At 39.5% G+C, this 115218-nt stretch overlaps 1 protein-coding gene and 1 non-coding gene across 5 annotated transcripts; both read right to left on the bottom strand.

The window, feature by feature from the left end:
- Positions 1-21794: 21794 nt before the first annotated feature.
- TRUB1 (TruB pseudouridine synthase family member 1) lies at positions 21795-80474 on the bottom strand. Of its 4 annotated transcripts, none has more exons than XR_003797110.1 (10): positions 80178-80464; positions 76838-76936; positions 70634-70689; positions 64187-64268; positions 57084-57156; positions 55628-55767; positions 53661-53717; positions 52673-52873; positions 25724-25999; positions 21798-21951 (listed from the first exon to the last, which is right to left on the bottom strand). XR_003797110.1 is itself a non-coding variant. In XM_029245873.1 (9 exons), the coding sequence occupies exons 1-9, from the start codon at positions 80455-80457 to the stop codon at positions 21862-21864; spliced, it is 1089 nt and encodes a 362-aa protein (XP_029101706.1). In that variant the 5' UTR covers positions 80458-80464; the 3' UTR covers positions 21795-21861. The 4 variants fall into 4 exon arrangements, 2 of the variants coding, with proteins under 2 accessions (XP_029101706.1, XP_029101708.1); XR_003797111.1 differs by lacking the exon at positions 21798-21951 and adding an exon at positions 24499-24612; XM_029245873.1 differs by lacking the exon at positions 25724-25999 and having other exon boundaries at positions 21795-21962.
- An 8580-nt stretch (positions 80475-89054) lies between these two features.
- On the bottom strand, positions 89055-89127 carry TRNAG-ACC. Its single transcript has one exon. It is a non-coding gene; the product is annotated as a tRNA-Gly (tRNA).
- Positions 89128-115218: the final 26091 nt, after the last annotated feature.

The raw sequence follows: 115218 nt of genomic DNA, 5'->3' as shown, positions 1-115218 counted from the left end.
CCATCCATCCATCCATCCATCCATCCATCCATCCATCCATCCATCCATCCACCCATCCATCCATCCCCAACTGCCCAGCTTAGTGCTCTTCAGCCTCTTGCTCACACCTTGTTAGAGCATTTCTCACCCCAGATTCCAGATGATATTGTAGGAACTGCTCAAAAACCGAGAGTACAAATATGGCCTCTTCTCTCCTAACCTCTCTGCACTTCAGTCTCCTCATCTATAAAATGGGGATCGTGACAGCACTGACTTTATAGGTTTGGTGTAAGGATTAAATGAGTTAATCCATGCCTGTTACAGATGATCCTTGAACAACGTCGAGGTTAGGGGCACAGACCCTCTTCACAGTCAAAAATTTGCCCGTAATTTATGGTCCATTGGTCCAGTTCTTCTGTATCCGCGTTTCCTGCACGTCCATGATTCCCAATTCACATCGGAATTCACATCGGTTGGATTCAACCAACCTTGGATCGTGTAGCGATGTAGTATTTGCTATTGAAAAAAATCCGCCTGTAAGTACACCTGCGCGGTTCAAACCCATGTTGTTCAAGGGTCAACTGTATATAGTAAGTTTTGAATAAATGTTAGCTATCACCATTTTTCATTATATTTTTCTAATTAATTGCTTGAGATCCCCATATCTTAGGTAGCAGTAACTACTAGCTGTCCACAAAATCTGTCTTCTGTGGACTACATTTCCAAACTTCCCTCCCAGCTAGGGATGATCAGAAGAGTGTATGTGCATTTCAAGTCTGGCCCATAGAAATTCCCACATTTGCTCCTCCAAGCCATCTTCTCTTTCATCTGGGCTGCAGTAGGGGCGTCAATGACCAGAGTAACCTTGAAACCAAATGTCAAAAATGGCAGGTTTGCTGTCAGCCTGGGTTCCTGAATGACATCCTGAAGCAGCACGCACCCTTTCTCTCCCACCACCAACATCCCAGAGAATGCAATATATTCCTCATAGGCTTCCTTCTCCCAAGCGTTGTTGGGATTTGCTGAGCACAGAGATGGGTCAGTCTTCTTCCAACACCAAAAGAAAATGGAGGTTCTTTGGGACACCATTTCTATAAGATGTCACAGTCCCTTTACTAGTCTTTTTACTAGTCTGATCATGCCCTTTCTAGCCTAGACGAAAGCACAAATGCAATGGTTCTCTGCAGGACAGCCCTCTCTGCCAGGGCTCACCTTAGCCAGCGATGTGCGCACTCGTTCTGAAAGTTACAGCTGCTTGTGATTAGCTCTTACAGTTCAGAGTCAGGGGCTTATGGGCTCCAAGTGTGGACCTCATGTCAGTGCCTGCCACTTCACAGAACCAGATGTAGTGGGCCCCCTTTACCTGGACGACTGTTACCTGGCCACACTTCACCCAAAGAGTGAGGCAGCTTTTTGAGTACAAAGATCTCTTTACACTTTTCTTGAAGGCTGCTTATCCAACATTTATATAACGAAGAGTAGCCACTTACCTGGCTTTTCCTTGAGTCAGGCAATCTGCACTCTGGGATAATGGAGAAGCTGGAACTTTTAGCCCAGCCTTCAATGAGCACCACGTTTGATCATTTGATCACTGACTGTCTTGACTAGCACCCTGATACATGATTACTTTCTAAGTCTCCATTCTACAATGAATACCTCAGAGATAGAAGCAATAGGTGGGGTTTGGAGAAGAGAATACATATTCCTACTTTTGTAGGGGTCCGAAGAGGGTAGCTATTCTAGAACCTCCTGATTGCTTTTTGCTCCATGCCCACTCCCTTCTGACAGTTGTGAGGACTAGATGTGATTATACAGGAAAGCACTTAGCACAGCGGTTGGCACACAATGAACACCCAGGAGATGTAACCTTCTATTATAATTCTGGGAGGATAGCCATGTCCTTCAGTCTTTCCCTTCACCATTGTCAGAGCAAGAATGCCGACCAATACACAAGGTACGTTCCGTGTGTCTATGCAGAAATAAATACCTCGGCCTTAAGAATTTCCTCTAATAGCTGCAACAGGTCCTCGTGAATTTTGCCAAGTTCTTTCACAGCAGTTACCAAAGGGATAAAGTTACTAGAGGGGTAGATCCTTTATTTCATGGTCAGCACCGCCAGCCCGACCTACACACACATTTCATCACCCATCTTCTCTTCAAGTGGCCCTGCCCGTGAGTGACCCTCACCCAAATTCCCTCCGCTTCAGAAGCCATGAGTGTGGGGTGAGGGGAGAGAAGACTGCAGCTTTGCCAACTCTTGGCAGCAATCCTTCTATTTTACGTCATATAGAGGACCTTCTACCAGGTCTTTTAGCTGTGCGAAGATAAAGGCGTAAAGCATTGTTTCCTCGATTAAGAGCAAAGTTAGTCAGCACAGTTTTCATCCAAATGAGGTTTCTTTCCCAGAGGTAGAGAAGCAACTCTATTACTGTTGGCAATGAATAAGTGTGTGTGTGACAGAGAGACAGAGACAGGCAGGTGGGAGGGGAGGGAGGGGATAAGTGCGTTCCCTGCCCTGCATATAGAAAGTGTAAGCATCTTTTCACAGTGCAGTTCCACATTGAAATACCGTATCATGAGAAGTTAGACCTTCTGTGTTTTTCTCCTCTGTGAGCATTTCATTTCCTCAGTCTGCTGGGCAGTTACTTGAAGAGCATTTTCCAAAAAGGATGATGCAGCACAGTAAATGGCCCAGGGGACTGCTCTGTTCAAGCCTAAATCAAAAGTCTCTAACACTGTCTGATGGCTACTTGGCAGTCCTGGCAAAAGCAGTTCACAGAAACAGCTACGCACCCCTTGGTCTCCTGACAGCTCCGGCCCACTGACCAAGTCAGGACTGAGCTGGCCACTGTGCAATGGGCAGCAAAGGTGACCAGGCAAGTCCCGATCCACACGGCCACCCCTGCAGAGCCACAGCTTCCGAGGCCACACAGTCTGAACAGGACCCATGGCCTGACGCGCCTAGGCTGTAGTGTGTGCCACAGAGTTGGCTATGTCGGAATATCAGACTGCCCGGTCATCACATATATCAGGCCCCCAAAATGTGTACTTTGAATCATTTAGATGCATCAATAGGTAAGAATAGGTGAACAAATACTCTTGCTCTCTTCATACCATAATACAATTAAAATAAATGTATCAACTCAGGATGGACCAAAAGTTATATACAATTATTTGCAGGAACGTGTCAGATAAATATTAACTGACTTTAAATTACTGGCTTAACAAAGACATACGGTGAACAAGGAAGACACGGAGAGAGAGTCAGTAAACAAATAACCAAGTAACATACTTTAAAAGTTAAAATAAATATAAGTTATGGTGGGTACTAGAAGGAGATTTACAGGGTAAAAAGAGGGAGAGTACCTGGAAGGGGGTCACTCGAGGCAGGGCGAGAAGACATCTGAGCTGAGTCCTGCAGGATGAGAGGAAGGCAGCTTTGGCAGGAGGTGGGACAGCAGTGGAGGCAGGGAACTGCTTGGTCTGTTAAGGACCAGAGAAGAGGCCCCAGTGTGACTGGCGCGCAGTGACCAGGGGGAGGGAGGTAAGACATGAAGCTAACACATACTAAGACTTGGAGGGAGAGGGAGAGGAGCAGGGCATGCAAGCCTTCCAGACCACGGCAAGAATGGATGGCACGGGACTTCCCTGGTGGCGCAGTGGTTAAGAATCCTCCTGCCAGTGCAGGGGACACGGGTTCAAGCCCTGGCCAGGGAAGATCCCAAATGCCGTGGAGCAACTAAGCCCGTGCGCCACAACTACCGAGCCTGCGCTCTAAAGCCCGCGAGCCACAACTACTGAAGCCGCGCGCCTAGAGCCCATGCTCCGCAACAAGACGACACCGCAATGAGAAGCCCGCGCACTGCAACGAAGACCTGACGCAGCCAAAATTTAAGAAAAGGAATGGATGGCAGATAAGTGCCTTGTGAAGAACTTTCCAGGTGAGTGCTCTGTGAAGAACTTTCCAACACTTCTAGCTGTCCAAATGGAGTGGGCTGCTTTAGCAGGAAAAGTTCCCATCAACCAAAGCTCAACTCTGCTGTTCTCAAAAGTATGATGCTAGCTTTCGTGGGTCTGGAGTTTGGTTTCACAGTTATCCATATCACATATCATCTTATTAGGTTCAATCCCCTCCTCCAGCCTGAGGAGCTCTTTACGGATAACTATGCCCCCAGTGTTCTCATTTGAAAACCAGGGATAGAAATTGACTAGGATCAGACTGAGGACGTGGTCATCCCCAGCTGGCTGCTAAACCTGCCTGCCAGCAGTGGCTAGAAGCCATTCTTAGGAATTTAATGTAGGGGATACCCCTTAGATGGGGAGTAGATGACCTTTACTATCTCTGTTATTCCTGAGGGCTTATGGGATCTGTGTGAATACATTACAAAGCATAGCACACTTTCTCGTGTTACTGGGTATTTAGGGGAACTTGGCTTCATGAAAATTTAGGATGTAGATCTGGGGAAAGCAAATTTCATTTTTTGATAGTATGTAAGTATGACAATTTTTATTATAACTGATCAATACTTCTTTTAATGCCAACAAAATGCTTCCAAAAGTACGCACCGTATCTTTTCAGCAATTGCTTCATCATTTGGCCCCTGGGAGATACTATGAAATACATGAGGCCATCGATCCACTCATCATCCTTATCATCTAAGGGGAAAGGTGTGTGACAGCCTTCATGCACTGAGTCCCTTTTTAACCTAGGTGCAGTTTTTATTTTTGCCACTATTGGAGTGTTCCTACTTAAGGAAGCTAGGCTTAGAAATCTAGCGTTTTGGTGAACTGCTTACCTTAAGCATTGAAGCACAAAGGCAGAACCAATTCTTTTTGGAAAATGCAGAGCATCAAACAACTGACCAATATTTTTCCACTGTGACTGCAGTCCACCTCCATCTCCACTACTGTGAATCACCTGGAGCTGAAAACGTTCAGCTTTGGTAACTTGTTCCTCTAAGTGCAGTGTTTAGAATTTTTCTTATTTTCAGAATTAGTGAAATGGGATTCATCTCATAATAAAAATGTTAGTGTTAAAAAAAAAAAAATCGTCTCCTGAGAATACAGAAGAGTTGGAGAAGGAAGCTGCTAAGTGTGCCCAACACAAGATCCACATCTGACCATGACAGTGAGACACAGCTCTGCCTTGGAGGAGACCGCTAGTACTTCTCAAGATTCTCACTGCCTGTCACAGAAGAGGCCCAACTAAAAGAGCAGAAATTACAGAAGAAGACCTTTGACAAAAGGCCTTAGAAGCTCCTTCTCTCCTGTTATAGATATGCCAGGTAAGAAATGGGATGCTTCCGTGTAATTCTGTTACTCAAAGCCTAGTGCTCAGAATCACGTGGGGTGGGGCTGGGGAGATGCTTGTTTAGAGTGAAGATTCCTGGGCTCTAGTCCGATCTAGTGGATGAGAATCTCTCAGGATGGAACCCAGGAATTTGCTTTATTTGAGGTGTTATCCATGTGATTGTTAGATTTACTAAAGTTTGAGAACCACTGGTATTGTTTTCTGGATGGACTTTTTGGTCTATTTTCAGTCAAGTAATAAAAATAATGGCAATCAGTGCTTACTCTGTGCTAGTCATCATTCTAAATACTTCTATTTATATATTTACTAATTTGACCCTTAAAACAACTTTATGACACAAGTATTTTATAAGCCCCATTTTATAGAAGAGTGGACAAAAGCACAGAGAGGTTAAGGAACTTGCCCAACATCACACAGCCAGGATTCAAATCCAGGCACAGTCTGGTTTCAGAGTCCACACTCTTAATCCTAGATGAGACTATTTCATACCTTGGCTTTCTATAATGTGACCACAGCCTCCATGTCCCATTCATTTAGCAAACACCTCTTCTTTCAAGGCTAGCTTAGCATTCCTGCTTCCATGAACCCTTTCCTTACCCCCATGAAGTAGAATGCCTCCTTTCACTGTGTGAGAGGAGAGACAGGGGCACAGGCAAGTGGCAAAGCTGTAGTCTTGCCTCTTGGCCGTCCCCCCCGACCCTGACACCGTTGTTAGGGAACCATTGACCGAAACTCCCTGCCTTGGCCAGGCACGATAATAGCCACTTGCATGAGTTGTCTCACAACAGAAGGTCCTAATGAGGAGTACAGTGCTGCCACAGAAAAATAACTGGGAGAATTCGAGAGCGGCCAAAAGGAGGGGAGAGATGCCAGCCCATAATATGTCCTGCCAACCTGCCAGAAACCCTCACACTGGAATCCATCTTGGCTGAAAGCTTCGCGTGCTGCCAGGAAGGGCCTTGAATTGGACCAGATATTGGCACAAGAAAGATGATTGTCCAGAGACAACCCAGAAACTAACCCCATTACCATAAAACCCTAGACTGTGAGCTATGTGGCAGAGCAGTCGTCCTGGGTTCCCTTACCCTGCTGCTCTCCGCCCGGGTGCCCCTTCATAATAAAGTCTTTTCCTTTGTCAGTATCTGTGTCTCCTCAGACAATTCATTTCCAAGTGTTAGAAAACAGCCCACTTTAGGGCCCTGGAAGGTGTCCCCCTTCCGGTAACACTGTGACATCTACTACTTGTTAGCATTGGCATTAAAACCACAGTTCTTAGGTTAATAAAAGTAACCACACCCAATAAGATTCACTGGCATTGAGTTTACTCGTTAATCAGACCATGAAAATCCATGCCAGATTTCCAGATGTGAGGTGAAAGTCCCCCTCATTTACTAATCAGAGCAGCATTTACTAAAAGGCTGACACAGGCTAACATACCAGTGACCTCCTAAGGCAGGACCAAGGCTTACATCATGTTTTCAAATGCCCAGGACAGTGCAAGACTTCTATAGGTGTCTGTTAAATGAATGAATGAATTCAGTATGACCACGTATCACTTTCTGTTATCTCATCAGTAGAAATATCAGTGCCCAGGGAACATTTCCTGTCCTTATCAAACCTCACCCTCTCCAACCCAGTGACCCTGCTTTACTATGGAGGACCCTTACCTTTCTGTAGCAATTGGAAATGAGCTTATTTGACATGATAATGCCCCATACTTATGTAGTACATTTACACAAAAATAGATTGCAAATTCTTTTGGATTGTCTGATCGGTCCTACAGTAGTGCTGGGAATTGGGCTTTATTATCATCTTCATGGTGTGTGCAGAATCAGAAGGACTAAAGGAAGGTTAATGACTAGCCCAAGATCACCACATATGAAAAGCTCAGCCAACCTCAGAAGTAGGTTTCCTAACTCACAGGCTGGCCCTGTTCCGTCCTGGGGTCCTTCAGGCTCTTTGACTCCTAACGCCATTTGTTTCAGTGCACATCTGCGAGCTCTGGTCACTTAGGCGTCTCCTGGGATCTGATACTCTTTCACTACCCACCAAGTACATTTTCAGTGTGACGATTACTCCATCAGCCTTTCCAAGCAGGAGGATTTGAAAGGAGGGCTGCTATTTTCCATGAGTACAATTATTTATGTGCACAAATAATAGTGCCCATAATTGGCTAATGGAGAGTGCAATCGGCCACATGTGGGCATAATTAGCCACTTGCCCCTCAATTGGAGGGTGTAATTATCAAAGCAGGCAATGTTATATCTGCAGATAATTGTACGTGCAGAAGAGAATGACGGGCAGGAAATCCGGTCCTTCATTACTTTTCATGTCGTTTTTCCCAGAAAAGCGTTTTAAGGTAAAGGTCACTTTCTGTTTTCGATTGCCTGCTTGGATCAACCATCAGATCTAGTTGTGGGGAGAAGGAAGGCAGCAAGACGTAGCAGAGAATAAGCCAGGACCCGTGCACCAAGCTGAAGTCTGAATCGCCCTCGCCAGAAAAACCCCAGCAGCCAATTACCCTGGACGTTACACCGAGGCCCACCTAGTGGTCAGCCATCTGTCTATGCAGACAATGGATCTCAATTTTTATCCTTCTCCACTACTGTGTATCATTTTTGATTTAGCAGTTTTAATGTTTTCCTCACTTTGTGGTTTTATAATCTCAGAAACGCCAGTTGGCTTGGCGCAGTAAGTGATTTTGTTCACTGCTGGAAGTGGGTCATTTAAAATGCTTTAACAATACCTTTAGCTAGTCATTCATCTGGGGATGTACATAGAATAATAAATTGAGAACACGTCTCTCCTTGATTTTTCCGAGACCTTAGGTGGTAGAGATTTTACAGTCTCTGCTGTGCCCCCTGCATTCTGGCTTAAACAGCTCTGCAAAACTTTTCCCACCCTCCCACTCAATCACACAAAAATACACTTGCTCACAGCAGATCCTAAAAATACATGTCACATGCGAGCACAAGGGAAATTATTTCTTAACATGAATCGACTCTTTAGGAATATGCAAGCTGAGTAATTTTTTAAAAAGAAACTCCAAATCTCCTATTACACCATCCTTCCTCTCCATCAGAGTATTATCTTTAAGGGTGGGGAAGGGCAGTATGCTCAGTGGTTGGGGGACAGACTTTTTGGCATTAGAAAGACCTGTGTTCCAGGCTTGGTTCTGCCACTTGCCAAAAATGTGTGACCTTGGACTCAATTTCCTCATCTATGAAATGGGTTGTTCTAAAGATTAAATGGAATGCAGGGAAACTTAACACAATGCTAGGCACATTCTAAAGGCTCTGATAAGTAGCATCTATCATTAATATAAAGAGCCTCATCTTTTAACCTATAGCATACCTTATCTGTACCAGTCTCAAGATACTCCATAATACCGGTGTACTGGCCTCATTTCCCTAGTAAATGGACAGGACTATTGTCATCTGCATCTTTATAATCCACACGGTGTCAGGCCCACAGAAGAGGCTCAATATGGGTGATGAATGACAGCCTACAACATCACATGAGACCTGACTCCAGTATCTGCTGGCCTCGAGCACAATGTCACACTTCCTTCTGTGGCTTCTGGACCTGGATCAAAAATGCCATCCTCCACCCCACCTATGCTCACCCTCATAGATTTCAGGTGCTTCCTAACCTCTGTTTCCAGCTCTTCAGCTTCAGGACCTCTGCAGTCACTCCTACAGCCACCCTCAGTACAGCCACTCTTTAGTGGCTTATCACCCCTCAGACCTGAGGCACCTCAAGATCTCGAGTTTTCTTTGACCTTGTTGATTTCACATTCCTTACTTTCCTCCTTGGCTGGGGACCAGTCATGCACATCTCTTCCCAACTCTGCTTTCAGTAACTTCACGTTGATAGCTTGAAACCAGTCATAGCGGGAATATTTACACGGCAAAAATAAGCAAATGCTACAGGTTAGGACTTCCCTCCACCCCTAGGAGAGCCAGGTGCTAACCATCTTTCAGTATAACACTGTGTGCGTTTACATATGTTTACGTTATTATCCAGAATCCCTTCACACCTAACTATTCTCCATCATCCCCTATTGATTTCATTTACCTTCCTATTTTGTACCCAAAGTCAGCTCTCACAATAATATATGTAACACTACCCTTCAATCCCATGCCCTTTGATGCTCTGCTGATTCTACTTTTCTAGTCTCTGTTTATGGGCATCTGGACCGTTCTCTTCCTCTGATTCCTTTCATTCCTCCTGTTACCCATCTCTCACTGACTCCTAATCTGCTCCCCACAGTGGATTCTTAACCATCACCACCTAATGCCTGTATAATAGGCAATATTTTAAATACAATAGACAACTGTCTGTATGTACTTATTTGTTCTTACAGTCCCATTACCTCTTAGAGAGAGAGAGAGAGAGAGAGAGAGGAGAAAGGTCACATGCAGGTCTTTTAATGGCTGGCCCATCGGTCCCTTTAGAATTTTTTAAACTCAGTTTTAATACTAATGTAACCCTTCAGGCAGTGAGTTTCATGTGACACTTGATGATTTTTTCACTCATTGCAAAATGGGACTCGTTACCATGCATCCCTGCACAACTCTCTCAATGCGTCTCAGCCTCGAAGTGTTTACCAAAACTGATAGAGCTCTTCCCTGAAAGAAGCAAATCATCAGTATTGCCCTTTATAAAATTAAAACTCTACAGCACGGTGCTTACCACAAGAGTAATGGATCTCAACGTTGTTTATACCGCATCTGCGGTTGACACCCAGTGTTCCTCTCTGGAATGTTCACTGCACCCGGGCCTGGGGCCCCAAGGGGGCTGCAGGGAGAAGAAAGGCTACAGGAAGGCAGGAAGGAGGAAGGAAAAAGAACGATTACAAGGGCTTTGCTCACGGCTCTCTGTGACCGTCCTGCACGTGGCTAAGTGAGAGCCTGCAAACTGAGCGGGGTACATTTGGCCTGTACAGTCCTTTTGGAAATTTGAGAGATTTTACACGAAAATCGAGATTTCTGGCTTTTCCTGAGAAAGCTTCAGTACTGGCCATACTCAGCCTGCATTTCTACATGGGAACACAATTGGCTGGAAAATGAGTAGCAGCTGCCCCTTTAAAACAAGTGTGAGCTCTCCAGCTGGCAGCAGCCCTCGCTCCCACCCACTCGGCCATAATTGTTTTACATCCAGCCAAAATCATTCACTTATGTTGTCAGCTAGGCCTCTGCAGGCGTGTGAGTTTGTGACTTCTAGCCTAAAGGAAGCCCTGGAACTTAGGCACATGTAAAAAATTTCCCAAAGTGTTGGTTTACAGGATATGGTGGAATATCAGAATTTCATTCATCTCGGATGAATCTTTATGCACTTCCATAGCGCCTTATAGACAAAGTAGGTGTTCAGGTAACTAGAATGAAGTGCTCAGTGAATTAGATGGATGGAACATCTGAGCGAGACAGACCCCAGGTGGCCTTGCTGAAGCTCAGGCACATGAGTGCTGCTAGGACAGGAGCCTCAGAATGTCACTCACAACATTTTAGGCTTTGCTCTCTCAGCAGTGGAGGTGAAGTCCCCTCCAGGTGTGTGTATAGGATGTGCAGGCCCTTTGGAGAACACCAGTTAGAACCAGCATGTCAGGGATGCTCCTTTCATTGGACAAATTTATTACTGAGTCAAGATTTCAGTGCTTAATAAAAGAACCAGAGCACTAATTAGTCATTTAATCCACAGTTTACCATTGTGGGCCTGCTTCCTCATTAGAGAAGCAAAGATTTGATGGTGGAGTGAACATTCTACATGGTTCCATTTCTGGCTTCCTCCAGAAGAGGGGTTGGTGAACTAGAGTTAATCCCAGCGCTTTCACAGTAAATGTCTTTATAATTAAGCTTGTTACTGACTTTAAAATAGTTTTTTTTAATTTCTAAATTCCAATTAAAATAATCAACTTTGTCTTTCTGATGTATAAGAAAGTGGGAGGTTATGAGAATTCTATTTTCTAACCCTCTTGACTTGTTCTTTATAAATCCTGGCTTGGGTTAGTTAAGGCTCTGTGATTGCTTGTCTTCCTGATCTGTTACCTCCAGTCTCGACAGTTTGCAGCAAAAATCCTGCACAGAGATTAACGAAAACCTGTGTCATACCGCCTTCAAAGCATCTGCCTGCTCTCAAAAGTCATGCACTAGCTCTCATACTAATTAGAGCAGAACAAAATGGGTGCCTTTCCTTTTCGGTAGAAAATTAAAAACCAAGAAACTGTTCCCCCCTGTTTTGATGTAACCTGACACCACTGTGCATGTGAAGCATCTCTCCTACTGAAATGAAGGATAAAGAAAACACCAAGGTGCTAATTGAATTCATATCTCCTCCTCTCCCAGAAGCCAGAAAAACAGAATTAACAAAGCAGTTTCAGTTCTCAGAATCTAAATAACCCAAGTGGACCCCTTCTCAAATTAAAAATCCTTTGAAAACATCTGAAACTGTTGCCAATCAGATCTGATGCTTAATATTGCTGTGTCCAAACTGTTTCAATGGAGGAAATTCCCCAAAAGGAAGCAAGAATATTATTTTATTAAATAATGTGTTTATCACATAACCAATGATATAAAATCTGTGAGAGCTTAATTAAGAGCTGCCAGAAGCACTCATATCAAGTCAGAATAAATGAACAAAGATGAATTTCTTAAATGAAGACACATTTAGATGAGAGCAAAGCTTTTGAATCATTAAGAATATTTACAAGTTTTAGTTGTTAAATTTTTTTTTTTTTTTTTTGGCGGTATGCGGGCCTCTCACTGTTGTGGCCTCACCCGTTGCGAAGCACAGTCTCCAGACACGCAGGCCTAGCGGCCATGGCTCACGGGCCCAGCCGCTCCGCGGCATGTGGGATCTTCCCGGACCGGGGCACGAACCCGTGTCCCCTGCACCGGCAAGCGGACTCTCAACCACTGTGCCACCAGGGAAGCCCTTAAATTTTTATTTAATAATTTGTAGTACAAAACTATAACGCAAATAAATCTTCAGTAGCAGCTACTACTTGTTAAGTACCTATTTCATATTAGACACTATTCTTGACACTTCATAAGTTTATTCCTTAATGCAAGCCATTATTATTCTGTCTTATATGTGGAGAAACAGAGGCTGAGAGAGGCAAAGCCATTTGAGGTCATCCAATAAGTGACATTACTGGGATTTGCATCCAGGTCTAACTAAGCCTAACACCTATGCTTTACATTATAAAAGCATTTAAGATTATGAATTTGACAATAAGCACAGCTTTGACCACACCCCATAAGTTTAAAAATTCACTGTTCTCGTTACGACAGTTTTTGCTTCTTCCTTTTCAGACACATCTCTTGATGTAGTAAAATGTTTTTAAACGTATGGCTAGAAGTTGTTATACTATAAAATTATTCGCTTTTTGTTGTTGTTCATCAAATCTGCCTTAACTATTTCCTTCTACTTCTGAATACTGCCTATCAAAAATCTACTGTCGGGACTTCCCTAGGGGTCCAGTGGGTAAGACTCCACACTCCCAACGCAGGGGGCTCGGGTTCGATCCCTGGTCAGGGAACTAGAACCCGCATGCATGCTGCAACTAAGACCCAGCACAATCAAAATAAATAAATTAATTTAAATAATTTTAAAAAAAAACTACTCTCCCTAATTAGACATTCTGCCATTTTTGTCTCATTCTGGTCAGGAGAATTAATGGATGGGAATGAATAATTAAGAGATGATGAAAGGATGTGAGGTTTAAAAAGACTAAGCAGTAAGACAACAGTGGTGTTTGTATAGGTAAAGAAATGTGCAAAATAAAATAAAAGGTCTTAGAGGAAGTAGCGTGGCAACATTTTGAGTTCTCAGGTTTCTAGTAGCTCTTAACAGCTATTTATAAAAATACCAATGCATTTAATTTATTTATTCGTGTGTTTAACTATGAAAACCAATAAATATCATACTTCTCCAATAAAATACTCAACAAGTCCCATATCAAACCCTCGAGTGAGCATCTGATTAAAAAAAGTTAATAATGTTTACCTCCATGGGCATATATATTTTTCTGTATATTTTTTTGCACTTGCCTGCTCACTTTTCTGTCTCTTTACTTCCCCTGTTAGCAACTTTGGGACAGTTACTGTGTTTACTTATCCTAGCATCCCCTGTGCCTAGCACAATGCCTAATACAGAATAGACACATGGTAAATTCTCATTGAATGAATAGAGGTATTGCCTGGAAATCCCTACTGAACACTGACTGGATTGGACCCTAAGAAGTAGTACTGGTCCAGGTCTAGCACAAGTTTTCCAAGCCCTTTTGAATACCAAGTGTTACGCTGCCAGGTCCCCCTCCCTGGAGATGGGTTAATTTCCCTAGCTTTGGTTTGACCTACTTCCGGCTTCCTCCTCTTCTCCATCAATGTCTTAGCAAGCCCGTGTACAAGAATACACGCATTACGATACTAACTGTGCAACTAATCTGAAGACATCCTAGATGAGGGGATGCTCAAGCACTGAGGAGAGTGCAAAGTGAGAAGCATGAAGTAAAAACTGGAAATGTAGACAGGGGACACTCAATTAAAAAGAAAACTTGAACTCAAAATGGATTAAAGACCTAAATGTAAGGCCAGACACTATAAAACTCTTAGAGGAAAACATAGGCAGAACACTCTATGACATAAATCACAGCAAGATCCTTTTTGACCTACCTCCTAGAGAAATGGAAGTAAAAACAAAAATAAACAAATGGGACCTAATGAAACTTAAAAGCTTTTGCAAAGGAAACCATAAACAAGACGAAAAGACAACCCTCAGAATGGGAGAAAATATTTGCAAACGAAGCAACTGACAAAGGATTAATCTCCAAAATTTACAAGCAGCTCATGCAGCTCAATATCAAAAAAACAAACAACCCAGTCCAAAAATGGGCAGAAGACCTAAACAGACATTTCTCCAAAGAAGATATACAGACTGCCAACAAACACATGAAAGGATGCCCAACATCACTAATCATTAGAGAAATGCAAATCAAAACTACAATGAGGTATCACCTCACACCAGTCAGAATGGCCATCATCAAAAAAATCTACAAACGATAAATGCTGGAGAGGGTGTGGAGAAAAGGGAACCCTCTTGCACTGTTGGGGTGAATGTAAATTGATACAGCCACTATGGAGAACAGTATGGAGGTTCCTTAAAAAATAGAAGTACCATACAACCCAGCAATCCCACTACTGGGCATATACACTGAGAAAACCATAATTCAAAAAGAGTCATGTACCACAATGTTCACTGCAGCTCTATTTGCAATAGCCAGGACATGGAAGCAACCTAAGTGTCCATCAACAGATAATGGATAAAGAAGGTGTGGCGCATATATGCAATGGACTATTACTCAGCCATGAAAAGAAACGAAATTGAGTTATTTGTAGTGAGGTGGATAGGTGTAGTGTCATACAGAGTGAAGTAAGTCAGAAGGAGAAAAACAAATATGGTATTCTAACACATATATATGGAATCTTAAAAAAAAAAAAGGTTCTGAAGGACCTAGGGGCAGGACAGCAATAAAGATGCAGACGTAGAGAATGGACTTGAGGACATGGGAAGGGGGAAGGGTAAGCTGGGATGAAGTGAGAGAGTGGCATGGACATATATACACTACCAAAAGTAAAACTGATAGCCAGTGGGAAGCAGCCGCATAGCACAGGGAGATCAGCTGGGTGCTTTGTGGCCATCTAGAGGGTTGGGAAAGGAAGGGTAGGAGGGAGACGCAAGAGGGAGGGGATATGGGGATATATATATATAGCTGATTCACTTTGTTATACAGCAGAAACTAACACACCATTGTAAAGCAATTATACTCAATAAAGATGTTAAAAAAATAAAAAAAGAAAGAAAACTTGAAAATTTCTTTTAAATTTGCCAATGAGATTGGAGGTCATCGGCAAATCTTTGCCATATAATTTAGGAGATGAGAAAATGGAGATAGACTTGCTAAAAACCTTTAGTGCCAAGGAAAAGAGAAACAGGATGGTTAGATAGTGGGGAAATCGGGACCGAGGAAGATTTTGTTTGTTTTTGGCTTTTGTTTTAACTGCTTGGAAACAGTGCAATAGACAAAATCTGGAGCAAAGGGAAGATAGAACTCCTCACCCTCAGAACTCACACTGAAAGGAGGTCATAATAATTTAGAAAGTGATCTGAAGTCAGCCATGACATAACCTTCAAAGATTACAGGAAATCAGGAGGAGAAGAAAAGGCCTTAGAGAATGTGACTGTACAGCTAAATGTCATTTTGACAGCTTCTTTCTTGGAGGTACATTTAAGATTATTTGAGTTGTCATTTCTCTAAGAAGACTTAACTTTAATTATACAAATACTGAATATTTTTCAAGACAAAAATGGTAAAGAATTTGCTTTGAAGTCTTTAGCCTTCAAACACTATTATGTGAAATCCTTGTTGGAGAAACAGTGAGGAATATGGAAATAAGTGCAATTCGGCCTCATAAATGAGGAACTGTGAATGTTAATGGTGCAGTTTTACCACAAACCTTTTAAAGGGCCAATGGAGAGCCTTTATTATCTCAAATATCACAGATCTGAGGGCTCCCTAAGGGAAATAGAGATAGATATTGGTAAAATGCCTATAAAGACAGCAAGGCAAAAAATAAGCCAAAAGTTTGAGTTGGCCATTTAAAAAGCCTCCTAACCTTTCAGTTAATTGCCTTTTTGCAGCAAACCAGACATAAGAGTTGAACGCAAAATATGCCGGTTACCCCGAACATGCTCCAAAGTATCTGCTGTAAGGGGATTTAAAATGCAATTGCTTTGCTCTCAGCTTGAGAGCACCCAACTGGGGCCAAACTGAATTTCAGTGGTGGACTGTGGCTGTGTGTCTCCTGCAGGGGTGGGGGTAGAGGGTGGAGGGGAGTCCAAAGAGGTGCCATCATGTGATGGGCAGCCTGGAATAGTTGAAAGAGCAAGACATCATTTAAATGCCAGCTCTTCCCTTTTGTAGCTGAGTGAACCTGCAGAAGTTACTGAACCTGCCTGACCTTCATTTTCCTCATCTGTAAAATGGTTGCGTTAACATCTAATTTAGACACCTATTGTTAGGATTGGTAGACATAATTCATTCATTCGATAAGCACTTATTGAGTACTGTGTACCAGGCTCTGTTCTTGGCTCTGGGGCTAGAGCTGTGAACAAAACAGGCTGGCATTTTAGTGTAGGAACACAGGCAACATAGAAGACAAGTCAATTAAATAGGTGTTAGGTGAGAAGAAGAAAGTAAAAGAGGTGTGGCTGGTTGAATTGTTCACAGGTGGCGTCAACAATATCTCCCATCCTACAGGCTCTGATTACAATGTGACTTTGACCCTTCTCCAATTAAGAGATGGGTTCTTTGTTTCCTCCCCTTGAAACTGGATGGGGTTTTGTGCCTTTTCAACCAATAGAATATGTGGCAGTGATGCCATGTGAATTCCAAGGCTAGAGGCTAGATCATGAGACACTGTAGCTCCCACCTTACTTGCTGGAATGCTCACCTACGAAGCCTCCGCCACCATATAAACAGCTCACTGCCCTGAGGCCACCATGTTGCAAGGTCGCTCAAACTAGCCTAAGTGGAGAGACTGCATGGAGGGGCCCTGAGTCTGTATGAAGAGAGAGAAACAGAGACAGACATATGCAGATGGCCCCAGCTACTTGAACCCTGCTTTGTTCCAGTTCTAGCCACCATTTGACTACAACTATATAAGAGATCCAAAAACCAGAACCTCCCAGCTGAGCCCTTCCAGAATTCCTAACCCTCAGAAACCATGAGAATAAAATGTTTGTTGACATTTTAACCTACTAAATTTTGGGGGAGACTTGTTACATGGCAAAAGATAACTGGAGTGGTGGAGAAAGGAATAGAGTACATTTTCACTTAGGGGTGAGAGAGAAGACTTCACTGAGACATTTGATCCATGAATTGGGAGTTAGGGAACGAACTAAGATATCTGAGGGGAAGTATCCCAGGCAAAGAAAGCACGTGGTGTCTTCAAGGAACACAAAGGAGACCCAAATGTGACTGGAACAAGTAAGGGAGGGAACTAGAAACAGCAGGTGAGGTCAAAGACCAGATAGTCTAGGATCTTGCAGGCCATGGTAAAGACCAGTTTTTACTCTGAGTTGAGAAGCTACTGGATGATTTTGAGCAGAGCAATGACAGGATGTGATTTATATTTTAACAGAAACACTACAGGTGCTCTGCTAAAACTGATACCTTGATTATTACTTTCATTACAGCATCTCTATAGAAAGCTAAGGTCAGTTTGGTTAGTTTAAGTAATTTATCCTGTCACTAAGCTACTAATAGCAGAGACGGGATGCAAACCCATGTTATCCTTCCAAGTCCTAAGGAATAAGTTTTACAGACACTTAACAGCCTATCATAATTTTAGGGCTGGTCATTGCCATCACCTCAGTTCTTCTTGTGCTGACCCCTTTTGTAGAGGATGTAAAGCACAGTAGTCACAAGCTTGGACTCTGGAGTCAAATGGAGTTCAAATCCTGGCTTTATCTCTTACGAGCTCTGTAATATTGGGTGAGTTATTTAACCTCTCTGTGACTCAATTTCCTCATCTGAAAAATGAGGATAATTGTACCTGCCTCAGAGGGATCTGGCAAGGGGTAATAGACAAGCATCTCAGGCACTTGGCCCAGTAACTGGCTAATAACTGACATAATAACGGTGTCACGCTGATCATAAGCACAGGCATCCAGTGACTCCTCGAATTCTGCCTTCTTCTAACTCCACTTTCAAAAAAGTACCATCCTACCTTCAACCCCCTCTCCCCGCCCCCTCCAGCTACATTCTCCTTCCTTTGGGGCTCAACAGCACCTTTCCTCGTGCTCTCCTAGTTAGAGCTTCTAATCTTATACTCTATGTCCTGAGATTTTCCCTCTCTGTGTTTCTAACTCCTCTCTATGACCACTTTGTCAGTATCTCCTTAGGAGACCTCAGGGGACCTAGCTTCCCACCACCCCTTCCAGACTCTCCTCCCACCTCTGTTTTGCAATAATGGCTGCTCTTAGGTAGCCCTCATTGTTTGCACATTCCACCCATTCTCCATTCTCTTCTACCTCTGGAACACTTTCTCAGCTTCCTGGATGATTCTAGAACACGGCTCATGGTCTTTTTCTCTGCTGTTATTCTGGAAGACCTTCCAACATCCCTGCTAATCGTGTTCCCCACACGCTGGGCTCACAGCTCGTCAAACTCTTATTTTTCAGCACCTTTGTCTTGGCCTCCTCTCAGTCACATCACAGGCATGACTGTGGCATTGTTCTCGTGATTTCTCATAGTTGCTTCACCTCTGTGATTTTGTTAGTCGCTTGGGCTGCTATAACAGGATGCCATAGGCTTATAAACAACAGAAATTTATTTCTCACAGTTCTGGAAGCTCAGAAGTCTAATATCAAAGTGCCTGCAGATTTGGTGTCTGATGAGAGCCCATTCCCTGGTTCATAGACGACTAAGACCTCACAGTCCTCATGTGGCAGAAGGGGTGAAGGAACACTCTGGGGTCTCTCTTACACAGGCCCAGATCCATTCATGACGGCTGTGCCCTCATGACCTAATCATCTCCCAAAGGCCCAACCTCCAAATGCCATCACACTGAGGATTAGGTTTACTGGGGCGATGCACTCAGTCTGTAGCACTGAGCTACGGGGTGGAGGAAAGAGCACCGGGCTAAGAACCCAAAAGTGCTGCTAATGGACTGGGTGACTGGAGCAAGCCATTCTCTTTTTCTGAGTCTTAGTTTTCTTCACTGGGGAGACAGGAGCTCGGACATTAATCTGGGAGCTTTAGTCCTAGCTTATCTGTGTGACCTTGAGCAAACCATCTAAGCTTTCTGGGCTTTATTTGTTTAACTGTAAATTGAGGTGGCTGGAGGAGAACGGCCTTTGATGGTTCCTATAAGCATGAAAACTTTATGTTCTCTAAGATTGAAATTCTACTTTTTAAAATTTTTTTTGCGGTATGCGGGCCTCTCAGTGTTGCGGCCTCTCCCGTTGCGGAGCACAGGCTCCAGACGTGCAGGCCCAGCGGCCATGGCTCACGGGCCCAGCCGCTCCACGGCATGTGGGATCTTCCCGGACCGGGGCACGAACCTGTGTCCCCTGCATCGGCAGGCAGACTCTCAACCGCTGCGCCACCAGGGAAGCCCTGAAATTCTATTTTTGATGATCCCCTCTCTTCCTTCCTGGTCTTCCACTTCCTCACTTGGTCTGGAGCCATTTTTGTTCTCACTGTGGTCCAGTCTTCACCTTGGCCTTTGTACCCTCCCAATCCCCTCCCTGGCCCACCTGCAGTTTCCCAGGTATCCGTCCCCTCTCCCTCTCTGCTTTTGCTCTATGACCTCAGTGTAGAAAACCCTCACTCACTTCTCCTCCAACACAGCTCTGAGTCCTCCTTTACAACCTGGCTCAGGGTCACCTCCCTGGAAGCCTCTATGGACACCCTTGTCCCACACCTTCTGTCCATCTCCGTAGCTCCCACTGTTCATCTCTAGCAGAGCCCTTACGCCATGAGATCATCTATTCGACTCTGAGGCCTAGAATGGTATCAGTCATTTTCACACCCCCAGCTCCCGGAACAGGGCATGGCACATGATAGTTGGTAAACTGCTACTCGGTGAGTGAAGAGATCCCAGCGCAACAACAAGGGTGTACGTGCCTTTGGACATGGGCTGTGGGGTGTGCCTACCGAAGAAAGACCAAAATTAGAATCTCTATCCCCTCATTTTAAAAGGCATATACTTTCAGTGGGACATCTCTTTAGAGCACATAATCAGGACATCATGCTCTGTATCCCCAGTGTTGAATTCACCTTCCCTCCCAGGTCAGCCACTTTTGTGTTCCCTATTTTTAAAGAAGCTCTGCCTCCTAAAGGCTCAAACCTTGGAACCATCTTTGACTTCTGCCAATGCCCTTGTCTCATTGTGTACTTCCTCTTTCCTGAACTTTCTTACTGGTCTCCTAATGCGCCCCCTTGATTCTCCTCTTTCATACTTGAATATACCCTACAGATTAATCTTCCAAAACTTCAATCCCAATCATGTCATTCTCCTCTTTAAAAAAGTCTTCACTTCCTGCTAAATAAGATCTAAACTCCTCTGGCTCTCATTCAAGCCTTTTATGATCTCATGCTAACCTCACTTTCCTAGATCAATGATCCATCAATGGAAGCAAAAAATACTGTCTTCGAAGTTGAGGGTCTTCAGCTGGGTTTTGGAAAAGATGGACGGAATTTAGCATGGTCTGGTGTTCAGAGCTATGAAGATGTGAGGATTCTTAATCACAGTTCTGTCACTTACCATTTGACTGACCTGGACAGCCACTTCACTTCTCTGAATCTTAATTTTCTTAATTAAAACAAGAGTTCTGACAATTTCCCTAGATTCTATTGGGGCAGAAAAGCAGAGGAAAGCTTCCATCTGGTATGTATTCATGTAGCTAATTTCTTTGACCAACCAAGTCTGATATGATACATAGGGGGGTAAAATTTACTTTGATTTTTTTCTCCCAAGAGAAATTCACTGGACAGGCAGTAACAGAAAGTCTCCTTGGAGAGGACCTTCTTTGTCTTAATACTGAGTTTCCTGGGTGGTTCTGAGGCTTATGCAAGTGCAGGCAAGCAGGGACCTATTATCCTAGGTGAAGCTTACATAACATGGTATTTTGTTTCTTGGTATAAGAGTTGCTTTCAGCTATGAAGAACTTTGGGAAGGGGAGGTGTATGTATTTGCAAAATAGCACAGGGGCTGTTATGGGTTGAATTGTGTCTCCCCAAAAGATATGCTGAAGTCCTAACTCCAGTACCTCAGAACGTGACCTTATTTGGAAATAGGGTCATTGCAGATGGAATTAGTTAAAATGAAGTCAAAGGTAAGGCGGGGCCCTTAATCCAAAATAACTGTTGTTCTTATAAGAAGTTTAGGAGAGACACAGAGACACAGGAGGGGAGAACAGCAAGAAATTCCAAGGATTGCCAGCAAACTGCCAGGCGCCAGGAAGGATTCTCCTCTACGTGTCTCAGAGGGAGCATGGCCCTGCCGACACCTTGACTTTAGACTTCTAGCCTCCACAACCGTGACAGAATAAATGTCAGTTGTTTTAAGCCACCCAGTGGTACTTTGTTATGGCAGCCCTAGGACACTACTAATACGGGGGCATTCTGGAAGTAAAGGCACTCCACTCCTGTGCCCCAAGAGTCTAAATAATCCCTGTGGCTGTTAAAAGTAAAAATACCCCCGAAATAAAATACCTTGAAGAAAGGCTGTCAAGAATGGTGATCCAGGGGCTTCCTTGGTGGTGCAGTGGTTGGGAGTCCGCCTGCCGATGCAGGGGACGCGGGTTCGTGCCCCGGTCCGGGAAGATCCCACGTGCCACGGAGCGGCTGGGCCCGTGAGCCATGGCCGCTGAGCCTGCGCGTCCGGAGCCTGTGCTCCGCAACGGGAGAGGCCACAACAGTGAGAGGCCTGTGTACCGCAAAAAAAAAAAAAAAAAATAGAATGGTGATCCAGCTCTTCCACAGCTCTGGAGGTGGGCTGGTTCTAGTACAGCATGTGGTCCAGGCTGGAGGCGCCCCCAGATTCAGCCACTTCAGCATGGTGGGAGTTCTCTGGTGGAATAGGGCTGACCATCTGCAGAGGAACTGAAAAGGACTGTTATCAGGACTAATAACCAGCTGGTAGTCTCTACTGCTCTACCAGCTGTGTATAGTTGATTACTCAGTACCTGCTGTAACTTACAAGTTAAACATGGAACACGACTGCAGCCTGAACAGGAAGCTGGCCTGGCCAGTGCACCATTACCTAGTGGACAAGGGTCCAAAGATCTACATAGGACCAGTTTTCCAAAGTGATATTTTGCAGATGACAATAGCTACAGTTCTTTTTTTCTCTGATATTAAGAAAGAAGACTGACCCCTTACAGACCAAGTAAGTTCCTGGACTGAGAAAAGGAAATTTTCAAGAAGATATTGGGCTTCCTGCTGATGAAGGAAAGTGGAAATTCAAGTAATTAATCAGTAAAATAAAAGAAATTTTATCCTTTATCCCAAGTTGAAAATGTAGGTCATAACGGCAAACACAGAACACAGTGAACAACAAAGCTATCCACATGCTTGGCTGTGAAGGATAAAGTGTTCCAGGAATAATAGATGAAAAAGTCTATTATTGGAAGGTTCAAAAGAGATTTTCTGAAACCTGTAGCCCAGTTTGTTGAACCAAATCTCTGAATGGACTTCAAATAAAATCTCTTTGCTACACAAGTGAAGCTATTACTCAAAATCAACCAAGAGCAACAGAGCTACATTGCAGCAACAATGAAAATTGGTCAACTGTTTCCATGCAGAACTGAATTCAGAAAAAATTTTCATTTTCTCAGCAACAGCTTGTCATCAGCTATAAGTTCTGCTTGGAAAAAGCCAAGTGATGCTCACCGTCCAACAATACATGGATATAACATGGATGCAATAGCCACTCCCCCATGGGCAAAATAAATAAGCCAGCAAAAAGTGATGAAAGACATCATTTGCATCCCGAGTACTCAAGATCAGCATGGCGGCGCTTAGCCATTTATGCCACCCGCTTCAGCGGGGTCTTGGTGGGACCTGCTTAGAGTACAGTGCTGCGGACTCTCTGTGTTAAAGTGGGAACCGTGTGTGTACATGATGATATACAGTCAGTAAGTGCTCAAAGAACACTGGCTGCTGATGTTATTGAATGTATAAAGGAGGCTTTAAAGGGGCTGTTGTAATCCTCAGGATGGTGAGAAACAAACATGATTTTCCTATGCACAAGAAAAGATCAGAACTTTGGGGAGAGAGACAAAAGGTGAAGAGTCACAAGCTGGGAATCCAAATTCTATAACCCACACCTGGAGGTTTATGCTTCATTTCTATGCCATGTGTCCTTGTTTAAGTCACTGATAATTTGAGCTTCCCTATCTGTCTAATGAACATAGCAGCCCTTCTTATCTCCAGGGATACTGAAAACTTTAATAATTTAATGTCTCCTATGTGAATTCATCAAAACTAAGGTGAAAAAAAAGTGAACTAAATACGAAGTGAAGAAAGATTATTGCTTACCCAATTTACCTTCATGGATGCTCCTGAATAAGAAAATATGGTTTTTCTACATATTATTCTTACTTACCCCTTGTTTTCATGGTTCCTCATTTTCTTTTCTCTTGCTCTCCTTTATATGAATACACACAAAAGACTGACTTTACAAATTTTTTTTTTTTCTTTTTGACAGGATCTTTCATGGCAAGACCATAGGGAAACAGATTTGTTCATTCAACAAATGTCTATCCCTTGCTTTTGACAGATGAGGTACTATGTTAGCTACTATGGAAGATAGAAAGTTATTTAGAACATCACTTTTGCCTTCAAGGAGCCTAAAACGCTTTGAGATCATCTAAGGGCATATAAGGAATGAACTTACAAATAACAAAATCAAGTTAAGTATTGTAATAAGTGCCAAAAAGATTTGTGAAACCAAGTTCATAGACGTTCAGAAAAAGGAACACTCTTCTTGGAATTTGAGCTGTCATTTAAAAGTTAGGGTATGGGGCTTCCCTGGTGGCGCAGTGGTAGAGAGTCCGCCTGCTGATGCAGGGGACACGGGTTCGTGCCCCGGTCCGGAAAGATCCCACATGCTGCGGAGCGGCTGGGCCCGTGAGCCATGGCCGCTGAGCCTGCGCATCCGGAGCCTGTGCTCCGCAACGGGAGAGGCCACAACAGTGAGAGGCCCGCGTACCACAAAAATAAATAAATTAATTAATTAATTTAAAAAATAAAAAATAAAATAAAAGTTAGGGTATGGAATTCAACACGGTTAGATGAGCACAGGACATCCCAGGAAAAGGTGATGGTGGAGCGAAGGCTTGAAGGGGTGGTGGATTACTTGATTTCCATAGGTGACAACCAGTAGTCTCATTTGGTTAAAAAGTGGATTGTCTGTCTGGAAAGTCATTTAGAGTTTGACTGAAGACGGCATTAAGTATTAGGCTAAGGCTAAAACAGTAGTGTTGAAAACATTTTTTTAGCTTTTAAAGACAATTATTAAATGGGAGCAGACAGAGCTGCTGTAGCTGAAGTGCTTCCTCCCATTAATCTCACATACTTTGGTACCTTTAAGGAGCTCCACGGAACCCTTAGGACTCTGCAGAGGGCTTCTGTATTTTGCAGTAGGCAAAGGGCAGCCGTTGCATGTTTCTAAGCATGGAGATGATAATCAGAATAGAATATTCTGAATATACACCTGGCAGTACTTTTGAATTGATTGGCAGGGGACCAACTAGAGACAGGAAAACAAAACAAAAATGTTTGGTGTATAGTAAGCACTCAATAAATATTTGCTGAATGAATGAATGAATGAATGAATTATAATAGCAGGAAAGGAAGTATAGAAAGATTTTATCAAGGAAAAATTGATAGCAGTTGCTGATTAATTATGGGAGATAAGAGGAAAGCTGTGAAAAAATTCAAGGTTTCAAGTCTGGGCTCCTGGGAGAAGTGTGGTATCACCAAGAGGAAACAGGAAAAGCTGAAGCAGAACTGATTTGGTGGGAAAGACTATCTGTTAGATATTCAGCAGGTTAAATATATTAGAGAGATATTCAATTGGAAATGTCTACAGACTTTTGTAAATGGGAAACTGGGGCTTTAGAGAAAGACCGGAGTTATTGACATAGATATAACAATGTCATAAACACGTGTGTGGACAGGATGGCCTGGGGAAGACAAAGAGGTGAGGCCAATCCTGGGAAACAATGACATCGAGGACACGAGAGGGGAAGGGAAGCTGAAAAGATAACGGCATGGCTGGAAAGGGAAAAGAAAACCTCATCACTTCATGTTCTGAAAACCAAATGAGAGACGCTCTAAAGGAGGAAATAAACACCACAGTCAGATGCTCTAAGAGCATAAGAAGGAAGAGAAGCAAGACAGGGTGACTAGATTTGGAGCTTATGAGTCACCCTCAGGGAGAAGTTTCAAGCAGTGAAGGAGGAGGCCTGACTATCCTGGATTAAGGAATAAAAAGATGGAAACGAAACAGAAATAATGATACAGGCCAGACTTTCAAGAATTCCAGCAATGAATGGAACAAGGGAATCAGACAGTAACTGGATAGTAAGAAACTTTTTCTTTGCTTTTTAAAGCTTGGGGAATCCTGAGTGTGTTTATAAGCAAATTGGCAAAAGGGAAAGAGTTGATGGAGGGGAAGCTGATGGCGAAAAAATAATTACAGTCATGTTAAATTTTCTGAGTGATTAAAACCATACTTTTCAGAGTTGGAGATATAGTCAGTGAAAATAGAATGGATGAAATGTGAACATAAGCCTTGTAATTGAACAATTATTGCATATAAGCCTGCATTTTAAGAAATCCCAGGAAAGATACTTTACCTGGAAAAATGCTCTTGCATACCCAGTCAGTCATCTGGCAGGAGACGAAGCAACAGATTTTTCGGTTGGCACAGAAAACAGAGATGTTCACCACCTTGAAACACTGTTATGAGCCATCATAACATTAGGCTGTTTGTACAGCGCTTGAAAATATGGAGCTGTGATGCTTCAAAGGAACTAAGCTAACATCCTCATTTTCTGCCTAAGGCAGAGTAAAACTCAGCCCTAGCCAAGAGGAGCCTAAGGGGCCATGAAAATCAAACGTCACGTGGATTCCTGGAAGAAAAAAAGGACATTAGGTAAAAAGTAAGGAAATCTGAATGAAGGACGGACCTGAGTTAATAATAATGTATTAGTATTGGTTCATCAGTCGTAACAAATGTACCATACTAATGTAAAATGGTAATAATCATGGACTCTGGGTGTGGGGTATATGGGAACTCTGTACTGCTTTCTCAATTTTTCTGTAATCCAAAGCTGTTCTAAAAAATAAAGTCTACAAGGAAAAATAAAAACAAAAGCTCAGTCTGAACCTCAGGGCCTAGAAACCACACCTTAACTCTGGCCATTTTTATTCTGTAAGACATTAGAGCACAAATGCGTGGGCCACCTGGAAAATATCAGTGAGGTTGGTATACACAAACACACACTAGCAGGGTGTGTTCAACAACACACTATTTCTCTGCCTTGAGATTTTTTTTTTTTTTAATTAAAGTGAGATCTGATCACACTTTCTGTTTTGGCTACTGGAAAACACAGAGGCAGATTTGGGGCCCACTTCTGCCAACGTTGATATTCACTTCATGAAGCGGCTGAGAACATGGATCAGAGTCAATTTCAGGTTCAAATTCTACCTCCACCACGTGTCAGCTATGAAACTGGGCCAGTTGCTCAGTCTCTTTGGGTCTGTTCCTCATCTGTAAAATGGGGATGATAATGTCTGCCTCAGAGGGCTGCTGTGTGGATGAAATGAGTTAATGTATGTCAAGTGATTAGAACAGTTACATCATAAGAGCTCAGCTATCAATTTGTGGTACTTCTGCGTGTTAGTCTTACCTTTTGCTTTCATTCAAAAGCAAGTTCATTTCCCAGCCCTCATGGTGCCTGTGCCCTAATGTCCTCATTTATTACTCTTCATTCCTTTTTTCCGTCCTTTTGGGTATATTTCATTATGCCATTTTGAGTCTTTAACCACGTTAATTTTCCCTCAGGTAATTGAGGGTTGATTGGGGAACTATTGATATTTTTCTTACTAGCAATTTTTAAAAATAATTTTAAAAATTGTAAAATACACATAACACAAAATATACTATCTTGATGGGTTTTAAGTGTACAGTTCAATGGTATTAAGTACATTCATATGTTGTGCAATCATTACCACCATCCATCTTCAGAACCTTTTTCATCTTGTAAAACTGAAACTCTGTACCCATTAAATAATAATTTCCCCTTTTCCCCTCCCTGCAGCCCCGGGTGACCACCATTCTACTTTCTGTCTCTGTTATGATTTCAACTACTCCAAGTCCCTCAAATAAGTGGAATCATATGGTACTTGTATTTTGTGACTGGCTTATTTCACTTAGCATAATGTCCTCAAGGCTCATCCATGTGGTAGCATATATCAGAATTTCCTTACTTTTTATTTCCTGAAAAATGTTCCATTGTACGTATAACCACATTTTCCTTATCTATTCATCTGTCGACACTTGGATTGCTTCCACGTTTTAGCTATGATTGTGAATCATGCTGTTATGAACATGGGTATACAGATATCTCTTCAAGACTCTGTTTTCAATTCTTTTGAGTATATACCTAGATGTGGCATTGCTGGATCATATGGTAGCTCTAGTTTCAATTTTTTGAGGAATCACCACACTTTTCCACAGCAGCTGTACTATTTTACATTTTACATTCCCATCCAACAGTGCACAAGGGATCCAATTTCTCCATATCCTGGCCAACACTTGCTGTTTTCTGTTTTGTTTTAATTGTGTCTATCCTAATGGGCATGAGATGGCATTCCATTGTAGTTCTGATTTGCATTTCCCTTATGATTAGTGATGCTGAGAATCTTTTTCAGGCACTTATTGGTCATTTGTGTGTCTTCTTTGGAGAAATGTCTATTCAAGTCCTTTGCCCATTTTTGAATTGGGTTATTTGTTTTTGTTGTTGTTGAGTTTTAGGAGTTCTTTATATATTCTGGATATTAGTTCCCTATCAAGTGTATGATTTTCAAATATTCTTTCCCATTCTGTGGGATGACTTTTTATTCTGTTGAAAGTGTACTGTTGCACAAAATTTTAAAATTTTATGAAGTCCTACTTGCCTTCTTATCTCTTCTGTTGCCTGTGCCTTTGGTATCATATCCAAGAAATCATTATCAAATTCCTATGAGTAATTTTTGAAACACAAAAATACAAATTTTATATGCATCTCTGTTGTTAGGATGTAGTTCTGCGCCCTGACATTTAGGACTGAATTTTGATATTATATAATTTCTAAATGTATGTATTTGTGTGTATGTCTTTTCTTCAAGCAGCTAAAATCAGCCTGTTGAGGAAAATAGTTAACATAAACAAAATATATTATTTGGCTAGGCTAAGCCAAGATCATTTTGATATGTTAAAAATTCCCAATATAAACTGCATCTGTTGGTTCAATAAACAAATTTAACCATAAAGGTGTCCAAGCAGGTATACTCTACTAATTTTGCTTCGTGTTAATAGATGTCAGAATTAGCTCAACTTTAACTCTGACCCTCTATGCAAAGAACTACTAATCTCCTCGTTTAGCTCTAACCAGGCCTAAAAAAAACCGGTCCAGTTATTTTTTAAATATTAGAGGTTCCTACATTGAATGGGAAGATTGAGTTCATCATTTGAAAAGGCAACTTCCATATTAATGCTCATTCAGCGAGTCAGTGCAGAATGTTAAAAATAAAATTCTTTTTAGGGAGAGGGAAGGGAGGAAAGGCAAGATAGGGGTAGGTGATTAAGAGATATAATCTACTATGTATAAAATAAATAAGCTACAAGGATATACTGTACAGCACAGAAAATATAGCTAATATTTTATAATAACTATAAATGGAGTATAAGCTTTACAAATTGTGAATTACTATGTTGTATACCTGAAACCTATATAATATTGTAAATCAACGATACCTCAATAAATTTTTTAAAAAGTAAACAAACTTTTTTAATAAAATGCTTTGATAAACTGGGTCTGTTTTACAGTTCTGCATCTTTATTTGATCAGTGGCATGGTTGGTTCCAGCAGATATTCTAAAAAAAATATTTTCAATGTATTTAGCACACACAGATGTCTTTTATCCATCTCCGATTCATTTAGCGTAGGGAGTAAGCTTACTTCTCTCCCAGTGACAAGCCAACTACCTCGATATCAATTATTGCGTGATCAATTTTCTTCCACTGGTTCACCATGTTACCTTTATTTTATATTAAATTACTTTATGCATTTGAGTCTATTCCTGGACTTGATTTCTGCCTCATTGATCTGTTGATTGATCTGCCTCATTGATCTGTTGATTTATTCCTGCACCAGTTCAGATTTAATAACTGTTGCTTCACAGTACTTTTTGATATTTTGTATTTTATGTTACAGAAATTCAATTTAACACTTCCTAGGATTGGGATCCTTTGCTGTGCAACACTGGGGAGGATTTCAATGGTGGAGTTGGGTCAGGAGTACGTTTTAAACCTTACAGCACCAAGCTTTTCTTTCATAGAGTTGCTTTTTTCCTCTTTTGTCTGAGACACTTGTGATTTTGGAGACTGAGAAGTATGAAATCCTGAGTGTTCTGCTGCCTCGTTCTCTCATTCTCTCTTTATAGTCTCCTTTTTTTCCGTTTTATGGAGATATAATCGACATTTAACATTGTATTCATTTAAGGTGTACAACATAATGATTCGACATTTGTATATTTTGCAAGATAATTACAACAGTAAGTTAACACCCATCACCTCACACAGTTACAAATATTCTTCTTGTGATGAGAACTTTTAAGATTTACTCACTTAGTGACATTCAAATGTACAGTATTGTTAACTACAGTCACCATGCTGCATATTACATCCCCAGAACTTATTTATCTTCTAACTAGAACTTTGTACCTTTTGATTACCTTCACCCATCTCTTCTGCCTTTCACACCTGCTTCTGGCAACCACTAATCCTTTCTCTGTTTGTATATTTCAGTTTTTTAAGGTTCCACATATAAGTGAGGTCATACAGTATTTGTCTTTCTCTGTCTGACTTATTTCACGTAGCCTAATGCCCCAGAGTCCATCCATGTTGTTGCAAATGGCAGGATTTCCTTCTTTTTATGGCTGAATAATACTTCATTGTATACATACCACATCTTCTTTGACCATTCACCCATCGATGGCACCTTGGGTTGTTTCCATGGCTTGAATATTATAAATAATGTTGCAGTAAACATGGGGGTGCAGATATCTCTTTGAGATAGCGATTTAATTTCCTTTGGGTATACACACCAAAGTGGGATTGCTGGATCATATGCCAGTTCTATTTTTAATTTTTTGAGGAACCTCCCTACTGTTTTCCATAGAGGCTGTACCAATTTACATAGTGTGCAAGCTTACATGTAAATACAGTTTATGTATCTGAATTACATTAAAGCTGAGTCTTAAACACGTCATAGTTTAGAGCAGATGAGTAACCATTCCAGGTAGACATAGCACGTGCTAGGGTTTTACATTTCTTTGAATCTCTTCTTAATTCTACCTGCAGCTCTCTTTACTCAGAAACGATCAGATATGATCTCTACAAATTTTACTCTATAGAAATATACATGAGTATAAACAATATCTACTTGCTCTGATGTTATTTTTTTAACAAATAGGTCATTCAGGTTATTACTTTGGTCCTCTCTTCCCTCTTTTCTTTTTTCCTTCCTGTCAGTTTTTAATTGAGTCAAATATCTTCTCGTTCCTGTTAGTATACTGCCTAATTTATATTTTCATTTTTCCTATCAATTTTTATTTAACTAATTCTTCTTTCAGTAAAAGGCAAGTGGCTTACATGTCTTTCCATTTCTAACAGAGAAGAGGGAGAGGCAGACATTATAGGATAATCAGAATAGGCTCTGAAGGCATAGAGCTCAGAATAAGGAAGAAGGGACTTCCCTGCTGATGCAGTGGTTAAGAATCCGCCTGCCAATACAAGGGGACATGGGTTCAAGCCCCGGTCCAGGAAGATGCCACATGCTGCGAAGCAACAAAGCCCATGAGCCACAACTACTGAGCCTACAAGCCACAACTACTGAAGCCTGCACACCTAGAGCCCGTGCTCCGCAACAAGAGAAGCCACCGCAATGAGAAGCCCCGCACCACAACGAAGACCCAACACAGCCAAATTTTTTTTCAATTTTTGAATTTTATTTATTTTTTATCCAGCAGGTTCTTATTAATTATCCATTTTATACCTATTAGTGTATACATGTCAATCCCAATCTCCCAATTCATCCCACCACCACCCCGCCCCACCACTTTGGGCTGCCTACCAGGTCTGTGTCAAATTTTTCCAGGCTGGGAATTCCCTGGCGGTCCAATGGTTAGGACACGGTGATTTCACTGCCACGGCCCAGGTTCACTCCCTGGTCGGGGTACTAAGGTCCCTAAAGCCCTGGGGTGTGGCCAAAAAAACCCCCAAGTAATTAAAATTTTCTGGGCTGTCAGAGAGCCTGTCCACCACAGGAAGAAGAGGAAACTTGCATCCACTCTTATTCCTGCTGGGAAAGAGCCTTAGGTCTTGCCCTGCAAGGAAGGGCTGACTTTCTGGCACATTGTGTTCTCTAAATTCTGATTCTAAGGAAGAGAAGGAGAAAAGGAGACCTAGCAATGGAAATGTCCATGGGCTTCTGCAATCAGAAAGTGAGTGGCCCATAGGTCCTTCCAGTGAACTAGTTTCTGAGTAGGATAAGGTGACAGCCCTTTCCTAGGGCCTGGTTCCATGTTAGTGTTACTACTCTGCAGAGAAGAGGACCCAGCAGACTTGTGGGTCCCTGAAGGTGGTCACACTCCAATGCCAATGAGTGGATGTGAAAAAGCAGCTCTGGGAAGTCAGAAGAGCTGACCTAGAGTTTCCCCATCACCTGGCAGCTCCGAGGCTGCTCCCTACGGGAGGCCCTCCCTGACCCCTGGGCTGCACAGGGAAGCTCTGAGTTCCTCCCTGGTGTGTATCAAGCTTCATCAGGCATGACTCTTCCATCCCTCCTCTGTACTTCATGGGCACAGACTATGTCTGTTTCACCTCAGGACCTTTCATCTATGGCTCAAGCCCAGAGAGGTTCCTTTCCTTCCAATTTTTGCTATGTCCATGCTGGGTTCACATTATCTTATTGCATCATACTTTGGCATTACTCTCAGAAGAGGGAAGTAGTCAGTGTGCTCTGGGAAATATTGCAAAGAATCCTAACAGTTAAGTTTGTTACTGGCATTCAGTCAAAAGATAAGACATACTGGAAAAAAGAATCTGTTAGAAGCTCTTTATTAGATTAGCCAGTTGGATTTACAGGGTAATAAGAGAACAGAAGCTTGATGACCAGAAGTGAAAACTAGTCAACACAAATTAGACATATGCTTTAAATCCTTAGAGAAATAAACAATTTGAAAGAAATGTAATATCAGCATTATTTTTTACAGAACTATGAAAGGAACCAGAGAATTTTCCAAAGATACTCGATCATTGAAAGTTTTACTTAAATGCATTACTTCCAAAATGAATAAGATAGAAATGAAGGCTTGAGAAACAAAATACAAGATCTGAGAGAACATAATTAAATACTTCTCTGAAGAATTTCAACACTAAAGTAAGCTCTCTTTTGTCACACATGGTTAAAAATCTCCCTATACTGGGTTTTGAAGCATTTTCGTGGAGTTTAATTTGGGAGTTACACTGGATATAGTGCAATTGTTGACAAAAAGTTTTTAAGGGGTATATATTATCCTACCAGATTCAGGTGGGAATCAAGACATAAAGGACAACACTTTAACTGTATCCATACAAGAGTTCATATTCTGCATAAAGAGTCTATTAATTTTTACATACTTATGATCTGCAGTCACAGTTTCCAGCCTCCTGTATGAGATTGTTAGGCAACACTCAAGTGACACATCCCACCATCTCTCCATTCCACCGGAGAAAAGGAGGCAACTGAGATCACAGGCAACTGTCTCTTTACCCAACTGGTTGTGCCACTGAAGATGCAGATCCTGCTCTGAAGCCCAAAATTTCTGTAATTTCCTATTGGAACCACTAGGCTCAAGTCTGGGCTGAGCACACTATGTTCAAGGGGCACTAAGGCCACCTTAGCTTCTATAAAATTATTCTTTCGAGAGAATTTACATGGATCCCAATGCTTGCTGCAGCTCCTTTTTCTTTGGGTATTAGGTGATTCCCAAGAATCATTTGCTGAACTCATGAGTTGAAATCAGCAGTGTTTAGAGTCCAAGAGAAGAAATGAAGCAGGAAGGGGCTGCTAGAGCAGCCCCTGAGTTATGCTGAGCAAATACTACCTGGCTCCTGGCACACTGGTTTCACTCTATTGAATCCCCTATCATGATTCTGATTTGTTTCACTCGGTTTGGGAATCCGGCCAAAATTACAGTACCCTGCTCCTGGGTTGTCGGTAAGATCAAATGAGATCACGCATCTAAAGCACTTTAATATAGAACCTAGCATATACTAAGCACCCAATGAAGAGATTAGAATTGTGGAATATTCTGCGGCAATTAGAATCAATAGACTTGATATGCACATAGCAACAAGGATAAATCTTAAAAACCTAGTTGAGTGAAAAAAGAAAGAGAAAGATACGTAACACAGTAAGCAGCATTATGTAGGTTGATAGTACACAATTTGTAAGAATGCACACAAATAAACAAATACACAGTAAACACATTGGAGCAAATCACCTATGGGGGTAAGGGGGCGTGGTCAGTGAGAGAACAGGAATGGGGAATAAATACATGAAAGAAGAGCAGGCATTGTAAGGCATGGCAATAAAAGTGTGCCGTGAACTGAGCAGTATAATTGACTCCACTCCCTGCCTCTGAGGTTAAAAATAAAAAGATAGGGGCTTCTCTGGTGGCACAGTGGTTAAGAATCCGCCTGCCAATGCAGGGGACACAGGTTCGAGCCCTGGTCCGGGAGGATCCCACATGCCGCGGAGCAACTAAGCCCGCGAGCCACAACTACTGAAGCCCACGTGCCTAGAGCCCATGCTCCGCAACTAGAGAAGCCACCGCAATGAGAAGCCCACTCACCAAAATGAAGAGTAGCCCCCGCTCGCTGCAATTAGAGAAAGCCTGCACGCAGCAACAAAGACCCAATGTAGCCAAAAATAAATAAATAAAAGTAAATAAATTTATTTTAAAAAATAAAAAGTAATAGTTATTATTAATACTCCCAGACCTTCCACATCCTTTCAACTGTAAAATGTCGGAATATCCTTCAGATAGCACCCTTCTTGCACCTGCTCAAGCAGGAAAGCATCTTCCTCCAGCTTTCTGGGTGATTTAACACATAAGGGAATAAGTATCTGAAAAGGCACGGCACTCCCCTGTAGCCATTCTGGACTTCAGAGCTAAATTGCAAAGTTGGTTCTACACATGTGATTTCATCTATGAAATTAGGGAAAGGTAGGAAACTGACACAGAAAAAAATAAAGATTTCTTATAGTGTTGCTATCCCTTACAGTGGAGGGTCAGCTGCCTCTTTTCGTCCATTAGTTCAAAGCAAGATTGACTGAACGTGGCTGTTACCATATCCCTTCAAAAGCACAGCCTGTGAATAATGCTTCAGTAAATATGGGAGTGCATATTCACATTAGGCAAAACATGGAAACAACTCAAATGCCCATCAACAGATGAATGGAAAAACAACCACATGGTACATCTACATAACAGAATATTATTTAGTCATGAGAAGGGAGGATATCCTGCCATTTGTGACAACATGGATGGACTTTGAGTATATTATGCTAAGCAAGATAAGTCAGACAAAGACAAGTACTGTATGTCACTTATACATGGAATCTAAAAAAGTCAACCTGTATAAAGTAGAGAGTAAAAATGCTGGTGACCAGGGAGATGGGGTGTGGATAAGATTTATGGTGTTTAAGGGTACAAATGTGTAACAAGTAGTAAATAAGCCATAGAGATCTAATGCACAATATAATGAATACAGACAATAATATTGTACTATAATTATGTAATGTGATAAATATCACTAAAACATATTACAATGCATAAATGTATCAAAGTAACATACTGTATACCTTAAGCTTACACAACGTTACATGTTGAATTAATTCAATAAAACAATTTTTTTAATAAGAGAAAAGACAGCCTATGGAATGGGAGAAAATAATTGCAAACCATATATTTGACAAGGGGTTAACAATGCAAATATGTAAAGAACTTCTACCAAAAAAAAAAAAAAAAAAAAAAAGCACAGCCTGATCCAGCAGCTGCAGGAGGTGGGCCGTCCGCATCTGCATGTCCAGTGACATAGTGAGTAATCTTGGTATCTTGATGTTGCAAACGCTCGCACTTAGCTTGATCAGTGCTGGCATAGCAGAAAAGAACGGATGGAAAAATGTTTGGATTTTAAAGGTAACAGAGAGAAGTTGGAAAACAACTACTGGCTGGCCAAGACTGAGAGCTTTGCTGGAGGCTGGTACGGGATTGTATTTTTCCGCTGACAGCTGAAAATGAGCCCAGCTCCAGTGGAGCTTTTTTTCTTCCTTTCTCAAGGTTACCCGCAATTCTAATGATCAGTTCTCTCAGGAAAGCAAGAAAATGGATTGGAGGGTTTCAGCTTGTTGTTCTATTACCCATTATAGGTCTGAAAATATGTTTTCCCACCACGTTGTCTGCTTGTAAACACAATATCCATTTCCTTACACTACTGCATATGCACCAGTGTTATTACCAAGGTAAACAGATCTCAGCAGCCCCCGAAGGAACCCTGTCCTGTGCATCCAGCAGTGCTGCCATTCTCTTCTTAGACGAGAGGTCTCATCCCCTGGGCTTCACTACGAAAACCTGTCCCGGTCTCCTCTCTTGGCCTCTGACTGACCATCTCTCAAATGGCTCATTCTGTTCAACTTTCTCCTCCCACCTGCCAAGCCAGGACTGCTCCTGCGTGTGTGTATGTGTGTGTGTTGTCAGCCCCTGTACAGACACATATCAGAATCTGGGAGTAAGGGTTGAGTTCAAAAACAAAGTGGCATTTTGTCCATTGCTTTGATTTCCTTCACAGTATTTAATGTGACTTGCATTATAAATAATATTACAGGAGGATATGACGTTCTTGCGCTCATCAAAGGCGATGTGAGTTCTTCAGAGTCTAAGAAACCTGGGTCTATCAGTAGATATTTTCAAGGGTCTAATCCTTAGCCAGTGATCAGCTCACTGTCCCTGTGATTGTTGGGTCTCTCTCTCTTCCACACACTTAATTTCACTCTCCTCACTGATCTCATTCACAACCACAGCTTTAATTTTTACTTCTGTGTAAACAACTCCTAATTCTCAAGTCCAGAGGTGCTCCCTCCCCTCCCCGCCTCTCCCCACCTCTCCCCTCTCCTCCCCTTCTCCCCCTACCCCCCACACAATCTTCTATGAGCATCAGCCTAGTAATTAAGAGCATGGGCTCTGGGGTCACAGTGCCTGGGTTCAAATCTTCGCTCTGCACTAATCAGCTGGTGTAACCTTAGGCAAACTACTTAATTTCTCTGTGCCTCAGCGTTATCATCTGTAAGATGGGGATATGATACTTATCTTAGAGGGCTGCTGGGAGACCTCAGTGGGAATAATACAGAGCGGGGCATGCAGTAACTGCTCAGTAAGTATTGGTTGTTTTTCTGGTCATTTGGCCCAGAATAATGCGATTACAAATAATTTCAAATAGTCTCTGAACCTACTCTTTTCAAGATGACCAACAAACTCAAGTTCTCCAGGTTCGGTGATCACTGGCTCTGACCTGACCAGTTCCCTCATTAGTACTGACCAGTACCCCCTTCATTCTCCCCAGGCTTCCTCCTACCACATCGGCCTGATTTGCGATGACTAAGGACTCAGAAGTCATTCAGCTTCTCCATCTACACTCTCCCTAGAAGGATGACCTGATCCTAGCCCACGAACATCCGTCGCACATTGAAGAATCTCAGCTCTTCAGCCTCCATCTCTCCTTTGAGACCAACCCAACCGCAACTCCTGAATATAACACTTCTCAAACCAGCAAAGGCACTTCTCAATATCCTCTGGATTTCCACACCTGCTTCTCCCCCAGTCTCACCTCCTTCAGGTGCTCAGAGAAGAAGACATGTGCGGGGAGAGAAGGGAACCCACTGCAGAGTCCTGTCAAGAGCTGTGTGTGGCTTGGATTGGAGTTGTGCTCTGGGGAAAGTGAGTAGTGGGCATATACCAGATTGCCTTGGCAAGGGATGGGGTGAGGAGAGAGGCAGTCTTGGGGGCAGGTGCCAACACACAGTGTATGTGAGATGGGCAAGGTTAAGAGAGAAAGACAGAGTGAACCTCACATCAAAGACTCTTAGCGGCAAACCATGGGGGATGTTCTGGGCACCCGAAAGAATGTGTGTTGTGCTGCCTACCACTGAATAGGTGTGGGAGAAAGACTCTTTTCATGAGAGAGTTTTTAGGGAAGCTAAGTGACAATTAAAGGAAATGGAATGTTGCAGAAAAGGGTAGATAAACCCAACACAGATCCTCATAACCGGATGTAACTGCCCAGTTCCCTGAATTCTCCTGGTACTATATAGATATAGCGATATACAGCTTTAAAATTTTTTTAAGTGATATTTCAAACATGCAGAAAATTATAGACTTGTGTTATAAATATCCTCATACCCACCACCCCGCTGTAACGTATGTATCTTTTTAATGGCAACTGCCTCTGTAGTATTGTATTGCTATGCATTCACTTTATTTTCTTGTATTATAGAAAATGCCTTGAGGGCAGAGACTCACCCTCCTCTTTGTATCTCAGAGGCATCTAACACACAGAGTAGGTCCCCTAATATTTGCTAAGTTAAACTGCATTCTTGAAAGACCTTGACGAGATCTTCAGGAGAAAAGAAATTGTGGCAAGCAGCATATACTATTCTTACAGATTTGAGAATCCGCAGCTATTTTTAAGGTATATTAATTCAGAAGGAAGACTGTAAGTGAAAATAGGGCAGTAGCTGCATCTCATGACATGTAACAAAGAAAACGTATTTCATTTGCTGACATCCTTGGCTAATATTTCTGATTCTGGAATCAAAGCCACAGGCAACCCAAATCACAACTTTCCCCTGTAGGCTATCAATTTCTGTGCCCTCCTACAAGTGCTAAATATATTTGATTTACTAAGAAAGATGTTTAGCCAATAACAATTAACCATTAGCTATAGCAGGTTTTTCATTAGGCAGCGTTAAAGCCTTTGTCAAGTCCCAGTTGCTCTGTCTTCTGCCCTAACGCGCCTTTTACCTACTAGAAATCCAGGAAAGTGTTATACTGCCTGATATATTAGAATGCCTACCATATCACTCCTTGACACAGCTACATCAATGACGTACGAGAATTCCCAGAAGAACTTGCTATATACCACGGTAAATGAGACTTTAAATAGTAGTTGCAAGTAGTTAGGGTGACAATGGCATCTGGTTGCCCTGGATAACCCCAGTTTAGACCTGCTGTGGATCAGTAATGTCTCAATTATTTTAGGACTCCCATTTCACTCTCACAAGCATTGGGGTTGAGATACTAAATTATATGGTCACCCTATCAATCCCCTTACCTAAACTTTTTACATCACATGACTGCCTTATGTGAATGAGGCTTCCATTTTTTTCTTTGTGTAGTGTCCTGACAAATGAATTAGTAAGACTCTTCGCTTTGTTTTAGGAGCCACACGAGACATCACAAACAAGTCTCTATTTTTGGCAAGCTTTCTGAACAGAACAGAAACTGAAATGAATCCATTCACCCAGGTGTTACCATCACAAACTGTGCTGACACGGCACAACTGCCTTTCCACAGGGAAAGAGTAAACCATCAAAAAACACTAGGAACTAAAATTTAAATTACACAATAAAAATGTTCAACATTTAAAGTCTAGGACTGTGTTTACTGAATTTAAGTCAAAACGAGCTTAAATTTCAAGACAACAAAAATCGAGGATGGCTTTTTATTATAGATAGGATCTCTCCCTCTCTCTTTTATTTCTTCTGCATCAACTTCAGGAAAGGAAAAATAGGACTTCCCTGATGGCGCAGCGGTTAAGAACCCGCCTGCCAATGTAGGGGACTCGGGTTTGAGTCCTGCACCGGCAAGATCCCACATGCTGCGGAGCGATGCACCACAACTACTGAGCCTGCGCTCTAGAGCCCGCGAGCCACAACTACTGAAGCCCGCGCTCCTAGAGCTGGTGCTCCACAAGAGAAGCCACCGCGATGAGAAGCCCGCCCACGGCAACGAAGAGTAGCCCCCACTCGCTGCAACTAGAGAACACCCACGTGCAGCAACGAAGACCCGACGCAGCCATAAATAAATAAATAAATAAATTTTTTAAAAAAGAAAGGAAAAATAAAACAACACTAGAATAGCATGTAGTTATAACTATATTTTCAGCCTAGAAATTTCAGCCCAATTTTCAGCAGCAATGTTCCGTCAGAATCAAGCATTTCCTATATGGTTTAAAAACACAATGAAAATCTGGCACTTTGGGAGCTTATGTGAATACAGCGTTAACTTCTTATTTTCAGAGAAAAATGAGATTTAACTTAAAAACAAAAAAACTAAGGCAATGTCCCAAAGGTCCTTATAAAAAAAAAAAGAAACTCAACCTGCTGTTCACATTAAATAATTCAAATCAATGATCCTTTTAAGCCCTTGGCAATGCATGAACCAATGGGGGAAAGCAATCTAACACTTCATGCATTTAGGGGATTGCATTAGAAAAACTTTTAGGCTGCTTCTGCTTTTATACATGCAAATATATGCAGAGCAGACAGATTGGGATCTGTACAGTTTAGCAATGATTGAAACTTGTAATTTTTGAAAATGGGACAGATGTCCAGACTAGTTATATTAAGATGCTTCTTACTGAAGAAGAAACCAAACAAACAATCCAATTCCACCTCCTCCTTAAAAAGGAAACAAATAGGGGCTTCGCTGGTGGCACAGTGGTTAAGAATCCGCCTGCCAGTGCAGGGGACACAGGTTCGAGCCTTGATCCGGGAAGATCCCACATGCCACGGAGCAACTAAGCCCATGCGCCACAACTACTGAGCCTGCGCTCTAGAGCCCGCGGGCCACAACTACTGAGCCCATGCGCTGTAACTACTGAAGCAGGTGCACCTAGAGCCCGTGCTCTGCCACAAGAGAAGCCACCGCAATGAGAAGCCCACACACTGACCGCAACCAAGAGTAGCCCCCGCTCGCCACAACTAGAGAAAGCCCGCCCGCAGCAACAAAGACCCGACGCAGCCAAAAATAAATAAATATTTTAAAAAAGGAAACAAATAAACAATGTTACCACAAATTAGAATAAGCTATATATCATCTTGTTTCTTTCATAGAATCTGAAAGTTGAAAGACAGCTTAGTGTAGAGGAATAAATATTTCTAGACTGTATCATTCACTGCATTACTCATATTCCTGTCCCAACTACACCGGAAATGGGGGGAAATGCTTCCGCCTTCAAGGACCACTGATAGGCTAAAGGTTAATTGAAAGATCAGCTAGATCTCTGGTCAATAAATAAGGGCTGAATGAATGTCCTTTATTCAGGACATTTTTATTTATAAAAATGTATTTTTTAATATTTATTTTATTAAATATAAAAAATAAAATATACTTTATATTTATTTTAAAATATAAAAAATAAAATGTATTTTATTTATAAAATAAATATTTATTTTATACTTTATTCACGCCCTTAACGTTGTTGAGTGTCCACTGTCTTCCTATACTTGGCATATTCTGGCTCCTGAGGCTTATCTGATGATACGGAGTGCCTAGAATGCGCCAGGCGCTGGGGAAATAAGATGAAAACATAGTGATTGCCCTCAAAGAGCCCTCAGTCTGGTGGGGAAGACAAGTAAAGATATGATTAAAATGGGGTGCTAAGTATGGTAATGAACGTGTATACGAGGTACCATGGCAACTGAGATGAGGATGGATTGATTCTGACTGAGCCCTGATGAAAGATTTCATTACTATACACTTGGACTCTTGAAAAATCGCTGGGTATAGGTGCTAAGAGTTTAAACAGAGGCATGACATGATCGATCAGCTGTGTTGCAGAACAGCCACGCTGGAGGCAAAGTGGAGGATAATGGTAGAGGGAAGAGGCTATCGGTGAGGAAGTCTAAATACGGTGACTGCAATAGCCCAGGTGAGAGATGATAAGGGCCTGAGCTAATCGAGTGATGTTGGGGTTGGAGGAAGGACGTCTGGACACGAGAGAGACTCAGACAAACCTGTCCACCATTCAGCCTCTGCGACATTTCCAGACAGCTCCAGTGGCTCCCGGATCCATTCTTACACTGAGCTGGAATCCGCCTCACGTTTGCTGGCCTAGTGGTGCACTCTGGAGAAATTCAGACATGACAGGTCCTCAAATGCTGGGTCTGTATTCATGCTGGATTGCCATTAGTGAAATTCAGATAAAATATTTATACTCCTCTAACAAACAAAAGAGCAAAGTTGGGATACACATTTCAAATGTTCCCTAAATCTCTTGCACTAAACATTCACCTGCAAGGTAAGGTGAGATCTGCCCTGAGAGGCTAAAGGAGGGACGATGGTTTTCTAAGAAGTTTTTAAAAGCTTCAGCTTCATAGATGTTTGCTGGGTTTTGAAATCATTCACTTCGTGAGTTACCCCGCTTCTTGCTTCACAAACTCTACAAACAAGGGGGCAATGTTTCTTCATTCAAGAGAATAGGATATGGCCATTCTTAAGGCACCTGGTTCTCTGCTCAATGGCCAGTACTATCCATGAACAAGGGACAGGAGAGCAGGAGAGGTCAGTTAATGGTTCAACAACCCTGCTCTCTGCTCTTTCACTAGAAATTCAACCTCCTAAAGCTACCACTAGAGGCCTACAATCCTAAGAATTTCCTTGGATATCCCTCTACAGTTTTAGAAAGAGTCCTTCAGCCCAGCCCCATCTATCTCTCAGATTAAGGCGGTGAGCAGAGGCCCAGGTCAACCAGAAGTCTGTGTGTGGGGCCGTAAGGCTTTTCTATTCAGGGAGGCCAGCGAGTAATAAGACACTACTGAGTTTTGTTCAGGAAAATTTAGATTTTTTATTATGAAAGTTTTCAAATAGACATAAAGAGTAAAACGAACTCACATATGTCCTCCCTTCAGATTCAACATTATCAACATTCTATCACTCTTGCTTCACCTGTCCCTTTCTTTCATCCTTTTTCTTTCTCCCTCCCTCTCTTCCTTCTTTGCCTTTCCTTTTTTCTTTCTTTCTTTCCCTCCCTTCCTCCCTCCTTTCTTTTGTGTAGTAGTACTTTTAAGCAAATGTTTTACATCATGTTGTTCTACCTCTAGATTTCAGAGTAACGCTACAAAATGACATTTTCTTATATAAACACAGTATCACTATCACACCTGACCATGTTAATAATAAGTCTCTAACATCGTCTAATACCTAGCTCACAGGAAAGTTTTAGAAGTCAGAAGGCTTGCAATCTCTATTGCTTCTCTAGGGAAAGACTATGCCACAGAGCGCTTTCCTAGATTATCAGGAAATTTCTCCTTACGTTCAGCTTAAATTTACATCCTATTACTGCATATTACACCCCCCATGTATCACGCTAAATAATTAATCTACCGTTTTAATGTCTACACATTTCAGATATTTGTACATAGTTAGCTTCTCTTTCCGTAGTCTGTACCTAACTGAACTATACATATTTAATTCTTTTAATCTTCCCTTACTCGTCAGTGCCCTCAGCTCCTAATCATTTTGGTGCTTTGCTTTGAACCTTGTCCAGCTGGTTTCCATAAGCCCAGCGATGAGGAGGCCAGAACCAGATGCAGTGTTCCAAGAGTAGTCGCACCCAAATCCAACCGCTCCCCATTTCTCCTCTGAATGCTCAATCCCAAACCACAAGAGCCTTGCTTTCTGTCACATTATAACAGAAACAAATGTCTTGTTATCTGCTTTTATTCCCAGTTATTTTTTGGCATTACAGCATGTGTTTCATTCTTCCCACAAAATGTCTGTGCTTCAGATCACTTTTCTCCAGATGTGACATGACAGCATTTGGGAATCAAAAGAGTACAGGCACCCAGCTCTGCCACTCTGGCGATGTGACCCTGCAAGTCCCCTAGCACTCAGAGCCACGTCGAGTCCTTCACCTAAATAACAGATAAAGACTAATTCTTCCTACTTCACTGGATTGTTGGAGGGTCAAATGAGGTGATGTAAGTGAAAAAGGTTCACTAACTTTAATGGCATGTATGTTTATATGTGTGTGTGTGTATATCTACATTAGTACACTAAATATACAAAAGGTGAACACCTACATTCTCTAAAGATTTTTCTACTTGCACCAATAGCCTACTGTACCATTTAATAATCTTTGCTGTCAGGAAATTCTTTATTTCAGCTCAGTTCTTCCCACCAAAGCGATATCTTAGAAAGCCTCTTAGACATATATACCTGGAATCCACAAGCCATGAGAATTTCAGATTTATCCTTCACTTAAATGTACATCAGGTATATGGTATTTGCTTCTGTTTACTATTTACTGAGGTCTAAGAAGTATGCTAACCACTTTACCTGAATGTCCTAATTTAGACTTCATAATTTCATGAAGTAGTCGCTATTAATATCCCCAATTTACTTATGAGGAAACTGGGGCTCAAGAAAGTTAATTAACTTTCTTAAGGTTAATAGCTGAGTAAGCAGTAGAACTTGGAAAACCTAACAACTCCAGAGCCCATGCTTTCAACCACGGGCATGATTTATATAATATTTCAAATAATAATTAGGAACCCCTAATTACAGATTAAATTCAACAAACCTACTATAAGCCAGACACTTAGAGGAGAAGTGAAAAGGCGTAGTTCTTTTCAGGAGGCTCACTGTTTGGTCACGGAACACGTGGCTATTAAAAAAGGAAGAAGCAAGTGGTCATCGTTATCACAGGCAGCTGTGCCAACTACCCGACGCCTAGGAGAATGCTTACTCCTATGCAAAACCTCAGATTTGTTTCTTTTAAGAAAAACTATTTGATGACTATTGCTAATCATTTTTCCTCCAATTCCCTGGCTGTCAATTATCTAATAAATCACTGAATATCATCTATTTTCCTTTCAACTGTCCATTCAAAAACCTATTATCTGAGAAGACTCTAGTTCAGAGTTTTTTCATTACCTCAGTCCTGGATTACTGTACTAGATTCAGTTCCAGCTGGACTTTTCTGCCTCCTGTTCCCACCTCTTTAGTTCTTGCCATGCATCACTGCCAGATCAACCTCCTTAAAACAAAGCTTCCATATGAACTAGTCCCTCCTCTGAAGCTTTACTCAATTCTGCCTTTCAAGGCTCCGAACGATGTAATGCCAATCTGCTTTTCCAACCACATATCAACATAAATCCTCCTCTCCACCCAGACCATTCTCCTCCCTCCTGACTGAATATGCCTTGTACACTGCCGTCTTCGCTGGAACTATTCTCCCCTCTGTCTGACTTTTCTCTTCTTTGAATAGTATCTATTGTTCAAGGCTCAAATCAGGTCTTCCTTCTCAATGTAGCTGTACTGAACATCCATGTTCTCCTTCCTGTTCTCAGTAGGAGCTCAACAAATGTTTGCAGAAATTATTGCTCCATTAAACATCAATAGCATGTTTTGGCAATATCACTCACTGATACTTATGCATTGTCTTATGGCGCTACTTACATTTTTATATGTACATTTCTTGAGTTCCTATTTGAAGTGAAGTGAAAGCTTCTTAAAGGCCTGAACCATGTCTTCAAGACTTCTTTTGTATGCCATACATTGTTTCCCCATGCAAAGGCACTGGTGAATATTTGACTATTGACATATTTAAATAATATGGAATAAAATCACCTAGTCAACACCTTTAGATAATATAGTCAATTCTACAAGCCAAAAGAATAGTCATGACTTAAGATATCTGGCCTCTAAGTCCTATCCTTACTAATGCCTTAATCCGGAGTTGGGAAAAGTTATTTTTCTATGTCCTAATTTTCTCACCTATAATAGAAGAATTAAAAGTCAAATAATTTCAAAGCACCCTGAATAGATGAATGCTAACTTATTAAATGCTTTGCCATTTGTCAAGGGCTTGACAGATTATTTTCTAAGGATATAAAATTAACTACAATGTAATGGTGTTGCAAGTCATTAACTTTATCTGTCTTAATCGCTCTTTGGATATGGAGAGTTTTATTTCTAGCAAAAACAATACATAAAATACCCTCAAAATCCTCACAACTATAAATCCTGGGGAAATTATATGTAAGCAATTTTTAAGGTTCTTCTTTCACTTAGACATAAAAAGCTTTAAGAGAACGTCAATCACACCCTAACAGCAAGAAAAAACTGCGTAACTTCTTGAGCCCACCAGGGAGCTACGGTTGGGAGGTAAAACGAGTTCAAACGGGTGACACACTCCTCAGAGGAGAGATGGGAAACGAACTGTTTCACTCTGGGCATAATACAGAAGGAAGAGCCAGTCATCATAAAAGCAGGTGAGACGAAAACAGCTGAAATTTGAAATGAATTCTTAAAGGCCAAGAGTGACAGTTTAGAAACTTTGGGAGCCCCACACATAAAAGAAGTCACTTCCTAGTTCTTTTCCAAGGGTTTCCACTAGTTGCTCATAAGAAAGATTAGGGGCAGGACAGGAGACCTGAGAAAGACCCTGTAGGTGGCACCAAGTCATGAAACCCACCTGCTACATGAACCGTTCTCTTATATGAAGCAAAAGCTATAAGTGCTGGGGGAGAGGAGAGATCCAAGCAAAGATGCACTGCCTCTGGTGAAAGGGTGGAAGAAAAAACTGCCCACTACTGGAGGAAGGGGAGAAAATAAGTTCAGCTCAGGATCCTGCACTGATACAAAGCAGTGATCTGCTACCACTGGGGAAGGGGCAGAATTGCTCAAAGACTCCACCCCTGAAGTCCAGGGCTGCGGGGCCTAAGACTGAGGCTGGAGTGAGAGAACTGAGAAACACCCCCTTGAACCTAAATAGCAGTTTACCACCGGGAGAGGTGAAAAAGCATGGGTCAGATTCCTTCCATTCCATAGGTATGATGGACTTGCTGAAATCTGAGCACGGAGAGGAACACTGAGAAAAATCCTTCCACAATCCAGACTCCCACTAAACACAAAGTAGCAGCAGACCACTCCTACAGTGACTGAAGTCTGGTACACTGACAGTAAATATAACAACAATAAACCCAAACCTTTTTCAACTACTGACTAGACTGCCCCAATCCCCACACTAATGGCCCGACAGAAGATGTGTGCCCATTTCTGAATTTATTTATTTCAATGTATATTTATACACAATATTTGGCATTCAATCAAGAAATATGAAACATACACATAAGTAATAAAAAAGACTGTATGTAACAAAGCAATCAACAGAAATAGGCATGACCCAGGTGTCAGAAATATCAAAGACTTTAAAATAACTTTGATTAATATAATGGACCTATATAGTGGAAAAGGTAGACGACATGCATGAAGAAATAGGGAATTTCAGTAGAGAGATGGAAACCGGAAAAAAACACTGAATTAAAAAACGTGATATCAGAGATGAAGAATTTTTTTAGCAAGTGTATCAGCACACTAGATATGGCTGAGAAAAGAATCAGTGAACTTGAAGACAGGTCAACAGAAATTGTCCAAACTGAAATACAAGTTTTTAAAAAAAGAGCAGAGCATCCAAGAGGTATGCACCAATATCGAAAGGTTGAACATGATAATTTGAGTCTCAGGAGAAAAGAGAGAGCAAGGAGTAGAATAAATATTTGAAAAGATAACGGCTGAGAATTTTTCAAAATTGATGAAAATAAACTGAAAATGCAAGAAATTGAGAAGCCCTCACAAAGATAAATACAAAGGAAAACACACCTAGACACATCAGAGTCAAACAGCCAAAAACCACGATAAAAACCTTGAACCAAAGATAAAACTCTGAAGGTAGCTAGAGAAACTAAACAAGCCAGAAGATAATTAACAACATTAAAGTGCTGAATGGAAAGAAAAAAAAAAAAGTTAACAATCCAGGTTTATCTATCCAGCAAAAATATCTTTCAAAAGACAAAGGTAAAAAAAAAAACACTTTTCAGACAAACAAAAACTGAGAAAATTCATTGCTCTCAGACTTGTGTTATAAGAAATGTTAAAGGAAATTACTCAGAAAGGAGTATGATACCAGATAGAAATTTGGATCTACATTAAAAAATGAAGAACAGCAGAATGTACATAAATATAAAAGTTTTAGAAATCTTTTTAGGAGATAACTGACAGTCAGGGGTCAGCAAGCTACAACATGAAGGTAAATACAGTTTTATTGGAACATAACCACATCCACTCATTTATGTGTATTGTCAAGGGCTACTTTCACAAAACAGTGAAAAAGTTTGCTGACCCCTGGTCTAAAGCAATAAAGTAAAAATAAAGATCATCAACAACAGAAAAAACCCAATATATTATAGAGTTTATAATATATGTAAAAGTAAAAAGTATGAAAACAGCACAAACAATAGAAGATATGGAAATATACTCTTGTAAGATTTCTACAATATACATGAGGTGGTACCGTATTATTTGAAGGTAATCTGTGATAAGTTAGACATGTATCATAAATTCTACAGAAAACAGTAAGAAAAAATTTTAAAGAGGTAACATTAACAAGCCAATAATGAGAAATAATGAGTAAGATGTAATAGAATGCTAAAAATACTCAAAATTGAAAGCTAATCAAGTGCCCATCATTCAGTAAAATGGACAAATGTAGGTATATTCACACAATGGAATACTAAACAATAATGAGAATGAATGGCCTATGAACGTGTGCAACAACATGGAAGAACCTTACTAACATAATTTTGAGCAAAAGAAGCCGAACATGAAAGAGTATATACTGTATGCTTTATTTATATAAAGCACAAAAGCAGACAAAATTAACAATCTATAATGTTAGATATGGTTACCCTTGGCAGTGGGGTGGGGCTGGGAGCTAGTGACTGGAGGGGAACCTCTAGAGGGCCTCTAGTGGACTAGTAATGATTTGTTTTTTTTTTTATTTGGTTGTTGGTTGCACATGTTTGCTTTGTAAAAATTCAGATGATACATTTATGATATGTGCAAGTTTCTGTATAGATATTAAATATCAGTAAAAACTATATACACACACATATAAAACTTTTACTGATACTTATATATATATATGATATATATTTAAACTAAAGCCCTGATGAAAGACAACACACACAAAAAGGATTTTGAAAAAAAAAAAAGTTGATGTTCTATAAACTTTAAAAAACCACAGTAGGGCTTCCCTGGTGGCGCAGAGGTTGGGAGTCCGCCTGCCGATCCAGGGGACGCGGGTTCGTGCCCCCGTCCGGGAGGATCCCACATGCCACAGAGCGGCTGGGCCTATGAGCCATGGCCACTGGGCCTGCGTGTCTGGAGCCTGTGCTCTGCACGGGAGAGGCCACAACAGTGAGAGGCCCGCGTGCCGCAAAACAAACAAACAAACAAACAAAAAAAACCACAGTAATCGCTGAAACAAATACATGCGTAAACAGTAAATCAAAATAGCAGAAGAATGAATTCATATCTGGGAAAAAGGTTCAAGGAAATTCCCCAAGACGAAGCACTGAGATAAAGCACTGGAAAATATGAAAGAGTAATTAGACACAATAAAATGAGAAGACATAAATCTAACAGAAGTACTAGATGGAAAAGATGTGATATTCAAAGAGATAAAGGATGAGAATTTTCCAAAACTGATGAACGTGAAAATTCAGGCTTAAAAAGAACAAGCTCTGAACAGAATAAATACAAATCACCTACACTCACCAGCCTATTTTAGTTCTACAAAAGTTCTTAGAGATAGACTAGTCTGTCTCCTTTGTTTTAAATATAAGAAAGCTGAGGCCTAAAAAGATTAAGTGATTTGCCTGAATCAAAAAACTGACTGTTAGCAGAGACGGAAATAATGTTAATATGTTATATTTTAAGAGTTACGAATAAGAAGAGCAAAATATAGTTTCTGACTTCAACTTTCCTACTGGTATGATTATGTAACACAGCAAGATGAACATGAACAGCAATATTCCTGTTCAAAGAGAGAATTTTAACTCAAGTTGAAACTATGAAGGCACTACTGATTCAAGTGCCATGTAATAAGTGTTTAACAAGTGACATTTAATAAATGATTAGGCCAGGCTACAGCTGCCCACACATACCTTAAAGAAATAGTTTCAAGACAAGCCTTCTATTTCAATTTAATTACAAGACCATTACAATCATTTCAAGCCACAAAGCTTATACTGATCATATTCCTCTATTTAAATGTTTCAATATTTTAGAGTGCTTTTTGAATTATAATTTTTCTATTATTTACATCATGATATGAGGTAAATTACTTTCTTTTGAAATAGAACTAATTAAACCTCTAAATGTTCATTGTAAGTCTGATACAAATTTCTAACTGATCAGAGAGGCATAAAATGTACCGAAGACCTTTTAACGTACTGAAGCATTCTTTTCTTATGTAGTACAATGAATCATTTCTGATGATGGATCAGTAGCTTGTATTAATTCAAGTATTTAAGAAGAAAAGACCTAGTCAGTATAGGAAAATGTGAGTTTAGCCCTTATTCAAATTTTATAATTTTGAATTATCAAAGAAAAAAATTATATTATTTTAATGCTCATGGATCTTAAAACTGTAAATAAAATAATTCTATGACCACTTTTGATGACTTTTAAGACAATATTTTCCAGAAATATAAAAAACTAAGTGTCAAAATGAAGTCATTTGTATGTTCCAGGTTGAAACATTTTCAGAAATTTCTAACACGTTTTCTTACAAGTAAAACAACTTTATTATTACATAAAGAATTAGGCCTAGAAATATATAAGGCACAGATATTTCTTTAATATTTTGATTAAAATGAAAAAAACAAAGCAGTTGGTATTCAAATACTAGACTCAAGAGAAAACTAACTTGTTTATGGATGAGTCTTAAACTTTTTAGAGAATCTTGATCAGTTACAGCTGCTTATGAAAGTTAAGAATAATATCTTTAGTTTTCAATAAATATTAACTATTCATACTCATAAATCTGGTGACTCTAAAAGGGGAAGAATTCTTAATATTAGCAAATGTGGTTAGTAAAAATGGAAAATGAAACTAAAATAAGAAAGAACAGGCCATGAAAATGCTTCTACAAATATTTACTGCACAAATAACTCACACAAATGTATAAAGAAACCATTAAGACATTTATTTACATAAGTGAACAAAGTATGTGAAAAAGTCACACAAAGGCAAATCAGAGCAACTCTGAACCCGTATAAGTTACTAAATGAGCAACGACATATAAATCCCCCACCCAAAGCTGTCGACTTTTAGTGAACTGACATACTCAAATGATGACACTGTAAAATGTTACAACTCTTTGGGAAAGCAATAAGGCAAACTCATTAAGGAAAATTAAATTGTTCATATTATTCCATCTAATAATCTCACTCCCAGGAACTTACCCTAATAAAATTGAAAATAACCTAAGTATTCAGCAATAGAGAAATGATTTAAACAAACTGAAGTAATATGATTAAAATAATCATTGTCAAAACTAAATACAAATAGTAAAAGAATATGAAATTTAAAAAATAGTCAATAAAAAAGTATAGGTGTCTTCAGACTGTAATTATGTGAACAAAAGAAGGGAAAAGAATAATACGAAATGAAAGTTCTGAAGTCACTGTATCACGATGGTGAGGATTTGGTAATTTTTCCATTTGGCAACATTTTCTTCAATGTTTTCGATAAAAGAAAAAGATTGGTTACTATTTTAAAAAGTCACTTGTCTTTTCAAAAAATTTATACTCTTCTCCATTAGTAAATTATACATTTTAAATTTTAAGTTGAGAAATAGAGCAGAGAGGCCCTAGTTGTTTTATATTCCTCTATTTGGACCTTAGCTGGCAGTGTATGAAGACATACTGTAACCTGTACCACTCCAACAGAAAGAGGCAGCCACTGCCACCTTTGGTTACACAAACTGCAGGGCACTAGATATGAATATGTAAAACTGTAAAAGCTTCAATTTACAACTTTGTGTGTTTGGTGTTTTATTTAAGGCATTATGATAATTAACTCTTCCTTATAGTTTTCTGTGTCATACTAAGAATGTTTTAATATTTCCACTTCCACTTGAAAAATGTTGCCAATACGCTGAAAGTGTTCTATTGAAGCATATAACTTTTTATATTGAGTTTATATTAGGTTAACCACAAATAAGATCACGTTTGTTTACATATTTAAAATTTATAAGTTAGAGGTTGCAAAGCAACCACCTTTAAAAGAAAGACAATCCATAAAAATGTAAAGACTCTTATACGATGAAAAATTTAACAAGTCTTCCTTTTGGAACTATTTATTTGGATAAACGCAGGGGGATTTGAACATTTCTACAGATGCTGCATTATATATTGCTTTCCTATAACAAAAATATGACGTACTCATTACATATGAAATTTACTATTTCAGAATGACTGTTTTCAAAACTATGGTAGAGAGGGACAGGGAACTTTCAGTAGGCTACCTGAATGAAAATGTTTGAGAATAACTGTTTTTAAACATTTAGAGCAGAAGGGATTAACTGGAAACGCAGGGCAGCAATCTCAGCATCTATAAACATCACTTGAAAGAGCAAATTGAAAGCAAAGTATCATGGGGATTAATACCGTATAAAGATGTATGAACAAGTACTAAAGAATAAAGAAAAGAAGTTTTTCATTGAAGGCATTCTTTAGCTTAATTTTTTTTAATTAGGTTATTTAGTAAATTGGTACAGGGTGGTCGACTGTACTGATTAAATTACCAGGAAACTATCTCATAGCTGCCAAAACATAAGCCATAGGAGCTGTTCTGTGCTAATGGGAGAGTAGAGGTGAATTTAATTAAACATTTAGTCTTCTATTTACATTCCATTAGTGGTAGCAGCAATAATTTGGTTCTTCTACAAATATTTACGATAGAAGTTTATTAGCTTCTAAGATCTAAACAAACACAGCTATTACCAAGATAAGTGCAGCCTTATCAAAGAAATGTTCTTAATAAAATCTCTCCAAAACATGAGTTAAATAATGGCTTTTTCAAACATAGTTAAGGAATTTCAATAACCAGAGTCACGAGGAAGCCAAAATAAAGTCAAAGAAACTAATATACATTCACTTTGTCACACCAAAGAAACATTTAGCTCATATTTTTTTTTCCTCTGATTAGAAAATGTGGTCAACTTTTTCACAGGAAAAGACTTTGATGAGAGATCAAAATCAGAAAGTTGATTTTCCTGAATCCAATCTAACAACATAATAACATCCTAGAAGAACATTCTATAGTACAGAAAGAACTGAACAACTGCAAGGCTATTTATAATGTACAGCAGATAAATTGTGCACCGTAGAAACCATAAATGATGGACATTTTTCCTCATGCAAAAAAAAAAAAGAATCATTTGTCTTGGCACACACACAGCTTGTCATTCTGCACACAGGATGCAAATGTCAACCAGGAAATGAAGACAATCCCAAGCCAAACTTAAAATGTCTTAATCACATCATTTTCTCCCTTTATCTCATTTAGAGTTATGTACTCACAGCTCAAAACTTGCTCATTAGACTCCTCAGGTTTTGATTTTTTAAGTGCCGTCTCTGCTGGAAGAAGGGATGAGCACTGCTCAAGAGACTGTGCAATGTCATCAATTGTCCATTTGTCTTCGGGAAGGGCGTGCTCCTCCAGTGTAAAGGGTCCCTGTTTGGTGCGGGTCAGCTCTAGCACATTGGCACAGGAAGACAGTTCTACGGCAACAAAAGGTGAAAGGAAAACAAAAGATAAATGATTCAGCATTTCATTCAAATACTGAAGCAACATAAATGATCCAGTAATTCAGTATTTCATCGGCTATAATTTTGCAAATGACAGAACTCGATTCAGACCTCTCAAAACCACCTCAAATGTAAAACTGCAATTATCCAATATAATAGCCAAGAGCCTTGAGATTAAGAAATGACTAAGGAGCAAAATAACATTTAATAACTGACCTAATAAACTGCTTTAAAGTCTACAAGGAAGTTGCACACTCTTCTTATTTAACCCATGAAACAACCCCATGAGGTAACTATTCGTCTCACTTTGCGGATGAGGTAATGTGACCTGTCCAGTGTCACAACTGCCAGAAAATGGCAGGGCCAGAACTGCAACTTCCTGGCTGTTTCTAAGACTATGGCTTCCAGTTTTCAAAAAAAATTTGACTTGCAGCGATAAAAATAACTTTTAGAAGGCTTAATCTTTTCTTCTTATCCTTACTTTGAGTTAAAATATTTTATACTTGAAAAAAATGTTGGTCCTGAGATTCATTATTCACACCTTCATTTTCTCCTCTCTCCCATTACAAGCATTTCACTGCAACTCCTTACGCTGGTAACTGTCTTCCACAAACCTGTAACGCTTCGAAGGTGGAAGGGCAGCAAGAACCCAGTTCCTAAGGCCAGTACTCAGAGACATGGAAAACGGAAAATTCCTTCTTCCCATCAAAAAGGAATATTATTCTCTAAATGATAATTCATAATTCATCTTTATGCTTACCTTTGCCAATGTCACTGACCAAGCTTCTGATATAAAAACCTCCTCCACATTCAACATCTGGAATGTTAACAGTGACATGGTAAATTGCTAACCGCCTATGAAATCCACTTTACATAGAAATGATGCCCCCAAACAAATGTAAAAATGCACTATGCAAACAATCGAGTGATAAAACATTTATGCGCTAAAATATAAATTATTCATCCAGTAGCATATGTGTTTGTGAGACTGCAAAGTCAGAGTGTGGAGAAAGCAAACAGCAGAAACTCTTGAACACATTTTAAATTACATGGCAAGTCATACCACTTTAATACTTCAGCCTTGTTCATTTAATAGATTTTAAATAGTTAGAAATCTCAGCTTTGCTATTATGAGCTGCAGATTTAAAACACTATTTTCAGATTTGTACATCTTTTTCATTTAATAGGCTTTAAATGGTTAGACATCTCAGCCTTGCTAGCATGAGGTGTAGATTTTTAAAGTATTTTCAGATTTGTACACTCAAAAAACACAACAAACAAAACAACCCTTTTCAGTGACAGGAATTATGTTTGGGGTGATATACTACATGGAGAACTCAGCATATTTAAATGTTCTCTTGGAAATATTCCTGAAAAAATCATGAAATAACTTAAAATTACACAATGTACCAGAACTGAATGCATAACTAAACATCTTCTTAACGCAGTATAATACAAGTTTATTGGTTAAGAGCAGGGCTCTGGATTATTTTTATTCATCCAGAAGACATCCTGAAAAGAACTGTATTTTCACACAAAAGGACTACTTTCTGTTTCTAGCTTAGCATACAAATAAAGCTATTTGAGGGAATTTCTACATTCTTGCACTATATTTGACTTTGGTGAAAAGAGTCAAATTTGGACTACTACAAATTCCAGTGAACAAATGCAACTGGAAAAATTTGAGTTTTTTTTACTTTCATAGATAATATCTATTGTGCCAACACAGAGGCCGCATTTTCATGGAATGGAGTGAAACATTTTTTAGTATGTTTGTTTCATTGTTTGCCTAATATTTTAGAATCAGGAAACTTAAGGAGTGACTTTTTAAGAAAATTGTACAAAACCCACAATCTACAGGAACTTAATACACACTAAATAATAATGTCAATGGGAAAAAAAGCAATGAAGTTCAGGAAAAAAGGTTTTGGGAAATTATGTCTACAAGGAATCCCATTCAGTATGCACCATGAAATTGGGAGCAGGGTCAATTTCAGAGAGCCTGAGGATTAATAAGAACTACAGCTTTTGATTCTCCACAGCTCTTATACGTTCAGGGCTTTAGCTAGGAGATCATAAAATTTCCAAACAATAGAAAAAAACTTTTTCAGTTTTAAATTTATTTCAAATATGGATTATAGATAAATTCAAATCGATAACTTGAGTTAAAATTTACCACATGTCTAGGAATACACTTTTGCCTTACCCATTACTCCTATATTTTCATGATCTTTAGCAGTGATTTATTGGTGACAAAGAAAGGGGGGGGGTCACTCCACTCTTAGAATTTCTTGTCCAAAAACTGAAAATGCATCGTTTTAAAAGGACAAATTAATGTCAATAAAAAACTGAGTGTAAACTATCAGGTACTAGCCAAAATGGGGAACAAGTATCCATAAGATAATAAAATACAAAAATTTGAAAACATGTACTCCTTACCTGTTCTTCCCCATAGAGATCCAAAGTATGTTACTTCCAACTTTATAGTAAGATAATATAATATATGAAAAACTCAGACTATTTAGGACATTTCTGAACCTCCATAAAGCTATAGGTATTCTCATTATTTGTGCTGTCAAAAAGGTATTAACAAATTCTAACCTTCTTTAAACTCAAATTTTTAAAAATCTCCAATATCCTACGGATCCATTAACATTACACAAAAGTAGCCAAATATAAAATAAAGGCACATGTAAATACAAATGTTTTCAAATTTCTCCATCTTACCTAATGTGAAAAATGGTGGCTGGAATTTTTGAAGGGAAAGACTGTACACGGTAACTGGCCTGGCAGGTTTTGCTTCTACTACTTCACCTCTCTTCATCAAAGTTGAAAGTCTCTGTCCATCTTTCTTTAATGCAGAATAGCTTGCAAGGTACAAGAGGGAGACAGGAAGAGAAGGAGGGAGGAAGAATAGAGAGAGATTGAGAAAGGAAGAGAGAATAATTCCAGATTACAGCATGGAAAGAAAGGATGATTCGCAGCCCTTTAAACTGAAAATCCTTCTAAGAATGAACTAATTTTTTCTTCTAATCTACTTCACAATGGTGTCACATATAGAGTTCCTAAATATCTTTGAGGCTAATACAGCTCATTCTGGCACTCAGTGAGCAATGTTGTCAATATTTCTCTTTAACCATCTTCCTGGAGATGGTCTATTCATGTCTTCACTAGTCCTCAGTCTGGGTTAAGGGTCTGCAGTCACAATGATCTCAGCTATATTTCCTTGAAACAATATATTTCCATTATAATAATATTCATTTTCACATATAAGTTACCAAGATGTTTCCAAAGAGCAAATAAACAAATAACAGATCTTATCTTTGTGTGATTAAATTTTACTAGACCACAAAATCCTTGGAACAATCACAGAGAAGAAAATTCTAAAATGATTCTTATAAATGTTTACTATATCTTAACAATAATGATCCAAAATAATGTTTATTCAGATCCTGCTACAATTTTTAAGTCTTCACATTTGAGGCAAAATTATGAAGAAACATTTCTCCATAGATATTTCAGTGTTCTTGAAAAAACTTAAGATGTTTTAAAAACACAAAATATATTCTAAATTCTAAAAGAACTGTTAGTAACATATCCTGACACATCCTATAAGCCATTAAAACAAAAAGAAGCAATTTGCTTGAAATGGTAACATACACAAAAATATGGCTAAATGGTAAATCAGTATCATTATACTTTTAATAAGTTATAATTCTCATCTGTTTCATTTATTGCCGAGAATTGTGAAGTATAAGATTCTGGGTCCAAAAGGAATGGGCCCAACACCTGACAGGAAGTGCCAACTGGACTCTGAATCACAGCTCTGATGCCTGTACCAGACTGGACTGGTCCCTTCACAGCAATTCTGGGAAAAGTGACATCTCTGCTCTCCAGAACTGCCCTGATGTCTACAGATGGAATCAGAAGAACCAATAAATCCTGGAAGAGCACAGATGTCAGGCTGTGGCAATATCCAGAGACAGAGGAGACTACATCCCACTACCTCTTAGAGACTGTCAGAAGCTCTGCATCCTGTCTGAATCAGGTTCACCTTACTTGATCAAACCTGCCTCACCATATAGTAAAAGGAAGCCCCTCCTCTTTTCTTTTTTCATTAAAGTGATGTTAGCCACTGGAAAATAAAATTAGACATTTATTCAAATTCATTAATTGGACTTACAGAGGAGGTACTTGCATTATATTCCCAGTAAATTTCTGTAGAATGCCTTCAATATCTTCCTGTGTTATTTTATCTGCCAAAAATGAACCAAAAAAGTGACACTAAAACAACCACAGAAGTACATGTGCTATTTTTACAGCACTGACAACTCTGAAAATTAAAAAAAAAATTCCAACAAAGCATTTATTACAATGTACATTTTGCAGGTCAAATTCTACCTTGTTGAGATGGATAAAATACATGCTAATGAGATAAACGGGGGAAAGTCTTATATCGTCCAATATTAAGACTAAATTTAATTTCCTTTGCTTCATTTTTTTCTCCATTAAAAATGATCCAATCATCTTATATGCATTTACTACATACTTACTATGGCCTTCAGAAGACCTGAGAAAAATGTTGCATAAAGCTATCGGAATGGTCCTGCAGTGATCAGAAAGTAAGTAGAAAAATACCTGTAAAGGTCATTTCTAAGGTTTTCCAGGCATCAAATATTATAAATAACTGAATAAATTATTGAAGATTATCAAGTACTAACAACATTTAAAATTTTACCTGATAGATTTCAAAACTGTTGTATGGTATGGTATACATTTTCCACACTCACATTAACTTTGTCCCTAAGTAAAGTTGTATTTATGTCTCCTTCACTGCTCTTGGAATTGCAGTCAGGAGTCTGACTTTTGCCTCAAAAATAAGCCAGTGCAAAAAGAGAATATACATAGCAAAGATTTTATCTGTCTTAGTCAGATAAAGCTTTTCAGCTTGTATTTGATACTCTTTCAAACAAAATGATGCAATATTAAAGTACTGTTCTATAATTTTAACAACTGAAAACTATAACACACTGAAATTCAATATTTGGGATCTTCACATATAGATAGATGACTATCCATATTTCATATTCACTAATAAACTAAGTTACAGAAATATTCTATAACTTGTTTAGGTTATAGCAATGGAAAGAAATTACAGTCTTCTCTTTCACTTTGTAGGAAATTTATTTAAACTTTTTATTCTGGTGTATACATGTCAAAGGATTTGATTTTATTTGAACAATATTAAACAAAAACTAACTAATGTGCTTTGAATTACTGTTCGAACACCAGAATAAAAATTAAAAGACAGCATGGAACATGTCCAGATTTCAATATCAATGCAGCAAGAGAGTCTTAACCTCAGTGTGACCTTGATCCTTACAAGCTAAACATGAACAAAAGACCAGAATCTACTAGACTCAGAGGAGAGCTACGGAACTCAAAAGAATTTCTCTAACACCTAGCTCCAAAAAGGCAGATCTGAAAAGCCTATTCTGTTCAAACTGCTTTTCAAACAGATGTATCTCATGATATGAATGGATTTTTCCATGAAAATTTTTTACTCTACTGAAACATTAAAACATAATTACTGGTGGCACCTTAGTTATGCAAAACTTCCAAATCTGGACAGCCAACATTACCACCATGCTGACAATTGCTGAAAGAAATGCCACTGTTGATAAAACTGCTATAGTTCACAATCTAGTCTGCTACACATTTTAAAAATGAGACCAAACAGCTTTCTACTTCCGCCAAATTGGTCTCTTTACTGACATTCCTGCCAATGCGTGCTCCTTTGTCCTGCTTCAGTGGCTCTCTTTTACTGATATTCCCTCACACAAGGTGACAAGATGTACTCTTTCTCATTCTACTTCTGCCATGCATCCTAGGCAGTTATGGTTTTCCTGTTCATTCTGAAATTAATCATTCACAATTTTTAACTGTTACCTACTATATATATGTAGGTATTACCTCACCAATGGAATTCTTATCTCCTTAAAGGCAAAGACAGCTTTTCCTCTTACATAATGCACACAATTAAGATGGTACTAAAGACGTTCTTGCTGAATTTAATTTGCTGATGAATAACAGAATCTCAAGGTTAAAAGAGCATTTCAAAGTCACCAAGGAATCATTCATTTGATGTTCAAATCACCAGACAGAAAGCCTGTGCAGCAAGTTATTTTACAATAAAAGCAAATATAATATTTTAGATATTTTTAACATGTAGTGAAGCATGCTGGCTATATCTGAAACATACTAGTCTGATCCAAATAATAATAATTGTCCCTGTAAGAATAAAGACTCTACCTCCAAAGGATTTAAAAAGAAATCAAGAATAAAATCTCTAAAGCAAGTATATCCAATAACTGGCCAAAAGAAGGACCTTTGGTAGAAGATGATAGGTACGACGGAAGTACCATAGAACTTGAGTAATTATTCTTTGTTTACCAAATTAATAAATCATCAATGTGACAGTATTCATTTGAAATTAATTTTTTTAAAAGTCACTCCCATAAAATTAATATATACAAGACCATGTTACATGTTATTATTTGCTTAAAATTTATTGGCTCTTCCAGTGAACTTCCAACATGAAAGCTGGTACTTAACTGAACTATGGAGTTAAAAGCAGGATGATGGATTTAAAAACAATATTCAGGGACTCCCCTGGCAGTCCAGTGGTTGAGACTTTGCCTCCCAATGCAGGGGGTGTGGGTTCGATCCCTGGTCGGGGAACTGAGATCCCACATGCCTCATGACCAAAAAACCAGAACATAAACAACAGAAACGATACTGTAAACAAATTCAATAAAGACTTAAAAAAAAAAAAAAAATTCACCCAGGATAGAGTTAAATGGTTACTGGACAAGCCTTGTCACCAAAAGCAGCTGTTAAACTGGAAAAAATACAGCAAACAATTGTTTTCAAACATTAGACAACACATAGCAAGGACTATCATCCCTGAGAGAAGGGAAAAAAACAAGGTAAGGCCCACAATCACTTGCTTTTGCTTGGGGGTGCTTTCTGAACTGTACTACAGGGAGGGGAATAACAAACAAAGCTCTGAGCAAAGATCAGAATTTGGGGAAGCGGCAGCAGCTGGAATTTGAGAGCATTACACAGAGAAAGTGATGTCTATAGGGGTCCACTTGAAACTGGCTAAATTCCAAGCTGTGCATATATATAGTGAGTCTTAACAAAGTTAAAAAAAGAGCTACTACCAAACCTCTTACAAGGCTGGAAGATGTCCAAATTCCAACCCCTCAGAATGAAGAAACTTTGCTGAATGCCCCAGCACTCGATAGACACCCAAGAAAAGCCATGCCTTTGGAGTAGGACTAATGCAGACCTGAAAAAAAAGTCTACTTTAGACCCATCCTAACAAGGAATCTATACAAAAGCGACTAGAATTAATAAGTGAGTTTAGCAAGGCTGAAAGGCATAAGATTAATACACAAAAGTCATCTCCATCTATGTATATCTAGCAATGAACTATCAGAAATTGATATTTTAAAAATCCAATTTATAATAGCGTTAAAAAAACGAAGTACTTAGAGATTTCGTATACAAAAGAAGTGAAAGATCTGTACATTGAAATCTATAAAAATATGGCTTTATTTTTGCAACTTTTCTCTAAGTTTGATATTATTTCAAAATAAAAAGAAAAATCTTAAAGGAATACAATGAACAACTTTATACCAATAACTTGGAAATTTGAGATGCAATGGACAAATTCCTAGGGGAAAAATTATCTAGAATGACACAAGAAATAAAAAATATTAAGTTTGATAGCTAGTAAAGGAACCTAATCCATGATTAAAAGGCTTCCTAATAAAGAAAACTCCAGAATCAGATGTCTACCAGTAAATTCTACCAAACAGTAGAAAAAGAAATAATGCCAATCTCACATAAATTCTTCCAGAGAATAAAAAAAAGAGAGAGAGAACACTCCCCATCCCATTTTATGAGGGTGGTATAAGCTTGATATCAAAACCAGTCAAGGACATTAAGAGAAAGGAAAAACACAGGGTAATCACACTCACAGACAAAAATGCAAAAATTCTAAACTAAATATTAGCAAACTAAATCCAACAATTTATGTAAAGGACAGCATGTTATGATCAGGTTGGGATTATTCTGGAAATGTGAAGTTAGTTTAATATTTGACTAAGGAGGAAAATCAACAGATACAAAAAAAATCTGATAAAATTCAATGGCTGCTCACGATTAAAAAAACAAACAAATGGCAAATTAGGAATAGAAAACAATTTCCTTACTTTGATAAGAAAGCTATAAAAAAAACCTATAAAAGAAAATCTATAAAAGTAAGGTAGCAGGGCCTCCCTGGGGCGCAGTGGTTAAGAATCCACCTGCCAATGCAGGGGACACGGGTTCAAGCCCTGGACCGGGAAGATACCACAAGCTGCAGAGCAACTAAGCCCATGCGCCACAACTATTGAGCCTGCGCTCTAGAGCCCGTGAGCCACAGCTACTGAGCCCGTGTCCCACAACTACTGAAGCCCAAGCACCTAGAGCCCGTGATCCACAATAAGAGAAGCCACTGCAATGAGGAGCCCACGCACCACAACAAGAGCAGCCCCCGCTCACCGCAACTAGAGAAAGCCTGCGCGCAGCAACGAAGACCCAACGCAGCCAAAAATAAATAAATAAATAGAAAAGGTAGGAAAACTTGCTCTTTCAGATAACAAGACTTATTCTAATACCATAGCAATTAAGATAGTTTGGTATTAGCACAAAGACTGATTTTTAATAAATGGTGAAAAACACTGTTTAGAAATAACAGAAGGTGTCAGGATACAGAATAAAAGAAAGGGTCCTATTAATATGGTTTGAACGTTGCGTCTACTGAGCTACAGACTCATTTTCTATGGCTAAAAATATTATTTGTCTAGATAGGATAAAATGACCTAAGATCATTCACTTGCCATTTACTGCATACTGCCTTACTTGAACCAGATGTCAGTTGTTCTCAACAGGTTAGTTAAGAACCGTACTTTTGATTGTAATCACGATTGGGTAGGGTGGCGACATCAGCAGCACTTAACAGGCGAGGACCAGGGATGCTGGATTTCCTGCAATGTGCAGTGGTACAGCACAGTGAAGAACTGTCCTATGCCCTTCATGACTTCTGGAGGTCTGCCAGATGTTCATGTGGGTGAAAGTCTGTTTATAATTACCTTAGGCTAGAACATAACTCCATTTCCCATTTAAACGCAGAATTTTTTGTACAGTCTTACATATACTGAACTTTCCAGTACTGAGTCATCAATACCACATTCCTGCCAGTCCGCATTTAACTTGTAGCATTCACAGTGATTTATGTATAAGTATCTGTTATATATAATATATATATGACTACTTCATGAAGACTTTCCATGTAGTAATATCTGTGTATTTACATAATGATATGTCTATTTTACTATAAATTACCTTTATTTCTTCTTTATAGTCCACTTACTGTATTAACATTGATTTTTTAACGTGTAGGTAGTGGAGAATACCTCTGACTTTTATTTCAGGATAATAAAGAAGCCATTAGAAAATATAAGTTATAGGTCTTAGTATTAGTTCACAGAGGGTTGAGAACATAGGTCCTAGTCCTCTATATGACAGAAGTTCCTTAAGGAAACAGGGTAGGTCTTATATTTATCTTCCCCCTGGTACCCTGCTGTACAGCTTAAACAGATGACAAACATTTACTGATTTACAGAAATCATACAGAAAAATCATGTCAATCAGCAAAATTCTCTGAGCTCTCATTTTCTGGGCCTACAAATACTATCCAATAAACTATAGGGAGCTCTCCCTTTCAGGGCCTAAAGAAAGTTGCTTTTCAAGATTATAATGAGACGATTTTAACAAACTAATATGCTTTCTTTAAGGTAAGTAAATAAGGTTATAAATGATACAATACAAAGTAGAGTTTGTAAGAATTCCAAAATGCTTAAGGGCAGGAAGGAAGAGTATGTTTAAGTAGTTTCATCACCCTGGTCCTCTTTTAATATCACCTACTCAACGAACTGCACCATCATGTAACCAGTTTTACAATCCAGAAACCTACGTCATGGTTAACAACCTCCTCTCTGTCATTACCCCATCCAACCAAGTCTCACCAATTTCACTTCCTCACCATTCTTCTAATTATATGTGTACTGACATATACTGTAGGATACTCTGGAAATCGCTGACATCCTCCTAGGCCACCTGAATCTTAAAAGCATTCTGGCTGAAGATTGCAGTTGGGTTTCCATTAAGTGAGCATCTGCTATTATTCCATAATAATAATAATTTCAAGGCTAATTCAACATCTATTTTTTAAAAGATTCGAAATAAATCAGTGATTTTTCTTTTCATTTCGGTGCTTGATTAATCATGCAAGATACTAAGCCACATATAAATGTTAACAGGACAAGTGAAGCTATTATGAACAAGAAGGTTGGTCTCACTACTAGGGTAATATGTAATATATATTAAGACCACTCAATGCAAAAACATAGGGAAGCAGATGCTAGACTGTCTATAGGTACATTAAAAAAAGATAACATTAAGCCCAGGCAGAAAAGAAACCCAGGAAGCTTACAAATAATTCACAATTGATGACACAATAATGTGGGTGAACTGACTGTACAAAAACCACAACTGCTGCATTATAAATAGCATAAACACTATGAGAATTGCTAGGAAACCATTTCACTTATCTATCCTTTCTTAAAGTAGTGCAAGGAGGAATGGTAGAAAAATTAAGGTGGGCCCCAATGAGTTCTGCTTTATTGCTAGAGAAACAGTTTTCCTTTTGTCTTATCTTTTTACATACTCCAAAAGCATAGAAATATGGTCAATTTTAAAGTACTAAACCTAGTACATTTATTTCAACAGCTAAGACATAATTATAAAAACAAAAACAAAACAACAACAATGGCAAGATGCAGGTAAAATCTAGCAAGAGAGTTTCTCTGCTTTGTTTCACATTCATTAGGAAAAATGTCCTAAATCCTAGCTATAAATGGTTTTTGGCAAGGGAGTTATTTGGAAGAATTCTGCACATTAAAGAAAAACTGATTATAGGAAAAGAGGTAATTATTATAAATCTTTATTAACAGACATACCAAATAAGCAAATATGTTTTTCCAACCTTCTTAACCCAAAGAAATGTACTGACAATTAAAATCACTGGGAATATGAGATTTATTTTAAATTCTGAATTCAGAGAAACTTTCTCTAAATATTAAAAACAAGGACTACCTAAGATGAACTTCATACCGTAAGGTTTTTCTTCTGTTACTTTCCCTGTAGAATCTAGCGTGTCAGTAGCTTTCCCCAGTTCGCCAGTGGCAATATACCTCTAGAGGAAGAGAAACAAGGGAGACAAATAGGCCATAAGGTAAAGAAGAACTGTTACGCATGTCTTAAAGTTTATACAGAACCTTACTAATACTACCTGATACAAAATAAAGGCAAAAATCAATAGACTGTAATTGCTTTGTTAGTTTTTCTATAAATTTATTTATTTATCTATTTATTTTTGGCTGCATTGGGTCTTCGTACGTGCTTTTTTCTCTAGTTGCAGTGAGTGGGCTTCTCATTGTGGTGGATTCTTTGGTTGGGAGCACGGGCTCTAGGTAGGCGGGCTTCAGTAGTTGTGGCACACGGGCTCAGTAGTTGTGGCTCGCGGGCTCTAGAGCGCAGGATCAGTAGTTGTGGTGCACAGGCTTAGCTGCTCTGCAGCATGTGGGATCTTCCCGGACCAGGGCTCAAACCCGTGTCTCCTGCGTTGGCAGGCGGGTTAACCACTGCGCCACCAGGGAAGCCCCGCTTTGTTAGTTTCTGATATGTGGGAAGTATTGTACAGATTGAGGAACATTCACAAACTTCCCATACCAGCCAACATGACAAGGAAAAGCCTGATTTTATTGATAATCATGGCTTATAAATATACTGTTACTGTAAAAAAAAATTTTTTAAACCAGTTTTCTACTGGGCAGTTTTGATTTTGAAGGAAAATTTTCAAATACACCTATGAGTAGAGAGAATGGTACAATAATCCCCTACCTAGTCATCTCAAGATTCAATGATTTTACCATACTTAAAAGTAAAATTAATTTTTAATCAATTTATTACTTCTTACATGAAATACCAAGAGTAATCTTAGTAACTTGTTTATGCATTTAAACAAAAGCTAAATATATAGAAAATAAGGCAAAACTAGTATAGCATAAGTAATGTACATATGTGTTTCTTAATAAAGAGAAATTGCTACTTCTTAAGCCTCTGAAAGGATAAAAGTCACTTCTCAGAACTGCTCATTATTCACAAGTGAAGAAGCAGATCACTGAGTAACTGAGGATGGTTCTGCTTCCCATCTCAGGCCACACTTACACTACATATTCTTTGTATTCGTCTCTTTTGATCAAATTCAAATTTTATTTGGAGGTTCACATGAAGTAGTGAGAAAAATGCAAGGAATATAATTCCCACTGAAAAGAATATGTAGTTACGCTGAGCGATTTAAGCTGGAGAACTTTGCAGAATTATGTTTATTAATGATAAGCTTATTTTGGTACCACACCGAAAACATGTGGTTTTGAATATCTTCATTAAAAAGCAATAGCTCTATACAGTTCATAAATGTAAGTCCTTCAAAATTTTCAATATAGTACTTATGAAATGTATGAATATTAATAGAGTGTAAAGAAAAGGTACAAATTAGACTACCTCTGGAGAAAGTAGATTAGAGATGCTCTAATCTCCGAGAGTTGCTAAGTTTCAGAGGAACATTATTCAAGTCACACTTCAGAGTTGACATTGACTGGTTAACCTAAAAATGCTACTGTATACCTGGGGGAAATTACTGCCCTCTGAAATATCCCAGGGGAAAAGTTTGTATATCCCAATGGTAACACTTGTTCAAGGGTTGGAGGGGGATACAAAGCTGCTTTCTGATGAAATGTTGGCTTTGCCTACAGGTGCTATTATGGTTTATCTCTGCATATATATATACCTTATATACCTGTAAAATGCTAGTTAAGAGTCTTTATATGGCATCAATGATTTCCTAATAGAACATCAACCCTTCCATCGCTCACTGGTTTCAAAAGCACATATAAGTAACCAACTTTTGATCAGCAATATAGAAAGCTAATAAAGATAATACTCCAAAACCTCATCAAAGTCTGTTACTTCAAAGTACATCTGCCATCCAGATTCTGCTGAATGACTGGTTCAAAGAAAGTATAATTTAGGGAAGAGAGTAAAGGGACTATGCATCTATTGCCTTCTTCTAGGTAATCTATACTCCATAATGAGATCAAGTTAGGTCAAAGGGATGTATTAGCCTAACCTCCTTAGAATCCTTTTACCAAAGTTATATTTCATGCAGATCCACTTCTTCACCTGTTGTAAACTATTCTGAGATCCACTATCTGTCACTCAATATTCCTTACTGTAAGAAATTTCTTTCTGACTATAATGCCCAGAGTAAAGTCTCTTCATTAAAAAACTGGCATGCTCTCTCTTTCTAATGAATGTCATATTTTTGCCTAGGCCACCAAAAATCACAGATAGAAATAAAAGCAACAAAATTAACTGTATTCAAGATTTCCAACAGAAATTGCTTGAATAAAATTAATGTCTATGGAACATGTAGCCAGAGGGACCCAAGAGGCCTGAAACTCAGGAGAGAGAGATTTGGGGATAGTGAAACACTTGAGAATAGTAATAACAGTATTTATTGAGCAACTTTTGTTTAACAGGCACTGTACAGAAAACCTATATGCTTTATGTACACATTACACTCATAATCCCAAAAGAGAATGCAGTGAGAAAAAAATGACTCAAGAGAAAGTTGATCATTGGCAGAGTAAGGCTTACCATACGACAAAAGAGAAAGCTAATGACGAAGACAAGGAAGGGCTCTTTTCTTAAATCTTACTCCAATCTGATTGGGAAGGAATGCATGAAAGGAGTGGGGTGGTCTAAATAATCTGTGGTCTTCACAAAATGGAGGCAAATTGATCTCATGGCCTAAAGATTTTAGGTAAAGGTCAGCACTCCACCCATTAATTGATATGTTGTATGAACTGGTATTTATTACATTGAACAGGATTCTAAGGATATTTCTTGGTTCAGCAGGAAAGAGTGTTAGGCCACATTCAATCAACAATGTCTCCCCTTAGGACTGGATGGTGAGGCAACGGTGTATTATGATATGGCTATAACATGAACAGCGAATATCTGCCATCCTAGAACTAAATATTTCTACTCTCGAGGTAACCCCACCCTACACATACTAAAAGTCTAATTTTTCTAGTAGCACTGTGATGCAAATAAAAATTCATCTGTAGGGCTTCCCTGGTGGCGCAGTGGTTGAGAGTCCACCTGCTGATGCAGGGGACACGGGTTCGTGCCCCGCTCCGGGAAGATCCCACATGCCGCGGAGCAGCTCGGCCTGTGAGCCATGGCCGCTGAGCCTGCGTGTCCGGAGCCTGTGCTCCGCAACGGGAGAGGCCACAACAGTGAGAGGCCCGCGTACCGCAAAAAAAAAAAAAAAAATCATCTGTAAAAGTGGAAAAAGTAAATATGAGGTCAAACAGCAGGTCTGTGCCCCATTAGAAGGCTGCAGACAATTTTTTAAATGAAAGAAAGATATCAAGAGTACACTGTACATAGGGTTAAAGTTGTTCGATAAAATTTTTGGTTCTTGTACATGAATGGATACATAGAGTCACGTGTAAAATGAAATTCTTATTATGGGTCTTCGTCAAAAAATTTTTGTAAGTCACTGCATAAGATCTCCAAGATTACAGCCAGTGCTAAAAACAAAATCTATTTTTAAAAATTCATTAACAGGGCTTCCCTGGTGGCACAGTGGTTGGGAATCCACCAGCCAATGCAGGGGGCACGGGTTTGAGCCCTGGTCCGGGAAGATCCCACATGCAGAGCAACTCAGCCCGTGTGCCACAACTACTGAGCCTGCACTCTAGAGTTCGTAAGCCACAACTACTGAGCCCACGTGCTGTAACTACTGAAGCCCGCACGCCTAGAGCCCGTGCTCCGCAACAAGAGAAGCCACCGCAGTGAGAAGCCCGCACACTGGAACGAAGAGCAGCGCCCGCTCGCCGCAACGAGAGAAAGCCCGAGCGCAGCAACTAAGACCCAACACAGCCAAAAATAAATAAAATAAATAAATTTTTAAAAAATTCATTAACAGCTTTTAACTACTTTTGATAAAAGTGTAATGTCCAACATACTTAAAGGTAAAATTTAAAAGATTTAATTTTTCAACAAGTACACAATCTAAAATTAAAAGTATAAGAAACACAAATAGCTAACAAGATAATAACGCTTATTTTTTACTTATTTTGCGGTACACGGGCCCTCTCACTGTTGTGGCCTCTTCCGTTGCGGAGCACAGGCTCCGGACGTGCAGGCTCAGCGGCCATGGCTCACAGGCCCAGCCGCTCCGCGGCATGTGGCATCTTCCCGGCACGGGACATGAACCCGTGTCCCCTGCACCGGCAGGCGGACTCTCTACCACTGCGCCACCAGGGAAGCCCAATAACGCTTATTTTTGAAACATGAAACACCCAAGAACTAGGTCTCTATAATAAGATGCACCTGGGATTTTCTATTTACTTTACAGTCATCTGAGGATCGGTGATTTCACTGTATGACATTCAGCTTTCCTAGCTGAATACCAAAATGGTTTGTGATAAATAAACTTAAGCCAGAGCCAATGATGCATTTATATTTCCAGTCATCATATTTCTGGAAATATGCCTGGAATTTACATGTAAAACCTTTCAACAACATATAGTGTGTTACATGTACTTGTGGTTTTGGAGGGGAGGGCTGGATAATGAATATTCCAGTGAACTTCAGGTATTTTATCTTGGGAGGAAAAAGAAAACAAACACATTCCTTAATGTAAATATATCTTTTTGCTATTATTATAAAAGTGACGTTTCATTGTAAAGATTTTGGAGAACACCAAATAATGTGAAAAAAGAAAATAAAATCATCCATAATCCTGTATCAAGGTAACCATTGTTTATATTTTAGAATTAAGAAACATATCAAGCAACTGGCAAATCCTGTAACAGAAACAGATTCTAAACTCCATGGGTCAGTACAATGTTCAAATTTACTGTAAAACTGTCAAACTCCTCCACTCTAACACAATTTTTATACTCTGTGATTTTTCAACACCAATATTTTGAAGACTGCAGAGCAAGCTGCATGGAAATTTTTCCATTTATCTAAGGTATTAAGATCCTTCCCAACTGAAAGACAGAGGTTTTTACGCCAGTTAATAACTAAAATGGGATGTCAAAGGCAACAGGCTCTCCAGGGCTTTTTATTTTAAGAAAAGCTTACTTAGACCCCTGGCACTCAGAGTACGGCCCAAGGGCCAGTATCCACCATGAGATAAGTTCAGAAAATAAGGTGCTTAGAAACTTCTTTAGCAATTTGACATTGCCATAACATTTTAACTGTATTTTATAAAAGTCATCAATCAGTCTGCAATGAAATGGGAAGTTTTTTAAATGGTCTTTGACCACATTTTTTTTTTTTTAAAGAAACAATTTAGACAAAACCACTTTATCCAAACTATTTATATCCTGCTTGGAGCAAGGGTTTTAAAACAAATAAAAAGTTTAGTCCAGGAAATTGCTGAAATTCTTCCCTAACTAGTGGCATATTAATCTTCCTTCCACAGGCATTTTCACTGGCCCCTGGCCCCAACTATGATAACCAGCACCTAGTTGCTAATTAGAATACAGATATTATTATCTCTTTTAATGCTAGAAGAGACCCTTGAGAGAATCAAAACCATTTTTCCTAAGGAAAAATTGAGAGGCCCAGAGAGGTCAAACACTGACATCTAGACTTGTCTTAGGGCTCCCCTGCTATTTCGATGAGGGTTCTCACTCAACAGGTTTAGAGCCTCTCCTGCCTCTTCCTAACCCCTCCTCCCTCTCCTAGCAAATACCTCGAAAGATGCTTTCGGATTTAGTCAAGGAATGATGTAACATCATCTTAAAGAGGCCCCATTCTTTTATTTAGTAAACATTTTATAACCATTGAAATAAGCATATCTTTTGTTGGAAATTGCATGGTTTACAAAATGGTATTGCTTCTACAAAAATTCCAAGGTTTAAAAAAATCTTCTGGTCGGGCTTCCCTGGTGGCACAGTGAGAGTCCGCCTGACGATGCAGCGGACACGGGTTCGTACCCCGTTCCAGGAAGATCCCACATCCCGCGGAGCGGCTGGGCCCGTGAGCCATGGCCGCTGAGCCTGCGCATCCGGAGCCTGTGCTCCACAACGGGAGAGGCCACGGCAGTGAGAGGCCTGCGTACCACAAAAAAAAAAAGAAAAATCTTCTGGTAGAATTTATGATCTGTAAGTTCCCTTTCACTTAAGAAATACGATTATACAAAACAAAAAAACCCAGAAGAACCTAAATACATATATTTTTAAATTATGGGCACCACAAAAGTTTTGCTTCTATGAGTCAAATTTGTTTTTAAATCACTAATTTATACTCTCAATATTTCGAATCTCAGATATCATGATTATAGACATTGTGTTTAATACTCAGTGTTGACATTCATGCAATTTATACAGCTTATTTTTTAATTGATAAAATCCAACACATAGGTCATTAAGAAAACACTGAAGAAAAACAGAACCATTCCAGTATTCTTACCTTGGACCCTGACAACATACTGGTCAACAGTTTTGTTCCCCTTCCAATTCCAACCACTACAAATCAAAGAAAGAAATATCATGACACTCTGTTGTAAAACTAGGTTTTAAAAATGTTTTATGACATACATTGGTCATAATTTCTTGGCATATGTAACGTAAAGTTGGAAAACCATTTATTTAGCATAATGTGAGGGCTCCTATTATTCCAATCGGTTGAACTTGTCCTGCAAGTAAGAAATTCTGAAGTGCAGGTGGGAGACTTTTTTTCCTTTTTCGAAGTGTGAAACATACTAGAAACCTCAATCCAGACAATTAGATAACAAAAAGTTTTGGAAAAACCTCAAAGGACTCACTGGAATTTTATATGGGCATCAGTGAAAATACATGGTACAATTAATCTTGGTATGATAAAATATTTGACAGAGTTCATTATTAAACAAAGCAAAATCCATCATCATAACTAATGAACCATTTAAAGATGTTTAGTGCCCAGTAGCATACAATCAAGAAAATAGAAACAACAAATCAACCCAACACAAAAAAGAATACAGGGTAAAATGAGAGCCTGGAGAGTGTATGTTCGTGTAGGCCGTACACAAAGTACAATGGCTCACGTCTCCTCAATTTCAAACATTATCCTTATGACAACACATTTCACCAGCCGAGGATGAGAGGACATAATCATTTCTTCACCTAATAGCAAGGAAATTTTTGTAAGAATTGAAGTATTTCTCATTAATGGATACAATTTTGTAAAAGAACACAATATAACCACCACAATTCAGAATTATAAGCAACAAGGAGAAACGACTGGCAAGCTAAAAGAATTATCATGAATATCTATAGCAGATTCACTGAGTTTACTATGAATCAAATTCTACTCTAGATGTTTTCCATTCATTAGCTCATTTAATCCTTATAACAACCCTGAAAGATAATACAATTATCCCTATTTGATAGGTGAGGAAACTGAGGCATAGAGAGACTAAGAACTTTGCCCAGCATCTCACAACTAGTAAATGGTGGAGTTAAAGTTCAAACCAGACTAACAGCAGACCCCCTTCCTCTCATCCTCCCTGCCACCTTACTCATCTAGGCATTCTTCCCACTGCCACCAGCCTAAAGCAGCCTATATACTGTAAACCTAGCTATTCTACATCTTCTCCCTTCCTCTCCCAATTCATACCATTTCTGAAAACCTATACTGCACAAAGCCCCCAAACAATCCTCAATAGGGTCCCAATGCCTACGGTACCAACTCCTTAATAAAGTATTCAAAGTCCATCCTTTGAAACACAGCTCACATCCCAACTCCTTCATCAAGTCCATCCCAAATCCCCACCCCTCTCGGCTTCTCTGACAGGCATATTGGTTCAAGGACCAACATAGAAACTGTCCGCCTTCAGGATCCTCTGTTGAGCAAAGCGCTCTTCAAATCACAGCACCTGCTGCTGAGGCAAAAACTTTGTACAATAATAAAAGATTCAATTCAATTTTACTCCATTCAAGAATCCCCAATCAATATCTTGCAAGGAGCTACCATGCACTCAATGCCAAGAAAAACACTTTTAATGGACCAGCACATTTCCTGACTTTGAAAGAGCTTATGATCTCATGGGGAAAATACAATACAGATAAGGGAAACTGCAAGTGCTCAAAAACCTGTTGCCTGCATTAATGAGTGAATAACTCTAAATAACAATACAACGGTATATGATTGTGTCAAAATGAACACAGAGAGAATAACTGCTGTAGGAGGTCAAAGGAGGGAGTGCTCTAAATGGCTACAGAGGCCAGAGAATGCTTCATTCAAACATTTAGTGTGAGTTAGGGCTTAAAGGATGTACAGGATTTGAAGATGCAGACAAGAGAGAAGCATGTTCTAAAGAAGGAACAAACTGACAAATTCTCAGATACAAGGATGAGCACAGTGGGTTTCTCAACCAGAGTGCAGGGCGTCTTAAGAGCAGGCTGATGTGTTTGATTCTATCACGGTTTAAAAGCTGGACTGATGGTGATTCCTCTGCTAGTTCAGTGATCCAGAATGAGACAACAAGGCATCTTAGAGTTACCCAGCTTAAGGCTCTCATTTCATATCCAAGAAGACCAAGGCCCATTGAAGTTAGGTGATTAGTGAAAGCAGAATTTTAGGAAGACTAATACAGAAGTGGTATATAGAAAAATTAACTGGAGTTGAGACCTAGCCAACCAGTAGCTTTTCATTCAAGGGACAGTTTATGGGACAGAATTTTTATTCAGCTTTTTCCCATTCAAAATTTTGTTGTATAGGTACAGAAATAAATAAGACCTGGTTTTAGCCCTCAGTGAGTTAACAAAAACAAAGAATACAGTGAAGTATTACATTGGCAATATAAAAAAGCAAGTGGGCAGGCTTCACATGTAGGAGACAGCATTTTAACCAAATCAAGAAAGGTTAGTAGGATTTCTACAACTAAAGAAGACAGAGATGAGCAGTTTATCTGAGAGGAAAAGCATAAACAAATACACAACAGTTTGAAAAAGTGTAAAGAATTAGAAGAATGAATGAAAACCAGGATTTTCCAAGTACTGTCTCACAATCACTACTTTATCTCCCAAGTTTTCTGTGCTCAGATGTTTCTCTATAAAAAAATAAAGCCACTGTCTCCAAACCTATACAAATGTCCTAATACTCTATTCTCAAATCATTGAACTTATTTATGATGAGAGTCACTTTAGGGCCGGCAAGTCTATTACACATGTAATTCCAAAGCATTTTGCAGTTGGAAGTTTCTACTGCCATTTATCTAACTCTCCAAGACCCTTGCAATCACTTGAAAAGACCAGTATCTTTCCACTTCCAGGTATCTATCTTAATAATCCAAAACAAAGAGGAAGTTTTATTCATAAAGATGATCCTTACAAAATCAGTCCTACTAACAAAACTGGTAATAACCTCCAATGACCTCAAATAAGGAAATGGTTAAATCAATATGACATCACATGATATTGCCATTAAAAATAATGTTTATTTCCCTCTTAGAACTGCTTTTGCCGCATCCCACAAATTTTAATATGTTGTATTTGCATTTCATTTGTCTCAAGATATTTTTTGATTTCCCTTTTGTTTTCTTCCTTGACCCACTGATTATTCAGAAGTGTGTTATTTAATATCGTTTTCCTCCTGTAATTGATTTCTAGTTTCATACCATTGTGGTTGGAGAAGATACTTGATATGATTTCAACACTTTAAACATACACAATTATATTGGTCAATTATTCCTCAATAAAGTCTAAAAAAAGAAAAAATCATGTTTACAAATATTTTTAATTAACATGAAAAAATGCTATGTTATGATGTTAAGTAAAAAAAGGATACAATGTACATACATACAGTAAAACAGCTCAACTTAAAAATTCTGCATAGACAAAAAGCTAGGAAGAAATATAACAAAAATGTTAACAGTGATTATTGCTGGAAGGTAGAAAATGTATAAGTTTTACTTTCAACTTTTTTTGTATTTTCTAAATTTTTTCACTGTAATTTTCTAACCTTTAAAGTTAAAAAATAACTTCTAAAATGGTGTATAGGGCTTCCCTAGTGGCGCAGTGGTTGAGAGTCCGCCTGCCGATGCAGGGGACACGGGTTCGTGCCCCAGTCCGGGAAGATCCCACATACTGCGGAGCGGCTGGGCCCGTGAGCCATGGCCGCTGAGCCTGCACATCCGGAGCCTGTGCTCCGCAACGGGAGAGGCCACAACAGTGAGAGGCCCGCGTACCACAAAAAAACAAAAAACAAATAAAATGGTGTATAAAAACTCAATTTCCATTTTAAGCGATTTATAATAGATGGGTATATTAGTTTCCTATTGCTGCTGTAATAAATTACCAACATAGTGGTTTAAAACAAAACAAACTTATTATCCTACAGTTCTAGGGGTCAGGAGTCTGAGGTGGGTTTTACTATGGTAAAAATCAAGGTGTCAGCACCAACTGCATTCTTTTCTGGAGGCCCTAGGGGAGGATCTTTCTCTGGAGCCTTCTTAGAGGAGTTTTCTTGCCTTTGCCAGCTTCTAGAAGCTGTTCATCTTCCTTGGTTCACGGCCCCCTTCCTCATCAAGGCCAGCAATCTCATCACTACGAACTCTGCTTCCACTGCCACATCTTTTTTGACACTCTTCTGCCTCCTCTTCCACTTTTAAAGACCCTTCCGATTACACTGGATCCACCAGGATATTCCAGGGTATCTCTTAAAGTCAACTAATGAACATTAATTCCACGTGCAACTTTAATGCCCCCTCGTCACATAACCTAACATACTCATAGGTTCTGGAGATTAGGACACGGACGTCTTTAGGGGGGCCATTATTCTGCCTATCACAGCAGCACATTTTATCCTCTTTCTTCTTGGATTTATGGTGCTGTGCCTTAGAAAACAGAAGGTTATAATAAATAGGCTTCAACTCTAGAAGAGCTGAACTGGTAAGAATCCCGAAGCCACTTCTAGAACCAATGGCAAAGAATGCTGTGATTGACTGGTAATTTCTGCTATGGACATGGGGAGCAGGGAACAAAGGCAGGAGTGCCAGGTATTTGACATCCCAGGTTAGGACAGAGACTTTAAAACTGAGCAGGTCCAGGTTCAGCTCCTGACCTTGCCACTAACCATGGGACGGACCTCACATACAATAAGTGCTCAATAAATGATTATTATTAGTTATGGTAAGAAACAGTAATTAAGGTATCAGAATTTGCCTATTCAAGTTCTCTAATTCAGGAAAATGAATTTCCATGTGTTTTTTTTCTATTTTAACCTCAGGTAAAGATGTTTTTGTCAACATGCATCAAATAAAATCTGTAATTTCAGAAAATGCAAAATCATAAACTGCTTCTAATTTTCTTGAAAAATACAATTTTATTCACCAATTTTATCCTTTTCTTCTAAGTAAGCATTCATTTCCTTTGGCTAGCTTAGATCAGGTTTGTTTTTATTTGTATCTAATTTTAGCTCTAATAAAATGGATTGGATCATGTAGCACAGTATTTTTTAAAGCATGAGTCACAATCCATTAGGGCAGCATGAAATCAATTTATTGGATTATGATCAACATTTTAAAAAATGGAATACAATAAAATATAAAACACCAGGGCATGGAAAAAGGTAAGTATTGTTCCATAAACGTTTTTTTCTAGTATGTGGGGAAGGGGGAGATAGGGAGAATCCCAACATATGTATTTCTGTGACTGTGGATACAGTTACAAAAAAGTTTCTAAGAACATACCCTGTCCTGTGGATACACACTTTAGCAGTCTATAAAGATAGACTTCAGAACCTCTACTAGATGCAAAAAAAAAAGAAAAGGATGGAAGAAAAAAGGATAAATGACTCCTCTCCCCTCAATGAATTCTATCAATTTTCCTCCACATGCAATAAGACATTCAACTAATGTCCCCAAGACACAGTGACTTCCTCTGAAGAACTATAAGGTTCGCCTTCTCAAGAGAGCTAATGTCAGAGTTAGATTCGATATAGGCAGAACAAAGAGCCATATACCTTGTCAGGAGTCCCCAAGACTATCCCACCCTGGAAGATTCATCCATGGCTAAGATTTACCTACCGTGACATCCTAAGGTTACACAGCTGTATCCTAAGGGTAAAGACACTGGAGAAAACCCATGCTCAGGTTCCTTATTCTCTCTCCCTCTTATGAGGGGGGACGCTTGAGCACATTCCTTCCTCCAACAATCCAACAAGGAATAACATGTGTACAATGTTCCTGCTCAAGAGAGCCCATTAGAAACTCAGCACCCAAAGGTTTTATTGGAGGGGATGAGAGGAATGGTCACCCAGACACCCTCTGCCTGCATGGTGGGACAAAATCCCAGATTCCATGATAGAAGGCAGGCGTTTAGCGTAAACCACACTGTTCACACAAATAGTCAGTGATTTCAGGCCTGCTGTGTTAACTCTTTCCTGCACAGATACAAACCCTTTCTCAAAGTCCATCCAGACATAAAAGTGGCTATTTCTAACAGCCTTCTATACCTTGTGCCAAATGATACAAGGGCTTCTTGAGAAGATGGCACTATAAATCCAGCAGATCTGAAATATTCCAAAGTAGACTGAAAATGGCATGGCCTTAGTTAATTTTATCTGTTCTTAATCAATATTTCTTTCTGATGTAAGTGGCAGTTACATCAAACTTCCATTCGTATCTCTTACCCAGGACTCCTCGGGCTGCACTGTCTAGAGTCCCTCCATGCCCAATTTTCAAAGTCTGCTTTTTCCTCTTGGTCCATTCTGGAGAAGGCATTCCAGCTTCTATAAGAGTAATTGGGATGAAAAACAGGTAAGTACTGAGACAAATGAAGTAGAATCTCCATAAATACGGGATGAGGCAGTGTGGATGGAGTACTCAAGACAAATAAAAAGTACTGTACAAACTTAATATGTTAAGATTATGACGATATTACTAACAAAGAACAGACTTTAAAATGTACAGACGCTCCCTAAATTACAAAGAAATGGTATTCCCAAATTAGTTGTCTAGAAACTAGAATTCATTTTCCAAGGGAAAAAAATTTTTTTTTAAAGTGGGTAAATATCCACACGAACCCACAAAGATCTAGTAAATTCCTGGTAGCAGTGGGCTGGTAGATAGAGAATGATGAAAAGAAGTTAGTTTTTACATAGGCAGCTAGCTTTTAAAGTCCTCATTTTCATTTCTGAAATCTCGTTTGCTCCCTGGTGCTCTTTGCTGGTCTCTCCAGCTACCTAAATGTTGGGAGTACATCTCATACAGGGTTACTTCTGAGGACACTAAGTTCCCAAACTATCTGTAGGTCTGTCCTCCTCTCCTAATCAAAACTCTCAATTCCTTAAAGAAGCTAATCTCAACAAAAGGTTATGTGGGAAGAGGGTAACAGTTTAAGTTGCCACTTATACTCCAAAGCATTTAGATATTAAAAAAGAAAGGAAAAAAAAAAGCCAACCTGGCCTATCTCATATTCCTATTGTAAAAAATAAAATGAAATAATGCGATCTGAATGTGCTTTGGAAACTCGAAGCACTATACAATATGCTGTTATGATCATCAAGCTCACCATCACGGCATATAACATTATACGGAGAGAATACTGGCTACTAGGCTTCAAATGAGAAAGCAGAGAACGGCAGGAAGAGCTCTATTGATCTGTACCCCTCCAAACCCATCAAACCTTCCTCATTACCACTGACCCACAGAAGATGGAAAATAGAGTAAAAGAAAATGAAAAGAGAGGACAGAGACAGGAAAGGAGGGAAGGCAGAGGAACAGTGAAGAAGCCAGATTAAATGGCCCAAAGGATAAGTTGGGTTGTAATTACCACCTTACTGAGTCAGAACTCAGTCTGGAACACAGTCCTATTGTCACTCTCTGATTACAACATCACCCCGCTTGGAAGGACATGACCATATGCTTTAACATACATCTGTAAGGCGAGGCCTAGGCTTCAAACCCTTCACTTTCACTTGTAACCCATTATGGATCTCTTGTACTGTATGCATAGAAATATTTTGGGGAACTCTTTGTATTTTTAACTTGATGGTCCTTGGAGTGTAGAGGCCCTAAAATTTACTGTCTTCCCTTTGTGCCCAAATTTACCTCTTTCAAGTTTGAAGACACACCATCTCTACTATATTGGAATTTGGTTCACCCCATTGGTACCATTCATGGATGAATATTTATTAAAATCTTTTCTAGCTATAAAATTCTGATATGTTTTAGTCCTTGAAGGATTCAAAAAGACGGAAGAGCAGAGATTTTAGTACGACATGAATCAATGAAAGGAAAGGCAAGGAATGTTAGTACAGAGCATGACAACTGGCTGTGGCCTAAATCAGCGGTTGTCAAACCTGGCTGGCATTAGAATGTCTTGCCCTGGAATCTGTATTTTTAAGAGAACCTTCCCAGACAATTCTGCCAGCCAGTTAGAATGGCATTTGGGAAGCCCTGGTCTGGCTAACATAAATATAGAATAGGCCAATCACAAGCAATATAGAAATGGAGAGTAATGAGAATGTCTACTTCTGAGTGAGTGGCTTCCAGAAGATGGTCCAGCAACAGCCTTGAAACAATCAATTTTAACTAAGTTTCAAGAGGAATTTCAGTTCTTGATAGGCAGATTAACCAGAAGGCCAGGATATGGCTTTAATCCTATCAGAAACTTGTCTGAAACAAAGAATGATAATCATTACCTTGAGGATCAAAAAAGCCTTAGCTTAGCTAACAAATCAGGCCAAATGAAAGCAAGTCTATGAAGGAAACAACTTCATGATGACACCACAAAGCTTGTCCTTGATGTAATTCCTTCCTTCAGCATCCCGTATATGACCCATCCTTACAGGTAACAAAGTATAATGAAAGTATAACAAAAGAATAAGCAGATGTAACATAGGTATTAAACATCTTCAGGAATGTACCTTTGCCAATAAACATTTGAATCTGTATTGTGTCAGTTTTAATTAACAAATTCCTACCAGAATATTTGCTTTTGCAGTAAAAAGGGCGGGGGAGGCAGTAACATTTGCCAGGGGACACTAAACAAAGAAGAAATTTCCTGTACTGATTTCATGGAAAAATAAGCCAGGGCCAAACTCTGGAGGGCCTTGAAAACCCAGTTAAATAGTTTTATCACCAAAGCTTGCAGAAATTACTGCTATGAGCTTAGCAAGACACAGTGTCTTTCACCCTCACCTCTCCATAGGTTAGCACAGGTCTGGCTTATTGCAAGATCCAAAAAAATCCAAGGTTCCTTGATTCCATTGTCTGAAATGATCTACTGGACTGATGAACTGAGAGATTCTTCAGGCTTTTCTAATCTTCTCCCAGTGTATATGAGGAAACAAACAAACAAAAAGAGTGCTCTTAGAAGTGACCAAGTTATATTTAGTGTTCGTCAAAACGTGGTCCATTAACTACTTATACCAGAATCACCCGGAGCAACAGTTTAAAAATGCAGTTTCCTAAAAATACCCCATATCCTCAGAATCACAGTCTCTGAGTGGGGCAAGGATTAGGAATCTGCATTTGTACAAGGGACTCTAAATAATTCTTATGCCCACTATATGAAAACCACTGTGTTGAGTCTTGGTTAACTAAGTAACATCCGCATTTCCAACATATTTTTAGGAATGCAACTTTGGGGTGTAGAGAGCCAGTGATTCCGTTGGGTAGAGTTTATCTACGTGAGCCAAACAAAAGGTTTCTGAGGGATCAGATTGTAGAAAACTCGTCTGCAGGCCCAAGAGCCGAGGTTTATTTGTGGATGTGTGGGTTCTGCTTTTTGTTTTTTTTCCCTTGAGAACGACAACTGCCAACTAGGCTACAGGAGTTCACGTCAGGACAAGTCCAAGCCGGAGATGCCCCAGATTTCTATCCAGAGCTTACACTGTGGCCGTTCTCCCTTTCCCTTCCTCTTATCTCTTGAGCCACGAGAGCGCGAAAAGGCCAGTGTGCTCTGTGCGGCTTCCGCTCTCACGGCGACCGCCTCGCCTCGGCCTGGTCCCCACCCGGCTGCAGTACCTGCCAGCAGCTTCTCCTTCAGCCGATTCAGCAGCTCGGCTGAAGTGGGCCCTTTGGGCTTGTGCACGGCGAACACGCCGCTCAGGGACAGCAGCTTAGTAGCCAACGCGGGCTTGGAGACCCTGGCTTCGGATCCGGTCCTGGCCGCAACCGCCGCGGCTGCAGCCATCGCTGAGGATGTGGCGGCCGTGGCTGCAGCCATTCCTGCACTTTCGGGGACTGGGGTTGTATCTGGTTTCAAGGATGACGACGATACCACCGCCGCCTCAGCAGCTGCCATACTTTTGTAGCCCAGACCTGTTTTGTTTCGTGGAGTCGCACGCTAATGACGCAAAAGGAGTGCACCCAACAACCCCCAGTCTTTCCCCTTGCTTCGAAGCTGCCCGGGCGGGGTGGGATCGCAAGGGCTTGTGGGGATTGTAGTCCATGGCTTTCCCGTGCTGGCCGAGAGTCGCTGAGTCTTCCGAGGGCTCTGATGGAGTAGTTTTTCTCTTGTAATACTGCCTGCTTCTTAGGTGGGGTTAGTTCGGTGCCGCAGGTGTAATTTGGGGTTGCCGAACCCAAACACCAAGTCTGTGTATATTTTCGGCGAGAAATCTCTTCACAACTCTCCCCCCCGCCCCCTTCAAGAATTAAGCAGAAGTCAGCAACCAAGAATAGAAAACTTAAAATGCTGACTTCCGCTGCAGCTTGTGAAGAACCACGGCTCCCATGGTTCACTGCTTTATTCAATTTATTGTGTTCTTGGATTCATGGTTCAGAATTAAAATACACCTGAATGTAATCTCAGAGCAAAGAACATGTTTACCTTGTTCACTGCTGTATTCCAGTGCCTCACACATAGCAGGCACTTAAATATTTGGGAACAGATAAATGGATACGAGTTCTTCAAATTCCTGAAAGAAACCTCTAGGCCAAGCCAGTGCTAAATCACATAGGCTTATTTTGATGCCCTTCATGCACTCCTTTCCATCCCCCAAACCCCACAACTCACATGTAATTCTTAAGGATTCTAAGATATTTAATACTAAGTCTTCTGTGGATTGCATCCTTTAGTAACACATTGCTTAGGCATTATTGCAGTTCATAAAATTAAACTTTACTTTAGATTTGAGACCTCTCTGGAAGTTATTCACTCCCCAACAAAATTCAGGAACACTGTTCTGATCCTGGCACAAAGCAAAGTGGAGAAAAATTCTTCATCTTACTTCTGCATCAGATATATTAAATGGTATTACAAGTGTTGTGAGACAGATAAAATTTGTCTTCATTGTTCCTACAAATTTCCTTACAGCCACCCTTTCTCCTCATCATCCTTTTTCACATTTATGTCTATTATCCTAATGATGCCTCTCAGCTACTCACAATCACCAATTATGGGATCCCATTTGAACTTGCCGCATTCATTCAAGAAAAACGAGAAAACGTTTTAAATACAATAATTATTTCTTCCTATATTTCCACCCTTCTCTGCCTCAGTCAGATCACCGGACTCTTATGAATTCTATGGGGTGCACAACAACGTAAATGTACTTAATGCAACATAACTGTACACTTTAAAATGGTTAAAATTTTATGTGATGTATAATATACCACAAAAAGAAAGAAAAAAAACCCAGCATCTGTGGAGGAGTGAGAAAGGGAGGGAGAGTTTTTGTAGGGTGGAAAGCTGAAATTCCTAGAAGCAGTTTACTTACTCTTGTGGTCTATTATAAAAACCTAAGCTAACTGAAAACATTATGCACAGGATGCCTTGGAGGCCAGAAGAGAAGAGAATTGTTTTGAGAATCAGGAGAGAGAAACTGAAAGATTGACAGGTCCCATGATTCGTGAATACCTGAGCCTGCTTCAGGATTTTCCCTTCTCCAGGAAGGTGGCTTGGCTTCAGAGGGGATGGCTACACCCTAGGGAGCAAAGCGTCCTTTAGCCTTGGTAAGATTTCTGTGCTCTCCTCTTGGCAGAGAAAGTTTAAAGCAGGCTTGAACAGTGATGACTTGGAAATTAGAGAGCCTTTTCCCAGTTGTCTAGACATCAGTAAGCTTCCCTAATTCTGTCGTGACTCCGATGGGGGGAGTGGGGGGAGGGCATAACTAGGGGTGAAAAAATAACGCTTTCATTTGAATTTTCCACAAGCCCATTGCAGAATCAGAGCTCATCTGATTAATAGAAAACAAAGAAATAAGTATTTCTTGTACATTTTATTTCCTGGATGCTAGGGAACAGCAAAATTAATTCAACTCTGCTATCAAATCTATATTATTGGCATCAGAAGCATCAAGTTCTAATTTTCTGAGGTAACCAACATCTCCCACGTTGGGCAAGCCTTGCATTTATAAGTTATCTTAATATATGTGTGAGTTAGGATTCTTTGGTTGGGAGTGACCGAAACTGATTCATATCAGCTTAGAATTTATCAGAAGGATTCTTTTTAAAAAGGGTTTATCAGAAGTGTACTGGAATATTATGCAGAACCTGGGAAGTTCTCTCTTTTTCTCCCTCTCTCCCCACATCCTCCTTTCATGCTACTCTCTTGTGTCTTTTTCGTTCTTCTCTTTTGCTTCTAACAGGCTTTTTTTCTACTTACTCCTTACTCCACATTCTTGGTTTAGACCATCCTGTTTTGATCCAATTCCAAAAATATCCTGGATGAAGCCACTCCTGGCCACCTAATGAACATAGCACTTCACTAATTTCATTCCTCAACCACAGCACTTTCCTTGATTATTTTCCTGCTTGATTTTTCTCCATAGCGTGTTTCATGTGACATACCAAATATTTACTTATTTTGCTTAATGTCTTATTTCCTCCATCAGAATGTAAGCTCTGTGAGGAATTTTTGTATGCTTTAGTCGCTGCTATATCTCCAGGACCTGGAATAGTGTCAGATATAGCACTCAATAAATAGTAGTTGAATAAAGGAATGAATAAACATGGCAGCTCCAGCAGAAACCACGTAGATAGAGGGGAATAGCGCCAGTTCCCGGAAAAGTAGAGTGCTGGACACGTAAAATATGTATATTCCCAGTGTAGCTTATCTCATGTGGCCTCAAATGTTTTTATCTCCATTTTATTTGTATGGAACTGAAGCAAAGAAAAAATAAGACTACCTACTGCTATGTAAAACTTCAGCTTTCTAGACTAGCTTCCATGCTGTCCTCAACTACCCATGTGCCTCCAAAGATTGTTAATTAATGGGAATCAAAAATTGATAAGACTTTCAGGTTTTATTCCAAATCTGTCACTGGCTTCCCCATGGTTGTATCACTGGGGCACTTCTCTGGTCCTTGCTATAGGTATGTGTGCCTGGGAGAGCTGCTCTTTACAAAGGCTTCTCCAACTGTTGCTCATCTGTGCAACTTTCTATAGATGACAGAATCATAGAAAATAGTGCTTGATGGGGACTTCCCTGGCGGCGCAGTAGTTAAGAATCCGCCTGCCAATGCAGGGGACACAGGTTCGAGCCCTGGTCCGGGAAGATCCCACATGCCACGGAGCAACTAAGCCCGTGCACCACAACTACTGAGCCTGCACTCTAGAGCCTGCGAGCCACAACTACTGAAGTCCAGGCACCTAGAGCTTGTGCTCCGCAACAAGAGAAGCCACCAAAATGAGAAGCCCACGCACCACAACCAAGAGTAGCCCCCACTCACCACAACTAGAGAAAGCCTGTGCGCAGCAACGAAGACCCATTGCAGCCAAAAATAAATTAATTAATTAAAACAAAACAACAAGGCAATCTGATAAACTATCCCTATGAAGGTATGATGTTGAATCAAATAAAACTACTACTTGTGTATGTCAAAATGTTTGAATATCAGCAATTTCAATCTAATATTAACACCTGATAATAATTTTACGTGTCATTTCTCTAGGGGTATTTCCATTTTAGTGGAGGAATCCAAGAGACAAGAGACAACATTTCAGATCAGGAAAGGCAGATACTTGTGAACATGGAAACATTCAGATGCTTGCCGAATTACACCATACCCAACCTACACTTTCTTGACAGTTTGTTCCATTAAGCTGTACCAATATGTCTTTATGGCATTGTCAACTCGTACCCATTCAAATAAATTAATGTTCCCATCTCAGCTGACTCATTTGGCAGTAAAAGCTAGTTCACATGCCAATGCATTAGCTGGCTCACATGACCTCTCTATGAAAAAAAGCACATTTTCACAGTAATAAGCAAAAAGGAGCAGTATGCCCTCCCTTGCCCAATGTAGTAGCTCAGGTTAAACAAATGTGAAAAGTTTTAAGGGGCAAAGAGATGGAAAAGAGGAGATACAATGAAGAAAGACCTGGAACAATACAGACGTTTTACAATGTATAAAATAAGAGTGCTTGACATTTTGTGTTTTTAGGTCTATAAAGAGATGATTGTAATTACTCCTGAGCTCTCAGAATGTTTATTCAAAGAGCACAATTGATTCCCTACAATGTACACAATGTTATCGAGATACATTAAGGACATTTAATAAACTCTGAAATTAAATCAATATATACAATTATAAATATTAAATTTGTATTAAAGGGCATGAATAATATAAATATTGATAGTTTAATACAAACTACATATACGTGATTATATATATTAGGTAAATTACAAATACAAAAGAACAGATTACTCTGTGATTGATCAAATGTTGCCTTTAATGCTGCCAAAGCGACACAGTAGATCTGATTGTTTTTATTTTATTTAGCATTCATTTGTACCACAAATATTTATCATGCACATGCTCTGTGATAGCCACGTGAAATAACTTTCATATTGACCACTGCTGCAAATAAAGTCATTTATAAACAGCCTGTAGAAAGTGTTATCAGTACCTGTTTTTAAGTAGGCTCTGAGGATTTGGAATATTTAAAACCATTCTATATTCACATTCCAAAGATAATGTACAAATTGTCTTCATTGATTAATCTATGGTATCATAAGTTGGGGAAATGTCGTTCTGTGACTTCAGTTTTCTTTAAACGTTTAATAATGTTCTCCACTTGAGGAAGGGTTTAAGGCTGGACTCAGAGACAGAGGTGATGGATGTTTCCCTGACTTCAGTTTTCTTTAAACATTTACTAATGTTCTCCACTTGAGGAAGGGTTTAAGGCTGGACTCAGAGACAGAGGTGATGGATGTTTCCCATTACCAGGTTGAAAGAAAAGCTTCTTACTTAGCATGGACTATGCCTAGAGGCTAGCAGAAGAAGAAAGCTTTGCCTGGTCATTAGTTATCTCAAAACTCCTGAAGACTTCAACCTCTTCTATTACTACTTAATTGAATTTAGAAAATTATGATCTTCCTTTTGAATATTTTACAGGTTTTTAAATGTACGATTGATTTTTATTTTTTGGCCTGGAGAATATTTGGGTGTGTTCATTCTAATCTGTGATTTGCTATCTATTCCACAATTTAAAAAACATCTGAATGTTTTGGCTACGTTAGAAAATAAAAGTATGCTCTCATATTTTGGAGCTAAGGCACATCTGCATAAGTTTCTTGATTATGTAGATATACCTTGGCTCCAAAAATGTCTGATTCTTGGGATTAGCCTTACGTATGAAAAGCTATTTTGGAAAAAGCAAAGCTTGAGTATGAAATTCCAAAATTACTTTTTACTACTTAACATTGGATAACATATAGTATATTATACATTTATTATTGTGAAATAAAATTCATATTTTATGACAAGACAAGAAAAATTTAAACATGAAAAAATGTTGTCTTCCTTTTGACCTCTTTTCCCACTATTGTACATTGTGTATCTGCCTTATGTATTGACCAACCTTCCAATCAGCAAAAATGCCTGCTCAACCATAAAGAGAAATATATTCCTAGCATCAACAAGGCAACTCCTTAAAAGAGAACATTCCTTCTTGATCTTGTAAGGGGCCATGATGACCCATGACCCACTACTCACTAGATTGTGTAAACATTCAATAATACATCATTTAACGTACAGCCCTCTGTCTCATAAACTTATATAACTGTGCCTTGGCCCCTAACCGGTGGAAACGTTCTCAGAACTTTCTGAGAGGCTGTTCCCGGGTTATAGTCCTCAATTTGGCTCAAATAAAATATTCCGGGCTTCCCTGGTGGTGCAGTGGTAGAGAGTCCGCCTGCCGATGCAGGGGACACGGGTTTGTGCCCCGGTCCGGGAAGATCCCACATGCCGCGGAGCGGCTGGGCCCGTGAGCCATGGCCGCTGAGCCTGCGCGTCCGGAGCCTGTGCTCCGCAACAGGAGAGGCCACAACAGTGAGAGGTCCACGTACCTCAAAAAAAAAAAAAAAAATTCCATTTCATGAACTTATTTTCAAAACAGAAACAGACTCACAGACATAGAAAACAAACTTAGGGTTACCAAAGGGAAAAGGTGGGGGGGAGGGATAAATTAGGAATTTGGGAGTAACATATATACACTATCGCACATAAAATAGACAACCTACAAGGACCTACTGCGAAACACAGGGAAGTATACTTAATATTTTGTAATAACCTATATGGGAAAGAATCTGAAAAAGTATATATATATTCATATATATATATACATATATATATGTGTGAATCACTTAGCTGTACACCTGAAACTAACACATTGTAAATCAACTATACTTCAATAAAAATAAATAAAAGAGAGTAAATCCTAAGAGCTCTTATCACAAGGAGAAAACTTTTTTCTATATTCTTTTCTTCTTTTTTTTATTGTATCTATATGAGAAGAGATATGCCAGCTGAAACTATTGTGGTAATCATTTCACAGTATATATAAATCAAACCATCATGCTGTATGCCTTAAACTTATACAGTGATGTAAGTAAACTATTTCTCAATAAAACTGGAAAAATTTGCACTTCTAAAAAATTTTTTTCCATTTCTTTCTAAGATCGACTGATTAATTTTTCATTGACAATACCCTACAGACTTTATAGTAGGGATCTCCAAAATAAGTTCTGACATGCATCTAAATCCATAATGGACATAATTTTTTTTTCTTTTCTCTATTTTCTATTCTACTCTCCCACTTTGAGTAAGCACTAATTCACCATGAATACTCTGGTCATCTTCCCCAGAAATAAAATTAATGTCTACTTCACAGAGTTTCTGAAAGTGTCACTGGCAAAGCCCACTGGGGTGGAGAATAAGATGGAATCTAGGTTATAAGATAAGGTCTAACCTCTTCTTTTGTGCTTAGTCTAGTTTCAGTTGCCTACAGGGGGCACGTGCAGAGGCCTTGCACCTAACACGTGGAATCAGCCTTCTCAACACAGAACCGCTGCACCTGGCACGTGACTTGGTGGGCCGTGTGCAGAAGCGGTGCACCCGACACCTCAATTCACCATGACAACAGCATGCGGTGTGCAGAGATGCTGCCCCTGGCGTGCAACCTGGAGCCCTAAGCAACATACCTGCACCTACCAACAAGAGCCCTGTCTCTTACTCCACAGGTGAGATCCCCAAAAAGCAGCCCCACCCAAGGCCTGTCCAGGAGAGGGTGTGCTCTGGAACTAGGGCTTGCATCTCTCCATTTTTTGATCAAAGAATAAAACGTGCCTTTGCTTCTGGTACTACGTGGTCTTGTTCTGAGCTGAACGACACCGGGTAGCAGGACTGTTCCTGGAGGCTGACTCTGAAGGGTCAGTAACAAAAGGGAAGAAAACAATTTTCTCTCAGTTTAGTTAAGATCATACTCAAACTCAATGCTGCTGGGCCTTGATCTGTTTCTTAAACTATAGGATGGGAACTTCAAGTTTATAAATGGCTTGTGAATTAACCCTGACATCTCAGGTAATGTTCGAACTGACTTATTTTAGCCTATCTTGCTAAAGGTTATATCTCACCTGTAGGGGAGGAAAAAGTTTTTCTTCACTCTCTTAGGTTCCCTGGCTGACCCTGGAAATTAAACTGACAAAGACAGATTAACAGGTGAAAAGCGTACAAATTTTATTAAATTTTTACATGTATGTGGGAGCCTTCACAAGAGAGTGAAGACCTGAAGAAGTGACCAGAGCAGGAAGTTTTTATACATTTTAGACAAAGAAGCAATGAATTTATGAAGAATTGACAAGACAAAGGGATTTGGGCTTGGGGCGGCAAATGGTGAGGAGGTAACTAGTAAGGATTAGTTTAACCAGGTTTGTTTTGTACAGATTTCTAGGCCCCAAATTCTAGGCTCTAGCGGTAAGAAAGTCTTCCTTCCTCCTGATACAGGGAGGGTACCTTTCACCTGGGAGATTTTATCTCCCGCTTTCAGGGAAGAAAAACAAGGCAGGAAGGTCAGAGTGACCTTCCTGCTTCTGCTGTTTTCTCCAACTCCTTCAGCTTAAGATATTCCATATGCCAAGGGGGCATATTTTGGAGTAGCATGTCCTGAATCCCATTACACCCAACAAATTTATCTTTGATAATAAATAACTCTTCCAGGGGAACATCTCTCTCTATCTTTCTCTTTCTCTCTAATATATATAGTTTTTAGAATAATATTGAGATCCTGCTATCTATCTTACAAAATAAATATTCCATATTATATCAGAAAGCTGGGGCACTTATGGTATTCATAAAGCTGCCAGTCTGTGTAATTCATCAAATAGAGGAGCAACCACATATATGAAATTTTAATCTTGATTCATTTCAGAGTTTAGAACAAGCCAGCTTGTTTTATTAAACATATGTATCTAATATTTATGTATTTCATGTGCCTAAATTCTATTTTCTTATTACTATGAAGGAATATATTTTTTTAAAGACCTTTTTTTTAGTTTACTTATTTATTTGGTTGTGCTGCATCTTAGTTGCGGCAGGCGGGCTCCTTAGTTGCGGCTCGCAGTCTCCTTTGTTGTGGCATGCAAACTCTTAGTTGCGGCATGCATGTGGGATCTAGTTCCCTCACCAGGGATCGAACCTGGGACCCCTGCTTTGGTAGTGCGGAGTCTTAACCACTGGACCACCAGGGAAGTCCCTATGAAGGCATATTTCATTCACACTCCAACATATAACAGATAGGGATGCCAGGCAAGAATTTTTAGACATGGTGTCATTTTATTGAGAGATACTTTCTTTCCTGACAAATGGCTTTGAAAGCAGCTGTGAGCCTCCCCCTTCCCTCATCTCCCCCACCTCACGGAGTTTGTCGGTGCACCTTTATAACCTGCCTGAAGAGAATTATAATCTGCAGTGTGACTTTGCCAGCCATTAATCTTCCTCCCGTTTTAGGGTCTGAAAGGAGAAATCCCTAGAGCATGTTTTCCCCTGGCCTCCCAGTCATCCCGTTAGCTTCTGCAGTCACAGATAAAAGAGCAGTCTTGCGCTCTCACAGCAGATCTCTGGGGGCAGAGACAGCCACAGAGCTCTATTCCTTAGATTTTTCCATGAAGGATTCATGCTTGTCACCAACCAGCAAAAAACCAACCCTATCAACTTCAGTTAAGGCGTCACTATAAGCAGAAGATGTTTTCATGGCCAGGACACAGCTCTGAAAATAAGGAAATGACACATGCAGTTGAAACCTTAAATATATTTTCATTCAGGGTGTGGGGAAAGATATCTTTTAAAAGCTTTCATAAAATAACATTTTCTGCCACCAGCAGCATTTTATCACCAGTTGCAATAACCAGTTCCTTAAATGCATGTCTTCCCTTGGAAGTCATGAATAAGCCAATTCTGATTCCTGGGTACATAAATTGTCCAGGATGTTTCTTCCAAGTACCAAATTATATGTCTATCTTCTGCCCACAGAAGAGCCCTGAGCTTATCTTACAGCCTTGTATTATTCACTGAAATGCTCCAGCGAGGTAGGGTAAAGAGCACCGCTCTCAATCAACACAGTCTGTAAATCACACCATTTAAAAGCATCTTCAACAACTGTCACTAAGTCCTGTGATCAAAATTACTGGAAGGTTCACTGATATATCCACACTTAATTCTTTTTTCACCAAGCACTATGAATTAAAACTCAGGAGAAACTTTACCTCATGGGTCACTGGTCACTAATTGTTCCATTTAACATTCATCAAGCACCTCCTGAAACTCCCTTTGTTCCAGGCACCAAGCCAGAGAAGCTCGGAGCAGATGTGCTCCCTCGAGTGGCTCAGTGCTCCCATATCCCCCAGAAACAGATCCAGTAATCAGTTAGCAGTCTATCGGTGCAGGAAGGAGAAAAAATCTATTTCTGGGTGTCCTAGTGGCGTTTCCAGAAAAATCATATTGATAGCCAGCTAACATGACTTAAATTTTACATATTCGGAATGACCTAAAGCAGTGCTTCTCAAACTATTTGTGGACTAGTTTTTTTAAATGCCCAATTCATGCGGACTGATATTTTTGTAAAATATAATAAAAAGGAACTACTAGAAAAATTAAATTTTAAAAATCCCCAAAATATAATGCCATGTGGTTTATTTTTTTTATTCTAATTATTATATGTTATTGTGTATTATTACATAATTACTCTGTCAAATTGCTATAAAAGTTCCTAAATGCTTAGTTTCAATTTCTGTATTTAGCTCATCACAGACTGATAATATTTACATCACCTGCTTGCACTGGTCTGTGAATCAGGCTTGAAGTATCACTGACCTAAATCATAGCCTTTGTGCTTTAAATATCCTTATGTGTTTTAAATGTGAGCCTTTATGAATTATAATCAAATGAGACGTAAGCATTTTCAGAGAAACCTCAGAAGGGTAGAAATCGCTCTTCAGTGCAGTGGTAAATATCTTCCAATGTGGAGCTTATCTTTTGTTTTCTAGGAACAGAAGATTGTTATGGAATAAAGATTGGTTTTGGATCCAAATGGGTCTGGGTTTGAATCCCAAATCTATCATTTACTAGCTGTGTGACCTTTGGCAAACTAATTAACTGTTCTAAGCTTCTTTTCTATCTGTCAAATCGGGTGGGCAAATGACTTCCTCTCGAGATTGTTGTAAAGATTAAATAAAACAATGGATAGAATGCATCTGGAAGGAAGCAAATGTGCAATAAACGAAGCTAACATTATTATAAATGGTTGCTTACTAAACTGGGAGCTCCTTTGAAGCAGGTTGGAGGAAAAAGCACAGCTCTTAGCTCGGCAGCCAGCAATAAATGCTTCTGGGTGTGAATAGAAAGGGAAAGGAAAGGAAAGTGAGCTCAAGGGAAAGAAGGAAAAGGGAAGAAACAAGAAAGCAAAGGAGGAAGGGAATGCTAGTAGTGGTAAATCAAAGATTTTCTTCCTTTAATGAGTTTCAGAAAGTGCTTCCTTATAATTTGCAGAAATTGGAATGGATGAGACGTAAATTCCTTGGTTAGCTGCCAATGAGGGTTCAAAGTAGGGTCACTATTTTTAATCTGGCATTGGACACGCACTTGGGCTAATCCACATGCAGCCATGGAACAATCCATCAATCAGTGGTATTTATTGAGCAAGGTACCCAGCATTCTGCTAGGCATACAGAGCATGAGGTTGGATGACCTTGGGACACACCTATTTAATTGGGGGTGGGGGGACAATTACATAACTCGATATCATCTTGAAAATTAGAAATTGTCCATAGCTCCAAAAAGACATATGTAGCAGTTTTTTATGAACAAATAAAGTGTCTCAGTGGTTTTTAATGTGTAAGTGAAATTGGGTATCATTATTCAGAAGGTTGACCTAGTGGAGCAGAGTTTGCTTCACAGACAGAAGTGGCAGTGTAGGCTGAGGTTATTTATAACCTGCCACCATTTCAGCACTGCTGATGGAAGCTGCAGAGTACTATTTCATTTTGCAGATGACGTCAATCATTTTGGTGTGTGTTCTTGGAACGTGGTCTTTTCTAAAATGTAGTAACTGGCCTCAGCTGTGATAGGAATGATATTGGTCTCCGGCCTTTCGCGATTACAGTAATAAAACCTGCAACAGGGTATTAGTGTTCAATGATTCATTTTAAGACTACAGCCTTTTCTTCACTCTTCTTTTGTAGGCAAGAGTTGCCTTTGGAGAAACTACGTTTTGTTCCTCCAAAGAAAGAGTCACCATTTTCAATATTTCCCTAGAAGTCTGTAACACAATGTACATTTTCTCGTACATACAAGACAAGCCTTTCTGTGATTCAGTACTTAACTTGGTACTTCTGGTAAGAGAAAGATTTTAGTTTGTACTGAGGCTAAACTAAAATATTCACTTATCAGTAATACTGCAATGCTCTATGCTGTGAGAATATTTAGTATGGTAATTACTTCTCTGATACAATTGATAATGGCTGCTTTGTTCTGAAATAATTCTCTTTTATTTCTAGGGATGAGTAAAGGAAAATATGTAGGCCTTCCAGGGCACTAAGGAATCAGTCTCCATTCCTACAAGGAATTCTAAGTTTCATCATATTGAGTTTACAAAGTTCTTTAGTTTCCTTTAAATTTATTTTTTAAAAAATAATTCTTCAATTGGATAAATCCTTCCAAACTAAATCCAAAATGATAAGCTCTAGAAGCTGGTAAACAGCAAGGTCTTTAATAAAGGCCTTTTTCCCTTCAATGCGTTAAACATTTGTAAGCATCAGGGTCTATGTGTATAATTAGTAATGTACAATGTAATATCTCATCTTGAATATCTGCGTAGTTCAGCCCATTATGAAAAGATAGCAGGCAGATCCTGACATTGGAAGAATCAGACCGCTCAGGGAAAAATGAATGAAATATATTTTACAGTCCTTTGATTTCCTCCTAACTCAGGGGGGGCATTCATTCCTGGTTTAAATTTATAAGATTTATGATCATTCTACTTGCAATAAAGATATGCTCATTTTTCAAGTAGTAATACTTTAATTAAGAGTTGAGGAAGAAATTACTGTAACACAATGGAATATAGAGCTTTAAGAGCTTTCAAAAAATTATCAATATAAACAACTGGTTATTTAGGGCCGATGACGGATCTTCTTTTGTTCTGGCAAGATATGAGAGAAAAATTATTTCTATAGTTTTCATCCTTTGTCAGTGATAAATAAAGATGAAGATTAGGACCCATCCTGGCATGCATACACACCAGTCATTTACGAAAAGAGTCATTTACAAAAACCATGGAGCAGAATGTGGCTCTGTATTGAAACTGTGGTGAACCCCAGCTAGGTTCCCTAAATAGCCTAAGGAAGCAGTGTCCTGTGTTAAACATCATCTCCCAATTTCTAGTGATATCTGGAGATACCCAGATCACACCTTCCCTCTCGATATGTCTCCAGTGACCCTCTCCTGATCTTTGGTCCTGATTTAAGCTTTCAAAACTGAGACACAGTAGAGATGATTTCATATTGTTTCATCAGAAGATCCAAACTGTTTCTCTCTTCCTCTTTATTGCATCCTACCTCTCTAAGCCTGGCTGTTTCATTGTTGCAATAAGCTGAAATACTATAGAGGGTATATTTTCATACATTTTGTTCCTTTATAATCTCTGCATGCAGGGTCCTGGGAGAATGGTGAGGTTGCAGGCTTTTGCGCTCTCCCCAATGCTGACTGCCTCACATCCGCTCAGTTTTAGGCGCCACTATCCTTTTATGACCCCTCATTCCCTATCAAACTTTTCTTTGGATTCTCATTTATACTAAGGTTCAAATAACAGATAACAACCTAAAGCAATGGTTCTCAACCCAGAGTGCCCATCAGAATCACACGGGAAGTAAAGTTTCACATGGTTTGGTTCTACTCCAGGCTTAGTGAATCAGAATCACTAGGAATGGGAACAAGGAATTTTTATTTTGTAAAAGCTCATAAGCATTCCTGATTAAGAAATACTGGCCTTCCATTGGACCTTCCCTTTAATAGGTTCAAAACCTACAGCTAAAGTCATTATGATCAACTGAAGAATTTTAAGCAGCTGTGGAAGTGAACTGCAGAAAGCCAAGAATTCCCAGGACATAATGAGTGGAGGGCTTTGCCTCCAAACTCCTTGCCTGTAACAACTACATCTTTTTTTTAACAATAAAATTTTTTAATAAAGTTTTTTTTCTGACTAAAACCTGCATATTCTTTACAGGAAACATGAAAAATATACAAAGGAGAAAAAGCTATATTCATAAGATATAAACTGTTAATATTTTAGCTTATTTCCTTCTATTCCTTAGGCAATTATTTGTATTTTTCTATTTTTGCTTTTTATGAAATTGGCATTATCTTTTTCATATTGTTTCCTGCCAGGAAACAGTCATTTTGTTTGATGAATGTAGGATCTATATCTGATATTCCCTCTGTCTCTCTCTCTCTCACACACACACGCACACACGCACGGTGCCTAACATATACTGCCTCTAATATCTTATGTTCTCAATGAGTATGTGCAGAATGAATGAATTCAGAGACCCAATTTTGAACTCCTTTCTTGGCATTCACGGAAAGATAGTAACAAATTATAATGATTTCTATTCCTTGCTTTCTCAATCAGCTTCAAAAGATAATTTTTTAGGATGATTGTGTAAAAAATGCAAAATAGAATTATTAAATACAATTTGAGTAGCTCCTTGCTCTTTCAGAATAACTCAATGACAATATTTAAATTTGAAAAGAATCTGTCTCCTAAGAAATAAGGCTTCTCCGCAAGGCACAGGGATATTAGCTCGGTGCTTTGTGACAGCCTGGAGGGGTGGGATAGGGAGAGTGGGAGGGAAGGAGACGCAAGGGGGAAGAGATATGGGAACATATGTATATGTATAACTGATTCACTTTGTTAATAAAGCAGAAACTAACACACCATTGTAAAGCAATTATACCCCAATAAAGATGTTTAAAAAATTTAAAAAAAAAAAAGTGGGAACAAAAAAAAAAAAAAAAAAAGAAATAAGGCTTCTGCTCCTAACTTAATTTCTTCCAAAAAGTATCACTTTTAACGCCATTCAGCGGCTGCAACAGTCAGAACTAGGTTCGGCTGCATGCATCAGTAAGGCCAAATAACAGTGGTTGAAACAAGAGAAGATCAAGGGATAGATAGTCCAGTGCCGGCATGGTGGTTCCATGGTCAATCAGAGACTGAAGCTCCTTCTTTCTTTCTGCTCTACCATCTTTATGAGTGGCTTCCATCCTTAAAGTCTACTCACAGTCAAATATGGGCGTCGGAGTACCACGATTTACATCTATATTCCAGGCAAGTAACGAGAAGAAAGAGGGAAGGGGAAAGAGAGAGCATTTTAGCCAAATTAGTGCCCTTTAGGGAGCAAGCCCAAAAGACACACCCATCAATTTTTGTTGACTCTCAGTTAAGCCCTCAAGAGAAGCTGGAAAATGTATGCAGTTGTTACTAAGAATATAATCAGGGGTCTCTTAATAAGAAAAAGATGGACAACAGATACCGTACAAGGCAGCTAGCAGTCTCTCTTCCACAGCATAGTCTCTTATGTCATTTAACAGTTATGCTTGGGGCTACAAATAACAAAGTATCTAACAATAAGTGGCTTAAACAGTAAATTTTATCCTACAAACTAAGTCAGGGTGGTTGAGAAGCTCAAGGATGTTGTCAAGGCCCAGGTACCTTCCATCTTTCTGCTATGCCATTCATAATATATCAACAGTACCTTTCTTTTTCTTCAAAAGATGGCTGCATCATGCCTTCACATTACAACATCCAAACATTGGAAGAGTAAATTCTCATTTGTGTCCCTTCAGGGTAGAAACCGCCCAACTGACTCATGGGGTGTCATGTGTCCATGCTTAAACCAATCATTAGCAAGGGTAATGAAATTACAACAATTGGTTTAAAGTGATGAATCAGCGATTCCCTCTTGGGGCTGAGTGTGTGGGAAAGTAATTACCTGAACAAGATCAGGGCTCCCCTACCAAGGAAGAAAGGAGGTAGGCAGTGGGGAAAACGGCTATTGGATAGATAAAAGTTTATGTCTGTCACACTTTTTCTGTTTTACAAAACACAGTGATTTACAACTGTTCTTCTGAGTAGTGAACACTTAGGATATGCCATGATGCCTTGCTCATTACTTAAATAGCATTTTCTTTCTAAAGGGCAAAAGACAAGCCTGAGATCAGACAATGAATCATCAAGCATTAACACACAGACACAGATTTCTATTTCTACAGCTGTAGAAATATTAAAGGATAGTTACCTATTTTTTATTTTTTTATTGGCTACATTGGGTCTTCGTTGCTGCGTGCGGGCTTTCTCTAGTTGCGGCGAGCGGGGGCTACTCTTCGTTGCGGTGCGCAGGCTTCTCATTGCAGTGACTTCTCTTGTTGCGGAGCACGGCCTCTAGGTGCGTGGGCTTCAGTAGTTGTGGCACGTGGGCTCGGAAGTTGTGGCTCACAGGCTCTAGGGCACAGGCTCAGCAGTTGGGGCACATGGGCTTAGTTGCTCCGCGGCATGTGGGATCTTCCTGGACCAGGGCTCGAACCCATTTCCCCTGCATTGGCAGGCGGATTCTTAACCGCTGAGCCACCAGGGAAGCCCAAGAATAGTTACCTTTTGATGAATAGTATCAGTACTCTTTAAGTGTTAGACTTTTCGCATTACAATTGGCGTACATTACAAAGGACCAAAAATCCCAATTATTCTAAAATTCAAATAATCGTAAAATAATTTGCATTTCTCCCACATAGATGAAAATACATTTTTATTGGTTGTTCCATTTAAACTGCTAAGGACATTAATGGGTCAATGTAAAATTATCCTTTATTTTTCCCCCAATCATAAAATCTGTGTGCCCTATTGTATGCATCCTCCCTCTCTTGCCCCAAATAAAGCAATTAAGCCTTCTGTGTTGAAGATTTGAATTTCCTTAGCTTCAAGAAGAAATATTTGACCTGGATTCTCAAAATCTAAGCTGAATTCTCAAAACCTAAGCTTATAGGGGTTTCAGACAGATTATCCCGGATTGGGGAGAGAGGGGTTTCTGGGGGTTCAGGGAGAGACACGTGAACCTACATGGGAGCGTTAAATTCCGTCAGACTGAGTAGGGTGGTAGGACATTTGGCAAGTTCTACAAGGTATGACATCCAGTCCTACCCAGCACTCTGAGGGTGACTGGTCATCTGATGGATGCCCCTATGGAGACTGAACTTCTAGCACTGTGGTCTAGAGGACAACCTATGGCCAATGGATTTCTGTGACAGCATTCTTGGATTCCACCCAAAACACTGGTGCTTGGTAGCAGAGAATATAGTTGAAGAAGCATCAGGAAAGATGGCAGTTATCATAAAATCAGGGCCCAGCTTGTGTTCCCAGAGTCAAATAAGTTCTTGGACTCTTATGACCCAATGGAGAGAGGGAGAGAGTCTCTGAGTGACACAGTATGATCATGTCTACCCAATATGCATTCCTTCTCACTAGCAAAACTGCTAAGTTATTGGAGGCAACTGTACTTGCCTTAAAAAAATACATTACCTAGTCTTTCTCCCTCATATGTGGCTGATGAAAATAAAAAGAAGTTGAGAAGCACTTCTGAAGAAGGTCCTTTGCTCTTTGGAGTTTTCTTTCTTCCTTCCGGGAATGAAGAAATCATGTCTGGAAATCCAACAGCTCTCTTTTAACCCAGAAGGTTACTAAAGATTGCAGCACAGAAATACAGGAAGCAGCTTGGTTCCTGGCAGCTTCCTGGAGCATCCATACCATCTCAGGCTGCCTCCATCAGAATTCTACATGACAACCCTTATCTACTTTAACACTGTAGTCGGGTCTCTTACTGGCAGAAGCATTGACCTGCTAATCAATTTATGTAACTGTCACAACAACCTTGGAATTATTATTATGACTGATCCCGGTTTTTACATGATGAGGGACTGATAAATCATGGAGTCAGAATTCAAACACGGTTTTGTGTGGCTCTAAAGCGCATACTTTCAATTTTCATGCTATTTGGTAATTCAAGCTGGGATAGACAAGGTTGGGAAGGAGTGGGGTTTGGGGAGGGACAGTAAGAACCAGGTGACCAGAAGCCAGCGGGAGGAACTCTTGGAGGGTATGTACTAGTATCATGATGCTGAATACTGCTCTGTTTGCTTTTTAGCCCTGACCGTTGAACTTGAAGTATTTCTGAGCTTGAAACCTGAAGCCCAAATAAAAAATATGCCTAGCCATTAGTCCACTAATTGAATTAATGTAGATGCCAATCCTGATAAGTCAGATCCTGAAGAAGAAATTTTGATCTGAATTAACTAGTTTAATTGTCTGCGAAATCCAAATTGACCAAATAATTGCAAGTTAATCCTTTCATTTAATGCTGTATAGGTCCTCCCACTCTGATTGGGAATGTGGTATTTGTATTCTTAGAGTTCTCAGCCTCTAACAGGTATGACTCCCTTGACCAGCCTGGAATACGAATGTCAGGGGACATTTGGCAATCTCTGGAGACATTTTTGGTTATCACATCCGGGTGTTGTTATTGGCATCTAGTGGATAGAAGCCGGGATGCTGCTAAACATCCTGCAATGCACAGGACAGCTCTCCACAGCAAAGAATTATCCAGACCAAATGTCAATTGTGTTGCTGTTCAGGAACCATGCTCTAGTCAAACAGTCCTTAGTGAAGGGAGAATTGGGCACTTTAAACAGTTGATGACAGTCCAATCAGTTATTTCAGGCTCCAAAGTAATATTTAAACCTGGCCTCTTGATTCATCAAATTTAGCAGGTAATTGATCACGCTCTATTTCCCTTTTTCCATTGTAGATTCAGTCAGAAAGCATAGCGGATAGGTTTCTAAAATCCTTCATCCTTTCTGTTTCAGGTCTTTGTGTTTACTGGAAGGTCATTAAGTTGCTTTGCTTTTGAAGTCCATTTATTATTTCTAAATCTAGTGCAGTCTATTTAGACTTCCTTAATGCTGTCTAGTGAAACATTAATGAGAAGCTCACGCTCACGCATAGTCATAGAATTTGTCTGATTGCCTCGTTAATTTTTAATGAGCTTTTTGCTGCTTACACTTCAGGGTAACATAACAGATATTGGGTAATGTAATTCTTTCCGGGTGGAGTGCCCCTAAATTTGGCTCTAAATTATTAATCATGTAGGCTGGGGACATTAAAGAGTCTTTTGCCAATTAATTTACATAAACATTTGGCCATATGATTTCTATAATATATTCTCTTCCCAGAAATTTCTTTTGATCAGTTATTGTGGCTGAAAACATACAATTTTCTCGGAGTGAAATCCTCAGAATTCAAAATCTGAGAAATTGAGCTTCATTGTAAGATTCAATTTTGAGCCTACCATTAAGAAACATTGTAATCACATCAGTTTCTTAGAAAGGAAAGGGAATTGTTATTTTAAATATCAATCTGTGGCTTCTAGAATCCAGGTAGTAATCTCAACTCAATCTGTTTCTGTACCTAGAGCATCTAAGTTTATTATACATTGTTTTAAAATTCTTGTCTTATGGATTTGGGGCACAAAGTTTTATTAATATTCTACTAGTTTTGCAGCTACGAGCAATGTAAGTCCCATGGTAGCAATGATTATAAGATTACTTGGCCAGTAAAAGTTTATTGTACAATTGCAAAGATCTCAGTACAAAAAAGGTTAAATTAGTTGTTCTAGTCAGTCAACCTAAAATTTCTGTATCCCAGCCCTTTTCTAAGAATGGTAGCAATTATTTCTTTCCAATAGAGCAACAATAATAATGAAAGTCAGACCATAAAAGTTATGAAGACTCCTATATAATCCTCACTCTACCGGTCCTAACTACCCCATGCCAAAAAAACAACAGCAAACTATTCTGTCAGTTTGTGGGAGCTATAAATCAATTCAGGCTGTGTTCATGTATTCAGTCTAGAATCATTACAAAACATTAAAAAAGAAACATTCCACTGAATTAATCAACCCCAGGTCATCAGCACAGGAGTACAATGTGGGTGACCAATACTTCCCAGCCTCTACTAATCCAGCCATCATTTCTCTCAGCCACAACCAACTGGTTTGACTGCAAGCTGGAGTAATAAAGTTGCAGCAAGTGCTTTGCAGTGCCACTTCACAGCATGGCTTTCGTGGAAACACAACCAATAAGGCTGTCAAACGGGTCATTCTGGTCATGTAGATGAAACTGTTAGGATTCAAGGGGGCTAATTAGTCACATCCTTTTGCTGAATTAGTTCAGCAGTAGACCCAGAAGCCAAATGAAGATCAAAATATGAAATTTATTGCTAGTAAAGCTGGACTAGAATAAGCTGCTGGAATCTATGACAAAACCAGACTCCCTGGTCTTCCTTCCTGAGATGCAAACCGATGCTCTCTGCAGGGTAGGGCTTGCCCTTACGCTTGTCATCTGAAGTGAAGAACATGTGTGTCCAGCAGACAGGCTCATTGAGAAAAGATGGATGCCAACAGCTCAGTACTCTTCTAGAAATCCCACCGTGGGAAGGAGCCAGCAAAAGAAGGAAGGCAGGGCTTCCCTGGTGGCGCAGTGGTTGACAGTCCGCCTGCCGATGCAGGAGACACGAGTTTGTGCCCTGGTCCAGGAGGATCCCACATGCCGCGGTGTGGCTGGGCCTGTGAGCCATGGCCGCTGAGCCTGCGCGTCTGGAGCCTGTGCTCCGCAACGGGAGAGGCCACGACAGTGAGAGGCCCGCGTACCACAAAAAAAAAAAAAAAAAAAGAAGGAAGGCAGAAGCTTCTATCTAATAACTCCAAGAACCTGGAAGTTCCCACTTTGTCAGTCAAGGCTGGGAAGCTGGGAGAAGGAGAACACGAGCCCACGTACCCAAAAGTCTCATTGCTTTTCAAAACAAGGGACTTAGTATTTCAGTTTTCAGTCTTTAGGTATAAAAATAGAAACCGTCCTTATGCTTAAAACAGACCTTACTTTTAAGATCCTTTCAAATACACTATTGATTCGATGGCTCAGACAGAATTGCATGAAATATTTAACTTCATCAACCAGTGCTTTTTTTGTGGCGATCACCAGATTATACCAACTTGACTTATTGAGTAAATCTCCAGTGTCTCTTGCCTTTGATGACAAGGTCAAGATTAGACACTTAAAAAGTAGTGTGGTAAAGGAAGCTTGGAAATCATTTAGGACAGTGGCTCTCAACTCTGGCTGCACATTAGAATCACCTGATGAGCTCTAAATACTACATATGTGACTGGTGGTCCCCATTTCCAGAGGTTTTGATCTAACGGTCTAAGGTGTGGCTCAGACATCGGTATTTGAAGAGGCACCAGCAAGGCCTCCAAATGTGTAAAAGGGTCTTTCCTTCGGGCAGATGCAGCCTCAAGCCAGGGGTCAGGGCTCAGCTCAGGTTGTGCTGTGCTCCCGGGGCCTTTGCAGGGCCTTTCTGGCTCAGTACAGAACTGTATGCATGTTCACAGTGGCCCTGCTCCACAGACATAGAAAGTAAGCCCTGAGGTGTCAAGTCTGGAAATAGAAGGGGAACTGGATTGAGTAGAGCTATGAAAGTACTGAATTAGAAGCAGCAGCCCCAGGAGCTAGTCTGAGGTCTGTCACTTAGAAGCTGTGTGATCTCAGAGACTTGGGCTCTCTGAGTCTCCATGTCCTCCTTTGTTAAGAAGCATAATGGGAGCGTGTTGAGTCTCTGTTTCAGCTCTGGGGAGCTCTAGAGCTGGTTTTGTTCAATTTAATCCAAGTACGTGTGTAGAGTATGTGTTAGATTAAGAACTTGTTTTCTAATTCCAGAAGAGGTGCTAAAAGTAGACTTTCCCCCTTAATAAGTGGCTTTTTACTCAGAGACACAGATTCGCAGAGCAAGGATAAAGCAAAGCTAGCTTTATTGCTAAGTCTCATCCTCCTAAGACCCAGGGGGGAAGAAAGAAGTGGATCCCTGGCTAAAGAGGGGGTTTAAGGGGTACAGAATCTTCCCACTCTTGATGGAATTGGGGCATGCCCAAGGTGAAGGGCTCTTGGGGCTGTTCTACTCATCCAGGGTCCACAGGGAAACTGGCCCGTTCTTTGCTCAAGAACAGAACTTCACTCCTTTGTCAGACCTCAGTAAACAGAGAACTGGTAATTAGACTGATGCTTAAGCAGTGGTTCTCAAATTTTAGCAGGCATCAGAATGACTTGGAGGGAATGTGTGAAAGGGGGCCTGACAATTTACTCTTTCTGCTGGTCTGGGGACCACTCTGAGAATCTCTGCTTTAGGCCATCTCAGAAAGAACCACGAGGCTCTCCCTCTTATAAACCAGTTGTAATGACTTTGTGCCTCTGTATCGTTTGAAAACTTCTGAACTCACTTGTATTTTTTGTGAGAGACATGTCCACTCTTTAGGTTTCATCAGGATTAATGAACAATATTGTTGTTAACCAACAGCAAATTTGTTATATTCTATTAAGCTATAAATATTAAAAAAACCCACAAAACTTGACCTTTTATTTGACAAATTAATATCATAAATAAAGATCACATTGAGATTTGCTTCTATATATCTTCTTTGATAGTTTTAAAAGTTCCATATGGTGACTATTAGTAAATATGCCCTTTTCTACACTGTAGCCAAGAGACTATTTAACTTTTTGCTATAATAAATAATGCCTCAATGAATATATTTAGGTATAATATTTTTTTCCAGAATTTTGGACTGCAAATATAGTTATTGTCACATTGAGTGAAATTACACTTCATGCACTTTATTAGCCTGGGTTCTCCAGAGGAACAGAACCAATAGGATGTAAAGGAGATTTATTAAGAGGAATTGGCTCATGCAGTTATGGAGGCTGAAAAGTCCCATGATCTGCCGTCTGCAAGCTGGGCCCAGGAAAGCCAGTGGAGTAATTCAATCTGAGTCTGAAGGCTTGAGAACTAGGGGAGCTGATGATGTAAATTCCAGTCTGAGGGTAGGAGATTCTAGCTCAAGCAATGAGGCAGAAAAAAGGGACAAATTCTTCTTTCCTTCAAATTTTATTCTATTCAGGTCTTCAACAGATTGGATGGATGACACCCAGCCACACAGGGGAGGGTCATCTGCTTGACTCAGTCTACTGATTCAAATGCCAATCTCATCCAGAAACACCCTCATAAACACACCCAGAAATAATATTTAACCAGATATCTGGGCATTCTCTGATCCAGTCAAATTGACATATAAAATTAATTATCACATGCACATTGTAAAAAAATCCTCTTCCCAGCAAATGGTTCTAACCATCTCCCTCCCACCTCACTTTCACCCTCCAGTTTGTGAGCACCTACTATAGCTCTGTGCTAGGCAATGGGAATACAGTGGTGGACAAAAAAAATCATAATCCCTAATTTTATGGAGTTTACATTTTTTGAGAGAGACAAAGAAGAGAGAGAGAAGGAGAGAGAGAGAGAAAGTAATTACAAGTTATAACACCTACTGTGAAGGAACAAAGGGGATGCTGAGACAGATAAAGATCAATAGACATGCATGATCACCAAGGAAACCTCTCCAAGGAGACATTTAAGCTAAAACTGAGGATAGGGAGTAGCTAGCCATGCTGCTGTGGTAGAACATTCCAGCTAAAGGAAATTGCATGTGCAAAGGCCCTGGGGTGGAAAAGAGTTTCAGGCAGAGAAACTGAAGAAAGAACAGTACAGCTAGAACCAAGGAAACAGTGGATAGAAAGGCAGGATTCAATAGTAAAATGCTTTGTAATCCATTGTAAAAAGGTGGAATTTTATTCTCAATTAAATGGATGGCTCTAAGCAGGGGAGTTATACAACCAGATTTTTGTTTTAAGCAGATCGCTTTTGCTGCTGAGTGCCGAAGGAATTAGAGGAGGAAGACTAGAAAAGGGGAGAAGGTCGTTGTGGTGTCCAGGCAAATGATGTTACGAAATTAGACTAAGGTGGGGTTATGGAGATGGTGATTAAAGGACAGGTGATAGGTAAGGGAGACACATTTGGAGGTAAACTCTCTGGGATTTCCTGATAAATGGGGATGAGAGAGGGAAGGAAAGGGAAGAATCAAGGATCAAGAATCAAGAATCAGGACTCCTAGATTTCTGAGCAATGGAGAGAATAGTTACATAATTTACAGGCCTGGGTAAGATCTGTGAAGTAAAGGAAAGATTGCCTACGAGGCAAATGAAGTGGTGATTCCTGAGTGGTTTTCCAGGATCCCCCTCTAAGGAAGCTGGTCAAGGGGGAGACTGTGAGACCGATACCCGATTTTCTGTTCTTATTTCCATGATCTCTTTCGTTTGGAATTCTTCTCCCCACACCAGGCTACAGGGTGCAATCTTCTTTCCAGTTACCTAACTCTCAAGACCACAGCCCCTCCTTCTACTTTTCTTGCTACTTCTGTAGCCCTTAAGGATTTTACTGATAATCATATAGGGAAAATAGACAGATATTAAGGACTTCTAAAGTTTCCATTCCTGGTTCCCTTCTTGTATTCAGTCATGGTAAATGGAAGCCCAGATGAATTCCACGCTTTGAGATTATACTTCTAAGAGGGGACTTCACCCACTTCTCTATCTCAAACCCTCTTGTTCTCAAACTTCCTCTTGGACCCAGCTCTAGGTCTAATAGACTCTTTCCTCCTTGAACACATTACTTCTGGCACCGCGGGCTTGTGAGACCATTAGGTGTCCTCCCCTGTTCAACAGGTGTATTATTTCCTAGGGCTGCCATAGCAAGTGACCACAAACTGGGTGGCTTTACATACAAAGAAACTTATTCTCTCACAGTTCTGAAGTCTAGACATCTGAAATCAAGGGCCATGTTCCCTCCAAAGTCTCCGGGGGAGAATCCTTCCTTGCTTCTTCAGCTTCCGAGAGCCCCAGGTGTTTTTTGGCTTATGTTAGCATCACTCCAATCTTGCCTCCAGTCATGCTGGATTAAAGGCCAGCCCTATTCCTAAATGTCCTCATTTTAACTTAATTCCATCTGCAATGACCCTCTTTCAAATAAGATCACATTTTGAGGTACTGGGGGGCTAGAGCTTCAACATATCTTTTTTGGGGACACAATTCAACCCATAACAGTGTGCAGTCTGGATTTCTTTCAACTCCAGACCATGTGACCATGTGGACAGGTCCCGTTGGGGCATCCCTTCCATATTAGCGTGGTAGCGTCAGAAACCTCATGGGGTTCCCTAGGTGATGCACCTGGATAACTCACCCTGCACTGTCATATAATCAGGGTCCCTGCTTATAATTTTTAATATGAAAAATAACCATTAGACATGCTGAATGTTTGTGTAAGCCTGATCAATGCTTTTTCTCCATGTAGGCAAGCCACGTGGGGAAACAATTTATCAGACACTTGTTTGGGAAGGATGGAATAAGCTGGAGGTGTAGGAGTGGGAGGCAGGAGTTTTGCAATTTGGACATCTGGTGGCATCCACACAGGACCACCGTAAGAAGACAACTGGAAGGGCCCCCATCTGCAACCAGTGCTTAGATGGGCACTGCTAGCCTTGTCTCTGACAAGTGATTTCTACCTCCTTGGCTGGTCAAATCCTCCCCTGTCCTCATTATTTAGATGTGTATTACTGGTTTCAATCTGATTAATGTCCATTCTTACTGCCTTGGGAACCATTTGGTCCCATTAAGGTACTTAGTAATCTCTGCTCCCATCCATTAGGAATTCATTTTTAGTTTAACTCTGAGACGGCAACTTCATATCCAAGGTTTTGAGGAACAAAGTGACAGCCACACTGAAGAGATTTTGTTTTTCTTCAGTTTCTCTGCTTTTCTCAAAAAGAACAGAGCTTGACATTTTTGGACCAGATAATTTTTTGTTGTATAGATTTATTATGTGCCTTATAGGATATTTAGCAACATCCCTGGCCAATGGGAGAGTGGGGGCAGAATCACCCCCAGTTAGGAATCACTGGTACTTTGTATCTATCTATCTATCTATCAATCATATATCCATATCATATTTATACCTATATCATATATCTACATCATATGTCATAAAAACATAGATACCAAAAAACACACATACACATATACATGTATATGTGTAAGATTATATACATATATATCTAAGGTGTTATATATATGCAAATTACGATTATATATAGACAGATATAGATAGGACCATAGACAAACAGATGATAGATAGCTAGCTAGGAGCTCCTGACATCCAGGTGGCCTGGTATTACGAGATGTCTTCTTGTTACTAAGAGGTGGCCTGGCACTCATTGCGAAGCCTTGGTTTCTCCTGCTGAACATAAGCAATTTAAGAAAAAAACAAAAAAATATCAGAGAGCATATTCTGATGGAAGGAGGGTGAGAAGGAAGATAGAGGTCTCAGCAAAGGGCCTCCCTTGTCAGGGCAATACACTGCAAACTCTCAGGAATGGGGGGTTGGGGGGAAATAAACGGACGACTCTGAGGAAATGAGAGTGAAAGCCAACCTCAGCTTTGCAATTTTCCCCCAGAGCCAGTTCTGACAGTATCCTCCTATGTCTTTACAGAAAGCAGCCAGTGAAAACGAAGATGACAAATGTTTTTTTCCTTGTAAAGCCGGGCTCAGTTTGAAACAGAATATTAACAGCAAAAGGCTCAATATCTCATTACCAATCCCCGTGAGCACAGAGTCCCCAGAAAAGATAAATATTTGAATAGAGGATGACAATATATATGATAATTTGTAGTCAGCATTCCACATGCATTTTCATTGTGTCTTGTATTTTGAACTCGTGCTTCTGAGTGAGATTTGCAATAATTACATACATATAAATTTTGAATTCTGAACTCAGGATTTGAGGATCATTAAGTCCACACAAGCCTTCAAAAAAAGAGCAGCCTCCTTATTGATTTACCTAGGACAGGCGAGACAATGTCTAGATTCTTTCCCTTTTTCTTTCAGTTCACTGAGTAAAAAAGATTGAGGCTTATATCTGTTTCCTCAAAATTTTGCTTGAAGGTGAACTTGAGGTCACCTTAATAGCTATCAAAACTCTTCTTATTATCAAGCTTGGAAAACTTTCCCCAATTTTCTCTTTGAAAGTCTGTCTTTGGGGGAACTTTAACCTCCTCTGATTTCTAATTAGCTTTTTTTCAATAACAAGAGTTCAGTGGGAAGTGAAAAATCACAGAGGTTGCCTGGGGCCACAGGTTACAAAAGTAATGCAACTCTTTCATCTCTTCCTCTGAAGCAATTTCAGGAATTAATACTGTTGTCTTTAAAGCATGCTTTGGAACCAAGCCTCCCAAAGAAGGTATTGATATATACAAGCAGATACAATTCCCACATGGGCCATTGGTTGACTTATGCTGATCTACGCACCTACACTTTCACAGCATCATCTTCAATGGCAGGTACTAGATGAGTCATTCTTACATGGACTCTTCATAGTCAGTTTGAGATCCTTCCAAATCCCTGCAGTCAGTACATTCTGGAGTCAAGCACTTTCCCATTAGGTGGGGAAATGTTCCTCAAGTGGAAAGGGAGGCTTCCATTTATTTGGATGTGGGGTAAGGATAACTGGCAGAAGATTCATTGTCTCAAAAGTCTTCATTCCAAAAGAAGTTCTTTGCTCTATTTTCACATTGCTAAAAGACCCAGTCAAGTGATTTCTTTTTTTAAATAAAAAAGAGGTGTGTTCTCAAAGATAAATTTATTTATCCTCTGATTTATTCAACAAACATTTACATTGTGCCTACTCTGTGTGTCAGGAGAAGATGCTTGGTTTAAAGTATAACTTTAATTCTCATAGAGCTTACATTTTAGAGAGGAAGATCTATAATAAGCATGCAAAGACAAGAGAAGGAGACAGTCATGAGAAGAGTCTTCCAGGCAGAGGGACTATTGAGAGCAAAGGTCACAAAGACAGAAAGAGTAGAAGTAGAATTTTAGAACAAAAAGCAGCCAGCATGACTAATTGAAGTTAGATGAGAATAGAAAAGTAGGCAGGAGCTTTACTGTGAGAGACCTGGTACATTAAGGTCAAGAGTTTGGGTTTTTGTAACACAGTGAGGAGCCATCTGGGATTTCAATTATGTGTCACGTGGTCCAACTGAAAGGTGACCTGTTCAATAAATTTACCCATTGACAAAAACCTTGTTTTTATAATCATTTATAATCGTTATGATTACTTAGAATTGAATGCAACAGTTTTAACAGCATTTGAATATTCCTGTGATGTTTTAGTTGACTGATTCTCTTTTGTCTCCATAATAGCACTTTAAGGAACAATCAGGTAGCCAACCACTCTGGATTATAGAGTGGTTCAGTCTTCTATGTATATATTTTATATCAAAATTCAACTGTAACTGACACCTTAACATTTCAGTTAGGAATTTTTCTGTTTACATTGATTTCTAATTCTTTAAATGTCATTTTAAAAGTATAATTTTCTGTTTTTCTAATATTTTATTTTTTGACCTGCCTTGCGGCTTGTGGGATCCTAGTTCCCCGACCTCGGACCTCAACAGTGAAAGCTCAGAGTCCTAACCACTGGACCTCCAGGGAATTACCTGTGTTTTTCTAATATTTTAGCACTTTAAAGACACTTTATTTTTCCAAGTAACAAATCAATGTTTGTTACTTTTAGCTATTTGTAGCTTGAATTTATTATGTGATGTGATTGTCCTTGTCACTTTCTGGTTCATTTCTTGACTTAAACTTTTAAGGATTTTTAAAACTTTAAAAAAAATTCTTCGGGAGGGAGACGCAAGAGGGAAGAAATATGGGAACATATGTATATGTATAACTGATTCACTTTGTTATAAAGCAGAATTTAACACACCATTGTAAACCAATTATACTCCAATAAAGATGTAAAAAAAAATTATTCCTTTACAATTTCATGTTTATTGTTAAGGTAACCTAAGTTTGAAGTATTAATCCTATAGTACATTATGCTAACCCCTCCCAGGCATTCTTTCCACTCAGTTTAATCATTTCCCTTTTTCACGTTAAGTCTTTGTGCAAACTGCTACAGTCTATGTATAGAACTTCTCCTGGTTAGAAATAAACTTTTTAGCATTTAATACATGACAGGATTGTATAATGTACTTCTCATCTGTTTGGGATACTCTTTAATGTTTGAAAAGTCAGAAATAATATTAAAATAATTTTTTAAAGTTTTTTTAATAAATCAGTACATTCAATAAATTTGGAGACTTGTTCATTTGGTAAATTGTCACTGGATGAATTGAATTTCTGTAAACTGGCATTAGGCAAATTGATTTTCAGATAATTCACCCAGAAGTGATTCAATTTCCATTAGAGAATAAAGAACACTGACATAACTGTGGAAAATGTATGTTGAATTCAAGCCTCTACCTTTTGAGAGAAACACAACCTGCTTAGAGAAATGAATTGGTACTTTTTAAATATTACAAACATCGAAGTTGCAGAAAATATTTTAACCCACTCTCAGCCAGCCATCTCTTTACATACGATTTTTATGAAACTTATAAAATGTCATATTTTCTGCTAGGCTTTCAGGACAGACTGTTCCAATGCTCACCTTTCATAAATAATTCTTCTCTAGGATGAAAACTCAACTGCTAAGAAGAATAGACAGCTTCAGTAAAACAGAGACATGCATTTATTAGTGCTTCTCATTAAATGTCTTCCTGGATTTTCTTCTCCAACAAAGTTCCTGGTATACTGCTGGATGACTACCCAAAATGCTTTACAATCGTGGGATTTTATGATTTAAAAGCAATTTAGAAATCAATCCCTTCTGCCATTTTCTCTAAGAGACACTCACTTGCTCTGATTGTTTTGAAGTATGGTCAAATGAAAGAAGATTTTTCCCTGGCCTTCAGCGTCCTCCAAGTCAGAGTTTATACCTTCCTCTCACTTGAGTTCCATTTCATGAGAATGGCAAATATTTCTGGTATGCTTTGCTTTTTTCTTTCTTTTATTTTTCTCCCTTTCTGAACTGGTGCTAAGAAGCTGCTTCTGAGTTTTTGTCTACCTTCTACTCTGCATCTTGCTCAAACCTTTTTTTTCTTTTCTTTTCCTCATCTTTATTTTTCTCATTTAAAAATTACACTCATTTAAAAATGAGTATATTTTAAGAAAACTATGAGCAGTATCATTTTTGCAGAGGAAGCAAGAGTTCTTGAAACCCCACTGCTCTTCACCCAAAGGTAAAGCAGATGACAAACATCTGAATTAGAGATACTTTTGCTTAGAAGACAAACATTTCCTTTAAATGGGTGACTTCAAAATTCTCATTATTGTTATTACAATATTATTTGGGCAACACAGGTTGGTTTTTTTGTTTTTTTGTTTTAATGAATGAATACACTGGTTCAACTGTAGGCTAAATAATGGCCTCCCTAAAGATGCCTATGTCCTAAACCCTGGAATCTGTGAATTTGCTACCTTACGTGGGAAAGGGATTTTGCAGGTGTGACTAAGCTAAGGAGTTTGAGATGAGGAGATTATTTTGGATTATCTGGGTGGGAACAATGGAATTACAAAGGTCCTTGTCAGAGGAAAGTCAGTGTCTAAAAAGATGATAGATGATGAAAGCAGAGGTTGGAGTGATGACATTTCTGGAAGGTGGCCATGAGTCAACGAATACCCATAGTTTTTAGTAATTGGAAAAGGCAAGGAAGCAGATTCTCCCCTAGAGCCTCCAGAAGGAATGCTGCCCTGCTGACCATTGGTGAGATGACCCAAACTTTCATTCCCCAAGGTTCTGAGTCCTCCGTCATCCTGCTTTTCGTGGTTTTGCTTCTACAGTTTTCTATTAAACTTTACTATTGGCAGGAAAGTACTAAGAGGAACTCTGGAGAATCCTCTGTGTTCCAGACATAGTCTTTTCTACCTCTAATGTGTAGCAGGAACTTAATTTCTCCTGGGTGATTGGGATCAGTCATTCTAGCCGTTACTGTAACATCTTTATCTGCTTATTGACTCAGTGGCATAAGAAGCCCAAAATGGCCAGATGGGAGTCTCATCTTCCAGTAAGCTGCAGGATCACAAATCACGGCCGTGAAGGGTGGATTTGAAGCTGAGAGATAATAATAAATTGATAACTGGCATAATTATCTCTGTTTATCCAACGAGAAAACTGTGGTTCAGAGGGGTTGATTGGTGTGCCTCATGTCACCTGTTAACAAGAGGCAGTGTCCCAGATCCTCGGACCTCAGATCTGAATGTTCCTTTCTGCTCTTTTAAACGTGGTGGTTCAGGTAGACTGGATCAAGTCCCGGGCCTGGGTCTGCACTCTAGCATTTACTCACTGAGAGACCTTGGGCAAGTCACTTAACTATTCTAGGCCTCAGTTTTCTCAGCTGTAAAGCTGGGATAATAACAGTCCCCAAATCACAGGATTAGAACGAGAGCTGAATGAGTTAACAGTCTGTGAAAGCACTATGTATACTCAGCTGACTTCATGAAGGTATCATTATCAAGGATTGTACAGACTCTCCATTTACTGCTTACCCACTGAAAATTCTGATTAATTCCTTAGCACCTCATAGTTTATGAAGAATGGTCTCTATTAAGGGGAGTTGCTGCTATCTGGGCAGCAAATGGAGTAAATTCTAAAATCAGCAGGAAACACAGAGCAAGTGAGCATAGTCTGGTGGAAGAAATTGATAGAGCTCTTTGTACCAGTAATCTCTGAATCTCCATTATTTTTGCCAAATATTTCTTTCAAGTCATTTTGGGAAATGGCTCGCTGCCTTTTTCTATTTTATTAACTCTAAGAACCTCATTAAGTCAAACTATCAGCGATGCACTGTCAGCAGGCAGAAAATGGGGAAAACCCTCATTCCGTGTTTGATCATGAAAACCTTTCTAACAAACCCAAGACAAACACATTCCCCTCCTACTGCCTATTCACACAAGATTAACTATTGTGCCGGTTCACAACATTCAATCATCATTTCTTACCCATGTAAGAGCTGCTTGCATGAATTAGGAAGTGGAGACCCAGCAGGCTCCAGGGCTTCTTTCCATATTTTCAGCACTAGAAATACAGCTTAATTAAATGTAATTAGAACATGACACAACTTTTATTAAGAAAAGAAGTTAAAGCTTCTCTCCCTCCAAAATAAAGAAAAAGATAGTAGGAGATGTAAAATTTATTTTCTGCTCTCTAATACCCAGTCCTGGCTGCTTCTACGTTTTAATTGTCCCACATTTCACAGATCATTATTCACAGTCCTGCCACAAACACCTATACTTTGCTTCTTGCCTTTACTTCCTGTATTGATGGTCCCCACTAATCATAAGAACGTGAATGTGTCTGAAGGGAAAAGCACAACTTCAGAAGCTCAGTGCAATTTATGAAAATGTCCTTTTCCACCTGGTTTTCAGGGAATTGTTACATCAGTAAAGTGGGACCACTCTCTTATACCTGTCTGAGAACCTAATTTAGTGTCCGGTTCATAGAAGCACACAATAAATATGTGTTGAATGTAGGCCTTTGGATTCATATCATGGCCTACTTCACCAATGAAAGAATCTTATGAGACTCATAGGAGGTCTCAGATAGCGTTTAAAATTAACCGGTTTAGGGCTTCCCTGGTGGCGCAGTGGTTGAGAGTCCGCCTGCGGATGCAGGGGACACGGGTTCGTGCCCCGGTCCGGGAGGATCCTGCATGTCGCGGAGCGGCTAGGCCCGTGAGCCATGGCCGTTGGGCCTGCGCGTCCCGAGCCTGTGCTCCGCGGCAGGAGAGGCCACAACAGTGAGAGGCCCACATAAGGCAAAAAAAAAAAATTAACCGGTTTAGTTCTATAATGCTAAATTAAGATTTTGTTTAGAAACAGTCTTCCCCCGTCATTATTAAAGTGGTAACTGGTCATTGTAGGTTTTTTTGAAAATAAAATAACAAAATAAAGAAGATAAAAATCACCCATCGTCTCAAAATCCAGATGGAACTACTTTCAACATTTTCTTGCCAGTTTCTCTGTCTCTCTTAGCCCCCCTTCCCCCCTCTATCTCTCTGTCTCTCTAATTAGGATTATATAATACACAGTTCAGTATTCAGCTTTCTCACATTATGTATTTTGAACATCTTACTTGCCATTATATAGTCTTTGAAAATAAAAATTTTAATAAATGCGTGTTATTTCATAATAGGTTTGTACATATGTGTTTACGTGTGCTCCCTCAGTGTGTACACAGATACACACACAAATACTGCTCACAGCGAAGCTGAATGTATTAGTGATTGTAGTAAGGGAGCAGTATGCTGGTCAACCAATCTCACCAAGCAGAACAGACTGATCCCTGCGCGCACAGTTTGGGAGAGTGTGGGGTTCAGGGATTGGCAGACTTTCAAGGGCAAAAGTAGGTTGACAGCAACTCTAGAAATGTGGTTATTCTAGTGAGACTTCTGTTGATTGGTTGGCATTGAGAAGCATATTTATTGGACTAACTTCATTCCTGATTGGCTGACTTTGGGATGTAAGACTGTCACTTATTGGTTGGTTTGCCAAAGCATGTTCACCGAAGCAAGTTGCATTGATGGGTAGAAAGGGTTTAAAACCAGGTTATAGTGGTACTTGTTACCATGATTACAGAACAATCAGCATTTTCCTAGGAATATGAGAAATTTTTGTCATCTCAATACCATAATTTATTTAATCATTCTCTTACTGTGGGATAATTGGATTATTTACAATTTTTCTACTATTATAAATAATGCTGCAGTGACTGCCCTAAGCAATCTTTGAGCATGTATCTGGTTATTTTCTTTAAAAAGATTCCTGAATGGATTGTTGATTCAACAGAGGATTCAAAAAAATTTTATAATAGTAATACAGGTTCATTATAGAACATTTAGGAAATATAGATGCATAAAAGGAAGAAAATTAAAATCATCTATAAGCCACCCTCTTCCCCACCATATAATCACTGTTTAATCTTTATCTTTCTCATCCATTTTCTGTGTTTGTTTAGATCTACACAAATAAACACAAATAAGAAATATCGATAGTACTTGTTTTCAGCTTGCTTTCTTCACCTAATGAATTGTTACGGATATCTTTCCCTGTCATCATATAGTGTCATTTAAGGGCTGAATAATAATGTGTGTATCTATATCCGTACATAATACAATTTATTTAGCTTTTTTCTATTGTTGGATCTTCAAGTCTCCTTTCCTCCTTCTTTTTGTTCATGCCTGCCTGCCTGCCCGCCTAGCTTCCTGCTTTCTTTTTCCTTTTATAATTTTATTATAATTATTATTTTAAATGCTATTATAAGCAATAGAGTACTTTATATAAAATATAACCACCCTTGTGGTATTTCAGCTGTCTTATGATTTGCTTTAAATTTTGTTTTTAGCGCTTTAAAAATCTCTTCATTATGGAAAATTTCAAATTTATCGTATTCTGTATTCAATGCTAGACAGAATAGTATAAGGAACCTCTATGAACTCACTACTCAGTTTCAATGATTGTCAGGGTCCATTTTATGTTTTCTATACTCCTCATTCTCCCTCTCAAACTCTTGATTATTTTAAAGTGAATCCCAGACATCAAATGATTTCATCTGTAAATATTTCTGTATGTGTATTTATTTTAAAGCATAACAAAACCACTACCACATGAAAAAATACTACAGTGTTTCCTTAATATTTTAAAATATCCAGTCAGTATTCATATTTTACATGCATAACACTATATATATATAGATAGATAGATATAGATAGATAGATATGAATGTATGTATGTATATAAAACACCACAAAGCATTGGATTGTCAAGTTAGACTCACACAATCAAAGGTCTTACCCAGTATTCAAACTCCACAAATAACTACAAGAATAATTACAAGAGACTCAGACAAATATGAAGAGCTCTGGGACAGCAGGGGAAGCTTCCTTAGGTCCTTCACTCCTAGAATAGACATGATCTCTGGCCTAGAGAGAGCAAAGTCTCAAAGCTAAGCATAAAGATTTGCACTCCAGGGAGTGTTTAGAACATGAAACATCCGTTTTCAGTTTACATGACATTGTCCAGGAAGCCATACCCCATAAATCCATGGATTCTAGGTTTATTTACTATAAGCAATACTTAACCAGGGAGAGTTAAGAACATTCCATAGATAAAGGCCACCTTCCCCATATGCTGTCTACTTCCAGCCAATGACTGAGTACAGCAGGAATAACAAGGCAGGCCTGTTCCTAAGAGTCATGGGACTCCTCTGATGGGCAACTTTGGACACTACATTGGGCGTGTCAAACTTTCTTAGAACTGAACTGCAGTCTTAGGCTCTTTCACCCAACCTCCTTCCTTTCGGTTCTCC

This window comes from Monodon monoceros, unplaced genomic scaffold (genome assembly GCF_005190385.1).
Source record: "Monodon monoceros isolate NGI ecotype Baffin Bay Population unplaced genomic scaffold, NGI_Narwhal_1 Super_Scaffold_4, whole genome shotgun sequence".
NCBI lineage: Eukaryota > Metazoa > Chordata > Mammalia > Artiodactyla > Monodontidae > Monodon > Monodon monoceros.
Note: the sequence above shows the minus strand (reverse complement) of the source record. Positions and strands in the feature narration are given on the sequence as shown.

What these genes read in the sequence shown, in the direction of transcription:
- TRUB1 (XM_029245873.1), bottom strand. Translation starts at nt 80,457, where the DNA reads ATGGCAGCTGCTGAGGCGGCGGTGGTATCGTCGTCATCCTTGAAACCA. An exon ending in ATAATGCAAGTACCTCCTCT is followed by an intron (nt 55,768 to 57,083) that starts GTAAGTCCAATT and finishes GTACCTTGCAAG; the next exon opens with CTATTCTGCATTAAAGAAAG. An exon ending in TAATGAGCAAGTTTTGAGCT is followed by an intron (nt 21,963 to 52,672) that starts GTGAGTACATAA and finishes AGTCCTTTTCAG; the next exon opens with TTCCTCTGCAGATGGTCAGC.